We start from the raw sequence: 144,179 nt of genomic DNA, 5'->3' as shown, positions 1-144,179 counted from the left end.
AAGTACCTGGGGGAACACAGACACCGCTGCACCATATCAGAACACATGTTCCCCAGGCACAGCTGTGTACCTGAGAGGGGGTGGGAGTGGTAACAGGTGTGTGTGTGTGTGTGTGTGTGTGGCTTAGAAAGGAGGTGAAGGTGGGGCTTGGGTGTTTATAAGCTAGAGCTATGGCATGGTTGGCTCTGTCTACCTAGGTGGGCCTGCTGCCATCGTGTGAGGAAAGAACTCTCAGGCTCTCTCTCTCTCTCTTCCCCTCTCTTGGCCCACATGTACTCTAACATGGGTATACTCAATATTCCTGAATAAAGTCTAAAATTTCTGAAAACTGTGCTTTCTCTTCAATTCTTTACTGAGTTGATTAAAAAATTTTAATGATCTATTTATTTATTGGATAGTGTCAGCTAAAAGTCAAGAGGAAGGGGGGATGTAGAGAGGGAGAAAGACAGAGAGACACCTGTGGTCCTGCTTTACCACTCGCAAAGTTTTCCCCCTGCAGTTTGGAGGGGGCAGGGGCTTGAACCCGCATCCTTGTGCACTGACATGTGCATTCAACCAGATGTACCACCACCCGGCCCCAATTCTTTGTTGAGTTTGTGTGATGACCCTATTTTTTAAATATTTATTTATTTATTCCCTTTTGTTGCCCTAGTTGTTTTATATGACCCTATTTTATTTTATTTTTTTGAGATTATTTTTATTTATGAATAAAGACAGCCAGAAACTGAGAAGGAAGGGGGAGAGAGGGAAGGAGAGAGACACCTACAATCCTGCTCCACCATTTGTGAAGCTTTCCCCCTGCAGGCGTTGACCCGGGGACTTGAACCCGGGTCCTTGTACATGTAATGTAACCAGGTGTGCCACCACCCCCCCCCCCCAGCCCCTGTGAGGAACATTTAAACATGTGGAGAACAGACCCAGCCCGAACTCGCCCCAACACAATCTGACTTAAAGTCAGGTTTATACTGAGCCCCCATAAGGGACTTAGTTCTGATTCAAAGATTGTGCGGGCTACCTTACACTGCGATTAGTAATGAACAGACCCCACATCTTGACAAAAACTAACGAAAGAGAGAAAGGGAGAGAAAGAAAGGTTTGCACCATATGGAAACAACATGATGAAGGAGCCGTCACAGATGGAACAGCTATGCTGTGATGCCACACACCTGTCTGTCTTGCCCTTTCTTCATTTTCTCTCTAAGACATAAATAAACAATAGAGGCTTCTTTTCAATGTGTCCATGGAATTAGCTGGGGACCTGATTCCTTGACCTTCCTGAGCCCAGAAACCAGGCTGACAGAGCTGGTGTGTTGTCCATTGTGATGGCTGCCCAGAGGAGAACTTGACTTATAACCCCCAGTCCTGGCTCTTACATGACCCAGAGAAACACACGGAGTCACATGACCACGCCTACCTGCAGAGAGACCTTGTGCCTCTGAGCACAGGAAGCCCTGTGCTTGGGAACCAAACGGTGTTGGAGAAAGTCAAAGGAGGACAGGAGTAGATAGCATAATGGTTATGCACAGAACCTCTCAAGCCTGAGGCTCCAAAGTCCCAGGTTCAGTCTCCTGCACCACCATAAGCCAAAGCTGAGCAGTGCCCTGGCTAAATAAGAGAGAGAGAGAGAGAGAGAGAGAGAGAAAGAGAGAGAGAGTCAAAGGATAAAGAATGGGAAGGACATGAGTCAGCATCATCTGAGAAATCCACGTGTGTTGGATCATCTGTGAATTTAAATATTCCTGCGGGAGAAAGAAATCTTGAGGAAATTCATCTCTCTCTCTCTCTCTCTCTCTCTCTTTCTCTCTCCTCAAGTCAAGACGCTCCCCTCCCGCTTTCCCATCACGCACTCCAGATTCCGTAGGAGGACCAGGCTCTGTTCTCCAGTAAAGAAGAAACGTTTTGCTTGGAACCTGGCATTGTTTTCTTGAGCACTTTAGAAGAGACGGTTTGAGCAACTTCCAGTGAACATCATGCTGGTGATGGGAACTGCCTGTTGTTAATCTACCTGCTTCCCAGCAAGGTGGTAATTAGCATGGACTTTAAAAGTTATTTATTGGGGGGTCGGGCGGTGGCGCAGCGGGTTAAGCGCATGTGGCACAAAGCGCAGCACAAGGACCAGCGTAAGGATCCCGGTTCGAGCCCCCGGCTCCCCCCCTGCAGGGGAGTCGCTTCCCAGGCGGTGAAGCAGGTCTGCAGGTGTCTGTCTTTCTCTCCCCCTCTGTGTCTTCCCTCCTCTCTCCATTTCTCTCTGTCCTATCCAACAACGAACAACATCAACAATGGCAATAATAATAACCACAACGAGGCTACAACAACAAGGGCAACAAAAGGGGGAAAAATGGCCTCCAGGAGCGGTGGATTCATGGTGCAGGCACCGAGGCCAGCAATAACCCTGGAGGAAAAAAACAGTTATTTATTATTATTATTTTTGCCTCCAGGTTGATTGCTGGGCCTCTGTGCCTGTGCTATGAATCTGCTGTTCCCGAGGACATTTTTTTTTTCCATTGCTGTTGTTGTTGCTGGATAGCACAGAGAGAAAATGAAAGGGGAGGGGAAGACAGAGAGGGGGAGAGAAAGACAGACACCTGCAGACCTTCTTCACCTTTCGTGAAGCCACCCCACCCCCCACCTGCAGGTGGGGAGCCGGAGTTTGAACCGGGACCCTTGCTCAGGTCCCTTTACTTCACAGTATGTGCGCTTAATCCACTGTGCTACCATCCGGCCCCCAAAACTTAATTTTAAAGGGAAATGGTAAAATGCCAACAAAGTCTTGTGATGCGGGAGGTATTTTGCCTTTTGATCATGAAAACCATGTACCACTGAATACTGAATACAGAGTGAGACAAAGAAAAAGGCAGAAGACTGGAGGTACGAACAGAGGAATCAAACTGTTGACTTGAAAAGGCTAAAGAAGATATGAAGAAGATATGATACTGATGTCATCGTTATTGGGTAGGACAGTGAGACATGGAGAGAGGAGAGGAAGACAGGGAGGGGGAGAGAAAGACAGACACCTGCAGACCTGCTTCACCGCCTGTGAAGCGACTCCCCTGCAGGTGGGGAGCCGGGGGCTCGAACTGGGATCCTTATGCTGGTCCTTGTGTTTTGCATCACATGCGTTAAGCCGCTGTGCTACCGCCCTCCCGAAATGAGTTGATTTTTAAGTGAAGAGTGCAAGAACTCCAAATACGGACGTGGATTTAAACTCTAGCTCTCATCTTACTGTAACTGCCTTCACTCTAAGGAAGTTGGATAACTCTCTTTACCTTCAGTTTTGAACTGAAGTTTATTCTTTAAACAACAAAAATAGATTGCTAAAAGAACAGAGAGAAAGAGAACTGTCATGTTGGGGCTGAGAATTTTTAAAGAGGGAAATGGAAGACTTAGGAGATAGATCTGAAAGAGCATGTGTAGGGAAATAAAGATGAAAGACAAAAGTCAGATATCTCCACTCCCGCGTGGGGTCTAGAGAACTAAAACATATGAATTTGCAAAAAAAAAAAAAAAAAGTCAAAACAAAGAGCAAAGCACAGGAGCAAACAAAGTCTCTCTAAGACTTTGTGCGAACTATGGCGGTCATTGTGGGGAGGGTGGGGGACTCAGAACTTTGGTGCTGAGAGCGATGTTCAGCTATCATCAGTCCCGATTTTAATTTTATCATCAGTCACACAAATTTTAAAAAGAAAAAGACTCGAGATGTGGAAAATGGTGATTGTGGGGGAGGTGCTGACTTAGTGAACTGAGTTGAACAGATAGCATCATTTAGAGCAATGTCTGAGTTTCCAACCATGGCACCCAAAAGTTATTTGTTTATTTATTTATTTTGCCCCCAGGATTATCACGGGGGCTCAGTGCTGCCACTATGAATCTACTGCTCCTGGAGGCAATTTCTTTTTCCCTCATTTTATTGGACAGGATGGAGAGAAATTGAGAGGGGAGTGGAAGATAGCGAGGGAGACAGAAAGACACAAAGATAGACACCTGCAGACCTACTTCAAAGCTTGTGAAGTGCCCCTGCTACAGGTAGGGAGCCAGGAGCTTGAACCTGGATCCTTGTACTTCATACTGTGTGTGCTGAGCCAGGTATGTCACTACCTGGCCCTCACATTGTATTTGTTTAATAGTCAATTCAGATGATGTTCCTGGGCCAGGAAGATAGCACAGTGTTTGTGTGAAAGACTTATTATGCCTGTGGCTACAGGGTTTCAGGTTCAGTCTCTCCACACCTCCATAAACCAGAGTGTAGCAGTGCTCTGTTGGGAAAGAAAAAAATGACATGGGGGCTAGGGAGTGGCACACCTGTTTAGTGAAACATGTTACAGTGCTCAAAGAGCCAGGTTCAACCCCCCTGGTCCCCAGCTGTTGGTATGCATGAGACCCCTTCTGTTTCATTTGGTTTAAATCCCCCCTGCTTAACACTATTCTATTTACATAACCACTTCATTCTATTTACATAACCTCTGTTAACAAGTTCCACCAGGGCATTTGTGGTTCAGTGATAGGATTCTCGCCTAGTCTGCCCCCTCTTTGTCACACTCTGATTTTCACCAGTCACTTTTCTCTCCACCCTCTCTATGTCACATCCTGTTTCCACCCTACTTGGGAAGTATATATAAAGACAGCATTGTGAGTTTTAGAGTACTTTACCTTGAGTTTAGCTTAGCTCGGCTTAGATTGGGCTGCGTCCTGCATGAATAAAGAGATACTGCCTACAGCTCAACCATGAGTCCCTGATTGTCTGCTACCGCCCGTGAAGCCAGCCCGGCGAAAAGAACCTAACCTATCGAAAACAACATAACGAGTCGAAAACAACACCCAGCTGCAGAGGGAATGCTTCACAGACAGCGAAGCAGTATCGCAGAGCCCTCTCTCTCTCTCTCTCTCTCTTTCTTTCTCTCCCTTTCTACTTCCCACTTTGCTATTGACCTCTCCGGAAATTACATAAAATATTTAACAATGGCGTTCCCAGTTTTCCACGTGACCCGTTGATCTTGCACGCACACAAGCACGCACAGGTTGACATATTAGCAGCACTTGCTGCTTTTAACGTTTCGTACCTGACTGACTGCAGAGCAGTTCTCGTCTTACCGTCTTTTCCTCTGGCATTTGTCTCAGAACCATTCACTCATTCTCAAACGTGTCCCGACCCACCTCTAATAAATTGTAATGCCCAGTGTGTTCTTCTATACAGAAAACCACCAGCTCCACGTTGCTGGGTGGGCACAGCTGTATTTATTTAACAGGGACGCCTGCACGTGCTTCTCTGCAGAGTTTTGGTCGCTTCCCTTCCAGCTTTCAGCGCATATCCCTGTGAGCAGGTGGATTGATGCAGCCCCTGGGAGTCCTTCCACCATGGCTGCAGGATGCTTCAGAGCGAGCACACACTCTTCTTACCTCCAGTGTCCTTTTACTAATCAAGTTTAATTTCGGGAGCTGGGCGGTAGAGCAGCGGATCAAGTGCAGGTGACACAAACACAAGGACCTGCATAAGGATCCCGGTTCGAGCCCCCAGCTCCCCACTTGTAGGGGAGTCACTTCACAGGTGGTGAAGCCCGTCTGCAGGTGTCTGTCTTTCTCTCCCCCTCTCTGTCTTCCCCTCCTCTCTCCATTTCTCTCTGTCCTATCCAACAACAATGACAGCTATGACAATGATAACAATAACAACTACAGCAAGGGCAATAAAATGGGGAAAATCAGGAGCAGTGCATTCTTAGTGCAGGCACCGAGCCCCAGCAATAACCCTAAGGGCAAAAATAAATAAGCAAAGAATAAAAATAATAATAAAGTTTAATGTCTTTTTGTGTCTTGGCAGACTCAGCTTCTCTAAACATCCTTTCCATATATATGTGCTACTTCTGGAAATATACTTCTAATTCTATAGCACTGGTATTTAAAACTGGAATTATGAGCAGAAGCTATACAGATGTGTGTGTATGTGTATGGGCATACACACACACACACACATATATACACACATATATATTTGCAATTTGATAGAGACAGAAAAGTTGAGAGGGAAGGGGGAGATAGGAAGGAAAAAAAGAGAAAGAAGGAAGGAAGAAAGGACATGTCCTAAGCATATCTGTGTACACCTATGTTCATAGCAGCATGCTGTGTCATAGCCAAAACCTGGAGGCAACCCAGGTGTCCAACAACAGATGAGTGGCTGAGCAAGCTGTGGTCTAGACACAAAATGGAATACCACTCAGCTATTAAATATGGTGAATTCCCCTTTTTTTTTAAAAAAAAAAAAAAGAATTTATTTATTTATTAATGAGAAAGATCGGAGGAGGGAGAAAGAACCAGACATTACTTTGGTACATGTGCTGCCGGGGGATTGAACTCAGGACCTCATGCTTGAGAATCCAATGCTTTTTTTCTTCTTCTTTGTTTTTTATACTTATTTATTTTTCCCTTTTGTTGCCCTTGTTGTTTTTCATTGTTGTTGTAGTTATTGTTGTTATTGATGTCATCATTCTTGGATAAGACAGAGAGAAATGGAGAGAGGAGGGGAAGACAGAGAGGGGGAGAGAAAGACAGACACCTACAGACCTGCTTCACCGCCTGGGAAGCGATTCCCCTGCAGGTGGGGAGCCGGGGGCTCGAACCGGGATTCTTATGCTGGTCCTTGAGCTTTGCTCCGTGTGCGCTTAACCCGCTGCGCTACCGCCTGACTCCCAAGAATCCAATGCTTTATCCACTGCACCACCTCCCAGACCACGTGAATTCACCTTCTTTACCCCATCTTGGATGGAGCTTGAAGAAGTAATGTTAAGTAAGATAAGTCAGAAACAGAAGGATGAATATGGGATGACCTCACTCATAGGCAGAAGTTGAAAGACAGCATCAGGAGAGAAAACACTAAGCAGAACTTGGACTGGAGTTGGTGTATTGCACCAAAGTAAAAGACTCTGGGGTGGGGGGAAGGTTCGGGTCCTGGAATTTGATGGCAAAAGAGGACCTAGTGGGGGTTGTATTGTTATGTGGAAATGTTATACATGTACTACAAACTATTGTGTTTTACTGTCGACTGTAAACCATTAGTCACCTAATAAAGAAATTTAAAATAAAAAAAAAAAAAGAAAGAGGCGTCTGCAACACTGCTTCAGCAGTCATGAAGCTTTCTTCCTGCAGGTGGGGACCAGGGACTTGCTAAGGACTTGACCCCAAGTCCTTAGCACTGTAATGTGTGTGCTCAACCAGGGATGCCCACTCAGTCACCCAAGTATTTTCAATCTTAACAAAATCGGCCAGATGAACTTCTAAAGCGGTACAATAATTTTCCAGTCTCCATTTTTCTTACTGTTATTTTTTAAAGACTGTGAGTGAGTGAGAGGTGGAAGAAGAGAAGGAAAAGAAAGAGAGAGAACCAGATTATTATCGTGGCATGTTCAAAGCTATAGCACCGATGGGTTTGCCTGTCCCCTACCTCTCAGCTTCCTTCTACACTTGTTGCCCCTGGTGAGTGAGTGAGTGAGTGAGTGAGTGAGTGAGTGAGTGAGTGAGTGAAAACCCTACAAACTTGTTAATTTTCTGGGCACTTGTGCATGTGTCTGTGACCAGGATGAGTCCCCCTTGTAGACAGACTATCTTTCCTTCTTCTTTTTAAAATATTTATTTATTCCCTTTTGTTTCCCTTGTTATTTTATTGTTGTAGTTATTATTGATGTCATCGTTGTTGGATAGGACAGAGAGAAATGGAGAGAGAGGAGGGGAAGACAGAGAAGGGAAGAGAAAGACAGATACCTGCAGACCTGCTTCACCACCTGGGAAGCGACTCCCCCACAGGTGGGGAGCCGGGGCCTCGAACTGGGATCCTCACGCCAGTCCTTTGTTCCACGTGCACTTAACCCGCTGCGCTACCGCCCAGCTCCCTAGACTGTCTTTTTTTTTTTTTTAAGATTTTTTTTATTATCTTTATTTATTTATTGGCTAGAGACAGTCAGAAATCAAGAGGGAAGGGAGGGACAGAGAGTGAGAGACACCTACAGCCCTGCTTCACTACTTGTGAAGCTTTCCCCCTTCAGGTGGGGACCGGGGGCTTGAACCTGGGTCCTTGCGCATAGTAACATATGCACTCAACCAGGTGCGCCACCACCTGGCCCCAAGACTGTCTTTCAACGGGCAGATTGTCCTGAGGTCCGTCATGTCTGGGTGTCACTGCTCTTGCAGATGTAGGAATCTCTTTTCCTTACATGGGCTCCGAAGACCACTCCTCTATTTGTTTTCTGCCTGTGCGCCTTGTCATTTGGTCTTTATTTTAAATATTTACAGAGCCAAATGTTTCTTCACTTCCTTCTGTTGTTTCCAGTTTCCTGTGTTGCTTAAGACAAACCTCTAAAGGCTCTCATCACTGCCCTGGTCACCCAGTGGGTGGTTGCTGTTGTATAGTTTCATATCTAAATACTTGACCCACATGAAAATTGATTTTTTTTTTTAATGTAGGTGCAAGGAGAAATCTACCTCTCTATTTAGGATGTCTGCATCAATTTCAGCATGTGTGTGTCCACTTGCCCAACCAGCAAGCAATTTTCAGACGCCAGGAGGATGCCTAATAATTGAACTCACTTCTGGTACTGCCCACCTAGAGAGAAATCAGATGCCATAGGGGAAGGATTCAGTTTTCCCAGCCCACCTTGCTCATGGAAGACAGGAGGGGAGCATAGAGCCGTCTTCTGTCATCTGACAGGAACAGGCTCGGAAACACGGCCAGAGCTCTGGGTCCTTTCTATTTTCCGGTTACACCTGGTGTGTGCTGGTGGTTTTCTTCTTTTCTTTAAGGGAAGAGAACAGTTCACACTTATTTACACACTAAGGAGCCATTTGAGCCAGAGAACATCTCTGTCTGTCGGGTGCTCAGCTGAACAGCACTTTTCAGAGCACACTGCTACAAAAGTCCATCTGCCTGACCTAGTCACTACAGTAAGTCTATATATCCTTCGAGATGTATTCCGTCGTGAAGGCTGTGTCTGCGGGCAGGCGCCATTAGCTTTTAATGATCTAATTCTTTGCTTATGAGAGAGATGAAAGCGAGAACCAGGGCATCACTCTGGTACATTTGATGCCAGGAACTGAACTTGGGACCTCATGTTTTCTCTAGATGTTTGGGCATGAGTTAGTGACGCTATTATTATTATTATTTATTGGATAGAGACAAGAGGGGAAAACAGAAAGAGAGAGACAGAGAGACACCTCAGCTCTACTTCACGGCTTCTGAAGCTTCTTTCCCTCTGCAGGTGGGTCTGGGGCCTTGAACCTGAGTCTGAGCACATTGTAACATGTGTGCTCAATCCAGTGTGCCACCTCACTGCCCAGTGGTGGATTATTTTCACATGTTCTTTTCTGTGCCTTGTGGAAGTGATTAATTCATGTTTCTCATTTAGTCTGTCCATGTGAATGATTGAATCAATCACACCCCACATGTGGTCTTTATTTTTTCATTAAAAATATTTCTTTGTTGACTATATAAAATCAATTTTAATTAATTAACAATTTCTACAAGGGCATTCTTTAGTTCTAACTTGCAGTGGTGCTGGGGATTGAACTTGGGACCTTGAAGCCACAGGTAAGAAGGTCATTTGAATAGCCATTATTGCTGTCTCCCATTCATTGGGGAAACTGACGATCCTTCCTAGCCAACTGAATCCACATGGATCCCAGTCACTTTCAAAGCCAGCAACAAGCAGCTCCTGACAGCTTTCAACCTGACGCTGTTGACTGGCTATGGAAGAAGGGCAAACGCTAGAAGAAGAATTGCTGTCTCCCCAGCCACATTTCCCCTCCCCCCCCCCCATGGTTAATCTCAAAAGCACAGTATTGCATTGAGTGGAATTGGCTTGTCCACCAAAGGCCAGGGATTCAAAATAGAATCTTCAGTTCACCAGTTTGTGCAGAGGGCAAAGTCTGAATTTGCAACATTGTACATTGTTGAGGATGGCTAGTCACTCCTTTCAAGGCCTCCCCCAGCCCTCTCCATGCCACGTGACTGCTTTTGAAACCTCCCCTGCATGGGGGGTGGGGTCTAGCTGGGATGGGGGGGGGTTCTCTCTTTTCAAGATGTTTTATTTGGTTTTCCACTTCTGTCCTTCCCCACCACCAGTCCAACAGTGGGTGATATGGAAGGCTGATAGGAGGGTACCAGTTTCTTCCCAAGAAGCTACCTTCCTTCCTTCCTTCCTTCCTTCCTTCCTTCCTTCCTTCCTTCCTTCCCCTCTCTCTCTCTCTCTCTCTTTCTTTCTCTCTCTCTCTTCTTTTTAACAGAGCACTGCTCAACTCTGATTTATGGTGGTGTGAGGTGTAGGGGATTGACCTTGGGGCCTCAAGCATGTGAGTTTCTTTGCATAACCTTTGTGCTCCCCCCCCACCACCACTGGGGAAACTTAACTTCGTGGGCAGAAGTAGACAGCATAATGGCTATGCAAAGACTCTCTCATGCCTGAGGCTCCAAAGTCCTAGGTTCAAGCCCAGGCACCACTATAAACCAGAGTCAATCAGTGCCCTGGTAGAGAAAGAAACAAAGAAAAAAGAAAGAAACAAACAAAGAAAAAAGAAAGAAACAAGAAAGAAAGAAAGAAAGAAAGAAGGAAGGAAGGAAAGAAAAATCTCTTTTGTGTCCAGTTTTAATCACACAAAATGTCATTTGCAACAGACATCTAGAAAGGTTTTTTTATCCTGGAAAAACTGAAACCCTATACTCATTAAACAAGCCCTGGCTTCCTCCTCCATCAGCCCCTGGCAATCACACTCTGCTTTTTGTTTCCATGGGCTGGAGCACCTTAGCCAGTTTGTGCTAGTGGAGGTGACTCTCCTTCTCATGACTGGCTTGCACGCTTGGCATTATGTCCTAACAGTCCACCCACTGTGTGCTAGAACAGGCTTAAACAAGGCTGAATAGTAGGTGATTGTACAGACATCCCAATTTTCTTCATCTGTTCATCTGTCAGTGATCATCTGGGTTGCTCCGCCTCCCCTCTCCCCCTCCTCCTCCCCCTCCCCCTCCTCTTCCTCCCTCTAGAATTGACCTTCACTCTGACCAGTCTTGCTGGAGAGAGCATCAGACCCCGCAGGTGAAGAATCCCCCAGACCGCCCCTGATTTATGCTGTTGAGATCTTGTCATACATGGCTTGGCCTTATGGAGTTGGGTGACGGTCCTTTGGATTTTTTTTTTTTTTAAATTAACCAAATTTTTTTAACTTTTTTTTTTTTTTTTTTTTTTTGCCTCCAGGGTTATTGCGGGGGCTCAGAGCCTGCACCATGAATCCACTGCTCCTGGAGGCCATTTTTCCCCTTTAGTTTGTTGCCCTTGTTGTTTTATCATTGCTGTGGTTATCATTATTGTTGTTGTTGCACAGGACAGAGAGAAATAGAGAGAGGACGGGAAAACAGAGGGGGGGGAGAGAAAGATAGACAGAGACGGGGAGAGAAAGACAGACACCTGCAGACTTGCTTCACCGCCTGGGAAGCGACTCCCCTGCAGGTGGGGAGCCGGGGGCTCAAACCGGGATCCTTACGCCGGTCCTTGCGCTTCATGCCACGTGCGCTTAACCCGCTGCGCTACCGCCCGACTCCCAAATTAATTTATTTTTGTGAGAGAGACAGAGACAGAGTTAGGTTGGGAACACCAAAGCACCGCTCAGCTCTGACAGAAGGTGGCGCTAGAGTCTGACTGCAGGGCCTTTGGCGTCTCTCACAGGAGACTGCTGCGCTCTAACACTGAATTGAGAATGGAATGGACAACATTCTAAGTGTAGCCTCATTACTCCAGCTTTTGAAAAACAAACAAACAAACAAACAAACAAACCAAAAAAGCCCCATCGTGATTTAGAGCTTTTATTTGAGGGGGATTTCAAAATTCTCTTAAAACATCAGGTTTTCAGTTTGGCTCTTTTAAATTGTTCATCATGTATTTATAAGAAAGAAATAGGAGGAGAGAGACAGAGACACCTGCAGCATTGCCACACACCTCCTGATCTTGTACTCCTGGGGCTGCACCAAGTGGTAGAGGCTTTTGGCCCAACCTCCCATCGGAGAATAGGGCAGTCCCTACCATTGTTGATCCACCTTGAGGGCAAGGTCCTATGAGGACCCCCAAAGGGGTCCATTATGCTGTCCCTGATGGAGATAACAAGTGACAGTGGAGAGAGGGAGCTATTAGATGTATAGGCCCATCATGTCAGTGTGAGAGTCCCACGGTTCCTTGACTAAGGGTCCCCAATTTTCTTAATCTTTCAAAGAATCAACTTTGGACGTCACCAGTATTCTTTATTTGTTTCTTCTTCATATAATTCCAGCTCTTTTCCTTATCATTTCCTTCTTTATCCTTGCTTTGAGCTTAACATATACTTCCTTGCAATATAGTGATTTTTTTTTTCTTTCTTTCAGGTGACTCACTTTTTTTCTTTTTTCTTTTTCTTTAAATTTCTTTATTGGAGGATTAATGTTTTACAGTTGACAGTAAATACAATAGTTCGTACATGCATGACATTTCTCAGTTTCCACATAATAATACAACCCCACTAGGTCCTCTGTCATCCTTTTCCAGGAACTGTACTCTCCCCCACACCCCAACAGAATCTTTGACTTCGGTGCAATATACCAACTCCAGTTCAGGTTCTGATTAGTGTTTTCTCTTCTGATCTTGTTTTTCAACTTCTGCTGTGAATGAGATCATCCCATATCCATCCTTTTCTTTCCAACTTATTTCACTTAACATGATTTTGTTAAGCTCCATCCAAGATGGCTGAAAATGGTGAAGTCACCCTTTTTTAATAGCTGAGTAGTATTCCATTGTGTATATAGACCACAACTTGCTCAGCTACTCATCTGTTGTTGGACACCTGGGTTGCTTCCAGGTTTTGGCTATTACAAATTGTGCTGCTAAGAACATATGTGTACACAGATCTTTTTGGATGGGTGTGTTGGGTTACTTAGGATATATCCCTAGGAAAGGAATTGCAGGGTCATAGGGTAGGTCCATTTCTAGCCTTCTGAGAGTTCTCTAAACTGTTCTCCACAGAGGTTGGACCAATTGACATTCCCACCAGCAGTGCAGGAAGGTTCCTTTGACCCCACACCCTCTCCAGCATTTGCTGCTGTTACCTTTTCTGATGTATGACATTCTCACTGGAGTGAAGTGGTATCTCATTGTTGTCTTGATTTGCATTTCTCTGACAATCAAACACTTGGACCATTTTTTCATGTATTTCTCGGCCTTGTGGATCTCTTCTGTGGTGAATATTCTGTCCATGTCCTCTCCCTATTTTTGGATGGGGTTATTTATTTTCTTGTTGTTGAGTTTGGCAAGCTCTTTATATATTTTGGTAATTAAACTCTTGTCTGATGTACGGCATGTAAAGATCTTATCCCATTCCCATTCTTGGTTTAGGTAGTGGTTTCTTTTGCTATGCATAAGCTTTTTAATTTGATGTAGCCCCACTGGTTTATTATTGCTTTAGTCTTCTTTGTAACTGGGTTTGTTTCATTGAGGATGTCCTTAAAAATTATGTGGAAAAGATTTCTTCCAGTATTTTCCTCTAAGTATTTGATAGTTTGTGGTCTAACATCCAAGTCCTTGATCCACTTGGAATTTACTTTTGTGTTTGGTGAAATATAGGGGTTCTGTTTCATTCTTCTGTATTTTTAACTCATTTTTCCAACACCATTTGTTAAAGAGACTCTGCTCTCCCCATTTAATAGTCTGGGCACCTTTGTCAAAGATTAGATGATCATAGGTGTGAGGGCTTACTTCTGGGCTCTCAATTCAATTCCACTGGTCAGTGTGTCTACCCATGTTCCAGTACTAAGCAGTTTTGATGACAATGGCCCTATAATATAATTTGAGGTCTGGGAGTGTGATGCCTCCAGTTTTGTTCTTTCTTCTCAAGATTGTTTCGGCAATTCTAGCTCTTTTCTGGTTCCACATAAGCATTTGTAGCATTTATTCTATTCTTCTAAAAATGTGGTTGGGATCTTGATGGTGGTTATATTAAATTTGTATATGGTTCTGGGCAGTATATTCATTTTAATTATGTTAATTCTTCTAATCCATGAACATGGGATATCTTTCCACTTTTTTGTGTCTTTTTCTATTTCCTTGAGTAGTGACTCATAGTTTTCAGTATACAAGTCTCTCACTTCTTTTGTGAGGTTTATTCCTAGATATTTTATTGTTTTTGTTGCTATTGTCAAAGGAGTTGATTTTGAATTTCATCTTCCTCTAACTTAGTGTTTGCATAAAAGAATGCCAGTGACTTTTGAATGTTAATTTTGTAGCCTGACACTTTACTGTATTGCCTGATGATTTCCAAGAGCTTCTTGCTGTATTCTTTAGGTATTTCTTTTTCTTTTTAAAAAATATTTTTATTACCCTTATTTATTGGATGGAGACAGCCAGAAATTTAGAGGGTAGGGGGAGGTAGAAAGACAGAGAGACACCTACAGCCTTGCTTCACCACTCATGAAGCTTTTCCCCTGCAGGTGGGGACTGGGGGCTTGAACCTGGGTCCTTGTGCACTGTAACATCTGTGCTTAAACAGGTGGACCACCATCCACACCCTCTTTAGGGTCATCATGTCATCTGCAAATAGGCAGAGTTTGACTTTTTCTCTTCCAATCTGTATCCCTTTAATTCCTTGCTCCTGCCTGATTGCTATGGCAAGAACTTCCAACACTGTGTGGAATAGTAATGGTGATAGTGGGCAGTCTTGTCTTGTACCTGATCTGAGGGGAAATGCTTCCAGTTTTTCACCATTGAGTATGATGCTGGCTGTAGGTTTGCTATATGTAGACTCCACTATCTTGAGGAATTTTCTATCTCTTCCCATTTTTTGTAGTGTTTTGATCATAAAGCGATGTTGGATCTTGTCAAGGGCTTTCTCAGCATTTATTCATATAACCATCTGGTTTTTGGTCTTGCTGTTATTGATGTGGTGGATCACTTTGATTGATTAATGTATATTAAATCAACCTTGCATCCATGGGATAAACCCCAGTTGGTCATGATGAACAATCTTTTTAATATACTGCTGTCTCTGGTTGGCTAGCATTTTGTTCAGTATTTTAGCATCTATATTCATCAGAGATATTGGTCTGTAGTTTTCTGTTTTAGTTGTGTCCCTGTCTGCTTTTAGTATCAGGATGATGTTGGCCTCATAGAAGCTGGAAGGGAGAATTCCTGTGTCTTCAGTCTTCTGGAGGACTTTTAAAGGTCAGGTATTAGTTCTTCTTTGAAGAATTCTTTTGTAGAATTCATTTGTAAAACCATTGGTCCAGGACTTTTATTCTTGGGGAGACTTTTGATAATTCTTTCAATTTCATTAAATGTGATGGGCCTGTTCATATTATCTAGTTCCTCTTTACTTATTTTTGGAAGTTTTTAGCTTCTAAGAAGTCATCCATTTTTTCCAGGTTCTAGCTTGGTGGCATATAGTTGTTCATAGAAGCCTCGCATGATATATTGAATTTCTCCGGTGTCTATTGTGGTATCTCCTCTTTCAGTTATGATCTGATTTATTTGGGTCTTTTCCCTTTTTTGTTTTGTGAGTCTGGCTAAAGGTTTGTCGATTTTGTTCAGCCTTTTGAAGAACCAACATTTACTTTTGTATGGTTTTCTTCTTTTCAATGTTATTTATTTCTGCCCTAACTTTAGTGATTTATGTCCTTTTGGTTGCTTTAGGGTTTCTTTGTTCTTCTTCTTCTAGGTCTTTAAGGTGTGCAATCAGGCTGTTTATTTGAGCTTTTTTTCTTGTTTCCTAATGTTGTATGCTTTACATTGGTTTGGTCTAGCCCTCCCCCTGCCAAGAAAATTGATTTAGTCCTGCTAGTTTTGTGGGCCGCTTGTCCCCGCCCAAAAGAAACCCGACAGAGTTCCAGAGTTCGAGAGTTCTTGGCACCGCTGCGGGGGAAGGAGGCAACAGAGTTCTGTTTGGTGATTCGTTTGGTTTAGTTTATAAATCATTGTTCCCGAATAAAGAAATACAGCTTCCCTGCCCAGCCGTGTGTCCTCGAGTCTCTGTTACCCACCTGTAAAGCTAGCCCGGCCAGCTGGAGCCTCCAAAATAAAAGAACAAATGGCGCCCACGTGGACCTGACCTGCACATCTCTCAGATAAGTGAAGACAATTTGGCTACCTATGCACTATGGCCTTCTCTTCTGCTTGTGAACAGATCTCCAAAGGCCTCTGATCTTTCTTCTTGAGACTGTTTTGCTGTTTCTGGAACATTTATCTCTGGACCACTCTGTGGTTTCCACTCGCTCGGGCGCACTCAGAGCAGCCAGCGGCGCCGGGAGGAGCCAGCGGGTGGGGGGCAAGGCGCAGAGCTGCCGTTTCCACCTGGTGGAGCAGCCAGCCAGCCAGCCAGCCAGCCAGCTGCGCGGGGACAACCCCGCGCACCGTGCCCGCAGCCCCGCAGCCTGCAGGAGGCCAACACACAGGAGCCCGATGCCAACACGCAGGAACCCGATGCCAGCACACAGAAGCCCAATGCCAGCATGCAGGCCAGCCCACAGGAGCCGGCTCTCTACCGCGTGGTGCAGGGCACTGGGTGCGGGATCCCTCCACGCTGCTCAGACACTGTGAGCAGGGCAGCAGACATGGCAGGGCCATGGAACAGGGCAGCAGATATGACAGGGCCATGGGGCAGGGCCGCGAAGGTCTATCATGGCCGACACCCCAGGGCACCTCGGCCCACGCCTTCTACAAGGCTGGCCCACCCGCCCTCGTGCTATGAATTCTGGACAGACCCCGGACCTCCTGGACCCCCCGGGCTCCCTGCCGTAACTGGGCCCCCTGGCCGAGATCTCCAGCTTGGGTCTGAAGGCAGACAAGCTGGAGTACGCAGAGATTTGTGCAGAGATTGCAACCTGCAATTCCTAGAAGTGGAGCTGTGCGGGAAGCCACCTCCGGATGGTGACCCCCCCAACAACTAAGACAGTACAGATCTAAATTCGTGTTTAAAATGACATGTCTTCGTAACAAAGATTTCTCTCCTTGTGTATTAATGACCATGTGTATGTGTGTGTTTAAAGTTTGGTTACATTAACTTTAAGGTTAAAAGTGTAACTTTAAGGCTAAATTCTTACCAGGCAAAGTTAAATGAAAAAGGTTTTCAACGTAATTCTCATAAAGATAAAATTAACTTACATTTAAAGTCTGAGGTAAAAATTAGTTACCAATCAATATATTTTAACTAAGTTGGGCTAAACCAGACCTGCGCACACCTAGGGTGTGTCTCCATCTTCAGTGGGTGTAACAAAAGGTTAAATAGACTTGTTGATATGTAAAACTCTCGATTACCTTCTCTATTAGAAATGGTAGATTACACAATGGCTATGCTAATTATTCTCATGCCTGAGGTTTTCTTTCCTGTGCACACCTAGGGTGTGTCTCCATCTTGAATGAGTGTAACAAAAGGTTAAAAAGACGTTGTTGATATGTAAAAGTCTCAAATTCCTTCTCTATTAGAAACGTTAGATTGCACTGTGGTTATGTTAATAACAAGTTTTGTTTCATAGTAAATAAATTGCAGCCAGCTGCCTTTGGGACTCTAGGCAGTTTCCCGCCCCCATGCAAATGTCCGTCAAGACAAGTACGCCCCCCAGAGGCAGGAAATGTTTTTTTTTTTTAAGCTGATAAAGTTTTGTCCACATAGGCAAAAAATGGCCCCCTCAGGCCCTCCCTTGGCAACACACTGGTTCTTTTTACTTGCTTACATGTTTCTCCATGTTTGTGCCGGTTTCTTTTTTGAAAATGCCTGTACGATATAGGTTTCTGTTCTCCCCACAGCCCTGATACTGTGGTAATTTAGTTAAAAAGAAAAGGGGGAATTGTTGTATGCTTTACATTGGTTTGGTCTAGCCCTCCCCCTGCCAGGAAAATTGGTTTAGTCCTGCTAGTTTCCTGCTAGTTTCGCGGGCCCGCTTGTCCCCACCCCAAGAAACCCGACAGAGTTCCAGAGTGACAGAGTTCGAGAGTTCTTGGCACCACCGTGGGGGAAGGAGGCAGCAGAGTTCTGTTTGGTGATTAGTTTGGTTTAGTGTATGAATCGTTGTTCCCAAATAAAGAAATACAGCTTCCCTGCCCAGCCGTGTGTCCTCAAGTCTCTGTTACCCTCCCGTGAAGCTAGCCTGGCCAGCTGGAGCCTCCGAACTTAAACAACACCTAATATGTGCTTGTATGGCTATGAACTTCCCTCTCAGTACTGCCTTAGGTGTGTCCAAATATTTTGATAGCTTGTGTTTCCATTTTTATTGAAGTCTCAAAACATTTTAATTTCTCCCTTTGTTTCCTCTTTGACCCAGTAGTTGTTAAGTGGTATACTTTTGAGCTTCCATGCTTTGGGACTATTACTAATCTTTTGTTGATTGTTATGTGTTAGTTTAATTCCACTGTGGTCTGAGAAGATGCTTGGGATGATTTCAATGCTCTTTAATTTGCTGATGCTGTCTTTGTGGCCTAACATATGGTCTATCCTTGAGAATGACCCATGTGGACTTGAGTCGAATGTGTATTCCAGTTTCTTGAGGTGAATGACTCTGAAAATGTCCAATAGTTCTAGTTTATTTATCTCTTCATTTAGCTCCATTGTTTCCTTATTAATTTTCTGCCTGGATCATCTGTCAAGGTGATAGAGTGTGGTGTTGAAATCCCCTATTATTACTGTGTTGCTGTTAATATATTACTGTAGCTCTTTCAGTAGATGTTTGATGTATTTAGATAGCTTCTCATTGAGTGTAGAGATGTTAATAATTGTTAAGTCCTCTTGATTGACTGATCCTCTGAACATTAAGTAATACCCATCCTTATCTTTTAAAATTTTATTTATTTTAAAGGCTATCATGTCAGATATGAGAATAGCTGTTTTTCTGTGGGCCATTGGCTTGTATGATAGTTTCCCATCCTTTCACTCTAAGTTTCTGTTTGTCTTGTTGAGTTAGGTGGGTTTCCTGTAGACAATATAATGTTGGGTTGTCGATTTTGTTTTCTGATCCATCTTCCTACTCTGTGCCTTTTAATAGGTGAATTCAAGCCATTGGCATTTATTGGTATCATAGATTGAAGATATTTTAATGTCATTATTCTAGATTTCTAGAGTGTTCTGATATATGTCATGTTTATAGTGTTCTGATTGTTTATAGGAAAACTTTCAGAAATTTTTGCTGGGCAGGCTTGGTGATAGTTGATTCTTTCAACTGTTGCTTGTCTGAGAAGGTTTTTATGCCTCCATCTAGTCTGAATGACAGACTAGCAGGATACAGTAGTCTTGACTGAAAGACTTTCTCATTGAGCACTCGATAGATATCTTGCCATTCTCTTCTGGCCTGTAGTGTTTGTGTGGAGAAGTCTGTTGCTAATCTTATGGGTTTTCCTCTGTAGGTGACTCTTTGTTTTTCTTTTGCAGCCTTCAGGATCCTTTCTTTATCCTTATTCCTTTCCATTCTAAATATGATGTGTTTTGGTATCTTTAAGTCTGGGTTAATTCTGTTTGGGACCCTCTGGCCTTCTTGAACCTTTATGTCTTTGATGTTGTCTAGACTAGAGAAGTTTTCAGCTATTATGTCCTAAAGAATGCTTTCTTCCCTTCCCTTCCCTCTCTTTCTTCCCCTGGTAAGCCAATAATGTGTATATTATTTCTTTTGAAGTCATCCCATATGTATATGTTGTTATTTTTAGTATCTCTTTTTGAGATCTCTTACTTCTTTCTTAATTTTCTCTATTATATCCTAAATCTTGCTAATTCTGTTTTCTGCCTCATTTATTCTATTCTCTCTCCTCTCTGCTGTTTTCTGTAGTTCAGCTATTTTGTTACCCTGTTCAGAGACTGTTTTAGCTTGTTCAGCTAGTTGTGCTGTTAGCTGAGCTATTTCAGCTTTCAGCTCTCTAATTACCTTGAGATAATTAGTGTTTTCTTCCAGAGTCTCATTTATTGCTTCCCCATTTCTGATGACTATACTTGCAAACTCTTTCCTCACTCCTGTGACTAATTCTCTCTTTCTTTCTTTCTTTCTTTCTTTCTTTTCTTCTTCTTCTTCTTCTTTTTTTTAACCATAACACTGCTCTGCTCTGGCTTATGGTGGGATTGAACTTGGTTCTTTGGAGCCTCAAGCATGAGAGTCTTTTTTCAGAACCATTATACTATCTATCCCAACCCCCACCCCACACAACCATTTTCTATGACTTAAAATGGAAATTTAGAAATTCTATGTGAAATCGTACTATCTACTCATATATTTTGAAAGATTTATTTATTTATTTATTTATTTATTTATTTATTTCCATGAGGAAGAGACATAGAACAAGAGTCAGGGAGTGACAGTACAATTATAATAACAGTAAACCCTTTGCTATTGGTCATCTCCACTTCAATATTCCAGCTTTGAGAAATTGTATTTCTTTTGTTTTTTTAATTTATTTTTATTTGACAGAGACAAATAGGAGAAGAAAGGGGCAAAGAGAAAGAGAGACACCTGCCAGCCCTGCTTCACCACTTGTGAAGTTTCCCCACTGCAAGTGGGGCCCAGGAGCTTGAACCAGGTTCCTTGCATATTGTAACATGTGTGCTCAACCAGGTGCACCACCACCTGGCCCTGAGACATTTGTATTTATTTACATCCTGTGTGCCATTGTTTGAATTCTTTAATTTTCACCCATCCGATGGATGAAATATGCTATCAGTTTATATTTCATCATCATCATCATTATTATTATCATTCTCTGGTCTGATTCCTTCCTTATCTCTTCCTTTTCTGCTCCTCCTCCTCTCCTCCTCCTCTTTCTCTTCATCTTCTTTTTTCTTCTTCTTCCTCTCCTCCTCCTTCTCCTCCTTCTTCTTCTGGGTATATTTAGGAAAGAGGGAAAGATGTCACAGTGCCAAAGCTTCCCCCAGCTCGAACTTGGCTTGAGCACATAGCAAAGTTGACATTCTCCCCTCTGAGTTACCTTACCAGTGCTCCCAGTTATTATTTTAGCCAGAGTTTCTCTGAAGTATTTCAGGAAGCAGCTGTCAGAGAAGTAAGAAGCTGGGGGGAGGTGCTTTGGTCACTCTTCTTTGTTTCCACAAACTCTCATATGTCACAGCGGGCTAGCTCATTTGTCCACTTTATTAGAACCTCCCATGCAGGTGGGGGGCTGACAAGACACTCCCGTGGGGCTTAGAGTGTCTTCTGCCCTTTCCTGAAGCATTCAGGTTACAGTCTCTGTCCCTGTGGGTTTACCCTTTGCACTCAGGTGCTTAGAGACCAGAGAAACCCCATCTATTTCCTATTTGAACCCTCACACACCAGGACACCAGGATGGATAGCTCCATCCTGGGAGTCAGGTGGTAGCACAATGGGTTAAGTGCAGGTGGCTCAAAGTGCAAGGACCTGCATAAGGATCCCAGATCGAGCCCCCGGCTCCCCACCTGCAGGGGAGTTGCTTCACAGGCGGTGAAGCAGGTCTGCAGGTGTCTATCTTTCTCTCCCCCTCTCTTGCCTTCCCCTTCTCTCTCTATTTCTCTCTGTCCTATCTAACAATGATGACATCAATAACAACAACAATAAAACAACAAGGGCAACCAAAGGGAATAAATAAATATTTTTTGAAAAGATGGCTCCATCCATGAATGGGTGGAAATACAGGCTTCCGTGCACAGAATGCTCACTGCCATCTTTACACAGACAGCTTTTCCTTCATGACGTAAGCCTGCTGTGTCTGATTACAATGGGGTCCTTTACACTTGGACTAAGTCTATGTTACAATACAAGTGTGCCATTGAATAGTGCCAAAGTTTGTGTGGAGGGGTACAAGCCACTTCAGGTGGTGTGTGTGTGTGTGTGTGTGTGTGAGGGGATTCAGGGAATTAGGGAGTTGTGAGGATACAGTAGAGCTTGGTGGGACCCCCCATTGAAAGATGGGTGCCTGAGGGGCACGGCCATCCTATCAGTCTCTCTCTACTAAGAGGTTGAGCAAGGAAAGACACGACCTTCAGGATCTGCCCCACCTATCAGCCTCCTTGCTTCACAACATCCCACTCCCTTATTATCTACATCATCATAGTTTTACCTGCAAGTCCCCTCCCTACTTCCCCACCCATTCCATTCCTTTGATCATATCTGATCTATCTTCTCTCTGCCCTCCAGACCCCCCTCTGGCTGCTGGTTACTGATAACCTTGCTTCCTCATTCCTTTAACTGATTAAACCTCTTGCTCAACAATTACCGGAAAAGTCCTTATCCTCTCCAGACCCTTTGCCTCCCTACCATATATGATATATGCCAGTCCCTGTTCAAGGTGCCATTTGCTGGGCTGGTCTAGCTTCACGGGCTGTAGAGAGATGACCAGGGACTCATGGCTGAGCTGGGAAGCAGTATCTCGTTTATTAATCAGATACATCGCCTTTTTTGCATCTCTTCACTGGAAGTGGAAAGGGAAAGGAAATGACTAGGAGAGGGGGCGGAGCAAAAAAAGAGCAGGAACAGAACCTAGAAAGCTCCCATCTAACCAGTGGGGATTAAGCCGATACCCTGCAGGCAGGGCGGGACCCAGGTAAAACAGTGATGATGTAAATAGACCACATCGTAAGTAAGACAAGCGAACCTAATGTGATGCTCAAACAGAAGGTCTTAGAAGCCGAATTTAGAAGCATACCAACAGGTATACACATGTCACTTCCTCCTGTGACCCTTTAAAAACCCTGCTTTACTGTTTAATAAACGGATTTGTTCATCAAACATTCTCCAGGTCATCTCTTATAGCGGCACTAGCAATGGACACTGAGTAAATCCTGGAAGGCTCTACCCCTACTGCCTCCAACTGCATTCTCCTAGACACCCACATCTGGCTCGCAACAGAGTGGGCATGCCAGGAGTCTGCACCCGACAAGAGGCCTCCCCACGAGAAGTACAGCAAAGGGACAATCTGACCAGGAGCAGTGGTGGTCCAGCGAGCTCCTTTGCACCTGTCCATTCACAGGGAAGGGATGGGGGCTCTGCTCCTGAGTGAGAGGCCCTGGGGGTCTGCTCTGGAGACGTCTTCAGGACCACAGGGCTCTCAAAATATCACTCAATTTGACACCTCAGTTTCAGAGGTGTGTTTTCAGATGGAGCTTCTTCACTCAGCAGACTTTCATCTATTCTTGCCTTTCCCACGTCTGCTTATACTCATCATATAAGTCACTCTCTCTGTTGCCTCTCTCTTTGCTGCAGTGGGGTGTCCCTCTACCTCACTGTCCCCTGCATCTGAATCAGCTGGTGTCATGGGAATGTCAATGCACCTTTTTTTTTCACCTCCAGGGTTATTGCTGGGGCTTGGTGCTGGCACCGTGAACCCACTGCTCCTGGAGGCCAGTTTTTTTTTTTTTTCCATTTTATTAGACAGGATAGAGGGGAATTGAGAGAGGAAGGGGAAAGAGAAAGAGAGACACCTGCAGACCTGCTTTTCTGCTTCTGAACTTTTCTCCCTGCAGGTGAGGAGCCAAGGGCTCGGACCTTACATGGGCCTTTGTGCTTTGTACCATGTGTTCCTTTATTATTATTTTTTAAAGTTTTTTAAAAAATCTTTTAAAAATATTTTATTTATTTATTTATTCCCTTTTGTTGCACTTGTTGTTTTACTGTTGTAGATATTATTGTTGTTGTTATTGATGTTGTCACTGTTGGATAGGACAGAGAAATGGAGAGAGGAGGGGAAGACAGAGAGGGGGAGAGAAAGACAGACACCTGCAGACCTGCTTCACTGCCTGTGAAGTAGGTGGGGAGCTGGGGGCCCGAACCGGTATCCTTACACTGGTCCTTGCGCTTTGTGCCATGTCTGCTTAACCAGCTGTGCTACCTACTGCCCGACTCCCGTACCATGTGCTCTTAACCCAGTGCACCCAACATTCCCATATGTACTGTCTTGTACTGCCAGAGCAGTACAGTGGACACGTGTCTGTTTGATTTCCTGTTTCAATTCTATCATTGTTTAGTGTTTAACAAGAAAAAGAAAAATCAGTGGGTCCCCACCTATAGGGGGGAAGCTTAATAAGTGGTGAAGCAGTGCTCTTGATGTCCACTTCTTTCTCCCTCTCTAGCTGTCTCTCTTTTTAATCTATCTACTATTGGTTAGAGACAGACATTGAGAGAGGAGGGTGAGATAGAGAGGGAAAGAGACAGAGACACCTGCAGACCTACTTCAATATTCTTGAAGCTTTCCCCCTGCAGGTGGAGACCAGGGGCTTGAACCTGGGTCCTTGCACACTGTAATGTGTGGTCTTAATCAGGTGCACCACCACCTGGTCCCTTTAGCATCATCTTCTCTCTTGATTTTTCTGTCTCTGTCTGATAAATATAAAATAAGATACATATTTTAAAATTTTTTAATAATTTATTTCTTTATTGGGGAATTAATGCTTTACATTCAACAGTAAATACAATAGTTTGTACATGCATAACATTCCCCAGATTCCCATTTAACAATACAACCCCCACTATTTCATTCATCATTTTTCAAGGACCTGTATTCTCCCCACCCACCCACCCACCCCAGAGTCTTTTACTTTGGTGTAATACTCCAATTCCATTTCAGGTTAGACTTGTGTTTTCTTTTCTGGTCTTGTTTTTCAACTTCGGCCTGAGAGTGAGATCATCCCATATTCATCCTTCTGTTTCTGACTTGTTTCACTCAACATGATTTTTTCAAGATCCATCCAAGATCGGCTGAAAACGGTGAAGTCACCATTTTTTACAGCTGAGTAGTATTCCATTGTGTATATAGACCACAACTTGCTCAGCTACTCATCTGTTGTTGGACACCTGGGTTGCTTCTAGGTTTTGGCTATTACAAATTGTGCTGCCAAGAACATATGTGTACACAGATCTTTTTGGATGGATGTGTTGGGTTCCTTAGGATATATCCTCAGGAGGGGAATTGCAGGGGCATAGGGTAGGTCCATTTCTAGCCTTCTGAGAGTTCTCCAGACTGTTCTCCACAGAGGTTGGACCAATTGACATTCCCACCAGCAGTGTAGGATGGTTCCTTTGACCCCACACCCTCTCCAGCATTTGCTGCTGTTACCTTTTCTGATGTATGACATTCTCACAGGAGTGAAGTGATACTGTTGTCTTGATTTGCATTTCTCTGACAGTCAGAGACTTGGAGCATTTTTTCATGTGTTTCTCGGCCTTTTGGATCTCTTCTGTGGTGAATATTCTGTCCAAGTCCTCCCCCCATTTTTGGATGGGGTTATTTGTTGTCTTGTTGTTGAGTCTGGCAAGCTCTTTATATATGTTGGTTATTAAACTCTTATCTGATGTATGGCATGTAAAGATCTTCTTCCATTCTGTGAGGGGTCTCTTGGTTTGGGTAGTGGTTTCTTTTGCTGTGAAGAAGCTTTTTAATTTGATGTAGTCCCATAGGTTTATACTTGCCTTAGTCTTCCTTGTAATTGGACTCGTTTCATTGAAAATGTCTTTAAAATTTATGCGGAAAAAAGTTCTGCCAATATTTTCCTCTAAGTATCTGATAGTTTCTGGTCTAACATCCAAGTCCTTGATCCACTTGGAATTTACTTTTGTATTTGGTGAAATACAGTGATTCAGTTTCATTCTTCTGCATGTTTCAACCCATTGTTTCCAACACCATTTGCTGAAGAGACTCTGCTTTCCCCATGTAATAGTCTGGGCCCCTTTGTCAAAGATTAGATGTCCATACGTGTGGGGCCTCATTTCTGGGCTCTCAATTCTATTCCACTGGTCAGTGTGTCTGTTCATGTTCCAGTACCAAGCAGTTTTGATGACAATGGCCCTATAATACAGTTTGAGATCTGGGAGTGTGATGCCTCCGGTTCTGTTCTTTTTTCTCAAGATTGTTTTGGCAATTCTAGGTCTTCTCTGGTTCCAGATAAACATTTGTAGCATTTGTTCTATTCTCCTAAAAAATGTGCTTGGGATCTTGATGGGGATAGCATTAAATTTGTAGATGGCTCTGGGTAATATATTCATTTTGATGATGTTAATTCTTCCAACCCATAAACATGGAATATCTTTCCACTTCTTTGTGTCTTTTTCAATTTCTTTGAGTAGTGACTCATAATTTTCAGTATACAAGTCTTTCACTTCTTTCGTTAGGTTTACTCCTAGATATTTTATTATTTTTGTTGCTATAGAAAAAGGAACTGATTTCTGGATTTCAATTTCTTCTAACTTAGTGTTTGCATAGAGGAATGCCACTGACTTTTGAATACCTTATCCTGCTAGACTGTCATTCAGACTAGATGGAAGCATCAAAACCTTCTCAGATAAGCAACAGTTGAAGGAAGCAACCATCACCAAGCCTGCCCTGAAAGAAGTTCTGAAAGGTCTCCTATAAACAACCAGACCACCACAAATAGGACATATATCAAAACACTCTAAAACTCTACAAGAATGGCGTTAAAATATCTTCAATCTTTGATATCAATAAATGCCAATGGCCTGAATTCACCTATTAAAAGACACAGAGTAGGAAGATGGATCAGAAAACACAACCCAACAATCTGTTGTCTACAGGAAACTCACCTAACTCAACAAGACAAACACAGACTTAAAGTGAAAGGATGGAAAACTATCATACAAGCCAATGGCCCACAAAAAAGGGCAGGAACAGCTAGTCTCATATCTGACATGATAGACTTTAAAATAGATAAGATTAAAAAAGATAGGAATGGACACTACTTAATGCTCAGAGGATCAGTCAATCAAGAGGACTTAACAATTATTAATATCTATGTACCCAATGAGAAGCCATCTAAATACATCAAACTTCTACTGAAAGAGCTACAGCAATATATTAACAGTAACACAATCATAGTAGGGGACTTCAACACCCCACTCTCTCAACTTGACAGATCATCCAGGAAGAAAATCAGTAAAGACATAAGGGAGCTAAATGAAGAGATAGATAAACTAGAACTATTGGACATTTTCAGACTCATTCATCCCAAGAAACTGGAATACACATTTTACTCAAATCCACATGGGTCATTCTCAAGGATAGACCATATGTTAGGCCACAAAGACAGCATCAGCCAATTCAAGAGCACTGAAATCATCCTAAGCATCTTCTCAGACCACAGTGGAATTAAACTAACACTTAACAATCAACAAAAGATTAGTAACAGTCCCAAAATGTGGAAGCTCAACAGTACACTTCTTAACAACTTCTGGGTCAAAGAGGAAATCAAGGAAGAAATCAAAATGTTTTGAGAGTTCAATGAAAATTAAGACACAAGCTATCAAAATATTTGGGACACAGCTAAAGCAGTCCTAAGAGGGAAGTTCATAGCTATACAAGCACACATTAGGAAAAAAGAAAAGGCACAAATAAACAGCCTGATTGCACATCTTAAAGACCTAGAAGAAGAACAACAAAGGAATCCTAAAGCAACCAGAAGGACAGAAATCACTAAAGTTAGGGCAGAAATAAATAACATTGAGAATAGGAAAACCATACAAAAGATCAATGAAAGTAAATGTTGGTTCTTCGAAAGAGTAAACAAAATCGACAAACCTTTAGCCAGACTCACAAAACAAAAAAGGGAGAAGACCCAAATAAATCGGATAGTAAATGAAAGAGGAGATATCACAACAGACACTGTAGAAATTCAACATATCATGCGAGGCTTCTATGAACAACTATATGCCACCAAGCTAGAGAACCTGGAAGAAATGAATGATTTCCTAGATACCTACCAACTTCCAAAACTAAGTCAAGAGGAAGTGGATAATATGAACAGGCCCATCACAGCTAATGAAATTGAAACAGTTATCAAAAATCTTCCCAAAAATAAAAGTCCTGGACCAGATGGTTTTACAAATGAATTCTACAAAACCTTCAAAGAAGAACTAATACCTCTACTTTTAAAAGTCTTTGAGAAGATTGAAGTCACTGGAATACTCCCTGCCAGCTTCTATGAAGCCAACATCACCCTGATACCAAAAGCAGACAGGGACACAACCAAAAAAAGAAAACTACAGACCAATATCTCTGATGAACATAGATGCGAAAATATTGAACAAAATTCTAGCCAACCGGATACAGCAGTATATCAAAAAGATTGTTCATCATGACCAAGTGGGGTTTATCCCAGGCATGCAAGGTTGGTTTAATATATGTAAATCAATCAATGTGATCCACCACATCAACAAAAGCAAGACCCAAAACCACATGGTCATATCAATAGATGCAGAGAAAGCCTTTGACAAAATACAACATCCCTTTATGATCAAAACACTACAAAAAAGGGGAATAGATGGAAAATTCCTGAAGATAGTGGAGTCTATATATAGCAAACCTACAGCCTACATCATACTCAATGGTGAAAAACTGGAAGCATTTCCCCTCAGATCAGGTACTAGACAGGGCTGCCCACTATCACCATTACTATTCAACATAGTGTTGGAAGTTCTTGCCCTAGCAATCAGGCAGGAGCAAGGAATTAAAGGCATACAGATTGGAAGAGAAGAAGTCAAACTATTTGCAGATGACATGATAGTATACATGGAAAAACCTAAGGAATCCAGCAAGAAGCTTTTGGAAATCATCAGGCAATGCAGTAATGAGTCAGGCTATAAAATTAACATTCAAAAGTCAGTGGCATTCCTCTATGCAATCACACAGCCTTTCTGCAGACTGTAAGCATTTCAGCCGTAGCTTCTTGCAACCCGTGACTCAGCTCTAATGTGACATGGGCACCGTGCTCAAGTTCACAAGTTTCTTCTTTGACAGCCAGTTTTTTTTTTTTTTTTAATTTTTGTGTTCTGTAAATATTTCTTCTGTGATCCGAGTATTCAAAACCAATATTGACTTGCCAGTTTTATAGGAATTCATTCCTAAGGAGTTGAAGAAGTCAGCTCTTGAGACCATGGAATGAAATCCTTGCAAGTAAATGAAACAGTGATGGAGGCATTGGAGCCCTGAATGGAAGAGAAGACAAAGCAGGCTACTGAGAGGTGCAGTGTCTGTGGAGGGGCAGGGGCTGAGTCAGATAGCATTGCTCCCTGCGGACTCCAGTCTTGTCTTTCCCATCAATCAGCACAATAGGGAAGTACTTGTAGTGTTCGATGATGTCTTCCACTGAATCAAACTTCTAATAACACAGAGAGAAAGAAAGAAAGAAAGAAAGAAAGAGAGAGAGAGAGAAAAAAAAAAGTCAGTGGAAATTCAGTCATCTTTTACAGCTATAGGTGAAAGTGTTAAGGGAAGATCAGAACCACAGGACCCCACTTCCCCCGGGACTATTTAGGGCATGGAACATTTGTGACTGGGATGCTTTGTTTTTTGCGTCAGTCACTGACAGGGAAGAGAATCTGGAGAACAGCTGAGGGGGAAGTCAGACTCTCTCTGTCCTCCTCACCTAGAGGGAAGAGAAGAGAAGAACACCAGAGGAAGTAGCGATAGAGATAGGCATGGCTTAGAAAGGAAGAAATTAGAAACAGGCTGGGGGTCTGGATCCCTCTTCCAACGCCCATGTCCAGTGGAGAAGCAATTACAGAAGCCAGACCTTCCACCCTCTGCACCCCATAAAGAATTTTGGTCCAAAGTCCTAGAGAGATACAGAATAGGGAAGCTTCCAATGGAGACGATGGGACATGGAACTCTGGTGGTGGGAACTGTACCTCTCTAATCCAATGGACTTATTGATCATTATTAAATCAGTTACAAACAGAATAAAACAAAACAAAAAATACAAGGAAGGAAGAAAAAGACAGGGGCTTTAGGAAGTGTATAAAAGACAAGCTCAAGCCAACATGCGCCATTTTGTCTGAATGACCTGTGTGTCTCTAAACACGTGTTTTCATTTTTCTAAACAGAGTAAGCAATGCCTGGCCACAGTCTCCCCAGTTATTTGTGAGTCAAAATGATGATGAATCAGACATGATGATGGGGAAGGCATAGGAGTCTCATCCCACAGCAATGAAAGTCCAGCCCAAGATGCTTCATTTTATTTAGGGGAAGGGGATATGTATATGCATATATATATATATATATATATATATATATATATATATATATATATATATGTGTGTGTGTGTGTGTGTGTGTGTGTGTGTGTGAGAGAGAGAGAGAGAGAGAGAGAGAGAAAGCGACTTATTTATTTATGTGATTTCACAAGAGGGAGGAAGCAAGCTTCACCTCCAAACCATTATCTCAGTCCCTGAAATTGTGATTTTTAAAAATATTTATTCCCTTTTGTCACCCTTGTTGTTTTATTGTAGTTATTATTGTTGTTATTGATGTCATTGTCGTTGCTGGATAGGACAGAGAGAAATGGAGAGAGGAGGGGAAAACAGACAGGGCAAAAGAAAGACAGACACCTGCAGACCTGCTTCACCGCCTGTGAAGTGACTCCCCTGCAGGTGGGGAGCCGGGGGTTCAAACCGGGATCCTTCTGCTGGTCCTTGCGCTTTGCGCCACCTGCGCTTAACCCACTGCGCTACCGCCCGACATTGTGATTTTTAAGAAGAGACAGGCAACTAGTATCCAGGCAGGAAAAAAAAAGTCATTTCTTTTTTTTTTTAATTTTTTTTTTAAATTTTATTTTATTTATTCCCTTTTGTTGCCCTTGTTGTTTTATTGCTGTAGTTATTATTATTGTTGTCGTTGTTGGCTAGGACAGAGAGAAATGGAGAGAGGAGGGGAAGACAGAGAGGGGGAGAGAAAGACAGACACCTGCAGACTGCTTCACCACCTGTGAAGCGACTCCCCTGCAGGTGGGGAGCCGGGGTTCGAACCGGGATCCTTATGCCGGTCCTTGTGCTTTGCACCACCTGCACTTAACCCGCTGCACTACTGCCCGACTCCCAAAAAAGTCATTTCTTATAATCCACCTGAGTGATAGGCCTGTGGCTGACATATTACTCCAGAGAGCCTTTTGGAAAAGATGACAATTATTAGCTTTCATATCTTTTGTTGTTGTTTGCTGTACTTCAACTTTGCACTTCTGCAATTTTGCCAGCCTGTAGTTCTTTTTCTTTTCATCCAGAGAGACAAAGAGAAGCCGAGAGGGAGACGATCCACACCCCCAGCCTGTTTCTGTCTTTCCTAGTGGGGCAGGGCTCTGGGGAGTGAGGTTCCAGGACACACTGGTAAGGTCGTCTGCTCAGGGAAAGCAGGTTGCTTTTTGAAAGCACCTGCTGCTACGGTGTTTCCCACATGCCAGGTTCAACCTGGGTCATGAGTATGTTGATGCGGGCACCCCACCCAGGGAGCCACCTCTCTGGTTTAAGCTCTTGCTTTGATACCAGTCATAGATAGCAAATACCATCCTGACATTAGGACTTAAAATCTGTTTAACTGGGAGTCAGGTGGTGGCGCAGCACGTTAAGCACACGTGGCGCACAGCGCAAGGACCCGCAGAAGGATCCGGATTGGAGCCCCTGGCTCCCCACTTGCAGAGGAGTCGTTTCACAGGCGGTGAAGTGAGAAGGAAAGAGTTTCCCATGAGAATCTTGAGTTTCTCTAGATCCCAAGACTGGAGAGAAGACAGTTCCATCCTAGTCAATACCCAGGAAGTCAGGTCTCAGCCTGGGCTTGTAGTCACATGACCCAAAGTCATGAGAACACCCACCCAGTAGGTGACAGCAGGGACCTACCTCCCGAGGCTTATTCTCTGGAGACAACCGTGGGCCTGTGGCCCTTTTTATTTTGCTGTGGACAATATCTCTGTGCTGTCTCTTTCCCTCTGGAGGCTGGGTGGGGGTGTGGGGTGTGTGTGTGTGTTGGGGGGGGATCCCGTGGCCTCTGTGTGAGCTGCCTAGGCCCAAGCCCCGCCATGCAGTGTGAATGGGTGTGTATTTGTTAAGCATTTGCCTCTCTGCCCGGCACCTGCACCATCTCACCTCACATTCCCTGTAACTCTCCCAAGATCACTGCCAATGCAATGTTTGTGGGGTTCCATGCTAGAGTTAGCAAGTTACAATCCTGGAAAACGCTCTTTCTTGGGGGGTCAGGCAGTGGCACATCTGGTTAAGTGCTCACACTACAGTGCACAAGGACCCAGGTTCAAGCCCCTGGTCCCTACCTGCAGGGGGAAAGCTTCACGAGTGGTGAAGCAGGGCTGCAGGTGTCTCTCTGCCTCTCTCTCTCTTCGTCTTCCCCTCCCCTTCTCAGTTTCTCTCTGTCCCTATCCAATAATAAATTAAAAATAAAATAAATACTGAAAAAAAGAAAAAAAAAACACCCTCTTTCTTGGTGTGTCCTTCCTGGAGGACAGACACCAGAGGAAATCACCTGTTGTTGGCTTGATTTAGCAGAGCCCTGAGGCCTCTAACAGATTCTTTGATTTTCTTTGAAAGATGCCAACTTCTTCCTGAGCAAGACAAAGGGCCACTGGGAAGGGCTGAAGGAAGCCAGAGAGACCCAGAGGCCTTTGTCTTTCTCACAGGGAGACCATACCTATGAGGTCAGGAAGGAGAAGGCACGTGTGAACTGCACGTTTGCACCTGACACTTGGCGAGCACCAGGAATTGTGGGCTATTCTGCATTCAAACACTCTGGGCTGTTTTCAGGTGGGCTGGGTTTGTGTTTGGCCATTATGATCTCTGTTTTATCAAGGATTAGCTGCAACTGTGGGCCTGTTGCTTAGCCTTTCAGCGCCTGGGGCTGGTGGCAAAACCTACCTCAAAAGGCTGCTATGATTAAATTGATCTGGTTGTTAAATTCTTTGTTCGTTGCCCAGAGGGAACAGAGTGGGTGCAGTCAGTATGTGAATATACAAACATAGATGAAAAAAAAAAACTTAAAAAAAATAAATGTGGTATACTGAAGAGTGGACCGAGGGCTTCCCTGGACCAAATATTTAATTCTATTTTTTCAAATAACTTTTTAAAACTTTCTTTTCTATTAGATTAAGCAGAGAGAATGGTGGGAATGGTGTTTATGTACACTCCTAGCAAAATGTAGACATATAAATCAGTAGTTAATTAATATGAGAGGGGGAAAATCAATTGTATGTCTCAAAGTTTCTCAAAACACAAACTGAATCTTTTTAATATATAGGCTGTGTATTTGATATGCGGACTCTCTCAAAAGCCTAGACCAAGTAGATTAGAAGCATCCAATAGCACAGCTATATACAAGATACCAAGTACTGTACAGCAAACCCTAACAAAAGGACTTTTCAAAGTTAACCCAATTACCAAATAATGTGATGATAACATTAACTAGCGATTGTCTTTTGGAACCCTAAGACAGCAGGAACCTCACATCTCCACTATAGAGCCCCTACTTCCCCCAGTGAGAGCATGAAAGAGACTACAGCACTCAAGCACCCTTCAGTGCTATGGGGGCTAAGCTCCAAGCTCAGTCACTCATACGGAAGGAAACACAGCACACTACTCACATGAGCTATTTCATTGGCCCCCCACCTTTCTTTTTGTCTTTTCATATCCTTTATTTCCTTTCCTCTCCTCTCCTCTCCTCTCCTCTCCTCTCCTCTCCTCTCCTCTCCTCTCCTCTCCTCTCCTCTCCTTTCCTTTCTTCTCTTCTTTTCCCTTCTGTGTGTCCTCCCTCCCTCCATTTCTCCCACCCACTCTCTGTCTCCCTTATTCCTTTACTTTTCTTTTAAATTTTTTATTATCTTTTATTTATTTATTGGATAGAGATAGTCAGAAGCCGAGATGGAAGGGAGGACACAGAGAGGGCGAGAGACAGAGAGACACCTGCAGCACTGCTTCACCACTTGTGAAGCTTTCCCCTTGCAGGTGGGGGACGGGGGTCTCGAACCTGGGTCCTTGCACATTGTAACATGTGCACTCAACAAAGTGTGCCACCACCTGGCCCCCCTTATTCCCTTTCTTCCTTCCAAGACAAACTGAACAAGCAACCTCTTCTGACCTTCTCACTTAGCTACCACCTTCCGTCTCTTGCCACTGAGTTTCCTGAACCTCAGTTTTTCTGCATTAAGATAAGAACCATCTCATGGAGTCGGCCAGTAGCACAGCGGGCTAAGCGCATGTGGCGCAAAGCGCAAGGACCGGCGTAAGGATCCCACTTCGAGCCCCGGCTCCCCACTTGCAGGGGAGTCGCTTCACAGGTGGTGAAGCAGGTCTGCAGGTGTCTTTCTTTCTCTCCCCCTTTCTGTCTTCCCCTCCTCTCTCCATTTCTCTCTGTCCTATCTAATAACGACATCAATAACAACAATAATAACTACAATAATAAAAGAAGGATAACAAAAGGGAATGAATAAATAAATTTTTTTTTTTTAAAAAAAGAACCATCTCACATCACAGGGATGTTGAGGATTAAGGTGAGAGGATGCTGATAGGACAGACTCAGCATAAGCACATTTGATGACTGTGGCAGCATGTTCTAACTAGCTACCTGATGATCTCAGACTAGATGTGCGCTTAATATCAAACCCAGCACCTGGAGGGCTCTGTTCCCAGTAAAGTTATCTACAGATTCCTCAAACATGGATAAGTCAACGTGCAAAAGCGCCCAGGACACAGAAGCCCCTGAGTGAACTGACTCTGGATATGTTGAAGGAGAATCAGTGAGTTACTGGGACCAGTAGTCATTTATGCTGAGTTCAGATTTAGAACGTTTAGACTCAATTTCTGCTTTATAAATATATAAATATCTTCAATATGTTTACTCACGGACCCCCACTATGTGTTCTGTTTTGTGCTGAATCAACTCCTTTCAACCTGGAATTTATGGTGTATTGTAAGACCTGCTAATAATCAGTTCTAGCTCTTGGCGGGAGGGAGGGGTGATCCACTGTTCATTCTTCCTCTCATAGTGTTGCCTGTTCAGTGAAGAACCCTCCAGGGTCTCAGTTAGACATGTAACTAACTTGTGTCTCTCTGAGCAATCTTTGGGGATCCTGCAACCTCACACATGTATCAGACAATGCAAAAGATGACAGTCAGTTTCTTTCTCCTTTCTCTTTGCTTGATTATACACTGACTGGTGAGAGCTACGATTGAAACTTCGTTTGTCTAGCCACCTCCCGGCAGGTCTGCACTTCAGGACAGGTTTGATCATTGAGCCTGATGCCATGCATGAATTCACCTTCCACTTGGGGACAATTTTTGGCTCCTCATACTAAACAGATGTTGTCCATGGACAGTCACTGCTGGGGTGGGAAGAAACGTGACACTCATGAAGAAGGAATGTGATATTTCCACAGGCTTCAGGGTGGCTTCTGATAAGGAGAAAGTAAGCAACGTCTTGCATGTAGAATGTGTTTCCTGACTGTTGGGTTGTCAGAAATGTCATGATTCATTTTTTTGCACAGAAAAACAGAAAAATACATCAGGGCTTTTCCGATAACCCAACAGATCAGACAAGACAGAAGATCTGCAGAATGGTCTGAACAGAAAGTTTCAGACAGGCTTTCTGCAGAAGGGTCTGGAAGTTTATGCCCCCCCCCCTCCCTGTGCCACCCTCCAGGGTGGAGCTCTTCCCCTTCCTGCATTCCCCAGGGAGACAGACTACAGCAGGATCCATCCACTCTGCTCTTGTTGGAAGCCTACAGCCTGGAAGGGGAAACCATGTTCTGGTACCCACCTCATCTCCTCTGCGCCCAGTCCCCAGAGCAAACTGCTGGTTCCTCTCTAGGAAGCGGATCTTCACATTGTAGACTTTGCTTCTGTAGAACACCACCAACACGTAGGGCTCTGCCCTGGACTTGGTAGAGCAGTCTCGCACCAAGAAAGTTCCATCCTGGAGCAGAAGGGAGATGGGTCATTTTATCAGGCATGCCAGCAACCCCTCAGATTGTCACAATGGTGATGCTTGTCTATGAGAGCCCCGCGCTGTAGACCAGACCTTTATTCAGTCAGGAGTGAGGGGTGGGTGCAACCAGGCTTCTTGCTCTTTTCCGAGAAGGGTACCTGCCAGAATGGGGCAACTCTCTTTTCCCACATCTTGCACCCTCTCCTAGTGTCCATGCTGTGATGCTCACCACTTTGGCACGGTGTTCAGGCATACATGTACTAGGCTGTCCATGACCATATTTATTTGTAATTTAATTTAAGCATTTTTTTTATTGCCGCCAGTATTGTTGCTGGGGCTTGGTGCTGGCACTATAAATCTCTCTCTCTCTCTCTCCTTCCTTCCTCTTTCTTTTCTTCCCTTTCTTTCTCTCTCGCTTTCCTCCCTCCTTCCCTTCCTTCTTCTCTCTCTCTCCTTCCCCCCATTCTCTGTTCCTTCCTATCTCTTTATTTTTTCCTTTCTTTCATTCTCTGTCTCTCTTTCTTCTCCCTCTTTCTTTCTCTCTCTCTTTCATTTTATCTGTTAGGACACAGAGAAACTGAGAGGGGAAGCACAGATAGAGAGGGAGAAAGAATGATAGACACCTACAGACCTGCTTCACTGCTCATGAAGCTTCCTCCCAGTAGGCGAGGAGTGAGGCTTGAATCCAGGTCCCTGTGCATGGTGACAAGTGTGTTTGACCAGGTGAGCCACCAAGCCCTCTGTAATACTTTCATGTGGTACTGGGTAATAAACCCAGGTCTTGTCCATGTGGAGTAGCCTCCCAGATTCAATTCTGTATTCTTTTAGGAGAGAGAGAGAGAGAGAGAGAGAGAGAGAGAGAGAGAAGGAGAAAGTGTAGTAAGGAGAAAGTACAGTAAGGGAGGGGCAGATGCAGGACTAAGGGACAACCCCACCTTCTGTGTGGTACAGGGGCTCAATGCACTAATCCCTAGCACTGCAAAAACGGTATCATCTGTTTTCCATCTACACCATGCCTCGGCCTCTAGTGAGCTTAATGTGCAGCTTGGTGATACGAGAATCCGGCACGAAGCCCAGCCAGTCTATCTTGGCGTTACTCTCGATCGCACCCTGTCATTTCACGAACATCTCGTAAAAACTGCAGCAAAGGTGGGCGCGAGGAATCACATCATTGCAAGACTGGCCAGCTCCTCATGGGGCGCGAGCGCTTCCACACTACAATCATCCTCTCTGGCATTATGCTATTCCACTGCAGAATACTGTGCCCCAGGATGGTTCCATAGCCCCCATGTCCACTTGGTCGATTCCAAATTATATTCCTCCATGAGGATAATTTCTGGAACCATCCATTCCACCCCGGTTCCATGGCTGCCAGTTCTTAGTAACATCGCCCCGCCAGATATTCATTGGGATGCGGCATCATCTAAGTTCATTTCCCACGTCTACGCTCGACCGGACCTGCCAATATATGCGAATATCTTCACCCACCCTGTCCAACGCTTGACGTCTCATCACCCAATCTGGTCCCCTACGCCTACACTGAACTTCTCTGTTCCAGACTCTTGGAAACAGAGTTGGCAGTCAGCTGAGGTCAAGAACAAACACCTCATCACAGACCCCTGCAAATGTCAACCCGGCTTTGACCTAGCATGTTATGATTGGGCCCTCCTCAATAGCTATCGAACAGGCCATGGCCGGTGCGCCGCTATGTTCCATCGCTGGGGAGCCAGAGATGACCCGAACTGCCCCTGCGGCTACAGATAGACTATGACCCACATAGTCAACGACTGCCACCTCTCCAGATTCAAAGGAGGTCTCGAAACTTTACATCAGGCTCAACCTAACGCTGTTGACTGGCTACGGAAGAAGGGCAAATGCTAGAAGAAGAAGAATGCAGAACAAGGTATAGGCTTTACTGGGTGAGCCAACTCCCAGCCCTGCCTGTGGTCCCATCTGGCATCTCTTATAATTTTCAGTCAAATCCTTGGAATCTGCCTCTGGCCAACCCACCACTTGCCAAAGGCACCATCATTTTGTTTTGGGACTCTCAGCTGTGCCCGCCCCCAAGTCCCTGTGCAGGGAGGGGCTCCCTCCCCAATGTCAATGTTCACATGTGTCCTGGGCCACTCAGCTCAGATCCTATGGCCTTGGTGGTTACCACAGGAAGGGTTGTTAGCATAATAAATGGGACCTCTGTATATATATATTTGGGGGGTTGTCACTATAGGATGAGGGTCCCCAAAGGTCATTACAGGGTCTTGGAAGTTATTGCTGTGAGGAGGGATGAGTGAGTGGGGGACACATGGCAGGTGCAGGGCGGGTAGGAGAAGGAGGGAAGGGGGAAATGAGAGTTACAGCAGCTCATGGGTGGTGGCGAGTGGGGATTCCTAATAGAGGGTCACCCATCTGAGGATGGAGAACGGACAAACTTCAGGGACCTTCCAGAACTGGGAGATCCCAGGGAACTGCTGGCAGCAAAAGGCTGAGCCAGGATCACTTTCCAGAGTACAGCAAACCCGCTGGACTTGACAGTGTGCGTGCATGGCACCCTTTCTCTGATGGGGAGTCCTCAGCCACCTGCAAGACAGCTGCACAGACCACTGTCTACACTTATAAGTGGTCTGGAGAGAAAACACGGGTGAAGCTGCCTGAGTCTAACCCACTTAGACCACTGCAGTCTGTACTGTATTCTTTTATTTTTTATGAATTAAAAAATATCTTTATTTATTATTGGATACAGACAATCAGAAATCAGGAGGAAGGGAGAGATAGAGAGGGAGAGAGACAGAGAGACACCTGCAGCCCTGCTTCACCACCTGCAAAGCTTTCCCCCTGTAGGTGGGGATTGGGAGCTTGAACCCGGGTCCTTACACATTGTAACATGTGTGCTCAGAAAAAATGTGCCACTTCTGAGCCAATTGTGGTGTATATACACAAGGGAGTACTACTCAGCTATGAGAAAGGGTGACTTCGCCATTTTTAGCCTGTCTTGGATGGACCTTGAAAAATTCATGTTAAGTGAAATAAGTCAGAAACAGAAGGATGAATATGGGATGATCTCACTCTCAGGCAAAGTTGAAAAACAAGATCAGAAGAGAAAACACAAGTAGAACCTGAACTGGAGTTGGTATATTGCACCAAAGTAAAAGACTCTGGGGTGGGGGAGGAGAGAGCACAGGTCCAGAAAGGATGACAGAGGACCTAGTGGGGTTGTATTGTTATATGGAAAACTGAGAAATATTATGCATGACAAACTATTGTATTTACCGTTGACTGTAAAACATTAATTCCCCAATAAAGAAATTTTTTTTAAAAAAAGATGTGCCACTGTCCTCTTATCTATGACTCATTTTAAGAGATGTATTTTCTTTTTTCATTTGTTTTTTTTCCCATTTTTAAAAAATATTTTAAAATATTTATTTATTCCCTTTTGTTGCCCTTGTTGTTCTGTAGTTGTAATTACTGTTGATGTTGTCACTGTTGGATTGGACAGAGAGAAATGGACAGAGGAGGGGAAGACAGAGAGGGGGAGAGAAAGATAGACACCTGCAGACCTGCTTCACCGCCTGTGAAGCGACTCCCCTGCAAGTGGGGACCTGGAGGCTCGAACTGGGATCCTTATGCTGGTCCTTGCGGTTTGTGCCACGTGTGCTTAACCCGCTGCGCTACCGCGGGACTCCCCAAGAGATGTATTTTCATCACAGAACAGGGCAGCACTCAGCTCTGGCACATGAAATGACAGGGATTGAACCTGGGACCTCACGTATCCACGTCTTGTGTTTGACTGTGGAGATATCTCTCCAGCTTACCGGACATTACGCTGAGAGACATCACAGAATAATGGACACCTATGGTCACTATCAATAAGGGTCTCTCTTTCTTCCTCTCTCTCTCTCTCTCTCTCTCTGCCTCCAAGGTTATCACTAGTTCTCCATGCCAGCATGATGAATCCACTGCTCCCAGTGGCCATTTCTTTTCATTTTATTGGATAGGACAGAGAAAAACTGAGAGGGGAAGGGGAGATAGGGAGGGAGAGAGACAGAGAGACACCTGTAGCCCTGCTTCATTCATCTTGAAGTGTCACCCCCCCTTGCTGGGGGCTTGAACTCAGATCCTTGAGCAGGTTCTTGCATTTTAGTAAAATGTGCCCTTAACTGTGTGTGCCACTGCTCGGCCCCCAGTAATGATTCCTACATGCATCATATGTAACATGCATTTATAGATAGCTGACATCTTTATAGATAGATAAATGTATTACATAGTAACAGACACATTAAAAAAACTGGTTATTTATAGATTTAATACTATGGACTTGTAATAATGGCCTGAATACTGTGTAGTACTGCATGTTACATTATGGACAGTACTACAAGTCACACACAGGACATGTTTTTCTATAGCACACAAGCTGATATTTACATATATTCCTTTATGTATAGCACTGGAAACTAAACTTGTAAGTCATAGTGTAAGACCATAGTGATGCCATGAAAATGCTGGCAGCTCAGGCTTACTGAGAATTGCTTCCAGGTACCAAGCACAGCACACATATCATTTTGTTTGCATTTTTTTTTAATACTATTTATTGGGAGTCGGGCTGTAGCGCAGCGGGTTAAGCGCAGGTGGCACAAAGCACAAGGACTGGCATAAGGATCCCGGTTCGAACCCCGGCTCCCCACCTGCAGGGGAGTCGCTTCACAGGTGGTGAAGCAGGTGTCTATCTTTCTCTCCTCCTCCTTGTCTTCCCCTCCTCTCTCCATTTCTCTCTGTCCTATCCAACAACAATAATAACTACAACAATAAAAAAAAACAACAAGGGCAACAAAAGGGAATAAATAAATAAAATAAATATAAAAAATACTATTTATTTTTTTAAATTCTTTTGTATTTATTTATTCTCTTTTATTGCCCCCATTTTATTGTTGTTGTTATTGATGTGGTCATTGTTGGATAGGACAGAGAGAAATGGAGAGAGGAGGGGAAGACAGAGAGGGGGAGAGAGAGATAGACACCTGCAGACCTGCTTCATCACCTATGAAGCGACTCCCCTGCAGGTGGAGAGCCGGGGGCTCGAACCGGGATCCTTATGCTGGTCCTTGCATTTTGCACCAACTATGCTTAACCTGCTGCACTACCGCCCAACTCCCTTTATTTGCCTTTTATATAGGTATTCTCTCCCTGTTCTACGGGCCAGGGCAATAGGATTTAGGAGCTTAAAGATGGCAGCTGGAATCAGTGATCTAGCTAAAAACCAAATCCAGATTCTTGCCCTTTTAACAAACCACTAGGCTTTGAGCATATCAAGGGGGATTGAGGAAGCTTCTAGAATTTGCTGTGTGGAAACCGCTAGGCTGTAAGCAAAGCCTCCAGCCTCCAGGACCGGACATGGCCAGAGGCTGCAGAGGGAGAGGAGACAGCTGGACCCTGCAGCTGCTCTGGGGGCTTATTGTCTGGAACTCTCAGGGAGCTTGTTCTGAGGAATCTGAGCAGCCCTGTCGTCTGAATTAAATGAGCTTTTACAAAATGAGAACCACATTTGGATGGGACAGAAACAAACAGCACAGGAAGCTGTGCTGCTTATTCTTCAGCCAAGACTGTTTTTTTGGAAGAGGTAGAAGAAACAGTCTTGGGAACCTTTACTGAGTGTCCAAACCTTTCCAGGGACACATCTGGTGACAGAGACATCACTTTTCTATTCTCCTTCTTCTCCTCCTCCTCCTCCTTCTTCAATATTTATTTATTTGTTTTGCATAGAGACAGAGAGAAATTGTGAGGGAAAGGGGAGATAGAGAGGGAGAGAGACACCTGCAGCCCTGCTTCACCACTCGTGACGCTTTCTCCCTGCAGGTGGGGACCAGGGGCTTGAACCTGGGTCTTTGTGCATTGTAGTGTTGTATGCTCAACCAGGTGCACCACTGCCTGGCCCCCAATTCCTGGGGGCCTGAAAGCAGATCTTCTTAGAACTATTTTTTTTTTTTTTTGGACAAAGACGGAAAGGTCATGGTGACTCAGCCAGTGCTGATTAGCTAGAAGGCAGAGCCAAGGTTGTCCCCTCCTCCACTGCTCCATCCATCACTCTATCCTGTAGGGGTCCATGTGATGGGGACCCCAGGACAGTCCAACGGAAGGTCCTCAAGACAGGGTGTGACCCAGTCACCCACCACTCTGCATCCAGCTATGGTTTTAGTGCAAAGAACAGCAAGAAGACACAAAGAACGCTGGGGCCAGCTGGCGGTGCCCCCGGTTAAGGATAGATAGATATACAATATGAAGCACAAGGACCTGGGACCCCACTCCCCACCTATAGGGGGACACGTCATGAACAGTGAAGCAGGCCTGTAGGTGTCTATCTTTCTCTCTCCTTTTCTATCTCTCTTTTAATATTTTTTTTTCCCTCCAGGGTTATTGCTGGGGCTCGGTGCCTCCACTACGAATCCACTGCTCCTGGAGGCTATTTTTTTCCCTTTTGTTGCCCTTATTGTTTTATCATTGTTGTGGTTATTATTACTGTTATTGATGTCATTGTTGTTGTGTAGGACAGAGAGAAATGAGGGGAGGTGGAGTAGACAGAGAGGAGGAGAGAAAGATAGATACCTACAGACCTGCTTCACTGCTTGCAAAGCGACTCCCCTGCAGGTGGGAAGCTGGGTGCTTGGATCCTTACACAGGTCCTTGTGTTTTGTGCCATGTGCGCTTAACCAGCTGCACTACTGCCCAACCCCCTCTTCCTCTGTATCTCCCTCCTTATCTCTCAGTTTCTCTGTGTTGGGAGTTGGGTGGTAGTGCAGAGAGTTAAGTGCGAGTGGCGCAAAGCACAAGGACTGGAGAAGGATCCTGGTTCGAGCCCCCAGCTCCCCACCTGCAGGGGAGTCACTTCACAGGCAGTGAAACAGGTCTGCAGGTGTCTGTCTTTCTCTCCCCATCTCTGTCTTCCCCTCCTCTCTCCATTTCTCTCTGTCTTATCCAACAACGAAATCAACAATAATAAGAACTACAACAATAAAACAACAAAGGCATAAAAGGAAATAAATAAATATAAAAAATTTCTCTGTGTTTTTGAATGAAAAACAAAAAGGTCACCAAAACAAGTGATTGATTGTGCTGGTACTGAGCCCCAGCGATAATCCTGGAGAAGAAGGGGGGGAAAAAAAGAAAACATGATGGATATTATATCCAGGTCCTGCCACTTCCCTCACTTTAATACAGAGGCCTTTAGGACTGAGTGAGCCAGTTTCCTCCGCTAGAATGTGAGGCAGGTAGGAATATAATTCCTCTTAATATTCTTTGCCAAAGTCCTTTGTTGGCTGTATTGACTCCCTACTACCCCACTCTAAGAATTAACTCTGACCTTACTATTTATATTCTCACACTTAATTTATTCATCTCAACATTCTGAGTCACAGCTGCACAGGGTAGAGTACACATCTTACTAGGTGTAAGGATCTTTGTTCAAGCCCCCAGACTCCCCCTGCAGGGCACCAACTTCATGAGTGGTGAAGCAGGTCTGTAGGCATCTCTCCATCTTCCCTTTTATCTGTATCCTAAATAAATAAAATATATATTTACATCTATTTTCTATGGTGACAACAGAGTAAAGAGATAGGTCTCGCTCCAGGGCTTACCTTGTTCTCTCTCACCAAAGCCTCTTCCACTGCCTGGCGGCTGAGGTCTCCAATGTACCACTCATTGTGCGAGATTCCCTGCTATCCAGGTGAAATGAAGAACATATCAAGGTCAAAGGGAAGTACCCTCCGTTCACTGCTTAACTCATTAAAATCCCAGTTGATGTGCTCAGCAAAGATTTCTCTTCCCAATCTGGCAGAGCTGACAGATAACTCAGAGGAGATGTCCAGGGGATAAGGAACCACAGCTTTCAGAATCAGGAAGATGACGTTGCATCTGTCTGTACTGTCTGTCCGTGAATGTCACCAGAAATCCCACCCCAGTGACCAGGATGGAGCCATGGGCACCGACCACTGTCAGCATAGATGGTGAACACTTCACCTGCCGGAGCCCATGGTGGTGGCATGCAGCTGGAATATAGGGGGGGGGGTCTGTGATGCCCTCAGCATCATGGAATCAGCCGGGAGAGAAAGCAAATAGAGAGCACCCTTCTGCTATTGGCTTGAAGGTACAAGCAGTAGATGGAGTCTGAGTCATGGTGTGTCTGGCTCTCCCCTGCCATGCTGCCTCCCCCATCTGCATGAGAGCTTTCCTTCTTTTTATTACTTTGTACGTGCATACCATTTCCCAGATATTTTTTCATTATTGGGGGGAATTAATGTTTTACAATTCACAATACATAGAACAGTTTGCACATGCATAACATTTCTCAGTTTTCCACTTATCAGTACAACCCCCACTGGGTCCTCTGCCATCCTGTTCTGGGGCTGGAATCTCTCCTCACCACCCAGCCAAGAACCTTTTACTTTGGTGCAACACACCAACTTCATTCCAAGTTCTGCTGAGTGTTTTCTCTTCTGATCTTGTTTTTCAACTTCTGCCTGAGAGTGAGATCATCCCATATTCATCCTTCTCTTTTTGACTTATTTCACTTAACATAATTTCTTCTAGCTCCATCCAAGATAGGCTGAAAATGGTGAAATCACCATTTTAATAGCTGAGTAGTATTCCATTGTGTATCTAGACCACAACTTGCTCAGCCACTCATCTGTTGTTGGACACCTGGGTTGCTTCCAGGTTTTGGCTGTTACAAACTGTGCTGCTAACAACATAGGTGTACACAAATCTTTTTGGATGGGTGTGTTGGGTTCCTTAGGATCTATCCCCAGGAGAGAAATTACAGGTTCACAGGGCAGGTCCATTTCTAGCCTTCTGAGAGTTCTCCAGACTGTTCCCCACAGAGCTTGGACCCACTGACATTCCCAGCTGCATGGCTTTCTTTTGATTGTACAGCCCACCACAGCAGAGAGGGGAGGGGGCAGTAAGAGGAGGTTCCTTGCACCTGCAACTCACTGACCAGTCCCAAGCGCCATGCAATTAAATAAGCCCCGTTTCACTATTCCAGTATCTCTGAAACTTTCCCATCCCACCAAACTGGAACCCCATGGGCATTAACAAAATGTCTCCTTACCTCCTCTCCCACATCTTAAAAGCCACCATCCTACATCTTGTCTATGAATCTGCCTGTTCTGCCCTCCTGCAAGTGGGGATGTCGTCACTGGATTCTTGGGCGGAGAGAGAGACAGGCGGGCAGGTCCCTTTACCCCTTTGTGTAAGCACTTAAATGTGAACACTTAACGGGGTGCGCCACTGCCTGGCCCCCAGGTGGCTCTCTGTCTCCTTCTCTAGCTCCCCTTCCCTCTCAATTTCTGTCTGTCTCGATCCAATAAATAAAACCAACAAGTAAAATATTAAAAAAAAAAAAAAAAAGAAGGAAGAAAGAAAGGAAGAGAGAAAAAAGAAAGAGATCTGGGAACACATCGACTGGGGATCATCTTGGTTCAGTGAAGCCCTGCACAGACACTAAGAACAACGCTACTGTGCAGTGCACGTTACCTTCGCATCAGCCCTGACAGGATAAGGGGCTCTCCAGCTCGGGGGTTTACAGCTGTCACAGGGGTCGCAGCTGGTGGGCGACCGTCCTTTCCGAGAAGGGTGGGGCTGCATGGCTTCTCGATGAGCTGGAAGAGCAGATGCACAGGAGATGGAATTAGTCTCTGCAGGCCAGGAGCTCAGCCCTCACGTCCGTCCTGCGTCTGCCGCAAGCCTCCTGCTCTCCTCCTGCCAACACGCCTGACTCTACACGTCTCCTCTGGGTGTTGTATCAGCCAGTGTCGGTTCCCTCACCCTCCATCCCCTGCGAGCATGCAGGGTAGGCAGTCTTTCAAAGATATAATTCTGGGGGCTATGTGACAGTCTACTTGATAGAGCAACCTGTTACTAACCTGTTATGGTGCACAGGGACCTGAGTTCACCTTCCTGCAAGGTGGAAGCTGCAAGATTAGTGAAGCCAGCTGCCAACAGCATGCTCATACCAAAAGCAGACAGGGACACAGCAACAAAAAAGCAAAAGCAAACTATAGATCAGTATATCTGAGGAACATAGATGCTAAAATACTGAACAGGATCCTAGCCAATCAGATATAGCAGTATATCAAAAAGATTGTTCGGGGAGTCGGATGGTAGGTAGTGCAGTGGGTTAAGTGCACATGGCGCAAAGCACAAGGACCAGCATAAAGATCCCAGTTTGAGCCCCCAGCTCCCCACCTGCAGGGGAGTCACTTCACAATCAGTGAAGCAGGTCTGCAGGTGCCTATCTTTGTCTTTCCCTCCTCTCTCCATTTCTCTCTTTCCTAGCCAGCAATGACGACATCAATAAAAATAATAACTACAACAATAAAACAAGGGCAACAAAAGGGAATAAATAAATATTAAAAAATATTAGAGTGTAGGTAGTTGGGCAGTAGCACAAGGGGTTAAGTGTTGGGCAGTATGCCAGCTTCCCCCTTCTTATCCCTGCGGTCTATTTACATAACCAGTTACCTAGGAACCGCCCTGCCTGCAGGGCATTGGTTTAATCCCACTGGTTTAGATGTCTTTTTGCTCTGCCCCCTCTTGTAGTCACCCTGATTTCCACCAGACTCTTTTCGCTCCATCCTCTCTATGTCACATTCTGTTTCCACCCAACTTGGTGAGTATATATACAGCTGCTCTTCTGTTTGAACACACTGGGGATTGCCTTCTGGCTCCGAGAGTCCCAGAGTCTCTCTCCTGAGACGCTAGCTCCACACGAGTTCCTGATCCCTCTCCCACGCAGCAGCTTAGGTTGGCTCTAGTCGAGTTCTCTCCAACCCAGAGAGTACTTGCTTGGGAAGAAGCACCCTCAGGCTATCCCGGCATTTGGCGCCAAGAACAGGGACACATAACCAGCAGACTTACTAGAAGACATCCTAGATAAGTATACACCATTTGCGTATCTGCAACCTCCTGTTAAGGCACTGTGATTCTTTTTTTTTTTTTTTCTCTTTTCTTTCTTATTATTTTTCTGAGAACTCTCCACCATGGAAAATCTTTTCCAAATCCTGTACTCTTTTTTCTACATACAATTTTTATATCTCTGGGACATTTTTCTCGGGGCCACACCATGGATGTTTTTGACCATGGTCACAGCTTTTAGGGGATATATAGGGCAACCAACCAAAAGGCTAAGGGACCTTGAGGCTGAGGTCCAAGAATTAAAGGAAATGGTCATAGCACTTACCCAGCACCACAAATGCTTAAAAGAAGAAGCAAAGCCTGTCCTGATCTGGACCCACCCTAAGCCCTCTGCATCTTGCCCCAAGGCTCTCATTTTGGCAGACACATGTACGGATTCTACTGCGGCCTCCGCAACCACTTCTTCGGCCACTGCTTATCCAGCGGCTTCCACTTCTGTGACTCCTCCCCCGCTGCTACACACCTATCAGAGCAATTCCACACATTCCTGGTCAATGTTGTCCCCAACAGACAAAAACCTCAGGCCTGGTATCTGTATTCCACCACAGACCTGAAAGAACTACACCAGGCTATTAAGGAGGATGGAGTTCATGCTCCATGGACCAGGTCCATTTTACAAGGCCTGCTCCAGAACCTTAATACCCCCCAATATTGGAGGGATGGAACTCACGCTACACTCCCAGGTCCCCTCTTCCTGCAATGGGAGGCATTTTTTCATGACGAGTGTTTACAGCAATCGCAGAAAAATAGTCAAAATCAGCCAGAGGGGAATTTTGATGCATTGTTTGGAACGGGTCATTAGGAAACCGGAATTCAACAGGCAGAGGCCAAGTTTCCACCCGGGTATTTTGATCAGGTACACCTCTGTGCATTAAGAGCATGGAAGTGGCTAACACCACCCATGGGAGCAGCCTCAGCTCCATTCCCCATTCTCTCCCTTCAACAAGAACCGGATAAATCCCTGGCTAAATTCATTGCCAGGGTCCAATCAAGTTTGGAAAGGAAGATTTATAATCCTGATGCCCGTTTTCTCCTCCTGCTATCCATTGTCTGTGATGGCATGCTTCCGGAATTCTGAGAGGCATGTATCAGTCTTAAGAACAAACACCCAGATAGCTGGATTTTAGCTACACAGGATCTTAGATCAAGCTCTTGTCGGGCACCTACAATTCAGGCCTATGCAGCTACCCTACATCAGCGAAAAGAGACTGGTGGAAATCAGGGTGACTACGAGAGGGGGCGGAGCAAAAAGACATCATGAACCAGTGAGGATTAAACCAATGCCCTGCAGGCAGGGAGGTTCCTAGGTAACTGGTGATGTAAATAGACCGCAGGGATAAGCAGGGGGAAGCTGGCATATTGCCCAACAGTTAAGTGCAGGTGGTGCAAAGCACAAGGATCAGCATAAGGATCCTGGTTCCAGTCCCCAGCTCCCCACCTGCAGGGGAGTCTTTTTACAGGCGATGAAGCAGGTCTGCAGGTGCCTATCTTTGCCTTCCCCTCCTCTTTCCATTTCTCTCTCTCTGTCCAACAATGATGACATCAATAACAACAATAATAACTACAACAATAAAACATCCAGGGCAACAAAAGGGAATAAATAGAAAAAATATTTTAAAAAAAGATTGTTCATCATGACCAAATGGCATTTACCTCAGGGATGCAAGGCTGGTTCAGTACATGTAAATCAATGTGACCTAGTAAGCTTCTCCTTCTCTCTTTCTCTCTATCTCCTCCTTCCCTCTCCATTTCTTCTTCTTCTTCTTTTGTTTTTCAATTTCTTTATTGGGGAATTATTGGTTTACAGTTGACAGTAAAATACAGTGGTTTGTACATACATAATGTTTCTCAGTTTTCCACATAACAATTCCCCCCCCACCCCACTAGGTCCTCCTCTCCCTCTCCATTTCTTTCTGTTTGTCTCTAGTCCATAAGTAAAATCTTTAAAAACTGATATTCTGTAGCCTGGGAGGTAGTGCAGTGACTAGTGCTTTGTACTAACAACAGTATGACTTAGAAAGGAAGTGAAGACAGAACCATAGGAAAAAATGGGGAAAAAGAAAAACCCAAAACATTTATCTACATATAGGTAGATAGACAGATACAGATATAGACATAAATACATGTATGTGGTTATAATGTCAACCCATCTCTGTGGCCTTGGGAGAACCACTGTCGCTTCCAATGGGGGTAAATGGGGACACAGAACTCTGGTGGTGGGAACTGTATGGGATTATACTCCTGTTATCTTATCGTTTTGTGAATCAATATTAAATCTCCACCCTGTGGGTGGAGACCGGGGGCTCGAATCCAGGTCTGTGCTCACTGTAACTTGTGCACTTAACCAGGTGCGCCAATGCCTGCCCCCTCCTACTTTTACTTCTTCAAGTGAAGAAATAAAGGAAGTGAAAGCTGGAGAGCCCCTTCTCCTGTGAGGGCTGGTGCAAAGGTAACGTACACTGCGCCGTAGCGTTTCTCTTAGTGTCTGCACAGGGTTTTACTGAACCAAGTTGATCCCCAGTAGATGTGTTCATAACTGTTTTCCCTTCTGCCTGATCTTTCTTTCCTCCCTCCCTCCCTCCCTCCCTTCCTTCCTTCCTTCCTTCCTTCCTCTCTCTCTTTCTTTCTTTCTTCCTTTCTTTTTCCTTTTTCTTTTTTCTTCCTTCCTTTTCCTTTTTTCTTTCTCTCTTTCTTTTCTTTTTCCATCCTCCACTCTATTCCACATGTAGTAAACTTTGCCTTCCCCCTCTCCCCACCATTTTTTAATTGCCACTAGGATTATCACTGGGGCCCAGTGCCTGTATTATGAATCCACCACTCCCAGCAACCATTTACCCCTCTTTTCTATATTTGATAAGACAGAGAAATTGAGAGGGGGGTAGATAGAGAGACAGAAAGACTCTGGCAGAACTTGCTTTATCACTCTGGAGACTTCCCTTCTGCAGGAGGGGATGGGAGTGGGGTCTCAAACCTGGGTCCTTGCTCATGGTGCTCAGATTATTTTCTTTTAAAAAAATATTTATTATCTTTTGTTGCCCTTGTTGTTTTATTGTTATAGTTATTAGTGTTGTTGTTACTTATGTCGTTGTTGCTTGATAGGACAGAGAGAAATGGAGAGAGGAGGAACGACAGAGAAGGGAAGAGAAAGACAGACACCTGCAGACCTGCTTCACCACTTGTGAAGCGATTCCCCTGCAGATGGGGAGCCAGGGACTCGAACCCGGATCCTTACGCTGGTCCATGCGCTTTGTGCCAAGTGCGCTTAACCTGCTGCACTACCGCCAACTTCCGGTGCTCAGATTCTTAAGGTCTTTCCCAACTCAGGAAAACACTTTAAAAAAAAATTAAAGAATACCTTTTTATTTGAAGGCAACCTCATGTTTTAATTTTTAAAAAATATTTTATGTATTTCTTCATTTTTATTGGACAGAGACAAAGAGAAACCAAGGTGGAAGGAGTGGATAGAGAGACACAGAGAGACACCTGCAGTACTCATTTCACCAACCGTAAAGCTTCCCCACCACAGCTGGGGGCTGGGGGTTTGAACTCAGGGCCTTGCACACTTTAACATGTGCATTCAACCAAGTATGTCACCAGCCCATAACAACATCACATTTTGTATAGTGAAAAATTGACTGACAAACTGGTTAGTCAGACTTGGGCAGCGGTCAAAATTTTTTTTATTAAAAATGTACAGAACAAGTCCGTTACTTCATGGAGAACTACTAGCAGTATTTATTGCCAATTATAACATCAGCCTTTCCCAGTGCAAATTAGAATTAGGAAAGATGTGTATTTGCTATGGTGACATAACACTGTGACAACTGTTGGACTTTTTTTTTTAAGAGGTTAGTGGTGTCACCTAAAAATGTGATTTAAAAATAGTACGTAACAAAATGTGGACTGTACAAGATTGCTTCCAAGTGACCAGCTCACGGTGCTGAAAATCATGCCTGTGTGGAAGATTTTAAAAAAATATTTATTTATTTATTCCCTTTTGTTGCCCTTGTTGTTTTATTGTTGTAGTTATTATTGTTATTGATGTCATCCTTGTTGGATAGGACAGAGAGAAATGGAGAGAGGAGGGGAAGACAGAGAGGGGGAGAGAAAGACAGACACCTGCAGACTTGCTTCACCACTTGGGAAGCCACTCCCCCGCAGGTGGGGAGCCAGGTCCTTGCACTCTGTGCCACATGCGCTTAACCCGCTATGCTACCGTCTGACTCTCCCCACCTATTTTTGCCCCCAGGGTTATTGCTGGGGCTTGGTGCCTGCACTATGAATCCACTGCTCCTGGAGGCCATTCTCCCCTCCATTTTACTACACAGAACAGAGAGACATTGAGAAGGAAAAGGAGATAGAGAGGGATAAAGGAAGATAGACACCTGCAAACCTGTTTCATAAGGTCTGAAGCTTCCCCCTGCAGGTGGGGAGCAGGGGCTCAAACCGGGATCCTTGAGCATGATACTATGTTTGCTTAACTGGATGCACCACTGTCTGGCCCTGGAGACTCCTTCAAAGAGCAAGATAGACAGTTTAATTTTAAAGTCACAAAATACTAAGAAAAAAATTGAGTCTTGGTTATACATGGCTCTTAATTCTCCCTGCTACAGCCATGCTTCAGGTTTGATGTGCTCTTTTCTCTAAATTTTTTTTTTTATAAAAATGATGTATTTTTATTGCCTGCTTTTCCAGGAAACACTAATAAAAGGTGATTTTTTCAGGAAATTAAGGTCACAGAAGAGGAGTGAAATATGATGGAGAATATTGAACCAAGATATTTGCAAGTGTGTTAGCAATTTTAAGTGATAATTAATTGCAAAACAAATCACCATAAAACATGAAAATAGCATAGTGATATGATACTGGACAGTGATAGCATACAAAAATGGAAGAGAGGGGCCTCGCACATAGAACTCTGAGCTTCATAATCTTCGCTCAATCTGAGAAAGTCGCTCCATGCCAGAATCCAGGCGGGTGGTGTATCTTGGAGAACACAGAACAGTTTTGACATGGTATGTTTTTGTGGCAAAAATATTAAACAAAGCATAGCAGATGTTTACATGTTGGTTACCATAGTATTTTGGTCATATGTGTATTTAATCTGTGTCTTGTTTTCCAAATTCTGAGGAATCTAAGTGCACTAGCAAGAATGCAAAGAAACTTGTGGATCCTGGAAAGTTCAATTTTAATCAAGTCAAGGAAGGACTGTGACTTTTCCTGTTGAATTTATCAATGTTTGCTACAGATAATTATGCATATAAAAATATTTCATTTTTGTGGGATTCTGGGAGTTGTACAATAAATAGAGTGCTAGGCTTGGAAGCATGAGGTCTTGACTTCTGTCTTCAGCACCATATATAGCAGGCTTTAATTCTGATGGGATTCTGCTCTCTGAAAATAAGAAAATGCTCTTGTTCTGTTCTCTTTCACTAATAAGAAAATCCCAGATTACTGGGCAGACTCAGCCAGCAGCAGAAACGCACTGCTCCTGGAGGCCATTTTTTCCACCTTATTACATAGGACACAGAGAAATTGAGAGGGGGAGGGAGGTGGAGATGGAGAGGAAGAGAAGTAGAGAGACACCTGCAGACCTGCTTCACCATTTGTGAAGCGACCTCCTACAGGTGGGGAGCCAGGGGACTTGAACCCAGATCCTTGCGCTGGTCCTTCACGCCATGTGCACTTAACCCAGTGTGCTGCCAGCCAGCTCCCAATAAGCAAATCTTTAAATGATATTTCTTGTAGAGAACTGATCACACAGCGCTTAAAGTACACTCATGTTCATCAAAGCAGTCATTTCACTCACTAATTTCTGATCTAAAAGTAGGAATAATGTTAAAAACTTTCCTTTTTAAGCGCAGGTGGTGCAAGGCACAAGGACCAGTGTAAAGCTCCTGGTTCAAGCCCCTGGCTCCCCACCTGCAGGGGGGTCACTTCACAGTTGGTGAAGCAGGTCTGCAGGTGTCTGTCTTTCTCTCCCCCTCTCTGCCTTCCCCTCCTCTCTCCATGTCTCTCTGTCCTATCCAACAACGACATCAATAAATACAACAATAAAAAGACAACAAAGGAAACAAAAGGGAATAAATAAATAAATATAAAAAAAACCCAAAAACCTTTCCTTTTAATATTTTATAAGTGAAGTTCTTATTTTCAGAGAGCAGAATCCCGTCAGAATGAAAGCCTGCTACATTCCTTGTTTGGGAAGAGGATATGAATTCAGATATATTTCAAGTATATTTTTATTTATTTAAAAAAATTTAATATTTATTAATTTTCCCTTTGTTATCCTTGTTGTTTTTTATTGTTGTTATTGATGTTGTTGTTGTTGGATAAGACAGAGAGAAATGAAGAGAAGACGGGAAGACAGAGAGGGGAGAGAAAGACAGACACCTGCAGACCTGCTTTACCACCTGTGAAGCGACTCCCCTGCAGGTGGGGACCTGGGGGCTCTAACCGGGATCCTTACGCCGGTCCTTGTGCTTTGTGCCACATGCACTTAACCTGCTGCACTACTGCTAGATTCCCACAAGTAAAGTTTTATTAACAATGTTAAAAGTAATCAGTGGGTGAAGATTTTTGGAAGATGTAACTTCCTAGCAGGAGACAGGGACACTGAGGAGAGATTAAATATTCAGCAGGAAAGAAGCAAAAAGTCAGCAAGAAACAGGGTGAACAGGAGGCACAGATAATATAGCAAATACATCCCCAATTTTTACGGGTCACAAAAAACAAGAAAGATCAGAGATGTGCATACTCTCAGAGGGGTTAAAGAATAGGAAAGCTATCAGGGGATGGGATGGGATGGGATGGGATACAGCGTTCTGGTGGTAGGAATTGTGTGGAGTTATAACCCTCTTGTCCTATGGTTTTGTCAGTGTCTCTTTTTTATAAAATAAATAAAAAAGTGGACATCACTTATGTGCTCACACCTAATTATGACAGAATTATGTCAACACAATACTGTCCCTTAATGACAATTGCCAAATATCAGCTCAGGGACTCTGCACAGGACTATCACAGTAGGAAGACATTATCTATCCACTTTCAATTCTTACCTAAAATGCTTTTTCCTTGATTTTGCCCAAGCTGGGTGCTCATCATGAATGAAGAACTAAAAGAAATGTTGGAGTTGAAAAAATGTCAGCATTTCTCATTCTGAGCAAAACTGTACTCAAAGACAAGGTCAGTGGCTTTAGTGACACTTTAAAGAAATTATCTTTATTTATTTGCTAGAGATAGTCAGAAATCAAGAGGGAAAGGGTTGATAGAAAGGAATAAGGAGAGAGAGAGAGAGAGAGAGAGAGAGACCTGTATATCTGCTTCACCACTTGCAAAGTTTCCCCTGAAGGTGGGGACCGGGAGCTCAAACCCAGGTCCTTGCACATTGTAACTCAACCAGGTGCACCATCACCTGGTCCCACCTTAGTCACATTTGGAGAACATTTGATACTTTACTGGATGTGCTAGAGAAATAATCTTTTATTTCTTTCTTTCTAATTGCAGGAGGGTACAGAGGGAGAGAGACAAGACCAGAGCACTGCCCTACCATTTTATGAGCTGTTGGGACTTGAATTCCAGGCCTCAAGCAGGCAACACATGAATCCCATGGTGAGGATGGCAAAACTCTGCTGCAAGGAAGCAGTGAGCTTGCTCTTCCTTTCCTTGGTCAAGATGGGCAAAAGGTCAAACGGGCTGATTTGTAAAGGACTCTTTTCACATCATTGCTGAGAGTCAGGTCATGATTCTTTATTTTGCAGACGTCCTGCATTTAGACTTGTCTGGTCAGAGAAGATGGCAAGTGGCTGCCATGTGAGGCACGATTTCTATAAACCTTGTTTACTGACTGAAGGAGAATCAGCCACAGCAAGAAAGAAGAGTCAAGAAGCTATTCTATTCCTTCTGGAAATGTGATCTAGGTGAAGAAACCATGTGCGTTGTTATTATAAAGCAAGTCATCATGTGGGAGCAGGGAGGTGGCTCAATGAATAAAGCATGTGCTTTGCAAACCTGAAGTTCTAGGTTTGATCCCTGGCACCTCATATGAGCAGAACATTACACACATACAGAGTAAGACATTCCTTTGTAAGACATTCCTTTGCTTCAAAGCAGCTGGATTTCAGGGAGGGATAGACAGCATGGTGCCTTAATCCCAATGTGGACCAGCTGCCCTGACAGAGGTGTGCTTAGTAAAGTTCTTTGCATCTTAGTAAATTGCTTTGCATCTCAGGAAAATCTAAGAGATATACTGTGAGTAGGCTCCTGGACACTGAGTAGAAGGTAGCAGAAGAGTGAACATGAATGGAAGGCAGGATTGAGAGATGTTGAGTACCACTACTGACTGTTGCTCTAGTCCAAGCAAGAGTTGATGCTGGTTATGCTATGTGAGTGGGAGGTAGGGAAAGAGGGGGGGATGGAGGGATTCCAGACATGTTCTGGGGAGAATTCTGAGAGCTGGAAATGGATTGGGTAGAGACAAGGAAGACAAGAAAGAGCTCAATATTCATGTAGTGCAAGTTTGTAGGAGGCTTGTAGTATTTACTTGGCAATGAAAGTAGATGTGGAGAGATCAATTTCCAATATTAGGAGTGTGAGGTGCTTGTCATCTCTCTGATGAACACTCCCCATTGGGCTGCTGAGTATACAGACCGGAAGCTAAGGAGGGTGGTTGGGCCAGAGGACAAAAGGTTTAGGAATTGTCAACTTAGAATTGCCATTTTACATCTTAGGTGTGTGTGTGTGTGTGTGGGGGGGGCATTACTTAAGCTCTTAGGGATATACAAAGGAACCCTTAGGAAGATGAACATTTGGAGGTCAATTTGGGGAAGAGTTAAAAAGATAAAGGAACTTAGGGATGGGGTGGTGGCACACCTGGTTGAGTTCATATTACAATGCACAAGGACCTGGGTTCAAGTCCCCACTCTCCACCTGCAGGGGAGAAACTTCATGAGTGGTGGAGCAGTGTTGCAGGTGTCAAAAGTCTTTGACAAATCATTGGGTGTCTCTATCAAAGGCAAATTTTTACTTTCTTGTGCAGTCTTTGTGAGTCACTGTGCAAGAGAAGACATGACCCAGGCCCCAGGTGAAGAACCAACAAGAAATCCCTGGCTTCTTACCTGAAAGCTGCAGGAGGGGTCTCTTGATGATTCTGATTTTGTGGCAGGGGAGGTGGGTGAAGCCTCTTCTGGTGACCAGGAGCTAGGGAAAAGAATCATATGATTTCACCTTTAAAATGAACAAGAGACTATTAGAGGTCTGTCCATAGTTGTACAATTTCAACCCATTCTTCTCTGATCACTAGGAAAGGGCTGTGGCAACTGTAGTCCATGACATCTGAGGTTCCTCTGCCTCCTGGAAGTGAATTATTTTCATGGTTATAAAAAATCATTTTGAATAATAAACATTAAATAACATCAAGCATATTGAATCTACCACTGAACCTCCACAAAATACAGAATTTTACTATATTTGGAGAAATTGTAGGAGTAATTCTAGAACAATTAGCTTAGTTTTTAAAACTTAATTCATATTAATTCATCCAGTCATATAATTCAACATTTATTTATATACTGTCAACAGAATTATCACTAGATATTGGTGTCTGCATGGCTCCACCATTCCCTGTGCCTCCCCCCTCTTAATAGTAGGTGAGAGACAGAGAGAGGAAGAGCAAGAAAGAGAAAGATAGTGAGAGAGGCATCTGCAACACTGATCCATCACTTGTGAACCTTCCCCCTCTGCAGATGGGGACTGTGGATTTGAACCCAGTTGCTTGTATGTTGTAATGCATGCACTCTGCCAAGTAAGCCACTACCAAACCCCTCAACAAATACTTATCAAACAGTAACTTGGGACAGTTACTCTGCTAGAATCTTGAGATATAGTAGGGGAACAAGTTAGGGATAGTTCTTACATTTTAATAAGTGAAAAGAGAAAAGAATACAGCCAGGGCAATAAAAATTCATATTTTTACACATGATGCAAATGAAAAAATATAATGTCATTATTTTGGGGTAGAGTGACTGTGCAGTTGAGGAAGGCTTTCCTCAGTAATGACAACTGAGCTGAGCTCTTAAATGAAGACAGAAAACCAGAAGAAAAGATCAGAGAAAGTGGACTGGACACAAGCAGTAGGTGAGGTTGAGTCAGAAGAAGGAGTGAGCTGGAGTTGAATCTTGCATTTGAGGCATAAACAACAACAAGAAAAAATCAACCCAAGAACCCTTTTTGATGATCAGATGCCCAACCCAGATCCCCATGATCCTGATCTTTGCCTTTCCCTTCTGTGAGAGAATAGGAGAGAACTCCTACCAGGCAGACATTGGTCCAGTCTTTGCACATTTAACATTTAACATGTTTTGCCAAGTTTTGTCACCCATATGAGCTGGAGTTATTTAGTCATCCCTCATGCCACTGGTGTCGCCATTTTTAATTTCCTTTTCTCGGTGGATAGATTTTAACCGACTATCTTGAATTTTCTAGGGCACACAATAACGCTATGACATATGAGAACTCATAAAAAGCTATGACATATGAGAACTCATAAAACATGGTCCTTTTTGTGACCTTCTGTAATAAAGTCAAGGAATCATAGAGACACCAATGTGTTGTGATGTGGGTTGTTGCTCTGTGTTCAAGGTGGGTCAGAAACTGGACACGTTTGTCTGAGGGACTGTGGTGATGCGATGTGGTGCTGGTGCCAGTGGTGGGTCCTCCAACCCCTTATCCCCAAAGTCATCTCATGCCATCAGTACTACCCAGAATATCTCAAGGTGAAACAAAGACACATGTTCATGGAAATACACACCAATACTTGAACTGCAACAACACCTGATCATGCTGGGTAGGAGGTTGAATTTTTGCGTGGAAAATAACATAATTTACTTTGAGTTTCAAAAATCACTAGGAATGGCTAGTAGATTCCTAAAATTTGAAAAGTCTGTAAACCCAGGATAGGCTCTGTTCAACATTCCTAGTACAAAGATAAGCCAACTGGAGACCCACAGAAAGAATACAATGTGCACGAACCCTGGAAGACTTCTGAAGCCCTACCCCAACTTTGTTGGTTTTTGAAGTTAGCCTGCTTGTGTTGACTCTTTGGGTCACAGCCATTCAGCTCTTGACAACATGCATCGTGCCGAAAGAATGATGAACAATATGTCAAGGTGGGCAGAAAGGGACTAGTTTTTAGCATCTTGCTAGCTGCCAAGAATGAACCTCTTTCCCTCTCCCCACCTCTCCCTCTTTTTCTTCCTCACCTCTTCCCCCTTCCTTGTGCCCTCCCTCTCCCTCTCTCTCCATCTCCCCTCTCATCTCCTTCTCCCCTTCTCTCTCCCCCTCCTCTTCCTGTTCATCTCCTTCTCCCACTCCTCTTCCCTCTTTTCCTTTCTCTCCCTCCCCCTCCCTCCCTCTCTCTCTCCTTTTCCCTCTCCCCCTCTCTCCCTCTTCTTTTCCCCCTTTCACTTCATCTCTCTCCCTCTCTCCTGTTTCTTTCCTCCTTCTTCTGCCTCTCCCCCTCTTTCCCTCTTCCCTCCTGTTCTTCTCTCCCTCTCCTCTTCCCCCTTCCCCTTTCTTTCCCTCCATCTTCCTCTCTCTCCTTTTCCTTCTCCCCCCTCCTTCTTCTTCTCCCTTTCACATCCTCTCTCTCCCTCTCTCCTGTTTCTTTCCTCCTTTTTATGCCTCTCCCCCTCTTTCCCTCTTCTCTCCTGTTATTCTCTCCTCTCCCTCCCCTCTTCCCCCTCCTCCTTTACCATCCTCTCCTTCTCCCTCTCCCTCTCTCCCTTTCCTGTCTTTCTCCCCTCTTCCTCCCTCTCCTCTTCCCCTTTCCCCTTTCTTTCCCTCCCTCTTCCTCTCTCTCTCTCCTTAACTCTCCCCTCTCTCTCCCTCTCCCCATCTTCTTTTTCTCCTTTCACCCTCCCCCTTTTCCTTTCTCTCTCCCATCATCTCCCTCTCCCCTCACCCTCTCCCTTCATCACCTTCTCCCCTCTCTCCTCTCCCTTCTTCCCTTTCCTCTCTCCCTCTCTCACTCAGAGTGTAGGAGAGTGGACATGTGTCTTACAGATGACATCAATGATGGAGAGACCAAATGCTTGTCTGGAGCAATGAGCCAAAACACCTTTTACAATATTCTGTAGTGGAAGAAAGATCTCTAACCCAGCCTGCCCTGAACCTCCAAGAATCACCAAGAGTTTTGCACAACTCTGAAGTCTTGGGCCCACTGGGACCATGTGGAGGTGCTTATACCTCTCAGACCCCAAATATTTATTCCTTAAAAAATGATCGGCACTATAAATATGAAAGGAAAACTCAGGATAATATATTTGCGTAAGAAAACAAATGTAAGCAACTTACCTTTTTCTGTTCCAAGGACCTTCAGAGAATAAGAGAAAAAAGGAATGTTTAATGACACTTGGTGACAGAGTATTTGACCTTTTACTATGAGTGTTTTTGAAACAGTCAATTAGACATGGACAGGATTTATGTTACAAAAATTTAAAATCTTTATATTGTATCTTACCTTTTACTAGAATCTTGCTCAGTGTTGGCTTATGGTTGTTCCAGGAATTGAACTAAGGACCTCAGAGTCTCAGACATGAAAGTCACTTGCATAAACCACTATACTATCTTCCCAGCTCTTTAGTATAAATTTAAAAACAATCTACAAATGATTCTATGAAAGACTAAATAGCACCCCCCCCCCCATTTCATATTTCCTCTCAAGTTATTCCTGGGCCTTGATGCCTGTATGGTTCTACCATTCTTTGTGACAATATCTGATAGATGATGAGAGACAATTCTACCAAAGTAAAAGACTCTGTGGGGGGGGGGGGAGAGGGTTGAGGTCCTGGAACACGATGGCAGAGGAGGACCTAGTGGGGGTTGAATTGTTATGTGGAAAACTGGGAAATGTTATACATGTACAGACTATTGTATTTTTTAAAAAAATATATTTAATTTTTAATATTTATTTATTTACTTTTGTTGCCCTTGTTGTAGTTATTGTCGTTGTTGTCATTGATGTCATTGTCATTGGATAGGACAGAGAGAAATGGAGAGAGGAGGGGAAGACAGAGAGGGGGAGAGAAAGACAGACACCTGCAGACCTGCTTCACCGCCTGGGAAGTGACCCCCCTGCAGGTGGGGAGCCGGGGGCTTGAACCAGTATCTTTATGTGGGTCCTTGCGCTTTGCACGACCTGCGCTTAACCCGCTGTGCTACCTCCCAACTCCCCCAGACGATTGTATTTTACTGTCAACTATAAACAATTGATCCCCAACAAAGAAATAAAAAAAAAATGAGAGACAGAGATAAACAAGGAGGGAAAGAGAGAGAGAGAGACAAAGAGTGAGAAACACCTGCAGCACTGCTTAACTGATCCTAAAGCTTGCCCTCTGCAGGTGGGGAGCGGGAACTTGAATCTAGACCATTTTGCACTGCGACATGTGCATTCTGCCTGGTATGTCACTACTCAGTCCCCAATTCTGTATTTTCCCCTGTGTGTGTCATGGGCAGAATATTTTCAAATATGGAAAATACCAGAGGAAGTCAGGCACTGTATCTCTTATCTGAGAGAGAAGAGGGAAAGAAAAGAAGGATGTTTGGAAGTAATAATAGGCATATATGTGACTTAGGAAGTGAAGGCAGGAGCATAAAAATGCACAAAAATTATACATGTATATATGTATATATCTATATATCTAGTTATAATATCAACCCCTGTCTGTGACCTTGGGAGAACCACTGCAGTTCCCAATGGAGGGAGTGGAGACACAGAGCTCTGGTGGGGAGAATGGTGTGGAACTATATCTCTGTTATCTTATAATCTTATAAATTGATATTACATCACTTATAAAAATTATATATATATATATATATATATATATATATATATGAATCTTGTCTTCTGACATATTTACATGCCACTATGTGTGTGAGTGTGTGCCTATGCTTGTGGAAAAGGGTTTGATTAAATATGGTAAAGATATTATCAAAAAATTGTATTGAAGTGACGAGGTGAGGCTAACTTTCTTTTCTTACATCATTTTTTATTTTTAAACTGAACATGAAGTATTCACATTGCTCTCTAAGCATGTCCATTGATCTTCCTATACATGTCCTTTCTATTTCTTTTTTAAAAAATATTTATTTATTTATTTATTCCCTTTTGTTGCCCTTGTTGTAGTTATTATTGTTTTTGTTATTGATGTCATCATTGTTGGATAGGACAGAGAGAAATAGAGAGAGGAGGGGAAGACAGAGAGGGGTAGAGAAAGACAGACACCTGCAGACCTGCTTCACTGCCTGTGAAGAGATTCCCTTGCATGTGGGGAGCCAGGGGCTTGAACTGGGATCCTTACGCCGGTCCTTGAGCTTTGTGCCATGTGCTCTTCACCCACTGTGCTACCACCCAACTCCCGTCCTCTCTCTTTCTTGAACGGTGATAGCATGGATGCCAAATCAGCCTTCTTTAGGAAAATCTCTCTCCTGAAAATGTCAGCCTGGAGCAGTGAACCTCTATGCCCCCACCCCAGTGACAATAGGGAGAGAAAGGAGTGGGGGAGGGAGAAGAAGGGGGTGAGAGGAGACTAAATAAAGGAATAAAGAATGAAGAAGAGAGAATGGGTCCTTCTCTAGCGTTTTCTGCTGTGCTAACTTGGTTGCAGTTTTCTGAACTAGTGATACCTGTTTCATGTGCTTCATCAGGCAGGCAGGACCACAGGTATCATTTAGACAGAGCTACTTAAACAAGGAAGAGGGCCTTGGATGAACTTGTAGGATCCAAGGACTTTCTGAAATTAAAAGCTATCACTCTTCCTTTCAAGATGAGTGAACTGATCAAACTGGGGAGATATACAGCCTTAGTGCATAGGACTTGGAAGCAAGAGGTCTCTCACTTAATCCCTGGAATCACTAACAACCCGAACTGCCCCTGTGGCTACAGACAGACTATGACCCACATAGTCAACGACTGCCACCTCTCCAGATTCAAAGGAGGTCTCGAAACTTTACATCAGGCTCAACCTGATGCTGTTGACTGGCTACGGAAGAAGGGCAAACGCTAGAAGAAGAACTAACAGCCTTCTCTCTTCTTCCTGTCCTCCCTCCCATTCTCTCTTCTTCATTCCTTTATTTTGCCTCCTCTCACCAATTTCCTCTCCCTTCTCTCCTTCTCTCTCTTTGTCTCTTCTTGTTGTCACTGGGGGGGGGGGTTCACTGCTACAGGCTGACTTTTTCAGGAAAGAGAGAAATTAATCTGGGAGAAAAAAAAGTGCAGGTGACGACAGTGGACTATGTCTTTTAGTCAGTTCTCCTCTCTCTCTCTATATATGTGTGTATATATATGTATTTTTTTCTTTTTTGTTGCCCTTGTTTTTTTATTGTTGTTATAGTTATTATTGTTGTTGATGTCATCGTTGTTAGACAGGACAGAGAGAAATGGAGAGAGGAGGGGAAGACAGAGAGAGGGAAAGAAAGATAGACACCTGCAGACCTGCTTCACTGCCTGTGAATCAACCCCCCTGCAGGTGGGGAGCCGGGGGCTTAAACCGGGATCCTTATGCCAGTCCTTGAGCTTTGCACCATGTGCGCTTAACCAGTTGTGCTACGACCCAACTCACTTTAATCCGTTTTCAAAGGGATCTGAAGTCCATCAAAAAGGAAAACCTAGGGTCTGCATTCACAGTGCCATTTTCCCCAGATTCCCATGCACCTCTGAGCTGAGCTGCCCCAGCCTGGCACCCAGGCCCCTGACAAGAAGAGTCCACAGTGACCCTGAGTATCTGGTCTGAAACTAATCCACAGACAAGGCTATTGGATCTAAAGACTGAGGCGTCCTCCAGAGTCTGCCGAGGGGATATGGGCTTCATCACAAAGCCAGTGTAGGCAGGCATCACAAAGGCGAGGCATCTATTCAATTGAGTGGTTGAGAGGGTCCCTCCCTGCTATGTTTCTCCCCAAGACTTTGAACCTGGAGGCTCAAAGGGCTCAGCCGGATGAGTGTTTCTCAGCCTCTTCAAAGGAGGGGAGCAGAGTTGGAAATGGACTGAGAGTCAGTGCTTCTGAGACGGGTGGATGTTTTATTGAACTGAGACCCAGTCAACTTTTATTTTTGCTTGAGGGCTCGGGGTTTCAGATTAGTTGCAATTATAACTGGAATGAACTTACCCTAGTTTCTCTATTATAACTTCTTTTTGCTAAGAAAATCAGCAGAATCCAGTTAAATAGTAATGCCTTCTCTGTCAGCGCCCTTCCTCTGTTAGCGCCCTTCCATTCTCTCTTCTTCATCCCTTTATCTTGCCTTCTTTCACCCCTTCTCCCTCCCTTTTGAAACTTCTTCCAATGTACTGGGGCCAGACTCTGATCTGGCATGCAGGTGGGACCGACCAGGCTTACTATCCAGGTGAGCTTATTTGTTGTGTCCCCCTCCGCCTTGTTTTAGAGACAAGAACATTCAAGGTTTGTCTTTATTTCCTCCTCAGTTTAGACTAGAGAGGCATATCTGTGTTTTCTAAGAATCACAGGTGTGGGGAGTGGGCCTAGACCTTTGGACTTTCAGAGACTGGCCTTATCTTATGCTAATTGCTCGCATTCTGGCATGTTTTGATGAACTTTCTGAGGACTCTTTCTCGTAGGGATTTGTAGGAACTCAACTGGTAAGATTCTTTGTTTCCTGTTTAATTTTATTTATGTATTTTTTAATTTTCTTTATGTATTTTTTGAAGACAGAGAGAAACTAAGAAGGAAGAGGAGATAGAAAGGAAGAGAGAGACACATCTGCAGCCCTGCCCGACTACTTGTGAAGTCTGTCCCCTGAAGGTGGGGACCAGGGGCTTGAACCTGGGTCTTTGCACATGATGTGTTCAACCAAGTGTGCCAGCTCCTGGCCCCAGCTCTACTTTTTCTGAAAATGTCAAAGTGAGAATGTGAATTTGGGCCAGGGTGAGTAATGTCTTTTTTTCTGTGGGGTGAATTCTGGCCCATAAGATGTAATTTAAGAAAGCAACACACAGGGCAGGAGTAGATAGCATAATGGTTCTGCAAAGAGACCTTCATGCCTGAGGCTCCAAAGTCCCAGGTTCAATCCCTGGCACCACCATAAAGCAAAGCTGAGCAGTGGTCTGGTTTTATGAGAGAGAGAGAGAGAGAGAGAGTCAGCTGACTTGGCTCTACTCTCTCAGCACAATGCCAAGCAGAGCTGCAGTGAAGACAGTTCTGCTTGGTACTTGCTTCCGAAGGCTGCCCCCCCCCCCTTCCTTTTTTCTTGTTAGTGACTCAGAGAGTGGGTTATTGTCCTCCCAGAATGACCTGTCAGTCTTGGACCTTAACTCATCTAGAGTGGCTGGCACTTGTCAGCTATTGGGACACATGATGAAGCCAAACTACAGGAAGAAAGGGTGGAGTCCTTTGAATTTTGCAGGTTCTTCCAACAGTAGAGCATGACCCCCACTTTCCCCTGCCTTGAAAAATGCATCAATTCCAAGAAAAGGGGGAGATAAGCAAGGTCTAAAAAGGAACCAGAGTGGCCCTCTCACTCAACAGTTGAATGTGATCTTTCCTCACTTGACTGTCTTACAGATTCAAGGTACTAAATGTCTTCAGTGAGCCTCGGGGTAGAGATATAGTTTTAAGTTAGCACTCTTACACAGCAAGCAGTGAAAGACAGCCAAGGAATCAGCCCCTGTGGTCTGGGTATAAGTGAACAGACCAAATGCCAAGATGAGAACAGAATTGCTCAGGAGGCAATGTGAGCGGGATAATCTGAGACCAGCCGTGCTGGACACTCCTCCCTCCCTCCCTCCCTCCCTTCCTTTCTTCCTTCTTTCTTTCTTTCTTTCTTTCTTTCTTTCTTTCTTTCTTTCTTCCTCCCTTCCTTTCTTTCCTTTTCTTTTTTTGCCTCCAGGATTATCATTAGGGCTTGGTGCCTGCACTACGAATCCACTGCTCCTGGAGGCCATCTTTTTTCCCATTGTTGCTGTTATTATAATTGTTGTTGATGTTGCTGAATAGGACAGAGAGAAATGGAGAGAGGAGGGGAAAGACAGAGAGGGGGAAGAAAGACAGACACCTACAGACCTGCTTCACCACTTGTGAAGCTCCCCCCACCCCTTGCAGGTGGGGAGCCGGGGGCTTGAACTGGGATCCTTGCTTAACCCGGTGTGCTACCACCCACCCCCCTGGACAGACTTTCTATCAGCCGTGACAGACCTGCTATCTTGCTGGGAGGAAGTAAAGGGCTTAGGGCACTCTAGGAAAGTCTTACCGACTTTCATGGCATTTGTTGAGCCTCGACTCTTTACCTGAATGTATCTTTACCACAGCGACTTCGCAAATTCGTGTGTGACAAGAAAACAAAAACAAGAGATGTGTCGGGGACACGCCCAAACTCCTTAAAGTAGTAGGTTGCAAAGTAGAATTGAAGGGGGGCTGGGTGATGGCGCACCCAGTTAAGTACATATAATTCTAAGCACAAAGATCAGGATTCAAGTCCCCAGCTCCTCACCTGCAGGGGGATGCTTCACAAGCGGTGAAACAGGTGTCTTTCTGCCTCTCTCCCGCTCTGTCTTGTCCTCCTCTCTCAAGTTCTCTCTGTCTTATCCAATAAGACGGAAAAAATGGCTTCCAGGATCAGTGGGTGCGTAGTGCTGGCACTGAGCCCCAGCAATAACTCCGGGGGCAAAATGAATAAATAAGTAAAAGTAAACAAACAAACAAGCATAAAAGACCAGAGCAGGATTTAATGCCAGTCTGCATGACACTGTATTATATTTCTCTTCTACCTTGTGGCCCTGTCTTTCTTGTGAAGATGGAAAAAAAAAAGGTTTAACACAGTGCCAGCAATTTATTTCTGTTATGTTGGAGACTGGGAATTACTGGTAGAGACATAAATTCCCTGGGAACGGGGCACACTGTACAAGCAAGTGCTGGGTGTGCTGGTGAATTGGGATCTTGGCTCAAAACCTAGATTTAATCACTATGAAATCACTAATATATGTGTAATTAAAACCAGCAGATGTTGCCTTGTTTTGCCTTGGCCTTCTCAACTTTAAACATGGGTAAAGGGGACATTGTGAGCACAGCTATTTTGAGAAGTAAAATGTGCTACAGGTTTAGAAGACAAAGCTTTCCTGTCACAGATACTTAATGTGAAAAAAAAAACTTACCTTCTTTGTTACTAGGACACAGTTACCACTTACCTCACTTAAGTTCCTTAAGTTTATCTGTCTGCAAGAAGAAGAAAAACAGGGTTGCATAAAATATAATTGTACCCATCAAGATAAAATTATTGAGTCCTTGAAAACATTTGATGACCTCTTCATTGCCAAGTTAATAGCCCATAGTCCAGGGGTGGCATTTATCACTGTTCTATAAAACCCAAGCCAGATTATTTTTCTCATAATTTCCTAAGTGCAGGAGAAGAAGTTATGAGCCATTATAAAAGGTGGTGACAAGAAGGCTGAGCTTGCTATTTTCATTAAGAGAATTCAAAGGACGTCTCCGTAGCCGCTGACATGTGACTTTTCATGGCAAGTCTCCTGAGCACCATCTGACGGTGACCTTGGCATTCACATTGAGGAGTTTTTGTTTGTTTGTTTTGAAGAAATGGAATGAGTTTTAGATAGGAAGTTGTCAGGTGTTACAGAACCCCAGGAAGGCATGTGGGGAGAAGAATATAGATCCAGAAAGAAGATTCATGGGGGCCGGGTGGTGGCACACCTGGTTAAGCACACATAGTGCTAAGCACAAGGACTCACGCAGGGATCAAGGTTCTACCCCCAGCTCCCCAACAGCCGGAGAAACCTGGGGGTGGGGCTCACGAAAGTGAAGGAGGTCTGCAAGTGTCTATCCTTCTCTCTTCCTCTACTTCTCCCTCCTCTCTCAATTTCTTTCTGTCCTATCCAATAAAATGGAAAAAAAATGACCTCCTCCAGAAGTGGGTTCATAGTGTTGACACCAAGCACCAGCAATAACCCTGAAGGCAAAGAAGAAGAAGAAGAAAAGATTCAACACGTACACACACATGCACACCATGGGGTGACAGACAAAGCCTTCAACCTAGAATCTGGTAGCCTGGACACTGGGTCATTCTCAAAAGAGACTCCACGCTTTTGCTGTAACTGATGAGTTAATTAAACTCAGAGGCTTCTTTTTGCATTTCTACAAAATGGCCACAGAGGTATTGAGTTTAGAGAGTCAGTGTCAGGATTGCTAGAGACAAAAATAAAAATGTTAGGGGCCAGGTGGTGTGCCTGCTAAGCACACATAGTATGAAGTGCAAGGACCCGATCAAGGATCCTGGTTCGAGCTCCCAGTTATCCACCTACAGGGGGGAGGGTTCGCTTCACAGTGAAGCAGGTCTGCAGGCGTCTATCTTTCTCTCTCCCTCTCTGTCTACCCTCCCCTTCTCAATTTCTCTCTGTCCAATCCAAAAATAAAAATAAAAAAGATGGCCACAGGAGCAGTGGAGGCCACAGACACCAAGCCCCAATAATAACCCTGAAGGCAAAATAATAATTAAGATTTTGGGCCCTGGGAGGTGGTGCAGTGCATGAAGCTCTGGGTTTGAGAGCATCAGGTCCCTAAGTTTAATTCTGGCATTAACCACCCCCCCCCCCTTCTGAAGAAATCTTAAAAAAATAAACATGTTGAGCATTCTGGAGGCCCTGTGAAAATGTGGCCAAGGTCAGATGAGCTGAGTAGGGTATGGGGGAACCTCCCTTTTAGTGGGGCAGAGGAGAAGATAAAGAAATATCAGATGTAATGAAGTAGAACAAACACCTATTTGTGAATTATCTTTGGCTTCAGTGGGGCAGAGTCTTAGTGTGTAAAGTCAGCCACTGGCAACTTGCAGCTTCTGACATACTGAGAACACCACTTTGATGGAAAACATATCCTTAGTTTGATTCTTAGGTTTGTAGAGTCAGGCTATGGTGGACTTTTTTTTTTTTTTTTTGAAGAGTCTGAAGTATTTTAGAGAGCTTGCATTTCTCAGTGTTTATTTCATTAAGACATTCAAAAATTAAAAATCACTTGTTACAGCTTAAACTTGGCAGGGGTTCTCTCTCTCCCATCAGCATTTGAAGTATATAAACATCCAACAAGTTAAATATTTAAAGGCGCAGGTGGGGAGTAGGGGGCTTGAACCGGGATCCTTACGCCCTTCCTTACACTTTGCACCACGTGTGCTTAATCTGCTGCGCTACCGCCTGACTCCCTCCCTTCCTTTTTTTTTTTTTTAATTGGAGAGGACAGAGAGACATTGACAGGGGAGGGGAATATAGAGAGGGGGAGAGAATGACAGACACCTGCAGACCTGCTTCACTGCTCGTGAAACGTCCCCTCCTGCAGGTGGGGAGCCAGGGGCTCGACCCTGGACCCGTGTGCTTTGTACTATGTGTCCTTAACCTGGTGAGCCACGTCTCGATGCATCATTTCTCTGAGAGAATCTTGGCTTCTCAAAATCCACAAATCCACAATTTTTCTTAGCCCAGATCCTCAAAGTGCATACTTTTGTACTAAGCATGTTTGCCTGGAAAACCAAAGGTAGACAAAAGGGTGCTTTATATGACCTCAGACCCTTGAGCTCCATGACTTAGGGGATGAGCCCTGCACTTGGAGTCACTGAGACGGCTGGAGCTTGAAGGAAACGCCAGTGACATGCCCGTGAGATTCCCTTGACGCAGTGACCACTCTGTGTCGCCGTGTTCTCAAACATAAATTGGGAGGGGCTGGGTGGTGGTGCACCTGGTTGAATGAACATGTCACAATGCACAAGCATCTGAGTTGAAGCCCCCGTCCCTGCCTGCAGGGGGAAAGCTTTACATGTGATGAAGCAGTGTTGCAGGTGTCTCTCTGTCTCTTCCTATCTCCCCCCGTTTTTTCTTGATTTCTGGCTGTCTCCGATAAATAAATAAAAAAATGATAAAAACTAATAATAAAGAGAAAATTGGGAAATTTTTCCATCCATTCTTCCAGAATGGGAAAGTGTTAGATAACCAGAGGCCTCTGAACCCCAATGCCACTGGGGCCAGAAATGTTTGTCACCAGGAATCTTTGTTTTATGGCATCATTCCCAGGGAAGAGAATCTGTGTAACACCAGAGGAAGTCAGGCTCTGCTTTGCTTCTCTGAGAGGGAAGAGGAAAAAGGAAGGACACTCAGAAGTAGTAATGGATGTAGGTGTGACGTAGGATGTGAAGGCAGGGCCATACAACTGAATAAAAATGGGCTATATGTTTATGTAGAGACAGATCTATATCAGCAGCCTCTCTCTGTGGCCTTGGAAGAACTACTGCAGTTCCCACTGGAGGGAATGGGGGCACAGAACTCTAGTGGTGGTGGGAATGTTGTGGAATTATACCCCTGTTATACTGTAATTTTTAAAATCATTAATACTATATATATATGTATATATATATACATATATTTATTTATTTATTTTGCCTCAGGGGTTATCGCTGGGGCCCGGTGCCTGCACTACGAATCTACTTCTCTTGGAGGGGCCATTTTCCCCATTTTATTGCCCTTGTTGTGGTTGTTATTGCTGTTATAGCTGTCACTATTGGATTGAGACAGAGAGAAATGGAGAGAGGAGGGGAAGACAGAGAGGGGGAGAGAAAGACAGACACCTGCAGACCTGCTTCACCGCCTGTGAAGCGACTCCCCTGCAGGTGGGGAGCCGGGGGCTCGAACCGGGATCCTTACGCGGGTCCTTGTGCTTTGTGCCACTTGTGCTTAACTCTCTGCGCTACCGCCCGGCTCCTGACAATATATATTTTTTAAAGGGTAAATGGGGGACAAACTGACATGGAACAACAGGAGAGAATGCACACAGGAGCCTCCCAGAGTGAGCGGCTGTAGCCAGAAATCTGAGCGTGGCAGACTCCAGTGATCACACGTGATGTATGTCCCAAGCTAAGGCAGCTGCATAAAGACATGGCTGGGAAGCGCTTTTCCTCCTGTCTCCTTGTTATGTCAAGACAGGAGTCTCAGCTGGGCAGTTAGATGATTCAGAAACTGCTCTAACAATGCTTTCTCTTCCCTTCCAACAGAGAGGCTCACATTTCCTTTCTCCTCTCTCTCCCTTTTTTTTTTGCCTCCAGGGTTATCACTGGGGATTGGTGCCAGTACTATGAATCCACTGCTCTTGCTGGCCATTTTTTTCCATTTTATTAGCTAGGACAGAGAGAAATTGAGAGGGAGGGAAAGGAGAGAGGGAGAGAGAAAGACAGACACCTGCAGACCTACTTCGCTATTTGTGAAGCTTTCTCCTGCAGGTGGGGAGCCGGGGGCTCGAACCAGGATTCTTGTGCAGGTCCTTGTGCTTAGTTCTGTGTGTGCCATGGCCTGGGCCCTGAGGCTCACATGTTTGCTCTGAAACTGTATGGTAGTTATTTATTGCAGTAGCATCAATCTTTTTCTTTCTCTCTTTCCTTCTTTCTTTTTTGAAAAACCAACTTGTCCTCATATACAGGGGGAAAAAGTGGACTGGGAAAAATAACAATTAAGCCTGTTGTAAATATGGTAATCATGGCATCGTCCAAAAGTTGAGAAAATCCAGCCAGCACCCTCACAGCCCAGCCCTCTCTTTTGGCCTAAGCTAATCAGTGAATCACCTACATGGTATTTTCCTGCCTGGAGGGGGTCTCATTCAGCCAGGAGCAGGCACTGGAATGGAGAAAGCAGAGCTGGCAGAGATGGATTAGCAGGTGGGGCTTCGAAACAACAGTTGGAGCCTGGGGTTTGCTGGGCCAGTTCTAAGGGCCTGAAGCTGGAATCAGAGCCTTCAATGGTCAGGTGCAAACACAGCCAGCCTTCCAGAGCTGTGGGTGGAAAGGGGGTGAGTAGGCACCACTCTTTCTGCTTTGCTTAAAGATGCTCAGACTTTTCTTTCTTTCTTTCTTCCTTTCTTTTTCCCTTTCTTTCTTTCTTTTAAATGTAAGATGTAAAAAATTTTTTAAATTTTATTTGTTATTGGATAGAGACAGAGAGAAATTGAGAGATAAGGGGGAGACAGAGAGGAAGAGAGACAGAGAGACACCTGCAGACCTGCTTCACTGCCTGTGAAGCCACTCCCCTGCAGGTGGGGAGCCGGGGGCTTGAACCAGGATTCTAACCAGTCCTTGCGCTTTATGCCACATGTGCTTAACCCACTGCGCTACTGCCCAACTCCCTCTTTCTTCCTTCCTTCCTTCCTTCCTTCCTTCCTTCCTTCCTTCCTTCCTTCCTCCCTCCCTCCCTCCCTCCCTCCCTCCCTCCCTTCCTCCCTCCCTCCCTCCCTCCCTTCCTCCCTTCCTTCCTTCCTTCCTTTCTTGAATAGATAGAGTCATAAATTGAGAGGGAAGGGGGTTCTAGAGAGGGAGAGAAACAGAGAGACACCCACATCACTGCTTCACCACTAGTGAAGCTTTCCCCTTGCTGGTGGGGACTGGGGAATCAAACCTGGGTCCTTGTGCACTGTAACATGTGCGCTTAATCAGGTGTGCCACCACCCGGCGCAAGATGCTCAGTCTTCTAAGATTTCTTCTGTTCCAGAGAAAGTCAACGGAACTGCAGCCTTCTGTGTTTGTTTGCATGTAGCTGGGCTTATTCCCAGAGATCACCTGGTTGCTTTTGGGCCAGAGATGAATGGAGAAGCCTTGCATGTGGCCCCCTCCCTCCTTATAAACCAGCCGTATCACTCTCCCTAAGTCACCTCTCTTCTCTCAATTATGAATCATAGTGACCTTGTGCCCAGTACCTAGGACAGTCATTTTGAGTGAGCACATACTATGTTATTAATCAGGGCACATGCTTGACCCTTCCTGAATTTGGGAGCTACTTTATGCCCTGATCCAGCTTTCTGGTCCTATTCCCAACTCTGACACCATCTTCCCAGACAATACTTTTAGTCCACCTGCATGTTAGCTATCGGACTCAGTCAAAAATTACTTAAATCAAGGTCACCTTGGAACATATCTAAAATAGACTTCCTAGTTTCTGCCCATATGAAGACCCTTAGTTTCATCTGCTCTATGCTTATCTTGAGGTTTCTGTTTCTTAAACTGTTTGTTCTGCTTTATATCTTAATGCTTTTCAGCCACCAATTTGCAGATGCTACCATGACACCATCCTGACTTCACTGGGCAGATGACCTCACCAATATGTCCTGGAACCACACCTCTCCAGATCCCTACCCCATTAGGGAAAGACAGAAACAGGCTGGAGGCATGGATCCACCTGCCAATGCCCATGTCCAGTGGAGAAGCAATTACAGAAGCCAGAACTCCCACCTTCTGCTCCCTATAAAGATCGTTGGTTCATAGTCCCAGGATAGCGAATAGGGAGAGGCTGGGATACAGAACTCTGGTGGTGGGAATTGTGTGCAATTGTACCCTTCTTATCCTGCAATCTTATTGATCATTATTAAATCACTAAATAAACACACACACACACACACACACACACACACACACAAGAAAGTCACGCACTCTAGAGCTGGTGGCAGGAGTTAATGAAATGAATGATAACTGTCCTAGGCCAGGTGCTTACTGCATCTAAAAATGAATTATAGCAGCCCAGTGGTTTGTGAGGTTCTGCATTTAATCCCCAGTGCTGCACATACCAGAGTGTTTCTCTGGCTTTCATTCTCTTTCTCAAAATGAGCCAGTGCATTATAACTATGGACAGTTCAGGAATAAAATACAAATGTCTCAAGGTCTCCACACTGCTGGGAGGGCTTCAAAGTGGCTAGTGGGATTGTGAGGCTTGTTTTTGGCTCAGAAGAAGCACTGTGTTAGATATGGGAAGCTAGGGTGAGGCTGGGAAGATAGCATAGTGATGGTCAGTGCTTGGGCTCACGTGGAGTGGCTCCAACCAGGGGGTAAGCCTCTGACCCTCCCTTGCTGGTTCTAGGGACCACACGACTCAGAAAGGAGACATCAGGGAATATTCTGGTACAAACATTCATTTATTGGGAGAAGAGTACAGGTTTTTATAGAGACTTAAACAAAGAACATTTTTCACATATATCAGAAACTACAGGTTTCTTAAAGGTCAGCTTGCCCCTATGGTAGGGGGCTGGTATGACAAGAGTTGATGCGATACATAAACGTCAAAATGATTAGTCTCCATGATGCAGGAGAGTTAACTATCCAAAGGCATTTGAGAGAAGCATAGGGTTAAACCAGTAAGGTGAGGTAGAGAAGAAGAAAAACAAAACTTGATGTAAATCACAGATATCAAAGGACACAGGAAATAGAATACGGGGGGTCTCACTGCTGGGGTGTGTGATACAGTGTCTTCTCCTTTATGATGAAAAGGTGAAGTGGATGTGTGAACTTTGAGTGAACCCTCAAGCAGGCAGCCATGTGGCCTGCTAGCAAGGGAAACAAAATGTGAGAGGCTTGTAGGCTTTCTGTGAGCTTGAGAGACTAACAAGGAGAAACTGAGTCTGGGAGACTTTTCCCTCTTGGCTCATCTCTATAGGGAGAGAGGCTAACAAGTGGGGTGTCTTTCCAGACCTCCATCCAAGGATGGGAGAGCTCCCCTAAGCTCTACCAAGCTTTCACATAGTCCCACAGGGCAGCCCCCCGTCTCTGCTCCATCCTCCATTGCTGATACTATGGTCTATTTACATAGTCATGGTTTTGCCTGAGACCTGCCCTGCCTGCAGGGTATTAATTAATCCCGATGGTTAAAACCTGCACAACAGGTTCTATGGAAGCTTTCTACCTTCATGCTCTTTCCTTATCTCCACTCCCTTTCCTAGCCATTTCCTTTTCCAACTTGCCACTTCCATTTCAAAAGATATAAAGGCATTGTCTCTGATATATATATAAAGGCACTGCATTGCGTTCCCACTCTGCCACGAATTCCTAGTTCCTCTCCCACGTCGCTGAGTAAGCAGCAGTCCAGGTTGGCTCCGGTCGAGTTCTTTCCAACCCAGAGAGCCTGTGCCCGGGAAAAAATACCCTCATGTTGTTGGTATGCATGAGACCCCTTCTGTTTCATTTGGTTTAAATCCCCCCTGCTTAACACTATTCTATTTACATAACCACTGCATTCTATTTACATAACCACTGTTAACAAGTACCACCCTCCCTCCAGGGCATTGGTGGTTCAGTGATAGGATTCTCGCCTGCTCCGCCCTCTCCTTGTCACACCCTGATCCTCTCCTTGTCACACTCTGATTTTCACCAGTCACTTTTCTCTCTACCCTCTCTATGTCACATCCTGTTTCCACCCTACTTGGCAAGTATATATAAAGACAGCATTGTGAGTTTTAGGGTACCTTTAGTTTAGCTCAGCTCGGCTTAGATTGTGCTGCGTCCTGCATGAATAAAGAGATACTTCGTACAACCCAGCCGTGAGTCCCCGGCCGTCTGTTACCCGCCCGTGAAGCCAGCCCGGCGAAAACAACATAACCCATCGAAAACAACATCATGTTAGCCCGGCAGCACAGTCTCATCCATTTTCTCCCAAAGGACACAATATCATCTTTTTTTTTTTTTTTTTTGATTGTAGAGTAACATTCCATGGGTTACATATCCCCCTAACTTCCTTATGCAGCTATCGGCTGATGGGCATTTAGGATGCTTCCACTCTTCAGCTGTTGTGAACACAGGGCTGCATGTGTTCCTTCAAATTAGTGTTTGAGTGCCCACTGGATAAATGCCTGAGTGGTATTGCTGGAGCATAAGGTGATTCCATGTTTATTTGCTTAAAGACTCTGCATACAGTCTTCCAAAGGGGCTGCCCCAGTCTGCATTCCCCCCCCCCCCAGCAGTGGAGCAGAGCTCCCCTTTGTCCACAACCTCTCCACCACCTGTCATCTCCTGAGCTGGTGTTTTAGAGAGTGTTTGCTGATATGGCTAAGTTCTTCTTCCAGTTGGGCTAATGAGAAGCTGATATGGATGCTGGGTGGTCTGAACCTCATCTTGGTTTTAACAAGAAATGTCCTGATTTGGTCTTGTCATTTTCTTTTCTCTCTCTCTCTCTCTCTCTCTCTCTCTCTCTCTCTTTAATAAGCACAATTTCCCCCCCCCCTTTAAAAATTTTATTACCTTTATTTATTGATTAGATAGAGACAGTCAGAAATGGAGAAGAAAGGGAGAGTTAGAGAGGAAGGGAGACAGAGAGACACCCGCAGCCCTGCTTCACCACTTGCAAAGCTTTCTCCATGCAGGTGGGGACTGGGGGCTTAAACCTGGGTCCTTGTGCACTGTAACATGTGTGCTCAATCAGATGCACCCCCCACCCCAGTCTTGCCATTTTCTTTAATGACAAATGAAGGCCCAACAAGGAAAGCCTGACATCACTTTTATTTAAATTAGGGAAATGCATACATAGAATACCAGGGAATGCCACCTGATTCCTAAAAGACTTAGAAACAACAGGTGGTGGAGAGGTTGTGGAGAAAAAGGAGCTCTGCTCCACTGCTGATGGGAATGCAAACTGGGGCAGAGCCTGTGGAGACTTGAACAAATGAACGCGGAAATACGTTCTGGCTCCAGCAAAACTACTGCTAGGTACATATCCAAAGGGTATGAAGATACCTGTGCAAAAGGGCATGTGCACCCCTGTTCATGACTGCTCTACTCACAAGAGCCATGATGCAGAAACAAAGTATCCATACATAGATAACCAGATAAAGAAGCTTCAGAAGATATCCTCTGGGGAATCTTACCCTGTCCTTAAAAAAGGCAACATGGTACCTTTTAGGGCCGGAAGGATGGAATGCAAGGTGATTAAGCTAAGTGAAATTAGTTAGGAAATGAAAGACTATTACCAGATGATGTCATTCACACTGGGAACAAAAAATAATGTAAACTGTTGCACAGAAGCAAAGGACTCTGGGGAAGAGGAGGAGGAATGGGGTGGAAGCACTCCAGGGTCCTGGTGTAGGGGATGAAAAGTCACCCATGTTGGGAGAGTTTTGCAGACGCCTGTCATGGAGAGATGAGAGGTGGTGCCAATATATCAACAATTGTATTATGAACCATTAACCCCCATAAATGGGGAGAGGGTGAGACTACAAGAGAACAAAAACAGGGGCTGGGTGGTGGCACACCTGGCTGAGCACACATGTTACCATCCACAAGGACCTGGGTTCGAGCCCTTGGTCCCCATCTGCAGGGGTGAGCTTCATGAGTGGTGAAGCAGGGCTGTAGGTGTCTCTTTGTCTCACTTCCTCTCTGTCTCCACCTTCCCTCTCAATTTCTGGCCGTCTCTATTCAATAAGTAAAGATAATAAAAAATTAAAAAACGGGAGTCAGGCGGTAGCACAACGGGCTGAGCACAGGTGGTGTGAAGCACAAGGACCGGCGTAAGGATTCCAGTTCGAGCCCCCGGCTCCCCACCTGCAGGGGAGTCACTTCACAGGTGGTGAAGCAGGTCTGCAGGTGTTTTTCTCTCCCCCTCTCTGTCTTCCCCATCTCTCTCCATTTCTCTCTGTACTATCCAACAATGATGACATCATCAACAATAATAATAACTACAACAATAAAACAACAAGGGCAACAAAAGGGAATAGCTAAATAAATAAATAAATATTTTTAAAAAGTAAAATGTAGGGAGTTGGGCGGTAGTGCAACAGGTTAAGTGCAGGTAGCACAAAGCACAAGGAAGGGTGTAAGGATCCCAGTTTGAGCCCCCAGTTCCCCACCTGCAGGGGAGTCACTTCACAGGTGGTGAAGCAGGTCTGCAGGTGTCTGTCTTTCTCTCCCCCTCTCCATCTCCCCCTCCTCTCTCCATTTCTCTCTGTCCTATCTAACAATGAGGACATCAATAACAACAACAATAATAACTACAACAACAATAAAAAACAAGGGCAACAAAAGGGAAAATAAATATTAAAAAGTTATTGAAAAAATTAAAAAACAAAAACAAATGGATTTTTTTTTTTTTTAGTAATAACAACCAGACTGACTCTTAGACCCTGAAAACTATGATGCTGATTGGAGTGAAAGTGGAGGAGCGTGTGGGGAGATGGGTGGAGGGGTCTCTGGTACCAGGACACTGGAATTTTGGTGGTGGGTGAGATAAGTTTTAAACACTAACATAGGTGTGAACCTGCCTTCCTAAAATTGTCCAACATTCTATGATTGTCTAACATTCCAAACCACTATTCTATCTAGAAACAGAAATTTAATTAAAAAAGCCAAAAGACCCAAATTAAATCTTCAGCTGAGTCATTCTAATAATAATACTTTTAATTAGCAGAAAGCTGCATTTTCAGTTAAAAAAAATCAGCCTATGGGTTCCTAAGATTCTTTGCTGCAGGCGAAGCTCACCCCTTTAAGGGTCCATTCAGAGAGGGGCTTGTCAACCCACATCTGTGGCCTTGGGAGAACTGAAGTTCCCAGTGGAGGGAATGGGGACACAGAACTCTGGTGGCGGGAACAGTGTAGATTCGAACCCCTGTTATCTCATAGTTTTGTAAACCAATATTAAGTCACTAATAAAATAAACAAATAGCACATTCATAAGATAAACCATAAAACACACACAATATCATAAGAAAATGAGAGGGACATATTTATCTGTGGTTCTTGTCACACACCCCATGCCACCTCCCCACCCCCTGTCACCTATGTCACCTTGAATGTCTCACCTGGGTGCTGGCCGGCCTTCGGGGAAGGGATGTCTCAGAGGCAAAGGGGACCAGCTGCAAAGTGGCTCAGGGGGCAGGGGCTGGTACTTCTTTGGAAGAGTGTCCAGTGGCCTGTGTGAAGAGTCATATTAGCATCTGAGAACAATCGTGCACACACACAGGGTTCTCTAGAGGCAGCCTGCACAAGACCCTACCCTCAGCCCACCCTGATCCCCAGATTTTCTGGGGTGCTTGCCACTTCCCACAGCAGACCCGTGCACCACAGGGACCCTCCAGTGTGGCCGTTCCCTGAAGGAGCCTCCCATGAACTGCCTGCTATGAGCACAAGGGTTCTGTTAGACCCTGGAGTGTGATGCCCTTTCACAGGGCAGCCTGACTTTCTCCACAGGCATCTGCTGGAGTTCTAGCAGGTCCAGGGGGTGGTGGGGACCAGCTTTTGCTTCACCATGGACTCAAAGCCCTGGGCCTGCCTTTTTCAATTCCCCAGAGAAAGGACATATTCACCGAGTTCAGATGCTACTAGGATTCCATCCTTTCTTCCCTGGGAAGATGACCTCACCAATGTGTCCTGAAGTCTCACCTCCCCAGAGCCCTGCCCCCCACTCGGGAAAGATAGAAACAGGCTGGGGGTGTGGATCCACCTGCCAACACCCATGTCCAGCGGAGAAGCAATTACAGAAGCCAGAACTCCCACCTTCTGCTCCCCAAAAGAATTTTAGTTCATAATCTCATTTATCCCAGAGGAATAAATGATAGGGGATGTAAACCAGGGGGCCCTGTTCCCCCATTCCACCAGGACTCGAAGCATTTATCACCAAGAATCTAGTTTTTATACCATCACTGAGAGGGAAGAAGTCTGGAAAGCACCAGAGGAAGCCAGGCACTGTTTCTCTTATTTGAGAGAGAAGAGGGTGGGGGGGAAGGAGAGAAAAAAAAAAGGCACTTAGAAGTAGTAATAGGTGTAAGGGTGACTTAGCAAGGAAGTGAAGGCTGGACTTTTGAAAAAAATGTGGAATATATATATATATTCAGCCTCTTCTCTGTGACCTTGGGAGGACTACTGTAGTTTCCATTGGAGGGGGTGGGGACACAGAACTCCAGTGGTGGGAATTGTATGGGATTCTAGCCCTGTTACCTTACAATTTTGTAAATCAATATTAGATCTCTAATAAAGAATTAAGTTAAATAAATGGCATCTCTGCAGGTCAAGGACTGCCACTTCATCCAGTTACTCGCCCCCATTCATTCAACTCTGGGTGTTGGGTTCCAGAGGAGGGGTGGGGAAGGCAGAGAGGGAGGGAGGCAGCCGCCCTGGAGGGCAGCACTGCATGGTGACGTGGAGACACGGAGACAGAGACAGAGACGGAGACAGGCAAGTTCCAGGAGGGACAGGAGTGGCCGCTGCATCAGCCTTCATGTGCCTGTGTCCCACCTGCCTCTGCAGACCAGCAGACATGTGTGTGCGTGTCTGATCGAGTATCTGGTTTCAAATTGGAGCCGGACACAGGAAGAGTAGGAAAGTCACTCAGCTGTGAATGTTCAGGGGAACATGAGAGGGTAGCATCCAGGACAAAGGAAAGGAAAGCCGAGGAGGTGAGGCAGCTGAGGGGAAGATGGGAAGAGGCCAAGGACAACTACCAGATGGTTTCTTTCTAGCGGAGAATGTGGATGACAAAAGCGAGGGAGATGGCAGCCACCCGGCCTCCTAGATTTTGTGGGGACTGTGAGGCTGTCAGAGTAAGGGTTTGGTGGCAAGGAAGGTGACCCGCACACACATCCTCTCTCTCTCTCCCTCCCTCTCTCCCCCTCTTTCTTTCTCTCCCCACCCCTCCCCCCACAACTATACACCTGTCATCACATAATTTGACTATGGTTAAATCACTAATAATAAAACCAAAAAGGATGGAAGTGTTGGTGGCTACATATACCTTGTGAGTATCTAGTGAATGGATGTGTCACTCCATGAAAGAGAAAGTGGACGGATAAAGACTTGGATCTGCCTCACTTGTGGGGTAACACGTCCATTTTTCAATATCTTAATAATTGTGTTTCTTTTCTTCCTTTCTTTCTGTCTCTCCTTCCTCCTCCTCTCTCTCCCTCCCTTCCATCCTTCCTTTCTTCTTCTTTTTTTTTTTTGCCTCCAGGGTTATTGCTGGGGCTCAGTGCCTGCACCATGAATCCATCCACTGCTCTTGGAGGCCATTTTTTTCTTTTTGTTACCCTGGTTGTTTTACCATTGTTGTGGTTATTATTACTGTGGTTATTGATGTCATTGTTGTTGGACAGGAAAGAGAGAAATGTGACGCTGAGGAATGATTCTGATGCAGTCTCTACCCCCAGGTTTTACCACGCCCCGTGAAATCCTAGCAGTGCCCCCTTCAACCAATCCTGGCCCCACACGTAACCCCTGGTTGTTGCCCAATAAAAAGCCCCCTCACCTCCCCCTCTCTCTCTGGGCTCTCGGCTCCCCCTCTCACAGATCCCTCTCCCTTCTCTTGCCCCGTGGTCAGGTACTGGGGACGGCCATTGTTGGCTGACTCCACATGGCCTGAGCCACCCCCCATCCTATAATAAAGATTTGTGTACCCCTTGCTCCGGACTTCCTCTCTCTTCTCCACGGTGCAGCCCGACACCTGGCCACAACAACAACATCTGGCGCCCATTGTTTTCCACACCCACGCCCCGCTGGACGGCCCGGCCTGAGGTCCCTGAAAGCCGCCCAGACACAGGTAAGTGGCATCCGCCCACCTCTGTGGCCCTGCGTTTCCCTCCACCATGGGAAATTTTTCGTTTTAAGAGGAGGTGTCCCAGTCATTATCTCCTTCTGTCCTGGGACAGATTCGTGCTCTCAGAGACGGTTTAATTTTCACTACACCGTGAGTTCTCATAGCTATAATCGTGACTTACAAGATATGTACAACCTGGTCTGCCTTGAGGATATGCGACCTTGAGGCTGAGATACGAGAGTTAAAGCATATGTGCTTAAGACTTAGATGCCCTAAGTGATCAGTGGCTAGACCCAAAAATTCCCTTCCCACAGACACGTACACAGTTCGGACGCTCCTCCTCTGACCCTGCCCCCTGCTGCCCGGGTTCAGCTTCACCTGAGGCTCTGACCCTGCCCCCTGCTGATACATCATCATTAAGGGACCTTGTGGCTGAGATACGAGAGTTAAAGGATATTTTTTCAGCATTTAAGGACTTTAAACCATGTGCAGTCTGCCCTGAGAGTTCTGTCCCCGTAGATATGCGTTCAGTTTCCCCTGCAGCCACTACAGCAGTTTACACGGCACCTTTCACTTCTGTAGCTCCCTCTCCTGCACCATCAGACCAAATCCACACCCTCCATTTTGTTTAGAAGGTAAATGTGGCCCTTCTAAACAAAACCCTCAGCCGTGGCAGCCATAAACCTCTAAAGAGCTCGGACAACTCAGACAAGCAGTCAGTGAGGATGGAATTCATGCTCCATGGACCAAGTCCATTTTAAGAAGTTTTTACCAGCATCTTAACATGCCCCAGGATTGGAAAGACCTGGCTCGTGCTGCACTCCCAGACCCACTCTATCTACAGTGGAAGGCATGCTTCCGCGATGAGTGCTCTAGACAGTCGCAGGAAAATAGTAACAAACAGGTAGAATGGAATTCTGATGCTTTGTTTGGAGCAGGAGCTTATGAATCTGGAGCTCAGCAGGCAGAAGCCAGGTTTCCAACCGGTTATTTTGAACAGGTACGCATCTGCGCAACACAAGCATGGGAAAGGGTGACCCCACCCAATGTAGATTCATCAGTTCCCATTAACTTTCTTCACCAAGGCACTGATGAATCATTGGTGAGCTTCATCTCAAGGGTGAAGACAAGTTTAGAGAGAAAGGTTTATAATCCTGACATCCGCTCACTACTCCTGCGCTCTATTGTCTGGGAAGGCATGAGACCACAATTCCGTCAGGCATGCCTTAATCTTAAACACCTACACCCAGATAATTGGATTTTAGCGACACAGGAACTTACATCAGGCAATTATGGGGCATCCGCTACGACACAGGTTTATACAGTTACCCCATGTAATCAAAACGGGGCCTGCTTTCAGTGTGGTCACCAAGGACATTGGCGTAACCAATGTCCTGATAAGCTGCGACCATGCCTCCAGTCAGGGAAGCCACGCCTCCAGTCAGAACAACCCTGCTTTCAGTCAGGGAGCCAGAGGCCACGTACTGTTTGTCCAAAATGTTGTAAGGGGTTTCGTTGGAAGAGAGATTGTTGGTCCCAATTTCATAAAGATGGTTCTCCCCTGAATGGTACAAATTCAGGGCCTGAGATTTTGTGGACCACTCCTGTTTTAGAACGGGGTCACCCTTCTATGACAGTAAAGATTGGTAATATTCCTTTTAAATTTTTGATTGACATGGGGGCAGAAAAGACGATTTTAAGGCAAGAAGAGGTTCCCCAAGATTGGGAACTCCTTCCTGGACCCAGTATACATGGAGTAGGAGGGATGACCCCATCATTTCGCACACAAGATTCGCTCATGTGGGAAGACCCGGAAGGCTCTACTGGACACTTCTGCCTTTTGGTAGCTAATATTAGCACCAACCTACTGGGCAGGGATCTTCTGGAATGTCTTGATGTTAGGATATTCACAGATGCTTCTGCAGAGCGTAACACTCACTCCTTCGAGACCAGGTCTAATCAGCATCCCCAATACTAAATGCCACTGTTCGTAGCCAAACACCCCGCTTAAGCTGGCTTTCTAATGAGCCTGTCTGAGGGGAACAGTGGTCTTTACCTAGGGATAAACTAGAAATTTTAAAAGAGCTTGTCCGAGAGCAGTTGTCATTGGGACACATTCGTCATTCTTGAAGCCCATGGAATACTCCTGTCTTTGTGATTAAAAAGCGCTTGGGAAAATGGCGCCTCCTTCAAGACCTCTGTGCAGTAAATAAAACCATGCAGGTCTGGGGCTCCCCCCAAAGGGGTTTGCCTCATGCTTCTGCAATTCCCATGGGAATTCCAATCATAGCTATTGATATACAAGATTGTTTTTTCTCTATTCCCTTGCATCCACAAGATTGTAAACGTTTTGCCTTCTCTGTTCCTTCTATTAATAATGCCAGCCCTGCTGATAGATTTGAATGGGTGGTGCTACCCCAGGGTATGGCCAATAGTCCTACAATTTGTCAGGAGTCTGTTAAATCTGCCCCTTTCCCATATATTCATAAGGGCCTTCATGTTTTTCATTATACAGATGATATTTTAATATGGGGAAAATCAGATACAGATCTCTATGCCTTATGTGATTTTCTCATTCCTGCATTAAAGAAAAGCGGCCTTAATGTAGCCCCTGAGAAAATACAGCTAATCCCTCCAATATCCTTCCTAGGTTCAGAGATTTCTCTAACACAAATTTCTCCCTTAAAATCTAATGTCACCTTCCCTTCTAACCTTACTCTTGCTTCTTTACAAAGTTTTCTAGGAAATTTAAATTGGCTTAGGCAGTATCTCTATCTGCCTACAAGCTGCCTCCAACCACTGTTTGACCTGTTGAAAAGAAACAAACAGCCCTCTTCAAAACGTAAGTTAACTCCCGAGGCCTCCTCAGCACTGGAGAGGGTTAACCAGGCCCTCCAGGACATGCACCTTGTTCGATTCTCCCCCTCCTCTCTGGTAAACCTTCTAATCTTCAACTCCACCCCCACAGTAGTAGGGGCATTGTGGCAAGACCATGGGGTTCTTGAGTGGCTTTACACGCCAGTAGGAGGAGCTCCAAGACTCTTCACTGAGATAGATGCGTTAGCATTCATGGTTCGCCAAGGGAGAAATTGGTCTGTGCAGGTCTTAGGGAAAGAACCAGATTTAATTATTCTGCCCTTTTCTCTCACAGATACAGAGTGGCTTATATGCAATCATTCCCGCTTTGCCATAAGCTTCGTGGGGTTTCCAGGACAAATAGATAACCATTTTCCTTCTAATAAATTGATAGTTTCTTTACTTCTTTTGCCTCTACTAGCACCTAAACTTTTCTCTCGGGATCCCATTCCCTCTGCTCCTACAATCTTTACTGATGGCAGAAAAAAAGGGAGCTGCTGCCCTTATGTATTACCCAGACAAACAATCTCCTAAACCTCTCGTTACTGAGCTTCCTGAGAATTCCCCTCAGTACAAAGAACTTTATGCTGTTTTCCTTGCATTAAAAGCTGTACCAGAATCCTTCAACCTTTTTTCTGACAGTGTGTACACTGTTAACTTACTTCCATGGCTTGCTCATTCTTATGTGAAAATTGATGACAACCCACTTTCCCCTCTCTTGATTCAAATCGCCTCTATGCTCTGTTCTCGAACCCAACCACTGCATATTCAACACCTTCGTTCCCACAGCCCTCTTCCTGGTTCCCTGTCCAAAGGGAATGCCACAGTTGACCACCTTACCTCCACAGGAACTTTCCCAGTCTCTGTCTCTGATCCTGCTAATTTTCATTCTCTAACCCATGTTAATCTTAAAGGCCTTCAAGCTCACTTTCCTGATGTTCCTGTACCACAGTTAAAACATATCCTCGCTACATGCTCTTCTTGTGCAAGTCTCATAAAGACACCTGCTATCCAGACCCTTGGGGTTAACCCCCGAGGTTTAAAAGCTAATGCTATTAGGCAAATTGATGTCACCTACATACCAAACTTTGGCAAACAAAAATATGTGTTTTTCTCAATTGATACCTTTTCTAAATTTATGTGGGCTACAGCTCAGACAGGAGAAAGTGCTAAAAAGCTTAAAAGCCATATGCTCTCCTGTTTTGCTGTGATGGGTTTACCTCTTCAACTGAAAACTGACTGTGGACCGGCATTTACCAGCGAACAATTTAAAGATTTTTGTTCCCTCTGGAACATTACTCATACCACAGGCATTTCCTATAATCCACAGGGACAAGGCATTGTTGAGAGGGCCCATCAAACCCTTAAGGCTCAACTAAATAAAATTAAAGGAGGAATGTACCCCCCAATATCCAGCTAGCAAAAGCCTTAACTACGTTAAATCTCTTTAATATTTACAATAACTCGGACCTACCTCCTATCATTATTCACTGGAAAACTCCATCTACCCTCCCATCTATTAAGGTCAAATGGAGAGACCCACTCGATAAAATTTGGAAAGGACCTGACCCACTATTGACCATGGGAAGGGGTTTCACATGCGTTTTCCCTCAAAATTTCTCTAAACCTCTGGGTTCCTGCCCTCCATGTCCGACAATACCCGCAGGATGGCGCTGTTATCCCTGAAGAACAAGAAACAATACAAGAGGACCAGATGCAGGATACATCCCAGGACCCATAATACGACATGGCAGTACCTACAAAATCTGGCTCACAGAGACCTCTCTCCTACCCTTTCCCTGAATGTCTTATGTTATAACTGGCCAGTTGTTTTTGTGAGTGAGTGTGTTGAGTGACAAAAAATTTTTTTTTGCATGATCCATCTGCTCAGAGTACTCTAAAAGGTAACTGGCTTTATATAAAAATGCTGGATGCAGCCAAAGTTTCTGGAGACATCCAGAAACATTCCAAAATTTTTGTTTTTCTCCCTCTTTTGATTTTTATATATAGTTTTGGTATATATGTAAGTGTTTAGTCTTAAACTGTGTGACTAATGACAGATATAAATTTGTTTTTAAAAATAATATGTTTTTATAACAAAAGTTCTTTTTCCTCCAGTGTGTTATAACTAAATGTTTATGGGTATGTCTCAAGTTTGGTAACACTAACTTAACAGTCAAAAGTGTAACCCTACAGCTACACTATTACCAGACAAGGTAAATATTAATTTGTTAAGGTAACTATTTAGGTAAAAGTCTAAATGTTTAACGTGACTATACATTCCCAAAACTAAAATATATAAATTTTATATACAGGACACCTTTGAAGGGCCCCCAAAGGTGCCCTGTAAACTATGTTGTGGAAATTAATCCACAACAGATCTGGCATCAATCTGGCACTGTAAACGTTAAAATCATTATCACGAAAATGCGTTAACTCTCTAAGCAATTTGAGTCTGTTTAAAATACATATTTTAGCTAAAATTGGTCTCAAGATCCTGTGGTAGAGACTGCTACAGGAGGTCACATGAGATGACCTTTAAATAAAATCATAAAGAGATTTTAAACCAATTATAATCATCAAGGTATCAGCTATAACAAACCTATAACTTGTTACAAGTTCAAATTAACCACGAGAAGCAGATTGTTTGTGTTTCTTTCACAGGAATCCCGGAAAAACCATCTGAACCCCTGCACACCAAGACATCACCCACTAGACAGCATGACTACAGTGGCATACCTCCCGAAACCCTAGATGTCACTTAACGCGATCTGAAGAACCCGATACACAGACTCCAAGGACAGAACTTTCTTAATGCCTGCTTGCCGTTCCTGCTTCTGATTTGCCTGTCACGTGTTGGTGGTTCCAGGTGGCTATCTACAGAAAAGCAGAATTCCAGCGGCTGACCTCCCTCATGCAGTGTCTCATCCCCTGCCAATTCTTCCCCTAGCCATCTACTTTGGACTGAGACTTGTATCAGACTTTCTGGCATACCCTATAGACATTTTACACAATTTTAAAGCAGCTTATTTCCCTTCACGCTGCTGGTTTTTTATAGACTGATCCTGAGTAATTCATAGACTTTACAGACTATTGCCTTGAGGACTATACAATGCCAAATAGCCCCTCTGTTTGGTGGGTCATGCCCTCCCACCTCCCCCTCATTATGTACCCTTGCCCCCCCCAAGCAGGAAACGTCCCTTTACACACCAATCCTTCCCTTCACTTCACACTGGCTTTTACTACTCCCCTACTTGTCCCTTCCTGTCTTGTTATATCATTTAGGTTTATGCCCAAAAGGTTTCTGCTCCATGATAGTCTTTTACAGACCTTGAACCATCTTATGCTATTACTAGATAGAAAGATAGAAAAGATGTAGAGATATTGTGAAGAGATGGTTGAGCACATGTCACCCCTGGTTGTTGCCCAATAAAAAGCCCCCTCACCTCCCCCCCTCTCTCTGGGCTCTTGGCTCCCCCTCTCACAGATCTCTCTCCCTTCTCTCGCCCTGTGGTCAGGTATTGGGGATGGCCATTGTCGGCTGACTCCACGTGGCCTGAGCCACCACCCCCATCCTATAATAAAGATTTGTGTACCCCCTTGCTTCGGACTTCCTCTCTCTTCTCCGCGGTGCAGCCCGACACCTGGCCACAACAACAACAGAAATGGAGAGAGGAGGGGAAGACAGAGAGGAGGAGAGAATGAGAGACACCTGCAGACCTGCTTAACTGCCTGTGAAGCGACTCCCCTGCAGGTGGGGAGCCGGGGGCTCCAACCGGGATCCTTCTGCTGGTCCTTGTGCTTTGTGCCACGTGTGCTTAACCCACTGCACTAACATCCAACCCCCCTCTGTCCTTCCTTTCTAACTTATCTTATTTTATTTGATAGGACAGAGATAAATTTAGAGGGAAGAGGAAGATAGGGAGAGAGAGAGAGAGACAGAGAAAGTCACCTGCTGTCCTGCTTCACCACTCCTGAAGCTTTCCGCCTGCAGGTGAGGATAAGGGGCTTGAACCCAGGTCCTTGCACACTGTAACATAAGCGCTTAACCATGTGTGCCAGCATCCAGCCCCTCCCTCTCTCCCTTCCTTCTTTCCTTCCTTCCTTCATTTCTTTCTCTCTTTATTTCTCTCTCTCTCTCTCTCCCTTTCTTTCTTCCATTCTTCCTTTCTTTTTCTACCAGGGTTACTGCTGGGGCTCGGTGCCTGAAAGGTGAATCCACTACTTTCAGTAGTTTTTTTTGTTGTTGTTATTTGATAGGACAGATAGAAATTGAGAGGGGAGGGGGCAATAGAGAGGAAGAAAGAAAGAGAGACACCTGCAGACCTGTCTTTGTCACTCATGAAGCTTCCCTCTGCAGGCTGGGAGCAGGGGCTCAAACCTGGGTCCTTGTGCATGACATACGCACTTCAGTGGATGTGCCACTGCCCAGTCCCGTTTCCTCTCTTTCCAAGTCCTGGAACTAATCACTCCATCACAGAGCAAATGGATTTACTCTCTTAAGTGTCTTACCGAGGAGGTGGTAGAGGAGTCTGCAGAAGGAAAGAGAATCAGAAGTTACATTTGTTGGTCTGTGAGCAGAGCTAACAGTGTTTCAATAGACCATCCAAATCCCAGCCAACCACATCTTCTAGGGTCTGATTTCCAGCTGACACCCCAAGTCTTTCCAAGTGCCCAGATTCCTGTGGCCCTCAGAGAAAGAGTGGGTGACAGGTGCACCTGTGGGCAGCCTCTTACCTTGCTTCCTCTTGTGGCTCTGTCTCCTGAAACAGAAGAAGGAGATGTAGTCAGTTGACGGGAAATGTCAGGGAGCTATTTTTACATATGTGGAAATGGAAATCCTTCTCATTTGAATTATCTCCTTGAGAATGTCAGTTACCATTTGTTGAGGTTGTTTAGACCCCCTGAACCACATTGTGGCCTCCTCTAATCCCACCTTTGTTCTGAGGTCTGGAGGGTGACCTTAGGGATCTCCCTTCCCTGAAGACTTTCTTCCACACTACACCCCTCCTTTCACTGCTCCCAGATTGCAACAGCTAATCCCCCACCCCTCCCTCTCTCCAAATCTATTTATTTAATTGTTTCTATTGAGGGGGTTCATGCCTTACAGTGCATTCACTGACATATGCATACAGTTTCATTATGTAATAGCCCCTGCCCCCCAAATTTTCTTCCTATCCTCCCTCCCCCCTCTTCCCAGAGTCCTTTGCTTTGGTGCAATGCACCATTCTCCAAAATCTTTCTCATCTTGGAATTCAGTTGTGGCCCCAGCAGGAGGAGAGCTGGTTCTCCCCCCCCCAGTGGAGAGAGAGAGAGAGAGAGAGAGAGAGAGACATTAGCACCATCTTCTCCGAAGTGAGACAGAGGGATGGAGCTCAGCTGTCAAGCCATGGCTTCCTGGGGGGCTGTGCAGAGATGAGCACAGGGTGGCTGGAGAGTGGGTCATGTCTGGGCATGACTGTGGCTGATCAGGGAGAAGCTGTCAAGCTCACCGGCTGCTGGGAAGTTCAACCAAACTGTGGAGGTCTTTGACTACTGTCTCCAGGTCTTCCCCAACTTTTTTTTTTGAGTCCTTCCTTTCTTCCTTTTTTCCTTCTTGCCTGCCACCCATCCTTCCATCCTTCCTTCTGTTGAGGGTGAAGGTACCACTCAGAAAATAGGAGTGTTTACAGGTGTGGTTTAGAAAGGTGGAGGTGGGGCTTGGGTTTTAAAAAGTTGGACCTTTTGAGCTTTTGCTATCTCCTCCCAGATCACTATGTGATCACCATGTAAGTGTTTTCTCTCTCTCTGTCTCTCTTTCTCTGTCCCCCATGTCCTAATCTCAATTTTTTTTCCAAATAAAAGTTTAAAGTGCCTGAATAATCATACTCTCTCAATTCTTTGATGAGAAAATCCATGGCAGACTTTATAATATTGGGGAAACAAATGTTGCCTTTCATTTCCCCTTCATTGCTTCCTTCCCTCTTCCTCATCTTCTTCTTTAGACTTTATTAATGAGAGAGAGACAGAGAGGCAGAGAGAGAGACACCAGAACACCGTTCAGCTCAGTTTATGGTGGGATTGAACTGGGATTTTGGAGCCTCAGGCATGAAAGTCTTTTTGCAGGATAATCGTGCTTTCTCTCCTGACCAATCTGTTTTTTTTCTTTTTTTTTCTCAATATATATTTTTTTCTTCTTGTTCTTGGGTGGATTTGTTTTTAATGGTTGTTTTGTCTTCTTTCCTGTTATGAACAATACAGAAAACAAAATATTTTTTTCCCCTCAGACCTCATGAATGAGTGATTTCATTGCTTCTAGCCTGTTTTTGTATTTAGACAGAGAGACAGAGACGGAGAAAAGGAGTCACACCAGCACACCAGAACCTCAGCCCTGGAATCCTCTGGTGCAGTGGCAACTCCCCTGTTGTCTTGGGGCTCAAAAGTGTCCTCCATGTTCAGCAAGGCATGCGCTCTACCTGGTGTGCTATCTCTCTGGCTCTTATCCTTGAGTGTCAAGAGTTCTTTGAATGCTTCAGGTAATAGTCTGTTGAGGTCAGAAATGATAGGAAGTAACTGGGGGAACACACACAGACATTGCTGCACCATGTCAGAACACAGGTTCTCCAGCCCACCTGTGTACCTGGGGAAAGGAAACTACTGCACAGAAAATGGGAGTGGTAACAGGTGTGGGTGTGGCTTAGAAAGGAAGTGGGGGCGGGGTGTGGATGTTTATAGGCTTCACCTGTGGGCGTGGCTTACTCTCTGCATAGGCGGCCTGTCATCTCTCTCTTCTTTCCTCCTCCTCTCTCTCTCCCCCTCCCTTACTCTCTGTCTCTTCCCCGCCTCTTCTCCCTTCCTCTCTCCTCTCTTTCCCTCTCTCTTTTTCCCTCTCTCTCCTCTCTCTCTCTCTCTCTCCTCTCTCTCTCCCTCCTCTTTCTCTCCCTCTATCCTTCCTCCCTTCCATCTCTCTCTCTTTCTCTTCTTTCTCTCTCCCTCTTCTCTCCCCCCTCTCTCCCTCTCTCATTCTAACATGTGGGTATCCTCAATTTTCCTGAATAAAGTTTAGAATTCCTGAACATCACTCTTTCTCCTCAATTCTTTGTTGGGATTATGTATGAGGAACATTTAAACACATGGAAAACAGACTAAGCCTGTAACCCCCTCATCCCCAGCCCCCATACATGCCCTTTTCTGTTGTATGCTTCACATTGGTTTTGGTCTCACCCCCTCCCCAGATTGTGGTTTAGCCCCTGCTAGTTTCCCGCCTCTCTTTCTCCCTGCCCCCGACCCTACTACTGGGAGAGTCCCTCTCTGTCGTCGGAGGAGAAAGATAGAAGAGCACGTTTGCTTGCTTGTAAAAATAGATTAAACTGCGTTCTCAGCTCAGCCGTGTCTCTGGTCGTCTCTGTTACCCGCCCGTGAAGCCATCCCGGTTAAAACAACATATGGTGCCTACAACGTGGGACGTGACCTGCCCATCCCCCAGATAAGTGACAATTTGGCTACCTATGCGCTGTGGCATTCTCTTCTGCACCATTGATGAGGTATGGGTGGTTACAGCATTTGTGCAATTCCATCATTGTGTTGAGCAGATTAGGCATGTTAGTGTGACCTGCCCCTTTGGAGAGGAAGGAGAAATTCTTCTCCAGAATAGCCCCGTAGTATTTCTTTTGGATGTTTGTTAGTTCTACTTCAATAATGGTTTCCTGTTTGGGTGCCAGGTTTTTTTCAACATCCTCTTGTCCAGTCAAGGCATCCAGAACTCAAAAGAGTGAGTCGTCCACAGGCAAGCTCCTGGAAGAAGTTGGAGCTGTCACACGAGTATAAAAACAGAAATCAATTACGGGAATATCAATTGGAAGGGGTCAATTGGCTGCTGTTCTTCTTCTTCTAGCATTTGCCCTTCTTCCGTAGCCAGTCAACAGCGTCAGGTTGAGCCTGATGTAAAGTTTTGAGACCTCCTTTGAATCTGGAGAGGTGGCAGTCGTTGACTATGTGGGTCATAGTCTGTCTGGAGCCGCAGGGGCAGTTGGGGTCGTCTCTGGCTCCCCAGCGATGGAACATAGCTGCGCACCGGCCATGGCCTGTTCGATAGCCATTGAGGAGGGCCCGATCATAATGTGCTAGGTCAAAGCCGGGTTGATGCTTGCAGGGGTCTGTGATGAGGTGTTTGTTCTTTACCTCAGCTGACTGCCAACTCTGTTTCCAAGAGTCTGGAACAGAGAAGTTCAGTGTAGGCGTAGGGGACCAGATTGGGTGACGAGACGTCAAGCGTTGGACAGGGTGGGCGAAGATATCCGCGTATATTGGCAGGTCCGGTGGAGCGTAGACTTGGGAAATGAACTTAGATGATGCCGCATCCCGACGAATATCTGGCGAGGCGATGTTGCTAAGAACTGGTAGCCATGGAACCGGGGTGGAACGGATGGTTCCAGAAATTATCCTCATGGAGGAATATAATTTGGAATCGACCAAGTGGACATGGGGGCTATGGAACCATCCTGGGGCACAGTATTCTGCAGTGGAATAGCATAATGCCAGAGATGATGATCGTAGTGTGGGAGCGCTCGCGCCCCATGAGGAGCTGGCCAGTCTTGCAATGATGTTATTCCTCACACCTACCTTTGCTGCAGTTTTTATGAGATGTTCGTGAAATGACAGAGTGCGATCGAGAGTAACGCCAAGGTAGACTGGCTAGGCTGCTGTTCAACTGGTATAACAGGCAGAACTGTATCCTGGCTGATGAGATGGGATTGGGCAAGACTATTCAGTCCATTGCCTTCTTACAGGAGGTATCCAATGTTGGCATTCATGGACCTTTCCTGGTCATTGCTCCACTGTCCACAATTACTGATTGGGAGCGAGAATTCAATACACGGACAGAGATGAACACTATTGTTTATCATGGTAGCCTGGCCAGCCGACAGATGATTCAACAGTATGAAATGTACTGCAAAGATTCACGGGGATGTCTCATCCTGGGTGCGTACAAGTTTGATGCCCTGATCACCACTTTTGAGATGATTTTGTCAGACTGTCCTGAACTTGGTGAGATCGAGTGGCGTTGTGTCGTCATTGATGAAGCCCATTGCAAAATACTGTGGAAGAACTATTTAGCTTGCTTCACTTCTTGGAACCTTCACAGTTCCCTTCAGAATCAGAATTTCTCAAGGACTTTGGGGATCTCAAGACAGAGGAACAGGTTCAGAAGCTACAGGCCATTCTCAAGCCAATGATGCTTAGAAGGCTCAAAGAGGATGTTGAAAAAAACCTGGCACCCAAACAGGAAACCATTATTGAAGAAGAACTAACAAACATCCAAAAGAAATACTACTGGGCTATTCTGGAGAAGAATTTCTCCTTCCTCTCCAAAGGGGCAGGTCACACTAACATGCCTAATCTGCTCAACACAGTGATGGAATTGCACAAATGCTGTAACCACCCATACCTCATCAATGGTGCAGAAGAGAAGGCCATAGCGCATAGGTAGCCAAATTGTCACTTATCTGGGGGATGGGCAGGTCACGTCCCACGTTGTAGGCACCATATGTTGTTTTAACCGGGCTGGCTTCACGGGCGGGTAACAGAGGCGACCAGAGACACACGGCTGAGCTGAGAACGCAGTTTAATCTGTTTTCACGAGCGAGCAAACGTGCTCTTCTGTCTTTCTCCTCCTCTTCTGTCTTTCTCCTCCGGAGGCAGAGAGGAACTCTCCCAGTACGTAGGGTAGGGGGTGGGGAGAAAGAGAGGCGGGAAACTAGCAGGGGCTAGACCACAATCTCCCAGGGGAGGAGTGGGTGGGGGTGAGACCAAAACCAATGTGAAGCATACAACACTTTTCCTGAAGTGTCTTGTGCAAATATTTTCTTCCAGCCTGTGGCTTGTAGATAACTCTCGTCACAGTGAGTTTCATGGGGAAGAAGATTTCATCTTTCTTTCATGGGTTGAGTCTTCAGTTTTGTCCCCAAATAATCAACACCAATCTTAAGGTCATTCATGCTTTTCTGGTCATTATTATTATTACTTGTTAATTTTATTAGTGATTCAATACTGATTTACAAAACTACCTGTCAACAGGGGTAAAACTCCACACTGTTTCACCACCAGAGGTCTGAATCCCCAGTCCCTCCATTGCAAGCCACACCAGCTCTCCCAAGGTTGCAGACATCATCTCTATAACTATCTGTCTACGTTTGTACATAATTGTCCCCATTTTTTTCCAGGTCCTGTCTTCTTTTCACAGTATTGATTTTTATCAAAGTCTGTGATTCATTTTGAAAAGATTTCTGTAAAGGGTGTAAGGTCTAGGCCTATATTACGTATTAATATTATTTGAACATGCACATTCTGCTTTTTTAAACATCATTTGTTGATGAAACTACTCTCCCTCATTGGACTACGTTTAGTGTTTCCAAGATCAGTTGACTTTATTTAAACAGGTCTATTCCTGGCTTCTTTGTTCTGGCTTATTGATCCATACATAAGTCTATTCCTTTAGCAATACCACACTGATTGCATTGATGCAGGGAGCTTTATAGTGGGTTCAATAATATCTCAGTCTCCCAACTTTCTTCTTCTACACTTCTTCAGAAATCCAGTTGTTAAACATTTACCTCTGGGCAGGGGGGTAGATAGCCTAACGATTATGCAAAGAGATTCTCATGCCTGAGGCTCTAAGGTCCCAGGTTCAATCCCCCACACCATCATAAACCAGAGATGAACAGTACTTTGGTTAAAAAAATAATAAAATGAAAGCAAATAATAAAAAAGAAACATTCACCACTGTTTGTGACCTGCTTTGATGTTGCCTTGGATAAAACAAGTGAGTTAACATCAAAAGTTTGCCCTTTCCAGACACTGATGTTCTTACTAGTGATATAAAGGGGTTGGAAAAGAAGGGATGTAGGATCCAAGAATTTGCTTTTTTGATAGTCTTTTAAATTTTTTTAAAAAATATTTATTTATTCCCTTTTGTTGCCTTTGTTGTTTTATTGTTGTTGTTACTGATGTCATCATTGTTGGATAGAACAGAGAGAAATGGAGAGACGAGGGGAAGACAGAGAGGAGGAGAGAAAGACAGACACCTGCAGACCTGCTTCACCGCCTGTGAAGCGACTCCCCTGTAGGTGGGGAGCCGGGAGCTTGAACCGGGATCCTTAAGACAGTCTTTGCACTTCATGCCACGTGCGCTTAACCTGCTGCACTACCACCTGACTCCAAGAATTTGCTTTTCAATGAAAGGGGCAAAGGTGCCACAGAAGCGCAAATAGGATCTTTGAGGCTCTTTGAGGTGGGTTCTAGTCCCACCTCTGTCACTTACTGAGTGAGTCACCTTGGACAGGTCACCCCAATCTCTGGGCTTCTGGTCTTATGGCTGTGAAATGCAGATAACAGAAGGTAGGTCCTCGGACCATTTGGATAAAATAATAGAGTTCTTATTTCAACTTAACTGCCATTCTGTGCTAAGCATATGCAGGACCCTTTAACTATGAAATACGATCATGAAAATCAATGATCTCAGAAACAGACCATCAGCTTTCTCATTAGAGAAATAGACACTGAGCAAATTGGATGAAAACTTGGCCCCAATTATAGCATTTTTTATGTCGATGAGTTTTATGATATATCAAAAAGGAACCATTAGCATTTTGTATCTTGATGAGAAATTGTGGGAGAGTCCAAGAACAACTTAGGATCCAAGTGGCTGATGGATGGATAGTCGACAAGGCCAGTTGGAGAAGGCTCTCTAAGGCTGAGATGATGTTCTGACCATCCTTCATATAGATCCAAGCAGACTCTGGTATTACGTGTCAGCATCCCACTCTGAGCAGTTCTGAGCAATTTTAAACAGACGATCTTCTCTCTCAGAAGTCATCACCGGACCTGGTAACTCCTGCAACTTATTTCTAAGACTTCTATTTCTCTCTCTCTAACATAGGCTTCTTGCTTTTTCTTTTCTTTCTTTTTTAAATCTTTATTTATTTATTGGCTAGAGACAGCCAGAAAACAAGAGGAAAGGGGGAGATACAAATGCAGAGACAGAAAGACACCTGCAGCCCTGCCTCACGGTTCACAAAGCTTTTCCCCCTGTGGGTGGGGACCAGGGGCTTGAACCCAGATCCTTGCACATCGCAACATACGCGCTCAGCCATATGCGGCACCACCCGGCCCCTACAATCTACTCCTTTAGGGGGAAGCACATTATTGCCCACGCCTCTGGGGGCACCTTTCTAATCTCAGTGTGGAGGTGACACATTACTGTCACTCCACTCATGAGAATTTATGAATATTGAAGCCATCGATGTTCTTTTGAAACTACAGGTTGTGGGTGGAGTCATGTTAAATATAAAATAGTCTGAAAGATGCTAGTCTTTAATTTAATTTTAGACCATCTCTGGTGGGCTTCTCCCCCTCCTCCTCTTCCTTGGCCTCCTCCTCCCCTCTCTCTCCTCCTCTTCTTCCTCCCTTTTCCTGTTCTTCTTTCTCCTTTTCCTCTTCCTCCTCCTTTTCCTCCTGTTCCTCCTCCTCTTCTTTCTTCTTCTCTTCTTCCTCTTTCTTCTTCTCCTCTTCCTCCTTTTCCTCCTCTTCCTCTACCTCCTCCTCCCCTTCTTCTTCCTCCTCCTCCTCCTTTCTCTATTTTAATGCTTTTTATTCTTGTTAGGAACACACCTTGACAAATTCCATCATTTTTGCACTTATGCTTTGCCATGTTTTCCCACTAGGGGTCAGCATTATCCATCAATTCTCAGTCTTCAGCCTTGGAATTTGCTTAGTTGGGATGAGGAGGGGAAGTCTGGAATGAATTTTAGATGCTTACAAACACAGGAAATCCCAGGTAACACTGAATTCCGATGTTGACTCCAACCCTCTTTGGATGACCTGAACAAGCTGTGTTTCTTGCCAGATTTGCTGTCATGAAATAATAGCCTTCAACCTGATTGATTCTTCTCCTTCTCCTTCTCCTTCTCCTTCTCCTTCTCCTTCTCCTTCTCCTTCTCCTCCTCCTCCTCCTTCTTCTTAATATTTATATTTATTTATTTCCCCTTTTGTTGCCCCTCTTGTTTTTTATTGTTGTTGCAGTTATTATTGTTGTTATTGATGTCATTGTTGTTGGATAGGACAGAGAGACATGGAGAGAGGAGGGAAAGACAGAGAGGGGGAGAGAAAGCTAGACACCTGCAGACATGCTTCACTACCTGTGAAGCGACTCCCCTGCAGGTGGGGAGCCAGGGGCTCGAACCCGGATCCTTACACCGGTCCTTGCGCTTTGCACCACGTGCACTTAACCCGCTGCGCTACCACCCGACTGCCAGCCTGATTGATTCTTAAGGAAAACTGGGAAACGTTATGCATGTACAAACTATTGTATTTACTGTCAGATGTAAAACATTAATTTCCCAATAAGGACATTTAATACAAAAATAAAAAATTAATACTCATGGATTATATATATAAAAAAAGAGTTTCTGTGAGTCTAATTTCTTTGGTATACGAATTTCTCTAAAAGCCACCACGTAGAACGGTCTTTTGAGGTCGTTGTGTGAATTCTGTTTTGTTTCTTTTCAGCCCAGCTTGAGTTTCTGGTTACCCAGGTGCCGTTCACTTATTCAAACTTCTCTCTCTTGATTGTGTTTGCTTCATAAATGCTTTCTTGCATATGTCATGCTTGTTGCCTCAAAGAGAATTGTTTTAACATTTGTGCTTGGTTCACCTCTGAGGAAAAGATAAATTAATTTTTTAGCTTCCTTTAGCCTCAGTATTGAGAAGCTAAACCACAGCAGATTTGAATATTACGGTTATTTCCATGTCTAAGATGCTTTCTTCTGGGTGTGATGAATGCTGATGGTTCATCACAAACAACTTATACTTTACATATTATATTCTCTGCTTGCAAATAAACCTTTACCCAGTTTTAGGGATTAAAAAAAAGTTAAGCTTCAGGGAAGATGAGTTCTTGAAGTCTGACAGCTTCCAGATAATGTCAGAAAATTATTGAAGAAAAATGACATGAATGTACATTAACATAAATCTATAACTGCTCAACTTGATGAAAAATATCACCATGAATTTCTCCCATCACTGAGTTACCCAATATGCTTTTTACTGTGACATTTTGTGAGACTGCATAAATTATCTGAGAATATGTTGGCATCAAAAATACAGAATTTCATAATAAACACATAAATCATTCAAACCTTTTCCAGAAAGATGCCAGATTGTAGAAAGTGGGGGTATTCAAGTAATCCCCCCATCCCCGTCAGTTTGCTTTCTTCTCTGCATAATACCTTAGTGGTCTCTGTGGTGATAAAGAACCCTCACTTGTGGAGGTAAAGAAGAAATACAAAGAGAAAAACTCTTGGGGGCTGGGCGGTGGTGAACCTGGTTGAGCGCACATATTCCCATGCACAAGGACTCAGGTTCAAGGCCCCGATCCCCACCTGCAGGGGCAAGCTTCATGAGTGGTGAAGCAAGTCTGCAGGTGTTTCTCTTCCTCTCTCCTTCTCTGTCTCCCCTTCCTCCTTCAATCTCTCTGTGTTATCAAGTATAATAGAAAGGTGTTGGGGGGGGGTGGCTGCTGGGAAAGGTGGATTCTTTTTTTATATATTTATATATTTATTCCCTTTTGTTGCCCTTGTTTTATTGTTGTCGTCATTGTTGGATAGGACAGAGAAAAATGGAGAGAGGCGGGGAAGACAGAGAGGGGGAGAGAAAGACAGACACCTGCAGACCTGCTTCACCGCCTGTGAAGCGACGCCCCTGCAAGTGGGGACCTGGGGGGGCTTGAACCGGGATCCTTACGCTGGTCCTTGCGCTTTGCACTACCTGTGCTTGTTGCGCTACCACTTGACTCCCAAGAGGTGGATTCTTGGTGCCAGCACCAAGCCCAGCAATAACCCTGGTGGCAAGGTTGTTACAACAACACCTTGTTACAAGGACACCTTTCTTAGTTGGAGAAATTTTACCCAAACCTTGCCTCACTCCCTGAGACTCTACTTTTTCTGAGCCTGTCTATATTTATTTGATAAAGAAACAGGGAAATTGAGAGGGAAGGGGGAGGTAGAGAGGGAGAGAAGCTTTTTAAAAATTATTATTATTATTTGCCTCCAGGGTTATCAGTGGGGCTTGGTGCACTACAAATCCACTGCTCCTGGAGGCTACTTCTTCCCTTTTGCTGTCCTTATTGTTTATCACTGTTGTTATAGTAGTTATTATTGCTACTGCTGTCATTGTTGTTGGATAGGACAGAGAGACATGGAGAGAGGAGGGGAAGACAGAGAGGAGGAGAGAAAGACAGACACCTGCAGACCCCTGTCACCACCTGTGAAGCCACTCCTCTGCAGGTGGAGAGCCAGTGTCTCAAACAGGGAGCCTTATGCTGGTCCTTGTGCTATGCGCCATGTGCGCTTAATAATTTTTTTTCTTTTTTGCCTCCAGGGTTATTGCTGTGGCTCAGTGCCTGCACCATGAATCCACTGCTCCTGGAGGCCATTTTTTTTTCCCTTTTGTTGCCCTTGTTGTTGTCATTATTGTTGTTGACGTTGTTCTTTGTTGGATAGGACAGAGAGAAATGGAGCGAGGAGGGGAAGACAGAGAGGGGGGGAGAAAGACAGACACCTGCAGATCTGCTTCACCGCCTGTGAAGCGACTCCCCTGCAGGTGAAGAGCCGGGGACTCGAACCGGGATCCTTACGCCGGTCCTTATTCTTTGCGCCACGTGCGCTTAACCCGCTGTGCTACCGCCCGACTCCCGGACTTTACCTCTGATGTGTTGGCTCCTGCTCGTGAGGTCCCTGGACATCGGCTGGTCTACCTGCAGGAGACAACATGGTGCCGTGAGCTCCTTGAACGTGACTGTGATGCCATCTAATATCTGAATTTCTAGATTTCCCTGGGTGAAAGCACCACCCTTGGAAAAAGGGTGAAAGCCCTGGGGGCAGCCTGAAGGTCGGTCAACATGTGTGTCTGGTTGGCTCTGGCAATACGAATAATTACATGTGTGCATGTGTAACTGAGTGATGGAAGGTGTAAACTGGCTGCTGATAATTCTAGTTGACATTCATATTGCTAAGATAGAAATTTTGGTCTTAAGAGATTGAGGGAGTCGGGCGGTAGCGCAGCACGTTAAGCTCAGGCGGCGCAAAGCAAAAGGACAAAAGGACTGGCCTAAGGATCCTGGTTCGAGCCCTGTCTCCCCAACCGCAGGGGAGTCGCTTCACAGGCGGTGAAGCAGGTCTGCAGGTGTCTTTCTCTCACTCTCTCTGTCTTCCCCTCCTCTCTCCATTTCTCTCTGTCCTAGCCAACAACAATGATATCAATAACAACAACAATAACTGCAGTCCAGTAAAAAACAAGGACAACAAAAGGGTATAAAATAAATAAATATAATAAATTAAAAAAGGAGATTGAATTTACACCTACTTCCCCCCCTGTGGACATTTTATTTATTGTACAGTTAATATTCTGATGACACTAGTGGCATTTCAGGTAACTTAGAAGAAGGTTATGTCTCCTAAATCTTTTCCCCTATCCTATAATGGGCAGCTGGCTGCAATTACAGGACACATTCACTTTATTTATTTACTTTTTAATGCCTTCGTTTAAAATATTTTATTTGTTATTACTGGATAGAGCATGAGAGAAGCTGAGAGGGAACGGAAGATACAGAGCGAGAGACATTTGTAACCCTGCTCTCCCCCCCCCCCGCCCCCCTCCCCCCCCCCCCCCCCCCCCCCCCGTGGTCCTGCATTCACTTCCTTTCTAAGTCATCCCTACCTACACCTGTCACTGTTTCCAAGTGTCTTTTGTTTTCCTTCTTTTCTCTCAGATAAGAGAAGCAGTTCCTGGTTTCCTCCCGTGTTTTCCAGATTCACTTCCCTTTCAGTCATGGTATAAAAATAAGATTCCTGGGGGCTGGGCGGTAGCGCAGCGGGTTAAGCGCAGGTGGCGCAAGGCACAAGGAGGCTTAAGGATCCCGGTTCCAGTCCTGGCTCCCCACCTGCAGGGGGGTTGCTTCACGAGCGTTGAAGTAGGTCTGCAGGTGTCTATCTTTCTCTCCCCCTCTGTCTCCCCCTCCTCTCTCCATTTCTCTCTGTCCCATTCAACAACAATGACATCAACAACAATAATAACCACAACAACAATAAAACAACCAGGGCAACAAAAGGGAAGAAACAAATAAGATTCCTGGTGACCAACCATTTGGATCCTGGTGGAATGGGGGCACAGAACCCTCTAGTTTATTTCTCCTGTTGTTTACCCTTCTGGGAGTACAGTCCAACACTCTTTATGGGTGCAGAAGGCAGGAGTTCTAAATTCTGTAGTTGCTTCTCCATCCATCGGACATGGGCTTTGGCAGGATGATCCACCCCCCTCCCCCCAAGCCTGTTTCTATTTTTCCTTAGTGGAGTAGGGACTATACTTAACTACTTTTTATATGATTGAAAACTGATGTTAAACAAGTAAGGGAAAAAAAGGAAAAGCCACAAAAAGAAACAATAACAAAAAGACATGTTCTGGGTTCAACTCGGCAGCTGAGGAAGGGATTGGACCATAAATGACTCAGAAAAGCTTCCACCAATATCACTTCTAACCTGGGTGGGTGTGGGGCACTGGTTCTCTGGAACTGCCAGTGCCCCTGCACCTCTCTGAGTCCCCCTCCTAGAAAGAGGCGTTAAAGATGTGGTGGTGGGGGGCTGTGTTATAGGGGGTTGCTCTGCGCTGTGTGACTCTCACCAAGGAGACTTTGCTTGTGCCTTCCGGCCTCCTCTCCATCTTCCAGGCTTGATGCTCCATGGGGTTGGGGGTGCTGGGGTGTAAGGAAAGGTCTGCTACACTCTTAAAATAGCGGGTATCTGCAAAAAAAAAAGGAAGAGAGGAAAAATAAAAGAGAGTCTCACACTTTATGCAGATGGGGCACAGGGCAACTGTCAAAACACTCAAACATATAAATATGAAGAGGTATGGTCCCGGGGTCAGATTGATGGGATAGAAAGTTAACTGTATTTACTAGTACTATTTTTCTTTTAGTTTAGGAGCTACTCTCTGCCCTAATCCAGGTTTCTAGGCCCATTCTTAACTCTGACACCATCTTCCCAGACAATATTTTTAGTCTGCCTGCATGTTGACTATCAGACTCTTGCAAAAATTACTAAAGTCCTGGGTCCCCTGTACCATACCTGACATAGACTTCCTAGCTTCTCTCCACCCTAAGATCCCTGTGCTCATCTGCTCTATTCCTCCTTTATGGTTCCTGTTTACTAAACATTTTGTCCTGCTTTATATCTTAGCACATTTGAGCCACCAAGTTGCAGATGCTACTATGACTCCACCCTGACTTTCCTGGGCAGTTAACCTCACCAATATTTCCTAAAATTTCCCCTCCTTAAAGCCCTGTCCCACTAGGGAAAGAGAGAAACAGGATGGGGTATGGATCCACCTGCCAACATCCATGTCCAGTGGAAAAACAGTTATAGAAGCCAGACCTTTTACCTTCTGCTCCCTATAAATAATTCTGGTCCATATTCCCAGCAGAAGAAGTGATATGGGGGAGGATGACCAAAGGGCTCTGAACTTCAACTTCATCAAGATCCAGAGAGAGGGGAGTCAGGCGGTAGCGCAGGTGGCGCAAAACACAAAGACCTGCGCAAGGATCCCGGTTCGAGCCCCCGGCTCCCCCCCTGCAGGGGAGTCGCTTCACAGGCAGTGAAGCAGGTCTGCGGGTGTCTGTCTTTCTCTCCCCCTCTTTGTCTTCCCCTCCTCTCTCCATGTCTCTCTGTCCTATCCAACAAAGATGGCATCAATAACAAGAACAATAATAAAATAGGACATTTGGAAGTAGGAACAGGTGTAGGTGTGACTAGAAAGGAAGAGAAGGCAGGACCACAGAAGAAAAATATACAGACGGTTATAGAAATAACAGTCACCCCATATCTGTGACCTTGGGGGAACCACTGCAGTTTCCAATGGAGGGAATGGGGTCACAGAACTCTGGTGGTGGAACCCTGTGGAATTATACCCTTGCTATCTCATAATTTTGTAAACCAATATTGTTACTAATAAAAATAGACACTTGCCCATGTGCCAGCTCCTGGATTCATCCCAAGGTGGGCATGAGGGGAGGAATTCCTCTTGCATTTGTCACCTGGGGACTGGGGGTGGGGCTGGAGGGCAGAAACAGGCCGTCTGGGTGCTCTCACGGGAGCATTTCCTCCTCCTCTCGCCACCTGGACCACTCTGCCCATCCATCAGGGCCTGGGCTGCATCAGCCCTTTGAGAATCTGCCCCCACGCCTCCGCCCACACCTGCCCTCTCTCTCCCTTTGTGCTGTGAATGTTCCCACGTGAATGCATCCTGAGGACAGGATTGCCATCTGCCTGTGTCTCTGCATCCCAACGAGGCTCTCCTGGCCCAGTGTAGACGCTGAGGAAACATGTGCTGACTGAGTCCATCAGCCAAGGTGAGTCATCTCCACTGGCCAGGGGGTTCCCTCTGAGCTCAGAGAACTTGCAGAGACCACTCGGCATGTTCCAGCCAGGAAGAGGCAAAGGGAAGCGGAGGAGAGAGCTTCCTGTCACTTTTAAATGGTAAACTCTGTGTCAAAGCTCCAGAAGGGGTCCCACAAAACCAGTCTCTTTTTTCACTTCAGCTTACTTATCTCACTTCACACGGCGCCTGTGAGTTCCTTCCAAGATAAGGCAATGAAGAAGGCTTCATGGGGCGGAGCTGGGCGGTGGTGCATTCAGTTAAGTGCACATGCCACCATGTGCAAGGACCTGGGTTCGAGCCCCCACGCCCCCCACCGGCAGGGAGGATGCTTCATGAGTGGCGAAGCAACCCTGCAGGTTTCTGTCTTTCTCTTTTCTTCTATCTCCCAGACCCTCTCAATTTTCTCTCTGTGCTGTCAAATAAAAATAGAAAGGAAAAAAAAAAACAGGAAAATGGCAACTGGGAGTGGTGGATTTGTAGTGCTGGCACCAAGCCCCAGTGATCCCCCTGGTGGCAGTAACAAATAAATAAGTGATAAAAGATGGCTTCATCATTTTAAACAGCTGAGTAGTGTTCCATTGCGTCTATATACCACAGTGAGAGGGGTCTGGGTGTTTGCTCACCTGGTTGAATGCAGTTAGTACGAAGTGCAAGGGTCCTTGCAAGAATCCAGGTTCAAGGACCCTGCTCCCCACCTGCAGGGGGAAGCTTCACAGGCAGTGTGGTTCCCTCTCTCTCTCTCTCTCTCTCTCTCTCTCTCTCCCTTTCTGTCTCCCCCTTCCTCTCTCAAATTCTCTGTCTTGTCCAATAGACAGAAAAAAAAAATCGCCACCAGGAGCAGTGGATTCGTAGTGCTGCAGCCAAGCCTCGGAGGCAAAAACATTATATATATATGTATATATATTACGTCACAGTGAGAAGGATGACTAGGAAGTGATCTCACTCCTAGGTGGAACTTAAGAAACCAGGACAAAAGGAGGTCAGGCAGTGGCACACCTAGCTAGAGCACACATTATAGCGCATAGGGGCCCGTGTTCAAGCCCCTGGTCCCCACCTGCAGGGCTGAAGCTTCACTAAGTGGTGAAGTAGGGCTACAGGTGTCTCTCTGTCTGTCTCCCTCTCTATCTGCCTCTAAATTCCTCTCTGGTTCTATCAAATAAAAGTATTAAAAAGAAAGACAGGCAGGCAGACAGAAAGATGCTTCATGAGCGGCGAAACAGGCCTGCAGGTTTCTACCTTTCTCTCCCCACTTTCCGTCTCCATGACCCTCTCAATTTCTCTCTGTGCTGTCAAATGAAAATAGAAGGGGGAAAGAAAAAGGGAAAATGGCAACTGGGAGTGGTGGTTTTGGCTATTACAAATTATGCTGCTATGAACATAGGTGTACACAGATCTTTTTGATTGGGTGTGCTTGGTTCCTTAGGATATATCCTTTCTTTCTTCCTTTCTTCCTTCCTTCCTTTCTTTCTTTCTTTCTTTCTTTCTTTCTCTCTCTCTCTCTCTCTCTTTTCCTTCAGAGACTGACTGGAGGCACAGGGCACCAAGGGGGAGAGGGAGAGAGAGAGAGGGAGACATAGGGAGAGAGAGAGAGAGAGAGAGGGAGAGAGAATGAACATCGGAACACCCAGGCCCAAAGGCTAAGGAGGCAGAATGTGCACTGTGAGCTCTCAGGTGAACCAGAATCTTCTCTCCTGGGCCCATCACCTGGCAGAGCTGGGGCAGGGCCCAGGCCTCACCTGCGTACTCAGACTCCTTTATCGGCCGGGCTGGCAAGATCTTCACAGACTGCCATGCCGGAAGCTCGGGGTCCTCGTACTCCTCCTCGCTGCAGACTCTCGCTCCGTCCGGCATGGTGGCAGAACCCCTTTCCTAAGCGGGAGGGGACAGTTCAGCCAGTCAAAGCAGCTCCTGCCAGCGACAGATGTTCTGGGGTAATGCCGCAGCGCCCCTGGATGGCGACTGGAAGCTTCCCAGCCCCGGCGTCTCTGTTGCCTAGAACTTTGTGCTGGGCGGGCTCCTGCAAGATCCCCAGAGGCTTGAACCCTTGCCTGTCTCACCCACATGCTCCTGTGGCTGATGTGGCTGATGGCCCGTGGCTGATATATTCCTAACAGATGACTAGTCAGGGCAGGGAGAGAGCTCCCCTGTGCAACATGCCTTGCCATGTGTGAAGACCCGGGTTCGAGTCAGCCCTGGCACTGTATGAGAATCCTGGGCTTCACCAGCCGTGGTCTTGGATGGTGGAGCAGGGCAGAGGCCTCTCTCCTCTCTCTGCGCTGTGCCGACCACTACATGTCTGTTAAATGTCCTCCTCCTCCTCCTCCTCCTCCTCCTCCTCCTCCTCCTCCTCCTCCTCCTCCTCCTCCTCCTCCTCCTCTTTCTTCTCCTCCTTCTTCTCCTCCTCCTCCTTCTTCCTTTGCCTCCAGGGTTATGGCTGGGGCTCTATGCCAGCACTACGAACCTACCATTGCTGGTGGCCATTTTTTTTCCATTTTATTGGGTAAGACAGAGAGAAACTGAGAGAGGAGGAGGGGATAGAGAGGGAGAGAAAGACACTTGCAGACCTGCTTCATTGCTCGTGCAGGTGGGGAGCAGGGGCTCGAACCCAGATCCTTGCACTGGTCCTTGTGCTTCTTACTAGGTGCACTGATCTTGGTGCATTTCTGCCTGGCCCTTTTAATAGTCTTTCTTAAAAAATTAAGTAAGTGGAAATTTGGGGGCTGGGATGTGGCATGCCTGGTTGAGCACACACATTACCATGTGTGAGGATCTGCGTTTGAGCCCCTGGTCCCCACCTGCAGGGCAGGGCAAGCTTCAGGAGTGGTGGAACAGGGCTGCAGCTGTCTCTCTCCCTCTCCTTCCTTCTCTTATTTATCTCGTCCTATCAAATTAAAACAATATGGCCGCCAGGAGCAGTGGATTCCTTGTGCAAGCACTGAGCCCCGGTGATAACCCTGAAGGCAAAAACCAAAACCAAACAAAGACATAAAAATGAGCTAAAAAATGGAAAGAATTTCAGGGGCCAGGCGGTAGCGCTGCCGGCTAAGTGCACATGGCACAAAGCGCAAAAATTCGGCATAAGGATCCCAGTTGGAGCCCCCGGCTTGTCACCTGCAGAGGGGTCTCTTCATGGGCGGTGAAGCAGGTCTGCAGGTGTCTATCTTTCTCTCCCCCTCTCTGTCTTCTCCATCTCTCTCCATTTCTCTCTGTCCTATCCAACAACGACGACATCAATAACAACAACAACAACAACAACAACAAAAAACAAAAGGGCAACAAAAGGGAAAAAATAGCCTCCAGGAGCAGTGGATTTGTAGAGCAGGCACCGAGCCCCAGAAATAACCCTGGAGGCAAAAAAAGGGAAAACTTTCTTTAGTACTGAAATGACTTGTCAATACCGACAGCTCTGTCAGCTTCATCTGGTCATATCCTAGAAACCAGGATGACAACCCACACATGTTCAATCCTTTCCTGCTTCTGATTGGTGAGCAAGAGGACAGCACCCTGCCATTTAGAACATATTCTCCTAAAATCTGGATATCTGTGCTTAAATATTGATCCAGATTTTAGGCTGGTTTCTTTAGTTTTTGAATTTTTATTCTTGAGGGACTGCATTACAGCACACCCATTAGAGAGCACACACATCATCATGTCCAAGGACCTGGGTTCAAGGCCCTTCCTGCAAGATGGGAGCTTCACTAACAGTGGGGAGGAGATGCAGATGTCTCTCTTTTCTCTCTCTCTCTCCCTTCCCTCTCAATTCCTGTCTATCTCTAGCAAGAAGAAAAACAAACAACAACAACAAAAGGGGTGGGTGGGGAAGGACTCTAGGAGTGGTGTATTTATAGTGCTGGCAACATACCCCAGCGATAACCCTGGTGGCAATAAAAATAAATTTCCATCCATAGAGTGGCTGGGCCACAGAAAATGAGCATTTTCTAATTCAATTCACTCATTAATAGCTTGAAATCTCTTTCCAGAGAGTTTGTTGCCATTAAAACTCTCACAAGTGCTAAGGTGTGCTTTTCAAACCCCAGAGCTGGCTCAACCCGTCAGAGAGCTGACAACTTACCTGCCTGAGGTTCCAGACGCCCCAAGTTCAACCCAAGAACCACCTGTGTCAGAACTGGGCAGTGATCTAACCGTCCCCACCCCCACCCCCCAATCATAAACGACTAAATCAATCTTTAGAAGGCATGCTTTTCTTCCGATCCCTGGCTTCACATTTTGGGATTTTTTTTTTTTTTTAATCGTTGCTTTCTGAGGATTACTTTTGGTCTTCTATTTACAGCAGAGGACTTGGCACACGCTACCCAAGATACCTAAGAACTGGCATGCATTACACTGCCGGTACATTATGCTGCTTAGAAAAATCTTATTTTATTATTGAATAAAACTCACCATGTGCCTTGACAAAGGAACAAGCTACTCACTTTGTCAATAGCCAAGTTTGACAAAAGCAGTGAGGAGAGAGTCTGGAGCACTGAGCAGTGGAGCACTAACATTACAGCGTGCAAAGACCCAGGTTCAAGCCCCCAGCCTCCACCTGCGGGGGGGGGGGGAGCTTCATGAGTGGTGAAGCTGGTGGCCTGCAGGTGTGTGTGTGTGTGTGTCTCCCTCCCATCTTAATTTCACTCTGTTCTAGCAAATAAAAGAAAGGGAAAATAAAATTTAAAAGGGGGGAGGGTGATGAGATGTTGACTTACTTGATGCAGAAGAGGCTCATCGAAGGTCTGGTACTGGCCTGCCAACAGAATATACTCACATGTCATTGCTAAACCCTCCGAGAACCCTGCTCTTCTCTGGACATCTTGTGCGGAGTTCAATCAATTTTTCCTTGCCCTCGGCAACTGAGCACAAAGGACGTATTTGCCTACATCTCAGTGTCTCCGCTCTCACAATCCCAGAGGCCCAGGGGAAGAAAGAGGGTTTCTAGAATCCACATGAAGAGGCCTCCCTCTGTCTCTAGCAGGTGGACGTTCCCGCCGGAATGAGAAACAAGAGAAGCCAGAAGGAAAGTGTCCACAGCCACTGCTCCTGTGGTCCTGACTCAGCATCTCACAGTCAGCAGCGATGTCTCCCTCTCCTCCCCGCTGCGGGCGGGCGGGCACAGAGGCCACATTTGCAGACACCTGTTTAGTCTGCAAGTGTTCTGAAAGCAGGACTCTTGGTTATCTATTCACCTATTTCTGGTTCAAGCCTTAGGAAACTGTTTGACAAAAGTTTTATATGAGAGAGAGAGAAGGAGAGGGGGAAGAGAGAGAGGTAGAGATAGAGGGAGAGGGAGAAGGGGAAGGAGAGGGAGAGGGAGGGAGAGGGAGAGGTAGAGGGAGAAAGGGAAGGAGAGGGAGAAGGAGAAGGAGAGGGAGAGGCAGAGGGAGAGGGAGAGGGTGAGGGAGAGGCAGAGGGAGAGGGAGAAGGGGAAGGAGAGGGAGAGTGAGGGAGAGGGAGAGGTAGAGGGAGAAGGGGAAGGAGAGGGAGAGGGAGAAGGGGAAGGAGAGGGAGAGGGAAAGGCAGAGGGAGAGGGAGAGAGAGAGGGAGAGGGTGAGGGAGAGGGAGAGGCAGAGGGAGAGGGAGAGGGAGAAGGGGAAGGAGAGGGAGAGGGAGAAGGGGAAGGAGAGGGTGAGGGAGAGGCAGAGGGAGAGGGAGAGGGGGAAGGAGAGGGAGAGGTCAGAGCAGCACTCTAATAAATATGTAGATGAGGTACCTGGATTAAAACTGGAAGCCTCAGACATACAAGTCCTGTGCTCTATCAGCTGTCTATGCAGTAAGATCATCTATCTGTCCATCCGTCCATCCGTCCATCCATCCATCCATCCATCCATCCATCCATCCATCCATCCATCCATCCATCCATTTGATAGGACAGAGGGAAATTGAGAAGAGAAGGGGAGAAAGAGATGGAGGGGCAGATGGTGGTGCACCTGGTTGAGTAAACACACTACCATAAACAAGGACCTAGCTTCAAGCCCCTGCAGAGGGAAACCTTAGGGAGTGGTGAAGCACTTTCTGGCAGCAGAAGTTGAAAAACAAAATCAGAAGAAAAAACACAAGTAGAACTTGGATTGGAGTTGGCGTATTGCACCAAAGTAAAAGACTCTGGGGTGGGTGGTGGGGGAGAATACAGGTCCAAGAAGGATGACAGAGGACCATGTGGGGGTTGTATTGTTATATAGAGAACTGGGAAATGTTATGCATGTACAAACTGTTGTACTTACTGTGAAATGTAAAACATTAATTCCCCAATAAAGAAATAAAAAAAAAGTGGTAAAGCAGAGCTGCAGGTCTCCATATCTCTCTCTCTCCTTCTTCCCTCTTGATGTCTGGCTGTCTTTATCCAAGAAATAAATAAAGATTGAAAAAAAAGAGAGAGGGAGAGAGAAAGATAAAAACCTGCAGTCCCATTTCACTGCTCATGGAACTTCTCCCCTGCAGGTGGGGAGTGGGGGCTCCAACCTGGGTCCTTGCTTATGATAATGTGCAAACTCAACTGGGTGCTCTTGATAGTCCATTTTTGTTTTTCACCTTCACCAGGGTTATCATTGGGGCTTGGCCCTTGTATCATCCCACCATTCCTGGAGGCCATTTTTTCCCCCTTTTCCTAAATTGCTTCATTCTCTTGGTTTGCACTGAGAATCACTATAAGAAAAAAGCCAGTCTTTCGTTATCATACATACTCTCTCCCTTAAAAAAAGATTTTATTTATTAGTGCATGAGTCAAAGGTCAGAGTCTCACTCTGGCACATGTGTTGCTGGGGACTGAACTTGTAACCTCATGCTTGAGCATTCAGTGGTTTCTCCACTGTGTTGCCTCCTGGATCACTTTTATTTTTAATAAAATTATTTATTTATTATCAGAGTCCTGTTCAGCTCTGGCTAATGGTGGAATCAAACCTGAAACCTCACAGCCTCAAGCATGAAAGACTTTTGCAGAACCATTGTGCTGTCTCCCCAGCTTATGACACTCTCTTCCTTCACACACTTACAAGAAACTTCTTTTTTATTTCATTTAAAACTTTTAAAATTATCTTTATTCATTGGACAGAGACAGACAGAAATTAAGGTGGGGGAGATAGAGAGAGGGAGAGAGAGATTCACCTGCAGCCCTGCTTCACCACTCATAACGCTTTCCCCCTGAAGGTGGGGACCAGGGTGCTCACACTTGGGTCCTTGAGCTTTGTAACATCTGTGCTCAACTAGGTGCACCACCACCCAGCCCTTAAAAGATGTTTCTTTTCTTTAAAATTTTTTTAAAAATTAACTTTATTTACAGGATAGAGACAGCCAGAAATAAGAGAGGGAAGGGGGGAGATAGAGAGGGAGAGAGAGAGACAGAGGACACTTTCAGCCCTGCTTCACCACTTGTGAAGCTTTCCCCCCTGCAGGTGGGGATCGGGGACTTGAATCCAGGTCCTTATTCATTGTAATGTGTGCGCTCCACCAGGTGCGCCACCACCTGGCCCCTACAAGATGTTTGGAACAAGTGCCAGGACCAGGAAGTGGTGCCAGTGATTTTGAGCCAGTGATTTGCTCTGATTCCATGGCCAGAGCCCATCTTAGAAGAGTTACCTCTTGTACAAGATAAGAGAGCTCAGGGTCAGCTTCTTGCTGGAGTCCAGTTAGTGTGAAGAGTGCTGGTGTGACTTGCCTTTCTGCATCTTGTTCTGTCTTCATTATTTTCTAAAACTGTTGTCCTCTTACCCCCCAAAACACAGAGTAAAGAGCTGTGAATCCATGTCAGCTGGCCCTGGTCTGCTCCAGGCTATGGGGCGTGAATTCCTGAAAATCTGTCTCTTTGGCAGTGCAGCTCTCTGGAAATCACCAAGGACATCCCACAGTGCACACAGGAAGTGACACCTTCCTGTCTCAGCACAATGCCAGCTGCTGGCTCCAGTGAGACCCCTGGCAGAGAAGCCCTCCGCTTTCCAGCTTGTTAGGAAAGAAAAGACTGGGTTATTTTATTTTATTTTATTTTAAAATCATTAGGGACAAACAGATTCTTTCACTAACTTCTTTTTCTTAAATATTTATTTATTCCTTTTTGTTGCACTTGTTTTTATTATTGTTGTTATTGATTATTATTATTGTTGTAATTATTATTGTTGTTATTGTTGTCGTTGTTGGATAGGACAGAGAGAAATGGAGAGAGGAGGGGAAGACAGAGAGGGGAAGAGAAAAACAGACACCTGCAGACCTGCTTCACCCGGGGAGCCGGGGACTCGAACCGGGATCCTTACGCCTGTCCTTGCGCTTTGCGCCATGTGCGCTTAACCTGCTGTGCTGCCACCCGACTCCCAGGTTGCATTTTTTAATAAATTAAAAAAATACTTATATAGAGAAAGAAACTGAGAGGGAAAAAGGGGTCGCCCAGTTATGTGCCTAACTATGGAGCGGGTTCGAGTCCCCCCCACCCCACTTGCAGGGAGAGGCACTTCACCAGAGGTGAAGCAGACAGTGGGTGAAGTGCACAAAGTACTAAGCACAGGGACCCACACAAGATCTGGGTTTGAGCCCTGGATCCTCACCTGCCCCGGGGGACACAGCTCTGCAAGTGTCTCTCTTTCTTCCCCCTGTCTTCCCCTCCTCTCTCAAGTGCTCTTCTGTCCTATCCAATAAAATGGGAAAATGGCTGCCAGGAGCTGTGGATTCATAGTGCAGGCATGGAGCCCCAGAGATAAAAAAAGGAAAGAAAGAGGAGGGAAAGAAAGAAAGAAAGAAAGAAAGAAAGAAGGAAAGAGAAAGAGAGAGAAAGAAAGAAAAGGAAAGAAGGAAAGAAGGAAGAAAGGAACCCAGAAGGAATCCTTTGAGTCATCTCCCCTGCCTCCCCAGGGAACTTCCTAGCACCATAGGTCTGAGGTAAACGGTAAAAAGCATCTCCTGAGCCCCTGTCCTCACCACTTCCAGTTCCTGGTGGGAAGGTGAGAGAGCTGTGTGCTCACCTGGCCCACTTCCTCTTCTTGCTGGCATGTCACATACACACATTTCCCAGCATCCCTTGCACTGATGGCCATAATGCTATGGACTTCAGGATGAGGTGCACCTGATGGCTTTCACTCCAGATAGACCCACTGGACCCTCCTTTCTCTCTCTTCTCTCTCTCTCTCTCTCTCTCTCTCTCTTTTTCCCTCAGAGACTGACTGGAGGCACAGGGCACCAAGGCACTCTGGGATGATAGAAGTCACTGTGTGAATGAATGTTGGGAAAAAGACCTCCTTCCATCCACACTGGATGTGATATGAAAAAGAGATCTCTCTCTTTAAATTTATTAATGACTTAATAATATTGATTTATAAAATTATAAGATTACAGGGGTATAATTCCACACCGTTCCCACCCCCAGAGTTCTGTGTCCCTATTCCCTCCACTGGAAACTACAGTGGTTCTCCCAAGGTCACAGGTATGGGTTGGATATTATTTCTATATTTATATATATTTACCCATTTTCCTTTATATTTATTTTTACCATAAGTGTCTTTTCTTAAACCTTATTTACTTATTTATTTATTTATTATTGGATAGAGACAGAGAAATTGAGAATCAAGGGGGAGATAGAGGGAAAGAGACAGAGAGACACCTGTAACCCTGCTTCACCACACAAGAAGCTTTCCTCCTGCAGGTAGGGACCAGGGACTTGAACCCAGGTCCTTGTGCACTGCACTGTAATGTATGCCCTGGCTTCTTGCCCATTTTTTTTTTTCTCCATGGTCCCATCTTCTCTTTCTTTCTAAGTCATACATACACTTATTACTACTTCGGAATGTTCTTCCTTTTTTCCTTTTCTCTCTCTAGATCTTGATGGAATTGAGGTTAAGAAACCTCTGGTCATCTTCCCCTAATATTTCTCCCCCTCTGGAAGTATGAACCAAAATTCTTTTTGGAAAGCAGAAAGTGGGAGTTCTGGCTTCTGTAATTGCTTCTCTGCTGGCCATGGGTGTTGGTAGGTGGATCCATACCCTCAGGCTGTGAAGAAATATACCTATACTTCATAGAACTACTATCATTTGTAATTATTCACGAATGACACTAGTCACCCTTAGAGCAAAAGCAAGTTTACACCACAGAGTTCCAGACAGTTCCAGACCTCACATCCCTCCAAGATGGCTGTGAGGTCTCAGATTCTCAATCGCTCCTGTAACCCAGTGTCTGCTAAGAGCACAGTGGTTACCAGTAATGACATCGGGGACAGTGGAAATTCCCCAGAACCAGAAATGGGTGGATGGGCTCCCAAAACTTCAGGAAGAATCTCATCTCTTCTCTCCTGCCTTGACACTCAACATATACCAAAACCAAGTCTGGGAGCTGAAGGGAACACTGCCTGCTTCTCTGAGGGAATCATTTTTCTCTCAGGAAGAGGTGGGCGGTGACTTAGTAACTTTCTGCATCCTCACCTGGCATGAATTATGCTCCTGTTGTGTCAGTGGAGGGTCATTCATCACCCATGCTCCAGACAGCTCAGAAACAATTGGCTTCTGCATGTCCCTCAAGGAAACATCTTAATATATATTCTCATGGAGGTTGTTTTAAAGGAAGGAATAAAGATGTATATGGGTCATGTAAAACTCATGAGCTTCCTGGTGGGCAGAAGGAAATGGCCCTGATTCTCAGTCCTTGAGTTGTCACTGCTTCTCATAGCTGCAGAGCTATGACAAAGCTTCGGTCATCTAATTGAAGTCCCTTGGCCCATTTCGTCTCTTGGGTAGTAACCAAAAGCAGGCAAGCAAAAATCTGGGTCCTAGCGCAATCTAGTTAGTTTTGACAGAGTGGTCCATGGTGAGGTTGAACCACCCTGGGTCCTAGTGCCATCTAGTTTCTCTCTGTATGGTGAGACTGAATCACACCAAGTTTCACGTAGAATCTCACAGGGGAGATGTAAGTGAGATGCTACTGAGGACACTGAACTTATTCTCACCATGAGCCTGAGCCCCTGGTACCTTTTCTACAGCTGCCTTTTTACCTGTATAAGCTCAGGATTGCTGGCTGGGTCCCCACTTTCATTGCTATGGGGACATCACCATTGGAAGTAGCAGCTAGCAGGTCCCCTGGGGAGGGCATTCTTATCTGGTATGAGAAGGCAAAGCAAGATTCCTGTAGGGGCTTAGAACTTTCTTTTTAAATATCTATTTATTTCAAAGAGAGATCTAGATAGATAAATTATATATATTCAGCTGTGGCTTATGGTGGTGTCAGGGATTGAATATGGGACCTTAGAGACTTAGGTATGAGGATCTTTTGCATAACCATTATGATGTCTCCCTAATCCTCTGTAAGATATACATATTTATTTTATTCAGAGACAGATACAGAGAAAAAAACATATGCATTTTATCTTATTTTATTTCTATTTTTATTTTATAGGACAAAGAGAGGTTGAGAGGGTTGAGATACAAAGGGATACAAAGGAGGGAGGGAGAGAGAGACAAAGAGAGAGAGAGAGAGACCTGAAGACTCTATCCATTGTCTGCCCTGTAGTTGGAGCATGGGGACTCAAATCCAGGTTGTTGCACTTGGTAATGTGTATGCTTAATTGAGTGCACTACTTCCTGGCCTCTTCTATGCATTTTGGAAACTTTTTATTTATTTTATTTTGAGAGAGAGAGAGAGAGAGGTTTTTCCAGATGATTGAAACTCAACAACAGACTATATTCCTAAGCAAACCAAAGTCTATTTTCATTTCAGTCTAAAGATCTCCAAGGAGGAAAGAGCAGGAGAGAGGTCTTGTGAGAGGGTGTGCACTAGGTCATAGCTGATTTATGAAGACATAGTGAGAAGCAAGACATCAGTGGAGTCCCACTGCTGCTCCCCAAGTCCTCCAAGGAACAAAGAGATGTGCAGGTGTCTCTCATAGCCCAGGATAGCTCTCTTTTCAGTACTGAGAGCTCATATTGAGACCTGAGTCCGTGTCGACCTGGCATAAGTTCTGTGTCCTAATGCTCCCTTGCAACTAACTACATGTGGTCATGACTTCAAGTCTTAGTCCACAGAAGTAGAAGGTCAGCTCCCATGTTTCAGGAAATTTTATGTAGACAAATTGTTGTGCTTCAAAAGGAGCAGAGTATCTGAGAACTTGAAGGAGCCAAACTTCCAGACAACCTAGCAGGATTCACCTCTGGACTGAATGGATTAGAGAACACACACTTTCCATGGGTATGTGCCCATGATTATAATTGATTGGTTGACTGATTCATTTTTATGACTGGTACTTGGAGGCCAACTTTAGAGTTCATCACTGAGATAACATGATCACTCGTGCAAGGGATGAACACATATTTTATACCCAGATGAGTGAGAACTCCTAGATACATGCCTTGCCCCTCTCACTTTCTGCACTTGTGACCTCAGGTAAGCCTGGCTCACTGGCAGTAACTTGTAGAATGGGAATAGCAGTGTCTGCTTCAAAGAACCGCTGAGAAGTTTCAGAAATAGTTCCCTGCTTCAGTGCCTCACTAACAAATTGCTTACTCTATGTTTTGATGTGTTCTCAAGTTCAATTTCATGACCAAATTGCTTTTCACTCAGCCAAGGTATTTAGCAGTCGATGTTTACAGACCTGTAACGGGGACTTGTCTATGATCTTTGTGCTTATTTGAAGCATTCAAACACACACCTGCCGATTCTTCATAAGTCTTCTTCAACTGAGGTACTTTTCATTGGTGGAACGAGAGAATTCTGTGACTGCCATCGGTTGACTGACCCACTCATTTTAAAGATAAAAAACTGAGGTAATGTGACCATGGACTGTGAGCTCAGACTTATAAGGTTTCAGAGGTCACACAGATTCCTGTGCTAAATTAGAATATATATGGTCTTGGGTCAGATTGATGGGATAAACAGCTAATGGTATTTATATACTTTCCTCTTGTATGGGAGCTACTCTCTGCCTTGACTCAGCTTTCTAGTCCTATTCTCAATTCTGACACCATCTTTGCAAACAATACTTTTATTCCACCTGCATGTTATCTGTAAGGCTCAGACAAAAATTACTAAAGTCACGGGCCTCTTGGAATATACCTATATTCTTCCCACATGAAGACATCTTATGTCATCCTCTCTATTTTTACCTTTGGGTTTCTGTTTATTACAGAGACAGGAACAGGCTGGGGTATAGATAACCTGCTAACATCCATGTACAGGAGTGAAGCAACGACAGAAGCTAGATCTTCCACCTTCTGAATTCCATATGAATTTTGGATCAGGTGGCCAGGTGGTGGTGCATTCAGTTAAGTGCAATATATCACCATGTGCAAGGACCTGGGTTCAAGTCTGTGCTCCCCACCTGCAGTGAGGATACTTCATGAGCAGTGAAGCAGGCCTACAGGTGTCTATCTTTCTCTCCCCCTTCATGTCTCCTCTCCCATATCAATCTCTTTTTGTTCTGCCATTCTGCCAGATAAAATTAGGAAGGTAAAAAAAACAGTAAAACGGAAAAAAGGACACCAGGAGCAGTGGATTCATAGTGCAGTTACCAAGCCTCAGTGATAGCTCTGGTGACAAAATAAGTAAGTGAATAAATAAATAAATAAAGTACTTTGGTCCAGACTCTCAGAGGGATAAAGTATAGGAAAGCTTCCGATGGAGGGGATGGGACACAGAACTCTGGTGGTAGGAACTATGTGGAATTGTACCCCTATGATCTTACAATCTCCCTCATCATTATTAAATCACTAATTAAAAAAAAAAAAACTTAAAGAAAATCCCAAGGCAGAAAAGATTTGTCACGGAACACCAAGAAGTTTACTGTGGCAGATCAGAGTTTTATTCTATTGGTTACTTTCCAAAGGGTCTAACTCCTCTTGGGCTCTTTCTACCCGATCTGTATGGTGAATCTCATTTTAAAAAAAAATTAGCACCTTACAGGAGCACCAGACTTTACAGAATGTCTGGAGTAATTCAGGAGCTCGTGTCGGTTAATTTATTTCCATGTTTCTCAGTCTCAGTAAGGTGAGAGGGGCAGGACTCCAATTCCGGACTCCAGACCTTTGACCCACAAGTCTTCCTTTGTGCTGCTCTGTCTGTCAGTTTTTGTCTTCTAAGCATGGAAAGTATTTGTTGTAGAGGATTAGGTAGGAGGAGGACTTCAACGTGAACTTCCTCTCCCCACGAGGAGAATGAGAAGGTCCTGGAGGTTCAAACTTTTGTTTGACATTAACCTATAGCTACAAAGAAAAGCAGGAATGAGCTTCCTAGTAATAATTTCCACTATCGCTAAGTAACAGATACTTGACTATATAAATGTGTGACTTATACGTGGGAAGAAGAGAGGAAGGAGGGGTCAGGTAGTGGCGCATCTGGTTAAGCGCTCACATTACAATGCGCAAGGATCCAGGTTCAAGCTCCCAGGCCCTACCTGCTGGGGAAAAGCTTCCCGAGCGCTGAAGCAGGGCTGCAGGTATCTCTCTGTCACGCTCCCTATCTCCTTCCCCTCTCAGTGTCTTTCTGTTTCTATCCAATAATAAATAAATAAATAAAGGGAAGAAAATGAAAAAAAAAAAAAACAAGGGAAAGAAAAAAGAACAAAGATAAATAGAAGTCATATATATGACATATGCATGTGATATGTATTTATGCTATTTATTGTATATCAGACAGGTAACTTATCCAGTTCTTTTGAGCATTTCAGGCTTTTTTTTTTTTTGCCTCCAGATTTATTTCTGGGGTTCATTGCTGGCACTACAAATCCACTGCTCCTGGTGGCCATTTTTTTCCTTTTTTTTTTTCTCTTTTCCATTTTATTCAATAGAACAGACAGAGAAATTGAGAGGGGGAGGGGGAGACAGAAAGGAGGAGAGAAAGAGAGATACCTGCAGCCCTGCTTCACCACTTCTGAAGGGTCCCCGATGGAGGTGTGAAATAGGGGCTTAAACCCTGGTCCTTGTGTTTACTACTATGTGCATGTAACTGGGTGCACCACTACCTGGCTCCCCAGCAGTTTTTTTTTGTAATTGCCACTAGGGCTATCACTGGGGCTCACTGCCTGCATGATGAATCCACTGCTCATCTTCCCTTACTCCACTTTTCTTTTTTTTCCTCTCTTTTATTTGCTAGGACAGAGTGGAATTGAGAGCGGAGGGGGAGGTAAGAGGGAGGGAGACATCTGCAGCCTCAATGCACCACTCGTGAAGAAGCTTTGCCTCTGCAAGTGGGGACCGGGGGCTTGAACCTGGGTCTTTGTGTGTGAGAACATGGCTGCTCAATTGGGTGTGCTGCCTGTCTGCCCCCTGAACATTTTAGTTTTAGTCACTGACCTAGTTGCAGTCTCTAGGCCTGAAGGTTCAGAGCTGAAAATTCAGCATCAGAAATGGTCCAGATTCACAGAAACAGCTTCGTGGGAAACCTTCCCCGGGATCTTGGAGCCTGAGCCTAATTAATGTCTTCATTAGGGGGCTTTCAGGGACCCACTTCATTCCTTGCTCTTAATTCCCTCATCTGTAAAGCACGTGGGCAGAACTTGAGACTAGCTGAGCCCCAGGACCTTTCCTCTGAATGCCACTTTTAAAAGAGTCTGACTGGGCTGGGGGAGACAGTGCAATGTTTATATGAAAGAGTTTATGTAACCAAGAATCTCTGAGGTTCCAGGTTTAAACCCCAGTCCACCATAAGCCATAGCTCAGCAGAGCTCTGGTCTCTTTCTCTGTCTCTCCTTAAAAAAATTAATTAAATTTAAGAAGAGTCCAACTAAAGCTGATTAAAGTGACTATACTATTAAAGAAGTAGCACAGAACGGTTCTTGGATAGGTGGATGTGTGGATAGATGTGTGGATGAATGGATGGATAGATGGCTGGCTGGCTGGCTGGCTGGATGGACGGATGAATAGAGATAGGGAAAAAAGCTGACTCCTGTTTTTGTTTCTGCGGTGCTCTCCAGAATTTCAGATAATATATTTTGAGATAGTTTTGTCCAGAGGACTGACATTAGGTTCTCAGTGGGCCCAGTCTTGAAATTTTTACTATTATTTCTTCATCCAGTCATTCTCTCTCTCTCTCTCTCTGTGATTTCATATTACTTTACAAAATTATGAGATATACCATTCCCACCACCAGGATTCTTTATTCCCCCCCCCCCAGCAGAAACTGAAATAGTTTTCCCCATGTCACAGATACATATCTGAGATCACAGGTCACAGATCTATCCCAGACATATTTATATATATTTCCCTTTTTTTCCTATTGTCCCACCATCACTTCTTTTCTCATTCACCCTTTCTTTTTTTTTTTTTTTCTTTCCTCCAGGGTTATTGCTGGGCTTGGTGCCTGCACCATAAATTGCCTGCACCATAAATCCACTGCTCCTGGAGGCCATTTTCCCCCCTTTTGTTGCTCTTGTTGTTGTAGCCTTGTTGTGGTTGTTATTATTACCATTGTTGATGTTGTTCATTGTTGGATAGGTCAGAGAGAAATGGAGAGAGGAGGGGAAGACAGAGAGGGAGAGAGAAAGACAGACACCTGCAGACCTGCTTCACCGCCTGTGAAGCGACTCTCTTGCAGGTGGGGAGCCGGGGGCTCGAACCGGGATCCTTACGTAGGTCCTTGCGCTTTGTGCCACGTGCGCTTAACCCACTGCGCCACCGCCTGACCCCCTCAGTCACCCTTTCTAAGTCACCTATTACTCCTTAGAGTGTCTCCTCCCCAACCCTCCCGCCCCTGCCCCTTTCTCTTTCAGATAAAAGAAACAGCGCCTGGCTTCCTCTGGTGTTTTACAGATTAGCTTTTTTTTTTTTTTTTTTTTTTTTTTTTTTTTTTAGCGATGGTATAAAAACAAGATTCCTGCTGACAAACAACTTGGGTCCTGGTGGAATGAGGACTCAGAATCCTTCGACTGGTGGTTCTCGAAAGGCCACCTCAAAAGCACTTTATCTGGAATTCTCTTACCCCGCTATGGTCTTCCTGGTGTGCTGGGCCTCCTACTACAGCATCAACAACCAGAGGATTTGAGACCAGCAGCTTTTACCTATGGAAGATTCACCTCCGTCCACACTCTGGATATATGCTGACAGACAACCACAAATACACACGCTCACTAGTCCTGGATGGTTTGAAATCCTCATCTGTGCCTGTGAGAATTGGGTGAACAACTTTCCCAGTAATTCAGCTGCCAACATTTAGATTTCTTTCTGCCCATTAGAATCTATCTGCCTTGGGCAAATTAACGTTATTGTAACATTTAGAAAATGCCAGCAGGGGGCAGTGCATGCTCACCTTATTTCAAGTTCTATAATTCTTACTACGTTTTCTTACAGAAGTGTGTGTGTGTGTGTGTGTGTGTGTGTGTGAGAGAGAGAGAGAGAGAGAGAGAGAGAGAGAGAGAGAGAGAGAGAGAGCTATGTGTACTACTCAGGTTTGAGCCCAGCTCTTTTTTTTTTTTAATATTTAAAGTTATCTTTATTTATTTATTGGATAGAGACAGCCCGAAATCAAGAGGGAGGGTATGATAGAGAGGAAGAGAGACAGAGGGACACCTGTAACACTGCTTCACCACTCCCAAAGCTTTCCCCTTATAGGTGGGGAACGGGGGCTTGAACCTGGGTCCTTGTGCCTTGTAACACGTGCACTCAACTAGGTGCGCACCACCTGGCTCCTGAGCCCAGCTCTTCTTATCTCTGTCTCTAAATAATAAAAAAAAGTAAACAAATTTGCTTTCTCTAGGAAAGGGCAAGAGACTGGCACACTTCAATGATGGCCTTTTTGGTTACTACCAGGCCAGTCCATCACCTGGGGCTCTGCTCAGGGAATCCTTGGATTCCCACAAAGATGTGATGGGCCTAGACCTCTAACAGACCCCACCTGTACCATCACTGGTCACTTCTATCAGGAACATCTTCATAAGCCCTCTTGTGGGGCTCTTCAGGACCTGCCCTCACTGCAGAGCAGCAGTGGTGGGGACAGCCCCACTCTCCAAAGGGAGACTGGGTCTGTCTACTCTGCCACTCGAGGAAGACGGGTCCTGACATGAGCACAGCCTGGAATGTTTCCAGCTGTGACCATGGACTGTGAGCTCAGACTGACAGGGTCACACAGGCTCCTATGATAAATAGAAATAGATATGGGTCCTGGGTTAGGTCAATATGGTAAACAGTTAACTGTATTTATATGTTTTCCTCAAGATTGAGAGGTATTCTCTGCCCTAATCCAGTTTTCCAGCTCTATCTTCAACTCTGAAAAAAAAAAAAAAGATCACTTTTTATAGACAACTGAAACCAAAACAGAATCCAACACAAAAACGTGTTTCTGGACAAAATGAAGTTCCTCCTCTGTTTCATTGAAGCAGACACTGTGTATCTTTATCAAGACTTTTGCTGTATCTGGTGATTTCGGACAGACCCCCTTACCCTCTTTCTAAATCAAACTGTCTTCTCCAGAACCTTTCTTTGTTCAGCACAAAGAGGAAACTTAACTGAGTTTATCTAATGGAGAGAAAGAGCTGCTTCCCAAGCCCTGGGCTGCACTGAAAATACTAGTGGGACAAATTCTTCCCGTTTGAATATACACCTGCTCTCTCCAGGCCTGAAATGGGTGCAGCCTAGAATGTTCCCAGCTGTGACCATGGACTGTGAGTTCTGGCTCCTGTCCTAAATTTGAACATATATGGGCCCTGGGTCAGATCAATTGGGTAAGCAGTGAATTGGATTTATATATTTCTTCAAATTTGGTAGCTACTCTCTGCCACAATCCAGCTTTCTAGCCCTATTCTCAACTCTGACACCATCTTCCCAGACAATATTTTTAGTCCACCGCATGCTGACTATCAGGCTCAGGCAAAAATTGCTGAAGTCATGGGTCCTTTGGAATATACCTAAAATAGATTTCCTAGATTCTTCTCACACAGACACTTAATTTCATCTGCTCTAGTCTTACCTTTGGGTTTCTGTTTACTAAACAGTTTGTCCTGCTTTATATCTTACTGCCTTTCAGCCACCAAGCTGCAGATGCTACCATGACACCACCCTGACCTCCCTGGGCAGATGACCCCACCAATGTGTCCTGGAACCTCCCCTCCACAGAGCCCTGCCCCACTAGGGAAAGACAGAAACAGGCTGGGGGTGTGGATCCAGCTGCCAATACCTGTGTCCAGTGGAGAAGCAATGACAGAAGCCAGACCTCCCACCTTCTGCTCCCCATAAAGAATTTTGGTCCAGGCCCAGTGGAAAAGCATCTGGTTGAGTGCACATATTACAGTGTGGAGGGCCCTGGGTTCAAGTCCACAGTCCCTACCTACAGGGGGAAAGCTTCTCGAATGTTAAGGCAGTGCTGCAGGTGTCTCTCTGTCTCTCTCCCTCTCTATCTCCCTCTTCCTTTCGATTTCTGGTTGTCTTTGTCCAATAAATAAATAAAGATAATTTAAAAAAATAATAAAAACTTTGTTCCGTACTCCCAGAGGAATATCTGTGATCTTACAATCTTGTTCATCATTATGAAATCACTAATAAATGTTAAAAAAGACAAAACAAAATGTGGAGGAGGTTGATGAATGACTGTCCATCCGCTCACATGTGTATAGTTTCCCCATTCTGCACAACGGGTGGGTGTCTGCTGCACACGTTTACCCCTCTATCAGGGGCCCAAGCCCCCCTTTCGGCAGGCCCCCCTATTCCTTTCCCTGCCCAGAGCCCTTTGCTTTGCTGCAGTTTCATCCTGCGTTCTCCCTCTTCCTAACTGTCTCCCAAGTTCCGCCTACATGCAGTTACCCTGTATTCCTCCTCCTCTGCCTGACTTATCCCACCCAGCGACTATTCTCCTGTTTCCAGCAAAGGGGCGGCAAAGATTGATATTTTAGAGTTTCTGTTCTGCTGTCTAGGCCTTTGATGGTGGGCCTCGGTTTGGGTCCTTGTGCAAGGTAATATATGCACTTAACCAGGTGCGCCACCACCGGGCGGTAGTCTTAGTTTACTCACACTGACCCTATCATTCTGTCCTTTCTGCCTTCTGTTTTCCTACATGGTTGGTTCAGTTTTTGTTGCTGTTGTTTGAGTTTCCATTTCTATTCTACCACAGATGATTTCCTTCAGAGTTACAGTCCCTTTACTTCTTGTAGTATTAGCCCTGGGATATATAATTTTTTGTAGATTCTTTTTTTTTTTTAAAGAATTTATTTATTTATTCATGGAAAAGATACATGAAGTGAGAGAGAGAGAGAGAAAGAACCAGACATCACTCTGGTACATGTGCTGCTGGGGATTGAACTAGGGAACTCATGGTTGAGAATCCAGTGCTTTATCCACTGTGCCACCTCCTGGACCACTAGACTATTTATTTTTCAGAGACATTTATTTATTTAGGACAGAACATCATTCTGGAATATGTGGTGCCAGGGGCCAACCTCTGGACCTTACGCATATAGATTCTTTGGTAGAGGGGAGAAGTAGATAGATAGATATCATAGTGGTTCTACAAAGAGACTCTCCACTTGAGGCTCTGAGGTCCCAGGTTCTATCCCTTCACACCACCATCAGCCAGAGCTGAGCAGGGCTCTGGTTAAAAAAACAAAAAAACAAAAAAACCTGTACTTTATCATTGGCCCTCCCCAACATGTGATTATTTTCAGCACACAAAAATACAAGCGACTGTATAAAAGTCATGAGATATAAGAGCAAAAGAGAGACAAAGATCATCAGAATTACACCCTCATACCAGGACGATCACTACACAAAATCTCTCCCTCTCTCTCTCCTTCTCTTTCTCTCTCCCTCTCTCTCTTTCTCATATCTACTCGTGAATATATGTCAGTGTTCTCTCTTTTTTTTTTTTATACAATTTATTTTTTTTGTCTCCAGGGTTATCATTGAGGCACAGTGCCTGAACTATGAATCCACTGCTCCGGAGGCTATTTTTAATTTTTCCCTTTTATTGCCCTTGTTGTTTATTGTTGTTGTTGTTGTTATTGCTGTTGGATAGGACAGAGAGAAATTGAGAGAGGAGGGGAAGACAGAGAGGGGGAGGGAAAGATAGCGCCCCCCCCAAGGTGGGGAGTCGGGGGGCTTGAATCGGGATCCTCATGCCATGTGTGCTTAACCAGCTACACTACCCTCCCTCTGGCCCCCAATGTTCTCATTTTTTAGTGTCTCCATAGTAGTCTCTTACAGGGCTTCCGCATCATAGTTTTGGTGGGAGTCGGGCAGTAGCGCAGCGGGTTAAGCATGAGGTGCAAAGCGCAAGGACTGGTGTAAGGATCCTGGTTCGAGCCCCGGCTCCCCACCTGCAGGGGAGTCACTTCACAGGCGGTGAAGCAGGCCTGCAGGTGTCTGTCTTTCTCTCCCCATCTCTGTCTTCCCCTCCTCTCTGCATTTCTGTCTGTCCTGTCCAACAACGACAATATCAGTAACAACAACAATAATAACTACAACGACAATAAAAGAACAACAAGGGCAATCAAAGGGAAAACAAATAAATAAAATTACAAAAAGAAAAAAGAAAGTGAAAAACCAAAATATGTAAGTACCCGAAAGTATCTTGTGAGCACTGTAAGTTATCTCGAGGGTAAACAGCCCACCTTCCACCACGTGCCAGAACCCAGTACAAGCCCCTGACGACCACATGGCAGCACCCACAAGGAGGAAGTTTCATCAGCACTTAAGCACTTGATGCCTTTCCTTTTCTCCCACACCACCATAAACCAGAGCTGAGCACTGTTCTGGAATACATATTGGAATCAGTCAATCAATCTATCTATCATCTTTCATCTTTGTATCACTCATTAAAATAAAGCATAACACCCCCACACCTATGGACATCTCATCTTTGACAAAGGGGCCCAGACTATTACATGGGGAAAGCAGAGTCTCTTCAACAAATGGTGTTGGAAACAATGGGTTGAAACATGCAGAAGAATGAAACTGAATCACTGTATTTCACCAAATACAAAAGTAAGTTCCAAGTGGATCAAGGACTTGGATGTTAGACCAGAAACTATCAGATACTTAGAGGAAAATATTGGAAGAACTCTTTTCCGCATAAATTTAAAGACATCTTCAATGAAACGAATCCAATGACAAAGAAGACTAAGGCAAGTATAAACCTATAGGACTACATCAAATTAAAAAGCTTCTGCACAGCAAAAGAAACCACTACCCAAACCAAGAGACCCCTCACAGAATGGGAGAAGATCTTTACACGCCATACATCAGATAAGAGTTTAATAACCACCATGTATAAAGAGCTTGCCAAACTCAACAACAAGAAAACAAATGACCCCATCCAAAAATGGGGAGAGGACATGGACAGAATATTCACCACAGAAGAGATCCAAAAGGCCGAGAAACATATGAAAAAATGCTCCAAGTCTCTGATTGTCAGAGAAATGCAAATAAAGACAACAATGAGATACCACTTCACTCCTGTGAGAATGTCATACATCAGAAAAGGTAACAGCAGCAAATGCTGGAGAGGGTGTGGGGTCAAAGGAACCCTCCTGCACTGCTGGTGGGAATGTCAATGGGTCCAACCTCTGTGGAGAACAGTCTGGAGAACTCTCAGAAGGCTAGAAGTGGACCTACCCTATGACCCTGCAATTCCTCTCCTGGGGATATATCCTAAGGAACCCAACACATCCATCCAAAACGATCTGTGTGCACATATGTTCTTGGCAGCACAATTTGTAATAGCCCAAACTTGGAAGCAACCCAGGTGTCCAACAATAGATGAGTGGCTGAGCAAGTTGTGGTCTATATACACAATGGAATACTGCTCAGCTTTAAAAAATGGTGACTTCCCCGTTTTCAGCCCATCTTGGATGGACCTTGAAAAATTCGTGTTAAGTGAAATAAGTCAGAAACAGAAGGATGAATATGGGATGATCTCACTCTCAGGCAGAAGTTGAAAAACAAGATCAGAAAAGAAAACACAAGTAGAACCTGAAATGGAATTAGCGTATTGGCAAGTATATATAAAGACAGCATTGTGAGTTTTAGAGTCCTTGAGTTTAGCTTAGCTCGTCTTAGATTGTGCTGCGTCCTGCATGAATAAAGAGATACTGCCTATAGCTCAACCATGAGTCCCTGGTCATCTGTTACCCGCCCGTGAAGCCAGCCCCGGAAAACAACATAACCCATTGAAAACAACACTCCCCCTCCCCACAGAGCTTTCTAGCCACCCCCCTGTTTTTTTTTTTTTTTTCAAGTATCTGGTTGGAAGGGCTGAGAGGCAGAAGGAGAGGAATCTGAGACCAAAGCCTCCTTTCCAGTTAAAAGGCATCCCTTAGGGAATTATAGAAGCCAGACCTTCCCCCCTTCTGCACCCCGTAATGATGCTGAGTCCATGCTCTCACGCTGTGCAGATGTCTCCCCAAGGCCCTGCCACCCTACACAGAGCATTATGGTACTTTGAGGGCTGTCCCCCAACCAATCCTGTCCCAACACGTCACTCTGGGGTGTTGACCTAAAAAGTCCGCCTACTCCCCCTTGCTCTCTCTTGTCATGCCTGAGGCTTCGACGTCCCAGGTTCAGTCCCCTGCAACACCATAAGCCAGAGCTGATCAGTGCTCTGGTTAAAAAAATAATAATAACAATAAAAAATATATATGCCATTCCCTTTGAGAAAGTGTTGCTCCATCTGGTTACTAACATACTGGCCAGCTCCTCATGGGGCGCGAGTGCTTCCACACTACGATCATCATCTCTGGCATTATGCTATTCCACTGCAGAATACTGTGCCCCAGTATGGTTCAGTAGCCCCCATGCCCACTTGGTCGATTCCAAATTATATTCCTCCATGAGGATAATTTCTGGAACCATCCGTTCCACCCCGGTTCCATGGCTGCCAGTTCTTAGCAACATCGCCCTGCCAGATATTCGTTGGGATGCGGCATCCTCTAAGTTCATTTCCCACGTCTACGCTAGACCGGACCTGCCAATATACGCGGATATCTTCGCCCACCCTGTTCAACACTTGACGTCTCGTCACCCAATCTGGTCCCCTATGCCTACACTGAACTTCTCTGTTCCAGTCTCTTGGAAACAGAGCTGGCAGTCAGCCGAGGTCAAGAACAAACACCTCATCACAGACCCCTGCGAGTGTCAACCCGGCTTTGACCTAGCACGTTATGATTGGGCCCTCCTCAATCGCTATCGAACAGGCCACGGCCAGTGCGCCGCTATGTCCATCGCTGGGGAGCCAGAGACGACCCGAACTGCCCCTGCGGCTCCAGACAGACTATGACCCACATAGTCAACGACTGCCACCTCTCCAGGTTCAAAGGAGGTCTCGAAACTTTACATCAGGCTCAACCTGACGCTGTTGACTGGCTACAGAAGAAGGGCAAACACTAGAAGAAGAACTAACATATTTCTCTGCAAGAGGGGTCAGGGCATGGGCTAGTGAACCTCAGAAAATGACCAGCTGAGGTCACCCCATTCTCGTGGACCCGTCCATCATGTTTTGCACCCTTACCCATGCTGGCGAGTTTGTTCCCATCACCACTGTTAGCCACAAGTTTTCTAGGGAAATTCCATGAGATATTTCCTAAAACAACAAGGTCCCAGGGTGAAATGTAAAGACTTTTGTGACCCAGGAAGAAGTGGAGCAATGGATAAAGGGTTGGGCTCAGGTCCAGGTGGGTGGTGCACTTGGTGAAATGCATGTTCTCCTACATGCAAGGACCAGGGTTCGAGACCCTGGTCCCCACCTGCAGAGGGAGAGCTTTGAGAGTGGTGAAGCAGTGTTGTAGATATTTCTCTGTCTCCCTCCCTCTCTATCACCCCTCCCCTCTCTAGCCAACAAACATTATAAAAATTTTTTTTAAAAACAGATAGTGTTGGACTTTCAAGCCTGAGACCCCAAGTTCAGTTCCTAGCACTGCCTGTTCCACAGTGATATTCTGGTTCTCTCTCTTTCCCTCTCACTCTCACACACAAATAAATAGATCTTAATGTAAGAAGAGCCTGGGGACTAGGTGTGGTGCACCTGGTTGAAAATGTATGATACTATGTTCAAGGACCCGAGTTCAAATGTCTAGTCCCTGCCTGCAAGAAGAGAAGCTTCCTGAGTGGTGAAGCAGGTCTGCAGGTCTCTCCCTCCCCCCCATTTTTAAAAAATATATTTACTTACTTATTATTGGATAGGAACAGAGAGAAACTGACAGGGGAGGAGGAGGTAAAGAGAGAGAGAGAGAGAGAGAGACAAACACCTGCAGCCCTGGTTCAACACTTATGAAGCTTTTCCCCTGCAGGTGGGGACCGGGGGCTTGAACCTGCATCCTTGCACACAGCAATGTCAGCACTCAACCAGGTGTGCCACTGCCTGTCCCCCTCTTTCTCCTTCTCTGTCTTCCCTTTTGGTCTCAATTTCTCTCTGTCCTGTCAAATAAAAAGGAAAGAAAAATAAAGGGAAAAAATGGCTTCTGGGAGAAGAATGGATATGTCATTCAGGCACCGAGCCCCAGTGATAACCTTGGAGGTAAAACAAGCAAGTAAACAAAGAAACAAACCAACAGCGAAAGCCAAGAGGAGTCTATACTTTCCCACAAGCTGTCACCGGCTCTCATGACATGGCGGGAAAACATGAAGCTTCATTTTTGAGCCATCTTTAACTCAACAGCTATTTTTTTTTTTGGTGTGTGTGTGGGGGGAGCCATTATATAGAATTTAGTTGCAGGAATACTCAGGGGTAGACCCGTTACTGGCCTGGTGGCAAAGCTCCCCATTTTACGGCTGAAAGATTTCAGGCCCACAGGGACCCGGGATTCAGCAAACCAGGCCACCCATGCTGACAGGTGCAGAACTGCGGGTGGGGAGAGACCCCTGGGATCATTTTGAACAGGCTGACAGTTGTGTTGAGGGAAACACTGAGGAGAATGAGGAGCGAAGTCTTAGCAGACCACCACTTGGGGACAAGGGACCCAACTCACCAGGGGTACTGTGGATCCAAGGCCACGACCTAGGGCAGAACAAAAGAAGCCAGTGAGTGTCAGCTGCCAGAGTCTAAAGCCCTCCTTCCTCAAATGGGGACAGTTACCTGCAGGTTAGTTATCGAGCTCTGCAAAAATTACCACCTTCATGGGCCCCAGGGGATGTATCTAAAATAGACTTCTTAGCTTCTACCCACCCTAAAGTCCTATTTTTTAAAATATATATTTATTTCTTCCCTTTTGTTGCCTTTGTTTTATTGTTGTAGTTATTATTGCTGTAATTGATGTCGTTGTTGGATAGGACAGAGAGAAATGGAGAGAGGAGGGGAAGGCAGAGAGGGGGAGAGAAAGACAGACACCTGCAGATCTGCTTCAACGTTTGTGAAGTGACTCCCCTGCAGGTGGGAAGCCGGGGGCTCAAACTGGGATCCTCATGCTGGTCCCTGTGCTTTGCACCATGTGCGATTAACCCGCTGTGCTACCGCCTGACTCCGAAATCCCCTATTTCTTTTTTTTTATTTATTTTTATTTAAGAAAGGATAAATTAACAAAACCACAGGGTAGGAGGGGTACAACTCCACACAATTCCCACCACCCAATCTCCATATCCCATCCCCTCCCCTGATAGCTTTCCCATTCTCTATCCCTCTGGGAGCATGGACCCAGGGTTGTTGTGCCAGGCTTCCCCAGACTGAAGACCCCACCAATGTGTCTTGGAGCTCCGCTTCCCCAGAGACCCACCCTACTAGGGAAAGAGAGAGGCAGACTGGGAGTATGGACCGACCAGTCAACACCCATGTTCAGCGGGGAAATCCCCTATTTCTATATGCTTTATTCCTACTTCATGGTTCCCTTCCATTAAACATTTTGTCCTGATTTATATCTTACCACTTTTCAACCAACCAAGTTGCAGATGCTACTATGATTCCATCCTGTCTTTCCTGAGCAGATGACCTCCCTAATGTGTCCAGGAACCTCCCCTCCCCAGAGCCCTGCCCCACTAGGAAAAGACAGAAACATCCTGGGGGTGTGGATCCACCTGCCAATGCCAATATCCAGCAGAGAAGCAATTACAGAAGCCACAGCTCCCACCTTCTGCTCCCTAAAATTAATTTTGACCCATATTCCCAGTCAGGGAGAAGAATTTTGGTCCATACTCCCAGAGGGGTAACTCCCTTCCTTCCCCTTCCTCCCTTCCCTTCCCTTCCCTTCCCTTCCCTTCCCTTCCCTTCCCTTCCCTTCCCTTCCCTTCCTCCTTTCTTTCTTTCTTTCTTTCTTTCTTTCTTTCTTTCTTTCTTTCTTCCTTTCTTTCTTTCTTTCTCTCCTTTCTCAAGTTCATGTGAGTCAGTTCTCTAGCGTCCACATGAGTGAAACCACCTAGTAGCTGTCTTTCATCTCTTTGCCTAGTTTGCTAAGCATCATCACCTTCAGTTCCATCTATTTGTCCCAAAGGACACAGATTCAACTTTTTTTTAAAATCACAAATGTCTATGGAATGTACATCCCATGATTTCTTTAGCCAGTCATCTGATGATAGGCATCTAGGCTGCTTCCACTCTTTGGCTACTGTGAATAATGCAGCTATGAACAGAGCGTATGTCCTTTCAGATAAGTGATTGAGTGTCTTCTGGGTAAATGCTTAAGAGTGATATCACTGGATCCTAAGGTAACTCCCTTTTTATGTCTTTAAGGGCTCTCCATACAGTCTTCCAAAGGGGCTGCACTCTGGGTTGGATTGTCATTTAGTAAGAGAGACCAAGAAAGGGTCAGGAAGAGGGAGAGACACCAAAACACTGGTGCTCTTATTCCATAGGATCACCCTGGTGATGTTGGGACCAGAAGCAGGGACCAGAATTGTACCTGGGCTGGTGTACCCTGCCAGCCTGGAGAGCCGTCCCTCCAGGCCAGGGGTGATCTAGTCCTGCTGTTCACACCGGCGTGGGGGACACAGACCAACACAAGGCCCTGCTTTGCTGAGTCTCGTGCCCAGATGTACAGGCCTCTGAACACATAAGCTGCATAACAGCAGCACAGAACGTTGTACAGAACCCAGAGGTGAAGAAGACATGGAACACTTTTCAGTGCTACTCCAGGACATGATTTTCTTTTCTTTCCTTTTCTTTTCTTTTCTTTTCTTTTTTCTTTTCTTTTCTTTTCTTTTCTTCTTTTCTTTTTTGTGCCTCCAAGGTTATTGCTGGGGGCTTGGTGCCTGCACTATGAATCCACTGCTCCTGGAGGCTATTTTTTCCCTTTTGTTGCCCTTGTTGTTTATTGTTGCTGTCATTATTCTTGTTGTTGTTGTCATCGCTGTTGGATAGGACAGAGAGAAATGGAGAGAGGAGGGGAAGACAGAGAGGGCGAGAGAAAGACAGACACCTGCAGACCTGCTTCACCGCCTGTGAAGCGACCCCCCTGCAGGTGGGGAGCTGGGGTTTTGAACCGGGATCCTAGTGCCAGTCCAGTCCTTGTGCATTGCACCATGTGTGCTTAACCCACTGCACTACCACCGGACTCCCCAATTTTCTTTTTCTGAAGGCACTTGGGTGTCTGGCTGGCTTTCACTATGGCAAAGTCACATTGCCATGTACTCCTGAGTATTTAATCTCATTGCTGAGTATTTCCGGAGACAGTTTCCATCAAGTGCAGAACAAGGGTGGTTCTCCACTCAGAGCACCTTGCCTGGTGGCCTCCTGTGTCTGACCATCCTGTAATCCTGTATAATATATATATTTGCCTCCAGGGTTATTGCTGGGGTTCAGTGCCTGCACTACGAATCCACTGCTTTTGGAGGCTATTTTTCCCCCTTTTGTTGCCCTTGTTTATTGTTGTTGTTGTTATTATTATTGTTGTTGGGTAGAACAGAGAGAAATTGAGAGAGGATGGGAAGACAAAGGGAGGGGGAGAGAAAGATAGACACCTGCAGACCTGCTTCACTGCCTGTGAAGCGAGCCCCCCCCCCCCGCAGGTGGGGAGCTGGGGGCTCCAAGTGGGATCCTTGCGCTGGTCCTTGCGCTTTGCGCCATGTGTGCTTAATCCACTGCACTACCGCCCGGCTCCCTGTATATTAAATCTTCCCAAAACATAAAGTATACCACACACCAACATATAATAAGTATCTATGTAGTAAGAAAAAATATATTTCCTTACATTTTATCATCTAGGCCCACAGAATATTTCTTTTCTTTTTTTTAATTACCCAGAGAGATAGGCCAAATACATAGATAGATAGGCCAGAGATAGGCCAGAGAGAGATTGAGAGACGGAGAGGAGACAGAGTGACACCTACAGCCCTGCTTCACTTGTGAAGCTCCCCCCCCTGCAAGGACCAGGGGCTTGAACCCGTGTCCTTGTGCACAGTCAGGTGTAAACTCAACCCTGTGCGCCACCTCCTGCCTCCCTCTCCTGCGTGTGGATCCGTTTCACGAGCTGTGTGGAGTAGCTGCATGCATCCATCCACAGAAGCCATTGGGGAAGCAACATCCCTGCTTTGCAACTATGCTGACCACCTGGCTCTTTATTTGGTCTCTTTCACGCCCTTGATGAGAGATAGAATTCTTCCTTCATTTCCCAGACGGTCTGGACTGCTGGCCTTTCTTCTAGGGTTAGCTGTTGGCACATCTGACCCACTTTCTGTGGGGCTTTTGAATTCATCCTAGACAGGCAATGAACAGCATGCTACTTCTTTCTTCTTCCTCCTTCCTCTTTCTCTCCTTCTTCCTTCCTTCCTTCCTTCCTTCCTTCCTTCCTTCCTTCCTTCCTTCCTTTCTTCTCTTTCTCTCCCCCATCTTCTTTCCTGCACTGTGTGTTTCTGGAAGCATCTTTCCCTTCAGCTCAGCCAGGGATCTGCAAAGCCCTGGGGCACTGGATGGCTCCCCAGGACGCTGGGCTGGCTGCTTGTTTGCGCCTTGCAATCCCGGGTCTGGCTTGACACCTTCCCTCCGAGGCTGCAAACTGCGTCACAGGAGCAATTACTTTGTGCATCGCAACACAGGCCGGGCGTAAATATTTATGAGGCCTGGCTGGTGGTGGGGACCTGGGGGCCACACCAGGGCATCCAGGACTGACAGTAACCTGGAGACACAGCCTGTGAACCCACCTCCTGTTTACCCATTACCTTCTGCTGTTCAATTTGACCCTGGCTGTAGGGTGTGTGTGTGTGTGTGTGTGTGTGTGTGTGTGTGTGTGTGTGTGTGTGTGTGTGTGTGTGGTGGAGGTGGTGGTGGTGAGGGGCTTTCTCTAATGTCTCAAATCTGCACTCCAGGAAAGGGGGCCCTGTGAGTTTATTTGCCCAGAGAGAGGATTTGACACCCATCTTGTGACCCCAAGTCCCCTGGCCTTTGAGTGGAAGCAGAGGTGAGGTTCTTCCTCTGTAGCCTTGGGGTCCCTGTGCTTAGCACCTGGCATTTTTCAAGCTGCCTGCAGTTTTGCAGAAAAGAACAGGAAATGCAGCCCTCCAGTTGTGTGAAGTGGGCAGGAACTGTCTCCCCGGCCATCTGCTATGACCTAGATATGGGGGGCTCTCTGGGGGAGAGGCTGGCACAGGGGTGGGGGGGATTGGGGGAACCATGGCTCCTTCTCCAAGGGCTCAAAGAAAGAACAGCAGCTTCTCAGCCATGGACCCACCCTTCTGAACTGGGCCTCACTTGGTCTCAGTACCAGGGACTGTGAATGCCAGAACAGGTGCGTGCTGGGAATGGCCTCTGACGGGCTTGTCTGGAATCATAGCCTCTTGGAGGCAGCACTGAGATATTTTATTAGTTTTTTTTTTTTGCCTCCATGGTTATCACTGGGGCTTGGTGCCTACACCTCAGCTCCACTGCTCCTGGAGGCCATTTTTTCCCCATTTTTGTTGCCCTTGTTATTGTTGGATAGAACAGAGAGAAATGAAGAGAGGAAGGAAAGGCAGAGAGGGGGAGAGAAAGACAGACACCCGCAGACCTGCTTCACCGCCTGGGAAGCGACACCCCCCCCCCCCGCAGGTGGGGAGCCGGGGGCTCGAACCGGGATCCTTATGCAGGTCCTTGAGCTTTGCACCACGTGCGCTTAACCCCAGCGCTACCACCCTGCCCCCTTTTGATTAGTTGTAAAATACTTTTGCATTTTGAATGGATTATTAGTGATTTAATACTGATTTACAAAATTCTAAGATAACAGTGGTATAATTCCACATCTTCCACCAGAGCTCTGTGTCCCCATTCCCTCCACTGGAAGCTGCAGTTGCTCTCCCAAGGCTGCAGATGGGTTGACTATATATATATATATATATCTGTGCCATCATCTATACCTTCATCATCTTTACCACCTCGTCAATTTTTACCCCTTTTTCTCTATGTTCGTGCCTTTACTTCCTTTCTAAGTCACATCTTCACCTATGACAATTTCCCAGTGTCCCTCCTTTTTCCCTCTTTTCCCTCAAATAAAAGAGATAGTACCTTACTCTCTCTAGTGTTTTCCAGATTCACTTCCCTTTCATTGATGATGTAAAAACAAGATTTCTGGTGACAGACGTTTTGGGTCCTGGTGGAATTGGGGTTCAGAGCCCTCTGGTTCTCTTCCCCTATCCTTACCCCTCTGGGAGCATGGATCAAAGTTTTTTTTTGTTTTTTTTTGTGGGAATTCTGGCTTCTGGACACTGGCAGGTGGATCCACTCCCAGCTTGTGTGGGGTAGGGTTCTGCAGAGGAGAGGTTCTGAGAAACACTGGCGAATTCAAAAACATTTATGTAGTTGATGTAGGGGAGAGAAGGAGAGAGAGAGACAGAGAGAGAAAGAGAGAGAGAGAGAGAACTGCTGCCAGGCTTGAACCTGGGACATGCAAGATGGTGTTCTCATAGGCTGAGCTATCTCTCCTTCCCCCAACTCAGATCTTTTGACGAGAGATAGATAGATAGATAGATAGATAGATAGATAGATAGATAGAGAGAGAGAGAGAGAGGACAGACAGCAGCACCTGTCTGGGTCTCTCTGCTTTGTAGGTCTACTGAAGTCTGGCTGAGTGGCGTGGCTTGCCTGACAGTGGCAGAGAATGACTGACAGGGCAGACAGGAGCAGCCCTGGAGTCCACATTGCTTTCTGCATCTGCCCCAGGCTCCTCCCCATCATCAGGGCTCTCTGCAAGTGGCCTCTGCCTGTCTCTTGGGCCCCAGAGGGACTGTGCTCATTCAGATGTTGCCTCCCCAGGGGGATTCTGCACCCCTGGGCTCTTGGTGCCTGCGTCAATGCCACAATGCCAGCCCCATGAATTAGCAGAGGAAATATCCACGGAGCAGGGAAGGCTGTTGTTATTCCAGCTGAGCCCACAGAATGGGGAGTGGGGAGGGGGAGGTTGTACACTGTGTCAGAGGGGCTGGGAAGGCGGGGTCCCTGGGGCTGGGGGTGGGGAGGGCTTCTGCACTGTAAGGTGACATCAGGCATCAGCCATGGACAGGGCCCTCCTGTTCACACTCTGCATCTTGGCAGCTGGGCTGACGGGTAAAGGATGCTGCCTGCACACTTCGTGGGCGTCTGACTTGCTCTCCCTGCTCACACCAAGCTTGCGTCCTGGCCCACTGCTGCTGAACCAGAGGGACACATCTTGAACCTAATCCCAGCCCTGTCCCCATCCTCCGGTTCTCCCCTGTTGTGTGTTGATGCAGGTTGAAGATGCTGGGCCTCTCATGGTCCAGGAGTTAGCTCTGTGGGTAAAGCCTTGGACTTTCAAGCCAGAGGCAGCCCATGTACCAGAGTGATGTCTGGTTCTTTCTCTCTCTGTCCTCTTATCTTTCTCATTAATAAATAAATAAAATTTAAAAAAGAACAAAGCAGAGATTCTAGGGGGCCGGGCGGTGGCTACACACTGGGCTAAACTCACATAATATGAAGTGTAAGGATCCTGGTTTGAGCCCCCAACTCCCCACCTTCAGGGGCGTCACTTCACAAATGGTGAAGCAGGGTTGCAGGTTTCTATCTTCCTCTCCTCTCTCAATTTCTCTCTGTCTTAGCCAGTAAAAAAAAAAAAAAAAAAAAAGGCCTCCAGGAGCAGCCTCCAGGCACCACACCCCAGCGATAACTCTGGAGACAAAAAAAAATAGTTCTAGGCCTCTCAGTGTGTCTAGATCAAAATTTACAATGAACTGGTCTAGCATGAATAATAATAATAAAAAGTAACTTCTTGAGTATAACAATTTCTAGTTTTTTAAATGTATATATTCAGAGGCAGACATTATATTATTATAATTATATAATAGTAAGAGAGAAATAAAGAGAAATAAAATAAAATATGAGAAATAAAATTAAAAATAATAAGAGAGAAAATATATTATATACAGATAGAGAAATTGAGAGGGAAGGGGGATGAAAGATGTAGAGAGGGAGAAAGAGAGAGACCTGCGGACCTGCTTCACCACTCATGATGCTTCCCCCAAGTAGGTGGAGACCCAGGACCAGAACCCAGGTCCTTGTGCATTGTAATATTTGCATACAACTGGGCGAACCACTGCTTGACCCCCCAAATGTCTAATTTTTAAAACTTAATTAATTTTTATTTGATATATGGCAGAGATCATTTGAGACAGAATGGGAAATAGAGAGGGGGAGAGAAAGAGAGATATCTGCAGACCTGCTTCACCGTTTGTAAAGCCCCCCTCCCCACATGGGGAGTGGGGTCTTGAATCTGGGTCCTTGCACCCATCCCCACATTGTCTAATTTTTAAAGGGCACCAGCTAAACCCCTCCCTGTTTGCCTTCTGTCCCCCTGGGAGCCTGGGAGGACTGGGTGTGAGGAAGCCTTGGGATAAGATTGCATTCCCTTTACCCATGGGAACAAAGTTTGGATGCTGTGTTATTCTGGTCCCATAGAGACGGGGCTTGGGTCTTTCTCCAGGGTCAGACATCTGGCACTCAGGCTCATTCCCCTCCATCCCTTAAGTGTGGGGTGTGCTGCCCCTTGAGTCTCCCAGGCACCCACTGCTGGTCCCAGAGTGCAACAGCAGAGCCCTGGGGAGATGTCTGGGGGTGGGGGCTCAACACCTCCCTCCCCACAAGCCTGGAAGGGGAGCTGCCCCTGGACTGAGAAGCTGCCACGCTGGGACAAAGCTCTCCAGTGTTTGCCACACCCTTTTCGCTTTGGGCAAACTGATCTCTTTAAGAGTTACTAACCTCGGGAGTCCGGTGGTAGCGCAGTGGGTTAAGCTCACGTGGCGCAAAGCACAAAGACATGTCTAAAGATTCCGGTTCCAGCCCCCAGCTTCCCACCTGCAGAGGTGGGGTGAGGGGTCGCTTCACAGGCGGTGAAACAGGTCTACAGGTGTCTTTCTCTCCCCCTCTCTTTCTTCCCCTCCTCTCTCCACTTCTCTGTCATATCTAACAATGACAACATCAATAACTACAACAACAATAATAAAAAGGGCAACAAAAGGGCAAATAAATAAATATAATAAAAAAAGAGTTATTAGCCTCATTGAAAGTTATTTATTTAGGGCTTAGCCTTGCAGGCTGAGGCTCTGAGGTCCCAAGTTCAAACCCCAGCACCACCATATGCCAGAGCTCAGCAGTTCTGATAATTAGAATAATTATTGATTTATTTTATTGTATTTTTTGAGCATATTTCATGCATTTTATTCTTCTTAAAATTTTTTATTTATAAAAAGGAAAAATTGACTAAACCATAGGATAAGAGGAGTACAACTTTGCACAATTCCCAACACCGGAATTCTGTATCCCATCCCCTCCCCTGATAGCTTTCCTGTTCTTTATCCCTCTGGGAGTATGGACCCAAGGACATTGTGGGATGCAGAAGGTGGAAGGTCTGGCTTCTGTAATTGCTTCCCCGCTGAACATGGGCATTACAGGTCGTTCCTACTCATGACCACAGAATGTGAGCTCAGATCTACAGGGATGCAAAGGTCACATAGGCTCCTAAGCTGATTATGGGCCCCAGATGACATCAAATCGATGGGGTTTACAGTCAACAATATTTATACCCCCTTCCCATATTAGGGAGTTACTTGCTTCCCTGATCCAGCTTTCTGGTCCTTTTCCAGCCATGACATCATCTCCCCAGACAGTAACTTGGATGCTGATTTATTTTTATGGTCAAGAGAGAAAGAGACCAGAGTAGTTTCAGCTTGACCATATACTGGTGTGGGGTGGAGTCTGAGGCGTCATGCATGAGAGTTCTGCGCTCTGCTATTGAATCACCATTTAGCCTACTCATTCATTCATTCATTCATTCATTCATTTCCAGAGATCTGTGCAGCTCTGGCTGATGGTGGTGCTGGGGATTGAACCTGGGACATCAGAGTCTCAGGAAGCAGAGTTTGTTTGCAGAACCACTGTGCTATCTTCTCCTCCTCCAAATTGATATTTTTAAGACTGCATACATTTACTTTGTAAAGCAGATTTACTTGTTTATCTATTTTTATTTTTTATATTTGTTTATTTTCCCTTTTGTTGCTTTTTTATTGTTGTTGTAGTTATTATTATTGCTGTTATTGATGTAATCATTGTTAGCACAGAGAGAAGTAGAGAGAGGAGGGGAAGACAGAGAGGGGGAGAGAAAGACAGACACCTGAAGACCTGCCTCACCACTTATGAAGCGATTCCCCTGCAGGTGGGGAGCCAGGAGCTCAAACTGGGATCCTTACTCCCTCTGGCCCTTGTGCTTTGCGCCACATGCACTTAACCCGTTGCACTATTGCCCGACTCCCTTATTTATCTATTTATGATAGGTATACAGAGAGGAAGCAGAGCATCATGGTGCTAGGGATTGAACCCAGGACCTCATGCTTCCAAGTCCAGTGCGCTTGCCACTGTGCCACTGCAAGGCCTGCTACAGGGATGCTACAGATCCTGGCTGCCTCCCCTTCTTCCCCCTGAGTGTCCGTACCTGCGTGAGTGTGTCATTTACACCATTTCTCCAGTGATTTTTTTTTTTTGGTGGGGGGAGGCAGTGCCTTTCCCTCAAGTTGAGTGTCCTGTGGCTCAGGGAGGGAGCAGGGGGGACTGGTGACCTGGTGCCAGCCTGCACCTAGGTGAGGCATTGGCTAAAGGATGCAGAAGCACTTGTGATGGTCAGGTGGACAGGGAGGGGAGGCCGGACAGAATGACATAAGGAAGAGCCAGCGGGGCCTTTGGCTGTGGACCTGGCCTTCTTTCTTCTTTGCTGCCGTGGCTTCTGGCCACAGCGACTCTCTCTCTCTCACACACACACACACACACACACACACACACACACACACACACACATATCAGAACACAGCTCTAGAAGCCCGGCAGAGGGCCTGGTGGGTCAGGGAAGAGAGCAGAGCCCGTGCTCCCCAAAGGATGCAGACGGGTCCCTGGGGGGCCTAGGACTTCCAGTTCCTGAGCCCTGCCCCTCCACCCACCTTAGCCCCCAGAATTAACCCTGGCTAGGCTGCTTGTGTCACTGTGGCAGGCAGCCAGGAGATGCACTGGGCAGGGTTTTAGCAAAGAGTGCTAGGCAGATGGTGCACTGTTATCAGCACTCAGCTACAGATTTTCTCTGATGTGTTGCTGGGGGTCCAGGCATGAGAGAGGGAGAAAGGGAGAGGGAGAGGGAGATAAAGAGGGAGAGGGAGAGAGAGAGGTAGAGGGACAGGGAGGGAGGGAGAGGGAGAGGGAGGGAGGGAGAGATAGAGATAGATAGATAGATAGATAGATAGATAGATAGATAAATAGAGAGAGAGAGAGATATCTTCATTCCTAAATGGATAGACAGATCCCACATCCAACCAAGGGGCTGCATACAGGCTAGCTTCTTCTTTGAGAATAGACTGGCCAGGAAAGATAGAAACAGGCTGGGGTATGGATCCACCTGCCAATGCCCATGTCTGGCAGGAAAGCAATTACGGAAGCCAGACCTTCCACCTTCTGCTCCCTTCCCTTCCCTAACCTTCCCTAACCTTCCCTTCCCTTCCCTTCCCTTCCCTTCCCTTCCCTTCCCTTCCCTTCCCTTCCCTTCCCTTCCCTTCCCTTCCCTTCCCTTCCCTTCCCTTCCCTTCCCTTTCTCTTTCCTCTCTCTCTCTCTTTTTTAAATTAGTTATTTAATAATGATGAACAAGATTGTAAGATATTGGGGGTACAATTCCACACAGTTCCCACCACCAGAGTTCTGTGTCCCATCCCCTCCATTGGAAGCTTCCCTATTCTTTATCCCTCTGGGAGTCTGGACCAAAAATCTTTATGGGGAGCAGAAGATGGGAGGTCTGGCTTCTGGAATTGCTTCTCCACTGGACATGGGTTTTGGCAGGTGGATCCATACTCCCAGCCTGTTTCTATCTTTCCCTAGTGGGGCAGGGCTCTGGGGAGGGGAGGTTCTGGCACCCATTGGGGAGGTCGTCTGCCCAGGGAGGTCCGGATGGCATTATGGTTCCCCCTCCCACTCCCCCTGCCTATCTCTCCCCACTCTCCAAATAAAAATGGAAAGAATTCAGCTTGGGGAGGAGGGCTCAGGGGTATTTCTAGGAAGCAGTATAAAAAAATCTTTATAAACACACAAGGAAGAATAGAAAGAAGGAAGGAGAGAAGGGAGGAAAGTAAGAAGGAAGTAAGGAAGAAAGGAGAGAGGGAAAGAAAGAGTTTGTCTGATGGATTAGAACCCAAGCCCAGGAGTCTGACAGTTATCAGCACTACCCCCTGACCTGCATCACTACACACTGATATTTGCAATCTGGGTTGTAGACACCATTTATTTAAGTTATTAAATAAGACAGTAGATCCTGGTGCATGGTTTTCCGGGACCTTGATTTGATTAAATATCTCAAATACTAACATAGTTTGCTATAATACCTTCACTATAAAATATGCAGTAGCTTAGAGATTTATTTGTGTATGGAGTTGTTTCTTTCTTTCTTTTTTTTAAATTTGGGTTTATAAATGCCTCGGAACAGGTCGCAGAAGTACCGTCTGCTGCTCTTTTTAATATATCTTGAGCATGTAGCACATCCTGAAATAATTTGCTTTAGAAAGAATCACTGCTCTCTCTTTTTTTTTTTCCAAATGCCACTGTAAATATTACTTTGATGTATGTAATTGTTTTCAACATCTCCATTGGAAGGAAAAGCTTCTAACCCGTCCATCTCCCATCTTTTGCTATTGTCAGGAAGAAAAAAAGGACTTAAAATGCATTATTCAAATGAATTTAATGTAAACCTTAAAGAAGTCTGAGAACAGCCACAAATTTCCCTTGACTTAATGTGGTCTTGGAGAATATCTCAAGCATTTTGTTTCACAGGCATACATGCTCTCGTCCTGCAGAGAGAAAATATTTCTTCCAGCTAACCTTAGGATCCCAAGAAAGTCTGGATCACTGCTTGTCTACAGACTTGCGTTGAACTCCATTGAGATGGGAAGGTTCGGTGCAACACTTGAACCCTCTGGGCACAGAGGCTGCTTGGAAAGGCTAGGTGAGGGGGGTTCGGACTGGTTGCAGAGGTCTTAGGCATCAGAACATTGCTGACAACCAGATCCTGGCCATTACAGTGCTGAACTTGAACCATGGTTGTTCGCTTCTGAGTCATTTCCTCAAGTGAGCCCTGTTTTGAACTTGCGGACTTGACTGTGCATTTTTGGAGAGCAGGGCAGTACCGTCTCTGCATCTCGGTGCAGAGGTGGAGGCTCTAATTGCTCAGGCAACATTCTGGGTTGCATTATTTACTGGAGTTCAATCATGGCCTTGACCTCAATGCCCACAGACAGATGACTGGACCAAGGGGCCGTGGTCTGCATACTCATGGGGATACTATTTGCCTGTTGAAGTGGGTGATGTCATGCTTTGAGGGCTGAAATGCATCAAACTGGAGGCAACTGTGCTAAGTGAAGTAACTCAGGAAGTGAAAGGCCATTTCCATATGGTTTTACCTCTACGTGGGATGTGTTAATAAGCAAAGCAAAACTAACTGGCAAAACAACTCAATTCACTTTTAGACTCTGTGAAAGCTATGGGGTAGAGGGAAGGTGTGGGAGACAGCTCTGGGGCTTTGTTGGTAGAAGTAGTGGGCTATCTACCTATCTATCTATCTGCCATCTATCTATCATCTATCTGTCTATCTATCTATCTGCCATCTATCTATCATCTATCTATCTATCTATCTTTCTATCATCTATTTATCTGCCACTTGTCTGTCCACCTATCTATCATCAGTCTATGTATCTATGTATCATCATCTATCTTTCTATCATCTATCTATCTATCTATCTATCTATCAATCATCTATCTATCACCAATCTCTAATCTATCATCTACCTATCTAGAAAGTTATAATAATAGAACCATGGAGACCAAGATCAAATCAGTGACAACTCAATGAAAATAAAATCTTTTTCAATACGTTTTTTTCTCAACTGGAGGTCAGAGGAAGGAATCCACACAAGGATGTGATTCCCTCTAATCTCCTGTCTTATGACACCTGCTAGGGACTGAAGACCCCACCCATCCACCACTGAAGAATAGGAAGCTTCTCCTGCAGCGGCTGTCTCTGGGCTGTTGAGAGACCTGGGTATGTGTCGTGACTAGCCCTGTGAGCCCTGGGGGCTTCTCAGTCTACCCTGCTCCAGATGCCCACTGATGCTTCCACTCCCATCATGTCCTTGCTCCTTTGGGATGTCAGGCTCTATGGACCTTCTGTGAGGTCCTTCTACTAGGAATGCAAATCTCTCTCTCCCTGTTTGTTCAACTTCCTAGCCACAGAGCTCACACTTCCACTCCCCTTATTCACAAACAAGTAAATTATTCTGACCTATTTTTCGGCAGGCTGAAGTTCTGGAATTTCAAATCACCAGATCCTTCCTTTGTCATTCTCCTATTGCCTCTGGATGGAGATGAAGGGAAAATCAACGGTAGTCAGGAAGTAGCAAGGAGCCAAGAGACAAAAATTAATTCAGTGCATTCATTCATAGAAACTGCCACGGTGTCAGATTTCAGTAAGGAACGCCCTACACAGAATTCCAAATCTCTTTTTGCATTTCCACGGAGGTTTAAAAAAAAAGTCTGCATTTAGTATAATTCAATTATTTAAAAAATTTTTTTTAAAATGTGAGAGATTTTTTTCTCTAAGAGTTGTAGTGTGAGTGTGGTAAGAGCACCCCAGTTAAGATGAAGATGTTTGTGTGTGTGTGTGTGTGTGTGTGTGTGTGTGTGTGTGTGTGTGTGTGTGTGTGTAGGGTGTGGATGGTGGCACACCTGGCAGAGCTCACAGGCTACAATGTGCAAGGACCCAGGTTCAGGCCCTCGGAGGGAAACTTCATGAGTGGTAAAGTAGTGAGTGCTGCAAGTGTCTCTCTTTTGCCCTCTCTCTCTCCTTCTCTGTGCAATTTTTTTCTGTCCCTATACAAAGTAAATAAAATAAAAAATATTTAAAAATGTTATTTATTTATTTATGATTTGATAGAGACAGAGAGATTGAGAGGGGAGGGGAGGTAGATAAGGAGAGAGACAAGAGAGATACTTGTAGCACTGCTTTACCTCGTGAAACTTCCCCTCCTACAGGAGAGGACTAGGGGCTTGAACTCAGGTCCTTGTGTACTATAGTGTGTATGCTTAAGCAGGTGTGTCACTGCCTGGCCCCCAAATAAAAATATTAAAAAAACCCACTTTTTTAAAAGATGAGGATGTGGGCTGGTCCCCTGTCTCTTTGGGTCACACGTCTTCTTGACAGCCTACCTTCACCCCATGTTAGGAGATGTCCAGCCAGGACAGAAAGTGTGAGCTAAGGAATATTCTAGAGGATTCCTATATTCCTTGAACCTGACCCTACGTTAGCAAACATTATCCGCTGCAGACAGACAGATTATTGAGCAATCAGCAAGTCCAAATAATACACATCGAACTCTGTCTAATTTAGACCCTTTGCTCTGGCATTTTCTGTGAAAGCATTCCTAAAACAGACTTGCTAACTTCTTCCCATTTGAAGGCCCCTAGTTTTATCTGCTCTAATCCTACCTTTGGGTTCTTGTTTATTAAAGAAGTTGTCCTGGGAGTCGGGCGGTAGCGCAGCGGGTTAAGCACACATGGCGCAAAGTGCAAGGACCAGCCTAGGGATCCTGGTTCGAGCCCCCGGTCCCCCACCTGCAGGGGAGTCTCTTCACAGGCAGTGAAGCAGGTCTGCAGGTGTCTGTCTTTCTCTCCCCCTCACTGTCTTCCCCTCCTCTCTCCATTTCTCTCTGTCCTATCCAACAGCAAAGACATCAATCATAACTACAACAATAAAACAACAAGGGCAACAAAAGGGAATACATAATAAATAAATTAAAAAAATAAAAAAGAAACAATTTGTCTTGCTTTATATCTTACTGCCTTTCAGCCCCGAAGTTACAGATGCTACTATGATTACATCCTGACCTCCCTGGGCAGACAACCTCACCAATGTTTCATGGAACCACACCTCTCTGGAATCTTACCCTACTAGGGAAAGAGAGAAACAGGCTGGAGGTATGGATCAACCTGTCAATATCCATGTCCAGCAGAGAAGTAATTACAGAAGCCAGACCTCCCATCTTCTGCACCCCATAAAGATCTTTGGTCCATATTCCCAAAGGGATAAAGAATAGGGAAGTTTCTAGTGGAGGGGATGGGACACAGAACTCTGGTGGTGGGAACTGTGTGGAATTGTATCCATGTCACCTTACAATCTTGTTCATTGTTATTAAATCACTGATAAAAATGTAAGTAAAAAGCATTTTGAATGGAGTTGATTTGCTCAAACTCAGGAGGGCATTCTCTCTCACAAACCATCTTGGCTGTGCTTCCTCATCTAACTAATCAGCCATTCTAGTTTGGTCTGTTTTCTTTTTCTTCCGGGGGCATTTTGTGAGCTTTCTTAGTCGTTGGCTGCTGAGGAATCTGGATGCATGGTCCTTGCTGATGACTTCCTGAGGTTCTCAGACCTCATTTCTTTCTGAGAGTCTTGGCTGGTTCTTTCCATCCCCCTGTAGGCGGGGACCAGGGGCTTGAACCTGGGTCCTTGAGCACTGTAGTGTATGCCCTTAACCAGGTGTGCTACAGCCTGTCCCCTCCTTTTTTTTTTTCTTTTGTTGATAGATATGGAGATAAACTGAGAAGGAAGGGGAGGATGGAGAAGGAGAG

General features: G+C 45.2%; 1 protein-coding gene across 1 annotated transcript; it reads right to left on the bottom strand.

Annotated features, from left to right (window-relative positions):
• Positions 1-28,360: 28,360 nt before the first annotated feature.
• CLNK (cytokine dependent hematopoietic cell linker) lies at positions 28,361-104,120 on the bottom strand. The gene is made up of 12 exons (XM_060188467.1): positions 104,005-104,120; positions 100,517-100,635; positions 98,543-98,594; positions 87,542-87,567; positions 87,317-87,336; positions 77,223-77,333; positions 58,986-59,004; positions 55,751-55,832; positions 45,195-45,319; positions 43,298-43,378; positions 35,508-35,663; positions 28,361-29,082 (listed from the first exon to the last, which is right to left on the bottom strand). Exons 1-12 carry the CDS (start codon positions 104,117-104,119, stop codon positions 28,936-28,938), a joined length of 1,053 nt encoding a protein of 350 aa, XP_060044450.1. The 5' UTR covers position 104,120; the 3' UTR covers positions 28,361-28,935.
• Between the last annotated feature and the right edge of the window lie 40,059 nt (positions 104,121-144,179).

The sequence above is a fragment of the Erinaceus europaeus genome, chromosome 3 (genome assembly GCF_950295315.1).
Source record: "Erinaceus europaeus chromosome 3, mEriEur2.1, whole genome shotgun sequence".
NCBI lineage: Eukaryota > Metazoa > Chordata > Mammalia > Eulipotyphla > Erinaceidae > Erinaceus > Erinaceus europaeus.
Note: the sequence above shows the minus strand (reverse complement) of the source record. Positions and strands in the feature narration are given on the sequence as shown.

What these genes read in the sequence shown, in the direction of transcription:
- CLNK (XM_060188467.1), bottom strand. Translation starts at nt 104,119, where the DNA reads ATGCCGGACGGAGCGAGAGTCTGCAGCGAGGAGGAGTACGAGGACCCC. An exon ending in GCACAAGCAAAGTCTCCTTG is followed by an intron (nt 98,595 to 100,516) that starts GTGAGAGTCACA and finishes TGTCTCCTGCAG; the next exon opens with GTAGACCAGCCGATGTCCAG. An exon ending in CTTTGGTGAGAGAGAACAAG is followed by an intron (nt 35,664 to 43,297) that starts GTAAGCCCTGGA and finishes CTTCTGCTCCAG; the next exon opens with GATGGAACTTTCTTGGTGCG.